This window comes from Prunus mume, linkage group LG6 (assembly GCF_029339155.1).
Source record: "Prunus mume cultivar Tortuosa linkage group LG6, ASM2933915v1, whole genome shotgun sequence".
In the NCBI taxonomy this organism is placed as follows: domain Eukaryota; kingdom Viridiplantae; phylum Streptophyta; class Magnoliopsida; order Rosales; family Rosaceae; genus Prunus; species Prunus mume.
In genome coordinates, this window is record NC_142703.1 from 18,632,261 (window position 1) to 18,742,145 (window position 109,885).

Genomic DNA, 109,885 nt, shown 5'->3' on the forward strand with positions numbered 1-109,885 from the left:
CCTTATTGATACTTCATTTATATTATATCGAGACTATTTGCTATCAAAGACATTATCAACAATCAGGGTTGTAAATGTAGGGGTGGCATTTTAAACCGAAAAATCGAAAAATCGCAAAAATCAACCGACAATTTACAGCGTTCTCAAAACCGTAGAACATATAGCTCTAATGTTATTTATGCTTCTTCTTATTATAAAATGTACTAAACTATGTTGTTTTATTTGTAAATAACATTGGTGCTCAAACAACACAACGGGTTCTTCAAATCCACTCACCACCAACACTTGAGTTTGTAACTTTAGTTTGTAACATTGGTGCATTGCATTTTGCTTTACATTTTCTTTTTGGTTGTAACTTTAATTCATTTTGCTTTGCATTTTCCTTTTGGTTTGTAACTTTAAAAGATTTGGAATTGGAATGCTTGAGAAGTTTAACTTTAATTGGAATGCTTGAAATTGTAACTTTAATTTTTAGGTTGTGAATGCTTGAGAAGTTGAGGAGATTGTGAATTTATATGTGCTTAAGAAATTGAGGTTGTGTATTTATTTATTTAGGTTGTGAATTTATATTTTTGTGAATGCTTGAGAACTTGCGGTTTTAATCGCTTGGCAAAATGCGGTCGGTTTGCGGTTTCAAAATCACCAAATCGCAAATAGTAGGTCGGTTTGCGGTTTGAGTAAAAATTCGCGGTTATCGAACCGCAACCACCCCTATGTAAATGAGCCAAATCTAATACCAAGGTTCTCAAGCTCAGCTCAGATAAAACTACGGGTACAAAATTGAATCACAATACAATGTCCATATTGAATCACAATACAACGTCCATCTTATAATCGTTGTGAGGAAGATTGAATCCAAAGCATCCACTACTTCATAATATAAAGACATGAAAGAAACATGGAAAGTTCAGAGTAATTTAGAATATTATTTTATAAATAAATAAAAAACGAGAGAAGAATATTCATTATCCAGTTCAAAATTATTATCAAGGACTAACATGTGATGACGTTTAAAAAATAGAAATTAATTCCGTTAAATGAAGTTAGAAAAAAAAAATACAGGATTAAAAAAAATGAACATTAATATCTTTTTTCTTCTCAATGCATTAATGTCCAAGTATCACTCATTTGTAGTGTAAACATATGCATAGAAAGTAAAAATAGAAAGTTTGAATTCTTAAATTTAAACCAATCTTAAATTTCAACGAAGAGGAATAATACTACTAGATAAAGAGCTAATCACTTATTATTATTATTATTATTATTATTATTATTAATCAAAGCGAATTATATTATTTAGAGCAAATTATGCAAAATACATAAGAGCACTTCCAGCTCGTCCTCAACTCGTAACAAGGCCCAAGCCCCATTTGACGTGAGGGGCTTCTACAGCACTTGTGGGTCCTAGTAAACCGGGCCACTCAAAGACAAGAATAGCCTGTTGCAAGGTTTCTGACGTCAATAATGAAATTTTTTTTTATAAAAAAACAAAAACTAAAAACTACAAATTTAAGATTTAAGATTTTATTATTATAAATACTTAGTCATATTCTTCATTTTTCACACCAAAACTCTATACAAATTCTCTCCTCACATCTCATGTGAATAGTAGTTCTCATGACAATAGGTGAAAACACCACAAGCCTTTTGCAAGAGTTGTCACAATTCATGTGAATAGTAACATCCTTTGCTTTCCCTTACCTTTTGCCATGGCAAATGGGTGGAAGTGTTCTAAGGTTAGACATAGGCCAAGCATGTCATGCTAACCACTCTACATATAACGATATGATCGTCGGTCCTTTCAAAGATTAAGTAAGCAATAAGACTTGCAAGGAACTTGGAGATGTCCTGTGTTCGAATCTTGTTTTGCCAATGCCGTTCGTATCAAATAAAAAAAATAATAGGTCGTGATCTTAACCAAGGACTAAAATATTGATAATATCGATGAAATATCGCTAATATTATCTTCTTCTTTTTTCCAGGTCTAAGATATTTTGGAACATATCCATACACATATTGTATAATTATCGATAATATCAGGAAATATTGACGTCGATAATTTCTCACACGCTTCAACAACATTTGACCAAAATATCGTGATAATATCGAGATGATTAAGACAGTGAAAAATTTAAACCTCATAGGAACTCTATGTGGTAATAAGTCACTTATGTATTTTACCATATAATGTATAAAATGTAAAATATTATAGTAATCATTATAAATAAATGATTATTGTAATTTGTATGTTTAATCTTCTAAAACAAATTAGATATGACATTAATTACTAAACATGTAAGTATTGTATATTTAAGTGTTTTATATACTTAATTTTCTTTTCGGCCCCTCCAAATTCTAAGTATGTTTAAACCCATTAAATAAGTTAAACATACAATGCATTTCTTTCCAATTTGTTGTGATAAACTAATAGATAATTGACTAAATAAATATCCTCCAAAGTTTCAATAAAAATTTCCATGGTTTGTATTCAATGTTTACCGATATTAATAATTTCCTGATATTTCTATCGAAATTTTCATGCTTTAGATCTTGATTGACACTTCAAATTAAATGTTTAATATTAATAAAAAACTGCTAATAGTTAAGTTTGAAGTGTCAAAATCGCTCTCTTAAGTAATTAGTTAGTTAACACATTATTACTTGCCAAAATAAAAAATCCAAAGTTGATTTATGACTTGAAACGCAATTAACACAATGATGAAAAGAATCGAAGTTTTTGTATACACTGATCCTAGACTCAAACTCCTTAAAAAGAAAAGGCAACAAAAACCAGAACCCCAGAAACAGGCATCACCTATAGTTCTGTCTTACTGCGCGTGAGAGTAGTAGAAAACTAGAAGTAACCCAAGAAAAAAAGGGACAAGCCTCACTTCACATCAGCAAAAAGGCTAGTTTTTGAGTCTTTTCCCCTTTCCAGTGTACTCATCTCTCAGCCTTTTTAGCCAAAAAACCTCTTTAAATCTCTCTGTCTGTCTGTTTCCCAAAGTTTCCAAACCCTCTTTTCTTTCTTCCATGGCTGTTCAAATCACAGGAGGCTTTCAGGGTTTGAACCCATATGCCCCCGAGTTCTTCCCTAACCAGAACCTACTCTCACTCTCTGGTTCAATAATCCCCTCCTACTTTTACTCCCCACCGCCTCTGGTAAACCCTAACCAATATTCCTCCTTCTACTTCTCTTACTGTCATCAAACAAACACCACCACCTTTGATGCTAACTTTACCCCCTCCGATACTAATCACTCTTTCAACCCACTTTTCCCTACCCAAAGTACCCAACAAGCCCCTCTCAACTTTCTGCAACCATCAACTGAGCCAACTCTTACCCTACCTCATGAAGAGCATGGCCTCCGTGGGGTCCAGAACCAAGAGGCCAAGACAGTGCCTCGGCCTCCAAGGCCAAGGGCGGCCAAGGGGTATTATAGGAATAAAAAGCAGTGCTCTTTTGGTCATGGAGGTCTAGGGAGCAGTTTTAATGAAAGCAGAAGGGGTACTTATTATAAGTGTGAGAAAGAAAGGGAAGTGAGGCCAAGGTTGGGGTTTGTCAATAGTTATGATAAAGGTTTTGATAATTGGAAAAGTAATGGCATGGGAAATAATTGGCTTGTGCCCAACAAGGTGAGGAGCAAACAATTCTCGGATGTGTTGCCTGTGGTACGTGGTGGAGACAATACCACTGTTATGATCAGGAACATTCCCAACAAGTACAAGTACGCTCTAGGCTCTTTGCATTGATTTTGATCTTTCTTTACAGTTTACATGCATGCTTTTGGTCTTCATCATCTGTCTTTTTTTTCTTTTCAAGTTTTCAGTTTGGTTTCCAAGCTTTTTCAATCTGGATTTTGAGATTTTCATCTGGTTGGTGCATGTGGGTTTTGAAATTCAGTTTGGTCAATTGGGTTGAGTGTTTTGCATGGGGTTGGTTGATTGTCTAAATCTCAATTTTGATTGGGAATTTAGTTGTTGAGGTAACCCAGTTAGTGCATTTGGATTTCTAAAATTGTGGCTCATTTGATTTTATGATCTGAATTCATCAAATGGGCACTTTCTGATCCTCATGGTTTCTCCCTGACTTTTCTGCTTTTGGGTTCTCTGAATATCAAAGTCGTGATCTGCTTATGGCTTTTCTGGACACTCATTGCGCCATGGAGAATAAAAAATATGAGAAACTTGGTAGAGAAGGAGGAGGAGATAACTCGACGCTAATATCTGCTTATGACTTCTTGTATCTACCAATAGACTTCCAGTAAGTATTAATTAGCAATCACTACTTCATTAATTTCTGACATTAATTTCCTTTTGGGTTTTTGGTTTTTCCTTTTGTTTTCCAAAAAAGTTCAAATTTTTTTGATGTTTTGATTGTATTTGCAGGACCGGGTTCAACAAAGGGTATGCATTTGTGAACTTCACGAGCCCAGAGGCAGTCTGGAAGTTTTACAAAGCGGCTCACAGCCAAGCATGGGAGCTCTTCCACTCTACTAAGATACGTCAAATTGCCTATGCCAAAATCCAGGTATATATCTCTTATTTATTATAGCCGCATGCATGTTGTTACCATTGAGCATTTACATGTCAGTGGTCTCGGATTCGAAGCACAAGCACACCTTCCCCCTACCCTTCCAAACTTTGAAAAAAAAAGCAGCACAAATAATGCAATTTTAATTGGGAAAATAAATGACGTATGGTTTAATGGTGATCAGGGGAAGAAGGGGCTGGTAAGGCATTTTGAGACGATGGGGTTTCCATGTGAATCAGAAGATGTGTTGCCTGTATCTTTCGAGCCACCTCGAGACGGTCTCAGGAGGCGGGTTCTGCCCACGACCGTAGGCAAGCTCATTTTCCGCGAAGAAGAAAAGTCTCAGTAGTGGTTGGAGGCCATCTCCTCCTCCCCTAATGCTTGACATGACAATTAAGCTAGCCTTTCGATCCTCCACGTCATTGTCATCATCTCTGCATGCGCTCCCTTCCTTCCATGTCATATCAATGCAAATATCCATCAAGATACTGTGGGCCCACTTCCAGTCTCCTCTCTCTCTCTCTCTCTCCACCGTTTGATCTTTTCGTATTTAGTTGCCTTCAGTTTGGGAGTTTTAGTTCGGTTTCATTTCAGTTTTATTGTCAGAAGTTTAATGAGTCTAGTTGTTTTTCCTTCCTTCAGGTAAGTAGGGATTAGGGTAAGAGTAGTAGGAGTGGTTGTACTAGATTGTGGCCAGGGTAGTCTGTAGAGATGTAAGCTTGTCTTGTATATGCAAAATATGTGTCTGTAGAGACCAAAGTTAGTGGGGGTGGAGCTTGGCACCTGGACTTCATCATGTTCCTGATCATTATGGATCTGAGGGCCAAGAGGGCTGGTGATGGGCTCCACCCTCCAGAAATTTATGGCTCCGATTGCCTTGTTTTCCTAGGCAACAGTGAAATAAGAAATTGCTTCTGATATTTATCTTTTGTATATTTTACTACACTTTTTTTCCCTTCACCTTTCAGATGCTGTGTGTGTAATCATGTAAACTGATGCTTAATTGTCTACTTTAATATGATATGAAACTACGCGAAAAGTGATTCGAACTCAGTTGCAGTGGGGAAAAAATCGTCTGTGTAAACTGTAAAGTTTGTAAGAGTAGGGTACTGTTAATGTCCAGTAGGGTACCAGATATGGTTGGGGCAAGAGGGGGAGAAAGTAATCAAACGGGATTTGAGGCTGATTTTGGAGAGGCATGGTTTGTTGGTTCTGAGTCTCTGATTTGGGAGAATGGCCTACACTCTACCATATATACTATAAATAAGTTTTAATAATCTGGTGATGGGATTTAATTCTTTCTTGTTTTGAAACAAGTAGCCGAAAAGCTAGCTTTTTGTTTCCAACTGAAGCTGCAGATTTTGTAAAAAGCCATTAATTCGTCTTTTTGGGTTTGAAAAGTTGAGCCACTTTGTGACTGTCTTCTTCAGGACAGTGCAACCCTAATTCACTTTATTTTTCTTAGGTCATCTCTTTCTAACTATACAATTTTCTGCTAATTAATCTTTTAAATTTGCATCCGTACAGATAATAGTCAGAATAAAATTTGATACTTTATAAGATCCTTAATTTTCATCACTTGTTTGTATGCTTTTATGAAGTATTTCTTTTCTTGTTTCGTTTTTTCATTAAAGATTGTCATGTTCGTTTGGCTCTTCTTATGTTCAAAGTTAATCGATATTTTGTTTCTCTATAATCTTCTGAGATTGTCAGAATTGGTTGTTCAAGTACAAGCCACCACTAAATTTATCAGTTTTAAACCTGTTTGGTTTACGGAAAAGATTTGATGGGAAATTGTTTGTGAGAAATTTATCAAGCCTTCATTGGGATTGAATTACGCTTATCAAAAAATTTATCTTTTATGGTGAATGATAACATTGAAATAATTCTAAGAATAATATAGAATTTAAAAAAAATATATGTATTAATAAGAAAAAGTAGAGAAAATGGGATTTGAGGACTGATTTTTGCTGTATTTTATGCTTTCTCAGTGATTAATTGATTTTGTTGTTGCTTCATAACCTTCACTAAAATTCAAATTTTTTTTTTGGCCGTATACGTTTATAAAATAAAAATTTATCTTATGATGACACTTAAATAATTCTAAGAATATTTCTATAAAAAATTATTCTAAGAATAATAAAGAATTTAGAAAAAACAGTACATATTAATAATAAGAGAAGTAGAAAAAGAAGGGGATTTGAAAACTGATTGTTGTTGTAATTTATGGGTTATTTAAGATCACAGTGATTATATTGTATGCAGATTTGAAAATAAAGACTGAGAATCTGGAAAAAAAAAATTGGAAGAGATTATAATGTGGGCATGGCCATGAGTGCATAACGTAGGTGTTCCAAGTTTCAAAACACTCTCTCTCTCTCTCTCTCTCTCTCTCTCTCTCTCTCTCAGTTGTCAGCTTTGGTTTTGGGAGGTGGAAACGTCAAATTGCAGCTGGATCGTCAGTTTAGGGTGGTGTGGGTGAGCAGTGGAACTGTGGAACTCAAATCGCCTTTCAAAACACTCTCTCTCTCTCTCTCTCTCTCTCAGTTGTCAGCTTCCAACATTAGTATAGCAGCTGTGCGGCCTTCCAACATTATATAGGCGGCGGTGTTAAATACCTCTCACGGTCTCAACATATATACAATCATTATTGGCAAAGGAGTATTAATAATTTTTTTTTTTTGAAAGAAAGCCAATTTTCCTTGCAAGTGGTGGAGCAAAAATTTTATTTCATAATAGGAGCAGTTCCACCGGTGCCACAGGTCCTCGGGCTGGGGTAAAAAAAAAGCAAAAATGGGTTTCCAGCGATGAGCCCAGGCCAGGGCAAGGAGTGGGTCCCACATACTCAGTTTGGCCTGAAGGCAAGTTCAGTCCGAGGTCCAAAACTAGGGCTGGTGATGATGTCATTGCTGACGCTAGGCTGGTGTCAGCCCAGTCATGTGATTTTTTTTTTTCTGTTGCTATGTGGCGTCGTCTGGGCTTTCTGATATGATTTTTTTTTCTCCAATCCAACGACAACCAATTTTTTTGCAATAAAATACTGGAAAAAATTCGAAATTTTTTTAAAAAATACCCAAAAATTAATGAATTTTTTTCTATAAATACCAGCCAATTTTTTTTAAAATTTATATGAAATATGAAATTGAAAATTTTATCCGATTATGAGATATGAATAGTATTGGCACGTAGGAACCCGAAGTTTAGACCATTGTTATTTATTTATTTGTGAACATTTTAATCAATAAAAATTAAAAAATAAATTTTTAATTCAGAAATGGTGGAAGGAGAATAAAACAAGAAAGAGAAGGAGATAAAATATAACATTTAATTGTTTCATCGTTTCAAAAATTTATTTTTTGGATAAATATTTTAATGTTGGAAGAGTTAAGATAACCGACTATTTTAAAAGGGCACGTGGTGGGCTAAAAGGGGAAATGTCTCACACACACACGCGCACACCTTCTCTTCATAAAAAAACTGGCCGACAGACTTAGGTCTTGCATTTTAAGGTGTTTGGTGACAATAAAATATTCCGATTATTTTAAAAGGAGTGACGTTTTGACAGAGCTTCTTATTTGGAGGGAAGCAGGTGGAATCACCTAGATTGCTTTTCAAAGCAAGAGACACATGAGGCCACATTTGAAGTAAATGATGGGCTGTTGCCCACTACCCCAATTGCTGGCCACTTGTCAAAGCCTAGGCAACTTAGGACTTCTATGATACCCTTTCAATGATTTATTAAATTTCAAAGGAAAAATTAATCCCAAAATAAATCCATCATAAGTAAATTATTATAAAAATATCCTAAACTCTATAAATACCCATCAATTTGTTAATAAATTATGTTTGTGAAATTTCACCAAAAATTAATTTTAAAAAAATTAACCACAAAAACAAAATAGGATTATATTATTCTTTAATAATTTAATAAAGTTGCAGACTCAAATTATGAGTCCGCAAGGTTGGAGGAAAAAACAGTTTGAGTCCTAAAAATACATGAATAGTTGTATTTTGGAGGGTGAAAATTTGAGTTTAGCCCTACATGGTTGGAGATGGTCTTACAGGTTCTAGATTGCTTTTCAAAGCTACTTTCAAAATAAGCAATGATTTTTTCCCCACCATCATTAATTTTTTAAAATGACACCACCTTTATCTCCACATGCAACTCCACCACCGCTGCCATCACCACCACATTATTGTCCTCATCCGCTACTACCACCACCACCACGCCGCCACCCCCATCGCTACCACCACCACATCCTTCTCAACCTCCACCACATCCACCTCCACAATCGCCATCCCCACCACCACCACTACCATAACCTCCACCTCCACGCCATCCCCACTACCATCCATAACCTCCACCTCCACGTTCATCCACCACCACACCTCCACCATCACCTCTTTCACCACCACCTTCACTTCCATCTCTTTCACCACCACCTCCACCACCACCACTATCACTACCAGTACCACTACATGATTACCACATAACACTTTCAACATCATATCTATTTTAGTAATTATTCACAGTTACAACAGTTTTATACTAAAATTTACCAATCGGTTTTGACACTGCTTTTGTACAAACAACACTTTAAAAATATTGTTTACCAAACATGGAGCTGTTTACGTTACAACTAATTATTTTTAGAGCACAACATAAGCAACTTTTAAAAAAGTGATAACAATCCCAAACTAGCCATTACATGTAGGATGTAGTTAGGCTCCATTGCTAGAGATGGCATAAATCTTGTTGGGCCGGGTCCCTATCGGGTCCCCAACCTTAATGGGGGAGATCTCGGGGGAAAATCAGGGGTGGGTACGAGATCCATGAATTTTAAAATTCCTTGATCGGAGACGGACCAAGGATCGTATTGCTATCCTTGAACTTGACCCGATAAGTAATATATTAATTTTTAAGTAGTTTATAATATAATATAACTATGTATGACTATAATATATTATAATATATATTTAGTTTTGTCAAATCAAATTGAGATTATTTTGAGTCAATTAGTTGAATTTTAGAATTCAAAGAATTCAATTGAATGTAATTGAGTTAAATAAGAATTTAAGGTGAAAGTGATGTAGAACAGATGGCAGATTTTATCGCGGTTGAGCAAGAAAAGGGACATGGTGGAATTTGCAGAATTGTCGTCGAGCTCCGATTAGGAGCAAAATACCATTTCGAAAGGAACGATGCCACGCTCAGCTTTGCTGTGACATACAATGGATTTTGGCATTCTGGAGTCGTTTGGCCTTTCAAAACTGCATTCAAAGTTCGAACTTAATTCCAAATAAATTCTGTTTTTCCGTTTCGGAGTTACATAGTTAATTCCCAAAATAAATTCTGTTTTTTTCAGTTTCGGAGTTACGTAGTTAAGTCTCCGAATTAATTCTGTTTTTCAGTTTTAATTGTAATAACTTTCCTAGCAGTTACAAGGGTTGAGAGTTGTGTATTTAGACGGGTTCGTCTAACGTTTTTGGCGCTCGATTTTAATCAAATTAATCAAAGAGAGTTTCTTAATTTCTGTGGATTCCAGCCTTGTTTCTCAAGGTTTTCGTTTGAAACCTTATTTGCTTGTGCTGCGTCAAGTGGTATCAGAGTGGGTCTCTCCCGTCTTGGTATTCTTGTCTTATCATGGGTGATCGTGAAGCTGATGTCCCAGCCCCAATTACTCGAGCGGATCTGACGCTCAAAACCAACGGATCGACAACCTAACCACCCAATTTGGGGAGATGCGAGAATTGTTGTTGCAAGCTCTTGGTGGCAACCATAGGCGAGGAGGTAGGGATGACGAAAGAAGAGAAGGCAGGGATGATAATCGAAGAGAAGGTAGAGATGGCGAGAGAAGAGATAATAGGAGGCAACTTATTCCGGATAGTGAGTCGAGTCGAAGAAGAACTTGAAGAACCACCATCATCGCTAATAATCCTCGTGAATCATAATCGTAATTACGAATTTTGGCGACTATCTGATTAAAGCAGAAATTCTAACTTTTGGGAAATCTGAAGATTGAAGACTTCTTGGATTGGCTTGTAGAAGTGGAGAGGTTTTTCGATATTATGGAGGTTCCTGAGCATAAGATGGTGAAGATGGTAGCTTTCCGTCTTAAAGCTACATGCGGCTGTTTGGTGGGATCAATTGCAAAATTTACTGGCAGAGGCAAGGAAAGTAGCGGGTTCGAACATGGCGGAAGATGAAGTCGCTTATGATGGAACGATTCTTGCCCACAGACATGAGCGTATTCTCACAGTATGTACCTTTAGGTCATGCAAGGCACCCGTTTAGTTTCTGAATATACCAAAGAATTCATGCATTTGGCAGAGTGAAACCATTTGACCGAGACTGACAACCAAAAGGTCGCGAGGTACAACAATGGGCTGAAGATTTCATCCAGAAAAATTGGTATGCAAAATATATGGACTTTGCAGGAGGCGATTAACATGGCATTGAAGGCTGAATTGTTGGAGAAGGAGAAACGCCAACCCAACTTCCGCAGAACACGACGGAAGCCTCTGACTATACTGCGGTGCTTCTAGTGGCTCAGAGATAAAGGAAAGCACAGAGCAGTAATCTTGAGGATCGACAAAACCAAAGAATACACAAACAAAAATTTCAACGAAGGTAGCAGCCGTAATTACAACAGAGGGCAGCCCAAACCAGTCCCAAATCCATATGCTAAGCCCATGACGGACATATGTTACCGTTGCCAAAAACCAGGGCATCGTTCTAATGTTTGTCCAGAGCGGAAGCAGGCCAACTTTATCGAAGAAGCCGATGAAGATGAGGAAAACGATGAAGTCGGGAAAGATGATTATGTAGGGGCTGAATTTGCAGTTGAGGAAGGAATGAGAAGATTACCTTGGTTTTGCAGAGAGTTCTTTTGGCACCAAAGGAGGAAGGGCAGCTTCATAGTATTTTTCGCCCTCCGCCAAGAAAAACAAGGTGTGTGATGTGATCGTCGACAATGGAAGTTGCGAGAATTTCATGTCAAAGAAATTGGTGGAGTATTTGCAGCTATCTACTGAGCCTCATGTCAGCCCTTACTCACTAGGGTTGGGTTAAAAAGGCCCTTCGGTTCGTAATCTGAGACTTGCCGAGTGCTATCACAATTGGTAAGCATTACAGTAGATGAAATATTATGTTATGTTATTGACATGGATGCATGCCATATTTTGTTAGGGCGACCTTGGGAATTTGATGTGGATGCAACTTTCAAGGGACTAGATAATGTAATTCTGTTCTCTTGGAACAACCGGAAAATTGCAATGGCAACCACACAGCCCGCAAAGCAATCTATTGACCCCAAGACGAGGAGTTCTAGTTTCTAACCCTAATTTGCAGCGAGCAGGTGAGTTCAACGAGGTCACAAAGAAGCGGAGTGTTTTGTCCCTTGGTGTTGAAGGGTTGTTGAAAATTGGCGGAGGAGAAGGTGACATTCCACAAGATGTGCAGCAGATTTTGAATCAATTTCGTGAACTACTCAAAATCTGCCAACGAGCTTGCCTCCTATGCGGGACATACAAAGACCGAATTGACTTGGTGCTCGTGTTAGCCTTCCGACCGCCCCATTATCGATGAGCCCCAAGGAGAATGACATCCTGAGAGAATGATTGAAGAATTACATGCGGAAAGGATTTATCCGAGAGTTTGAGTCCTCGCAGTTCCTCGTTTGTCGGTTCCAAAGAAAGACAAAACTTGGCGAATGTGTGTTGATAGCCGGGCAATCAACAAGATAACACCAAGTACATGGTTTCCCATTCCACGGTTAGAAGATATGCGGACGCTCTTGGCGGCTCAAGGGTGTTTTCCAAGATAGATTTATGGAAGCGGATACCACCGATTCGCATACGACCTGGAGACGAATGGAAAACAGCGCTCAAGAGCAAGGATGGATTATTTGAATGGTTGGTGATGCCATTCGATTGTCAAATGCACCTAGCACTTTCATGCGACTCATGAATCAGGTTCTTCACCATTTATTGGTTCTTTTGTCGTTGTTTATTTCGATGACATTTTAATTTACTACCATAAAAGAAGAACATCTTGTGCATTTGAGACAAGTTTTAGCTGTGTTGAGAGAAAATAAGTTGTATGTGAACCTTAAAAATGCACTTTCTGCACAAATAAGCTACTGTTCTTGGGTTTTGTTGTTGGTGAGAATGGTATCCAGGTAGATGACGAGAAGATCAAGGCAATCCTTGACCGCCAACTCTAAAGACAGTTTCAAGTTCAAGCTTCCATGGCTTGGCCACCTTTTACAGAAGATTTGTGAAGCATTTTAGCACCGCTGCACCTATCACAGAATGTTTGAAGAAGGGCCGGTTCAGCCGGGAGAGGAGCAAGAGAGAAGCTTTGCAGAAATAAAAGAAAAGCTTTGCACCGCACCGGTTCTAGCTCTTCCAAACTTTGAGAAAGTTTTCGGTTGAATGTGATGCCAGCGGTGTGGGAGTAGCTGTGCTTTCACAAGACAAGCGCCAATTGCGTTCTTTTCTGAAAAGTTGAGCGATGCATGTCAAAAGTGGAGTACTTATGACCAAGAGTTCTATGCGGTTGTTCGAGCTTTGAAACAATGGGAGCACTATCTTATCCAGAAGGAATTTGTTTTGTTTACAGATCATCAAGCGCTTGAAGTATATTAACAGCTAGAAAAATATTGATAAAATGCATGCTAGATGGATGACTTTTTGCAGAAATTTTCGCTCGTTATCAAGCATACTTCAGGCAAGACCAATCGTGTGGCAGATGCGCTGAGTAGGAGAGCTTCATTATTAGTCACGCTGACTCAAGAAGTTGTGGGGTTTGAATGTCCAAGGAATTATATGCAGGTGACGATGATTTCCGGGAAATTTGGATTAAGTGCACTAATCAAGAGCCAATGGCAGATTACTTTCTCAATGAAGGTTATTTGTTCAAAGGCAACCAGTGTGTATTCCAGTTTCTTCTTTAAGGGAGAAGCTTATTCGGGACTTGCATGGTGGAGGGTTGAGTGGCCACCTAGGCCGTGACAAAACAATTGCATTGTTGGAGAGAGATTTTACCGGCCACATCTCAAACGTGATGTTGGAACTATTGTGCGCAAGTGCTACATTTGTCAAACTTGAAGGGGTAGGTACAAAACACTGGATTATATATGCCATTACAGCTTCCTAACGATATTTGGCAGATCTTGCTATGGATTTTGTCCTCGGATTGCCCGAACACAAAGGGGAGTGGACTCTGTATTTGTGGTGGTTGATCGGTTCTCAAAAATGGCGCATTTCATAGCCTGCAAAAAGATCTGCCGATGCATCAAATATAGCCAAACTGTTTTTCAGGGAGGTTGTTCGCTTGCATGGGGTTCCTACATCCATTACATCTGATCGTGACACCAAGTTCTTGAGTCATTTTTGGATCACTTTGTGGAGACTGTTGGGACTACTTTGAATCAGAGCAAAGACCGCCCATCCCCAAACCGATGGCTGATCGAGGTTACAAACCGGACATTGGGCAATATGTGCGGCGCCTGTGGAGAGAAGCCAAACAATGGGATTATGCATTACCGCAAGTGGAGTTTGCATACAACAGTGCAGTCCATAGCGCTCTTTGGGAAGTCTCCATTTTCCATTGTTTATACTGCTATACCTAACCATGTTGTAGATTTGGTGAAACTGCCTAGAGGCCAGCAAACCAGTATGGCAGCGAAAAATTTGTTGAGGAAGTGGTAACTGTCGAGATGAGGTCAAGCAGAAACTTGAGCAAACAAATGCTAAGTACAAAGTGCTGCGGATAGGCATCGACGTGTTAAAGTGTTTCAAGAAGGCGATTCTGTGATGATATTTCTGAGGAAGGAGAGGTTTCCAGTTGGCACTTACAAGCAAGCTTAAACCGAAGAAATATGGTCCTTACAAAGTGCTCAAACGGATCAATGATAATGCCTATGTTATTGAGTTACCGGATTCCATGGGAATTTCCAATATTTTTAATGTTGCAGATTTATATGAGTTCCGTGAAGATGAGGTTCTTTATCCAGATCATAACTCGGTCGAGTTCTTCGGAGGTGGAGAAGACTGATGTAGAACAGAGGCGATTTTATCGCGGTTGAGCAAGAAAAGGGACATGGTGGGAATTTGCAGAATTGTCGTCCGAGCTCCGATTAGGGAGCAAAATACCATTTCGGAAAGGGAACGATGCCACGAGTCAAACTCACGCTTTGCTGTGACATACAATGGATTTGGGCATTCTGGAGTCGTTTGGCCTTTCAAAACTGCATTCAAAGTTCGAACTTAATTCCAAATAAATTCTGTTTTTCCGTTTCGGAGTTACATAGTTAATTCCCAAAATAAATTCTGTTTTTTTTCAGTTTCGAGTTACGAGTTAAGTCTCCGAATTAATTCTGTTTTTCAGTTTTAATTGTACTAACTTCCCTAGCGATTTACAAGGGTTGAGAGTTGTGTATTTAGATTCGCCTAACGCTTTTGGCGCTTCAGATTTTAATCAAATTAATCAAAGAGAGTTTCTCTTAATTTCTGTGGATTCAGCTTCCTTGTTTCTCAAGGTTTTCGCTTTGAAACCTTATTTGCTTGTGCTGAAAGATACGTGTTTATAATGTAATATGAATATTTTTAAATAAAAATTGGAAATTCGGGGCTAGTTTGGGAGGTAGCCCTCCTGACGGGTACGGGGACGGAATTCCTCGAAAATTCTTATAAGGGATGGGGTGGGGTTGAGGATGGTATTACCATAACCGGCCCCAAATCGGCCCGTTGCCATCTCAATCCATGGCTCTTCAGTTGGCTGAGTAAACCAACGGCCGGCTCCACCATTTACTACCCGGATTGGAATTTGGTCTCAAATTCTACCTAAAAAAGCAGTTGGGCCAAATTACCCCTCATGATATATGGGTTGGAGATATTTTATGGACTAAATTCCAAAATTTTGGGTTTAGCCCTGGTCCGTTGGAGATGGCCTAATTAATATAGAGAAAATTTGTTAAAGTTTAACAATTTTCATGATCCAGTAGCATAACAGTCAAGGATGTTCCTAATCGTATGTGCATGTTGAAAATACCTAGTCAAACGTCATTAATCATGATACCATACATCATGTTGTGATACACTCCATAATCCAGTTACAAAAATGATTATGAAATCCCAACTTTCCCATTATCTCATTTGGGATGGACCGCTCAACTCTACCATATCCTTTCGCTATGTCTAGCATAAATGCAATGTAAAATTGATTGGCACCACTCTGCTTCTTGAATGTATATGCTCATAAACCACCAAAATATTATCCATGATTTATTGATATCAATAAGAAGTGGTGCTCACTAGTAATATGAGGCAAAATCCCATTCAAAACTATTTGGCCTAGGGATTCCATTGCTAATATTTAAAACACTGCTTCATTTGCCTCCACCCTAGTCACAGGCTTTACAAGCCTCTTATTATGTTCCAAAGTCACTTTTGGAGTCCCATACTTTAAGATTTACTCCACCTCAGTGCTAACTGCTTGACATGCTCTCATTTCCATGCAATACCCTATTCCTATCCTCTAAACTACACAACATGTTAAAACGTCATCATTTCACTGTTCTAGAGTGAAAGAACGCCGTGTTCTTATCCATGTCCCTCAACCATTGAAGTCAAGATTTTGCTTTCCAAAATAACTTTTCCTCATTGAAAAAATCCTTAAGTCGACCCCTTAATGTCATGACTATTTGGCGATCCCATTTTATTTTATTACCAACTAACATAGGATGACGAAACACTTCCCAAACTAGATGAGAAACCAAAGTTGTTAGATGCCAGGTTCAGACCTTACTCTAATGGAGGTAGCAAACGTATCATAATTTGAAGGGACACAATTAAGCGGGTGAGCAACAAAGTCTATATCATCCAAGAGAAAGCCTGCAATAGCTAAGCTATAAGTTGTGCCTTTGACAAGTTTAAGCTACTCGAACATGGTCAAGGGCACATGACGATTCCATGAGTTAGATTGAGAATCGAGATTCTAATCACGCTCTAATGAATCATATGAGTCTATAGATCACACTAGAGGCTTAACATGAATTTCGTGCCTTAATAGTATGATCGAGAGCATTAAGTTAAAAAAACACAGTATCACACGACAATTCCAACTGAATATATTCTCAACCCCATTTTATATTGTCTTAGGTAGCCGTGACATGTTGCTAGATGTCACTCATGGTTTGTGGAAGCCCTGAGGATATGCTATAACCTAGTTATCATAAAGGGAGAATTAAAAGGAGTTTTAATTCATAATTGATCAATGAGAGATTTGGATCGCCCGCTATCTTGTTGATTATAACCTAATGGATTGCAACTGATAAGGTTGGATGAAAGGAAATATGTATGATGTGCATAGACTTACCAATTTAATAGAAATAAAAAATTAAGAGGATGTGAGAAAATGGTAGTTTGGGCCTAAACAATAAAATCGGGTTCATGGCACATTGGGCTTGAACCCATTGGGATAGTCAAGTCATGTATGCATAATAAGATGACCGCATGATCACAAAATGCCCAGTGAACCCACATGGCCAGTTTTGCTAAGGGGAGACTTTGGTCTCCTCCTTATGTGTTATAAATGAACTTTGCCTCTTACGGTGAGTTAGGGTTTTTGAGCTAGTTTCAAGAGAAGATTGAGAAGACCATCAAGCTCTTCCCACCCAGCCAAAACCGACCACCCTATGGAGAGAGCATTGCATCTTCTCATCCCTAGGTTGCATAATATCCTCCTCATTTCCTTGATGTGGAAAAATTAAAGGTCATCTCTCTTGGTGATTCTTGGTGAACCATAAGAAGGCCTTTCTTACAAGGTGATCAAATCAAGGATGTCAACCTTGAGTAGTGCTTCAAGGATAAAGTTTCTACTATTTTCTTCTCATAGTCTAGAGTGTCTAAGAGAAGAACAATATAAACCAAGCCTTAAGATACTTGGGGTTAGTTTTGTTAAAGCTCAAAGATTCAATTTTTAGCTTCCGTTGCCTTGAGGTTACAAGTAACCTCATCTTTGTGGCTAAATCAAACTAAAACTTTAATGTTTTCTTCAATCTTGTGATGTTGGTGAACCAACATGGGGTGGCCATTAGTGCTGTGTTTTGATAAGGAGATATTTGAGGAGCCTATTCATCGAAAGATAACAAATGAGCACGAAGATCAGCAAAGTCAGGAAGCGGAGGAAAATTGAGAATTTCAATGACGAGCATTTTGTAATTAGGTCCTAAACCTCATAGCACAGTGGTGACAAGTTCTTTTGGGAAGACAGGTTCATTGATGGCAGCTAGTGAATCGACAAGGGACTTAGCATGATAAAGGTAAGCATCAATGAGTTGAGAGCCGTTTTGCATATCCATGATTTGAAAATGAAGAGCAGATTCACTGGCCATACTGGATGGAGAAAAGTGGCGTTGGAGACACTCTAGAGATCTCGGGCAAAGGTGCAACCGACGATGAGAGAGAGAATGAACTCAAAGAGTGTACTGGTGATGTAGTTGATAATGAGTTGGTCTTGTTGGTACCACTGAGCATGGGTAGGATTGGTTTGGGTAAGAGAGGCGGTGGTAGTTGTGGTTGTTTTGGTGGTAGAATTGGAAGTTTGGGCCGAAGGTTGTTTATGAATGCCATCGATAAATTTCTAGAAGTCATGACCAACTAAAAAGGGTTTGAGTTGGCCGAGCCAAATGAGATAGTTGGAGTCAGTAAGCTTGATAAAATGAGAAGAGTTGAGGTTAGGGAGGGAGATGGTGGATTCAAACGAAGTCATGAGGTGGACCTAAAAGAGAGGATTGGATCGAATAAGGGAGAGCGAGGAAGCCCTAGGTAAGGTTGATATCATGTAGTGAATATATTTCCTTATATTAAGCAGATTACACAAAGTCCTTATTTATACTCATACAAGAAATCTGCTTAAGGTATGAAATAAAATAGACATGAATACAATCTAATTTACAGTAGGAAAAGCTGATTGCTAGGAGGAGATTGTGAAGTTGACTTTCGTGTGTGCTAGGAAAGGAAAGCTGTGTTAACACAACATTATATATGAGGACATTAGAGAGAGATGAGTTTATCCATATTTTACAATGGTGATCCTTTTTGAGCTATTAAATAAAGCCTGGATTTTCGGGGATAGTGAGTGAGCAAGTTGTAGTAAGAAGAAGGTGAGACACATAAGTCGATGATCCAATTATGATGGATAACATGTCATATCTTTGGAAGAAAAGGTTGAATAAATCTTTCTATAAAAGGTAATTATAAAGGGTTATTTGATACGAACAAGTGAGGTAATATGTTGGGTTGCAACAAGAGGAAGATATGTGTGAGAGGTTACGTTAGATGAAAAGAACCTTGAAGATATGAGAAAGGATTGGTGGCATCGTGTGATGTGATGGTGATTGCAAAAAGAGAAAGAAATGAGGTAAGACCTTAGGAGAAGAGAAATGAAGTAAGGTCTTAGGAGAATATAAATGAGGTTTGGAGTGTAGTGAAAAGAGAGAGAGAAAGAGCAAGAAAAGAAGCATTAGATATTAGAAGCTCTGATATCATGTTAAGTTTTTCACTAAAGAAGAAAGAATCATGGTAGTGTTGATTGTGCAAATATTAAGGCCTATTGTTTAAGGCTGAGGGGATATGCACCAATACAGGCCGTCCTACTTTGTGTTGGATTAGGTGTGTGCGGGTGTGCTTGCATTGATTATCGTGTGATTGATGATGATGTGGATGGATGGATGGATGTGTAGATTGCGCATGTTGATCTGACTTCGCTCAAAGTGATTGTGGCAGAGAGAGGAACAGTTCTAGACTGTCAGATTCATGACTTGAGCTACAAGGTTGCTGATGGTGGTGTTGGAAACTACGGTCAGTGGATTTGGATGGTACTCCAACGCCTTGCTAGATTGTGAAGGTTGTATGATATATAGGGTGGATGAAAAAGTAATCGTGATGGTGCTCCAACGCCTCGCTGGATTGCGAAGGTTGTATGATATATGGGGTGGACGAAAAAGTAATCGGGGATGGTGCTCCAGTGCCTTGAAAATCAAGGGTCAATTGATATATTGATGGATGGAAAATTAAGTTTACCATTACTCCTAGAAAAGCATTTAAAGATGTTGAAGGTGCATGACAAGAAAGATAAATGACAGGAAAAATATAAATTGCTCCGTAGTAGGCTTTGGTTAGTGCTGAACCCTTTGAATGTTGCTGGGGGTCTTGTATGTATAGGGGAAAGTGAGGTAAGTGCTAGCAAGGGCAAGGATTTGGGGAGCTGTATATGCTTTTCACTTTCAATCATGGGCCCATTAGTCAGCTGGCTCTGGATTTGTTTATTCTTAATGGCTTTAGTGACTGTCAATCAACACACTTCTGGAGATAGTGGACAAGTCAGAAATCTTACCCTCGGCCCAAGATTCTTCATGGCCAAGGCCGAATTCACAGCCCTCGTCCTAATCTAATTGGAAGACGCCAAGGCTTTGGATACATGCCAAAATGAGCATCCTTTGTCGTTTATTGTTGGTGGTAAATTCTTGTAGCTCCATTGACATATCTCAACACATCTGCCCTGTCTTGACGTGGAAAGTCTCTTTATTTTCTAGAAATCTTGTTCCAGATTTTCCTCAGTCTTATGCTTTTCTAGAAATCTCGCTCCAGGTTCTCCTCAGTACGTCACCTTTTGTGTTCTCCAATATCGTGGCCACATCATGGCGTTATCTCTTAGCTAAAAAATTGACTGTGACCTGGATCGTGACCGAGCTCACTCGTTGAAAACTCAGCCAAAGGCTCCGATGATATGAGACTGGTCTTGGGTCGAGTTTGTGCATTAGGCCAAGAAACGGCCATGGCTCGGTCATGGATTAAAGACAACTGGGCCCTTGGACCAAGATTTTGGCCTCTGGGCTCTAGACACGTCCTCAATATTCATTGGCCCCGGGCTAAAAAAATCTAGGTATAAACATGCATGAAAGAAGAGCTTGTATTTTTTATGTACTATAGCTGTGGTTTATTACATTTAAAATTGTTTTTAAAAATTTAACACATTGAGTGACTATATATAGTCTTAAACAAGAAGTCTCTAGAATTGGTACAAAAGAATAAATAATCCAAGCCTCTCTCCCCCCCATTATGTTATGGACCCCCCAACACCCCCTCCCCAAAAAAAAAAATTGGGTTTTGTCTGCTCTTTGCTTGTGCAAGGTTTTGTTTGTTCCCTTTTCTTGAGGGTTTGTATCCCAGTCTTTTAGGGGCTGGGTATTTGATGATCTTGCTAGATTTGCTGCTTTTATAGTAGATCTTGTGTAGATATCTCTATTTTAGAGCTGGAGATGCTGAATTTGGTGGACTTTCTCTTATTGTGCTTGGGGATCAAGGGGATTAGGAGATACTGTGATATTCTTTGGAATGTCTTGGTGGAAGTTGAGCGGTTATGCCCTCCACTCTTGTGGTGTTTCCTGTCCCATGAAGTTTGAGAGTTCGTTCTCTGTCTTGATCTTATTTAAGCACTGATTGCTACAGAATTAGGGTCTTTATCATCTGTAACTCCTTGTTAGCTGGGGTTCAAGTTGTATATTTAATGTTGTATCTTGTAATACTGGTGCTTAGTTGTTGATGTTGTTTCAGTCTCTGTATTGCAAGAACTTCCTTTCGGGGCTGTATTTTTAATGTTGTATCCTAGATTTGTGCCCAAATCTTCAAATGAATCTCTGCTGTTTCACCAAAAAGAAAAAAGAAAAAAAAGAAATATGCCTAGGCTCATCCATATCATTTCCACGTTGGTGTGTCATAAGTTGGCTGCTTGCTGGCTGGATAAGCTTGGGTGCAATGTTCATGGGGTGTCTTGAGTGTATCTTAAATTTGCATCTAGGAAACAACTCTCAGAGTTTGGTGGCCCCAAATTTACTTGTCTTCGCCAAAATGCCTTATCTCTAGAAGCATGCGAGGCGTCCCTCTCGTGGTTGGTTGTAAAATCTCGCCTCATGGTGGGTGTCTTGAAGCCTATGGTTATTTATTTTATAGTAAATTGAGCTTAGACCCATAAAATTCATTTAAAATCACCTACAACCCTTTCCTTTAGTTTTCTATTTAAAATACCCAATTTGTTCAAATAATACCCGATGACTAGGATCCAACTAAACAAGTTACCTAATATAACTTAAAATCTGATTTATTGTATTTTTGGATTCCAAAACTACCCCTATTTATAAGTTAATGTGTTATGAGGGGTGTAACTAATGACCCGTTGAATTTGGAAACATCTCCAAATAGTTGTAATGGATGTAGGAATTAATTTAGAAACTTATTTGAAATTAAATATTAAATTCCACATTAAAGTATTAGTAATCTATTTTTGAATTAATGGTGTTTTCCTTCTATGAATTACGACTAGTAATCTATTTAAAGTATTAGTAATATAAATTCAATATTAAATTTAGGAATTAATGTTGTTTTCTTTTTATGAATTATACGACCAATATTCCTTTTTATTATAGTTTTATGAATAATAATGTACATTCTAATTATGTTGAAAAATAATTTGATAATCTATTTATTATTTTGTTTTAAAAACATTTTTTTTAATGAACCTATTTTTTCTCCAAATATTGTACCTATTTTTTTTCTTTATTACTTGTTTTATGAAAAATAATTTGATCATCTTTTTATTGTTTGTTTTATGAAAACAATTTTTTTTTAAATGAGCCTATTTTTTCTCTCAAAATAATGTACCTATTTTTTTCTCTAATAATGTACCTAGTAAAACAATTTACCTAGTATAATGAACCTTTTTTTCTCTAATAATGTACCTATTTTTTCTAAATAATGTACCTATTTTATCTCTCAAAATAATGTACCTATTTTATCTCTCAAAATAATGTACCTATTTTTCTCTCAAAATAATGTACCTATATTTTCTCTCAAAATAATGTACCTATTTTTTCTCTCAAAATAATGTACCTATTTTTTTTCTCTAATGTACCTATGTATACCTAGTAAAACAATTTACCTAGTATAATGAACTTAATTTTTTCTCCTAAATAATGTACCTATTTTTAATTTATAAAAAATGTGCATAAATTTCAATTATACAACGTACCTATTTTCTATAAATTATTGTGTACCTATTTTTAATTTATGAAAATGTACGAAAAATTCAATTACAAAGTAATTGGCCTATTTTTGTTAGTTTTTTTTGGTAAATAATATACCTATATTTTTATACATATATAATTATATTTATATTTTTCATATGTACATTATTGGATATGTAATTTACATATATATATATATATTTGCAATTTTAAGAGGCCATATGTTAGAGGGAATGACAACCAAAAGAAATGGGGTGATTGATATGCTATTAATAGGGAGTTTCAATTACAATTATAGTAATTAATGAAATATTTGGAATAAATTATAAATAAAATATGAAGTCTGATGGCAAGGATGTAAAAACATAGGAATACTACGACCTCTTATATCTTACTTGTCATTTAAGTTTGAAATTGGGTTTTACACATAGATTTATAGAATGATGGGTATATGTCTAGGAAATAAAAATTGTAGGGACCTATATTGGACAAGCCCTTCATTTTATTTGAGACCATATCACATAAACTTTCCTTAACAAGATTAAAAATGTGTTTTTATGGGACATGAAATTCAACACAAAGGTTATAGATGTTTGGATTCGATCACTGGCAAAGTTCACATCACAACATGTTACCTTAGATGAACACCACTTTCCCTTTCACCCTTATCTTCACGTGTGCAAAACCACCATCTTCCTCTATACCACCTCTCATCCCTTTACCAATCATCGCTTGGCCAAGTGTTATTTCTCTTATAATACTGGAAGATGTGTCAAAGTCCGAATCATTCATCCCTAATATTGAAAAATATTATATGTAATAGACAGTGATATTGTTGATGTCCAAAAACATTTGGTCCAATTCTTTGTTGATTTTGCTTGGTTAGATACGATCCAAACATATATTATTGATAAATTGGATGTATTTTGATTTATATTATTTCACAAACTAAACGATGGAATATGAATAAAAATCATTCTCTTATTACAATTACTAGTATCTCCAAACATGTGAGGCATTTTCCCATATCTTAGAATGAGGTTAGTATTGACATTCTTAACGAATCCATTTTTTGAAACAAACTCTACCTCGTAAAAGCGGTAATTTTCAAATCTAATATGACAATTGCCATAAAAGGCACGGCTACCTCACATTCCGTAAGTACGAATCATAAACTCCTAATTGTAATGTCAATGCACTTTTTACAATTTTCGCTAGAAAGATCCCCAGTACATTTAGTTGCACCATAAAATAAAATAACTTTTGTTATTTGTAGCTTCCCGCGAGCATACAATGTTTGGCCAACTATTTTAGAATATATATGGGCTAACAATTCGTGAACTTTCCCATGCATAAAATACATAAATAAGGGATCACCAACGATTTTGGTATTTATCTCATAAAATGCATTATCTGTGTCAATTACATTTAGAAAATTTGCATCTGAGTATTTTAAGAGACAACATGCGTTGCAAAATATAGCTCCTCGAGTGACTAGACATCGCTTTCGAAGCTCTTGGCCTGCTTCAATGATACATTTTATGCATAGTGTGTCGTGGTTGTTTCTTTCATAGATTTAGCTGTGCTGCTGATAACTCCACTGCGATATCCTGAATGTGATATTTCTTTAGACAATACATGTATTAGTAACCTATTCAAGTTATCCTCAAAGTTCTCACTGACTTGAAATTTTAGTTGATTGAAACATTTGTGTCCCAAAATACGTCCTCCAAAGGTTTTATGAAGAAAAATAGTGTACAAGAAAAAACTTAGAAGGATTAATGCTTTTGAGTATAACTTGTTCAAAAATTGAATTTGGATTCAATTGAACTCTTAAAACAAAGACATACATATATATATATATATATATATAGCCCTAATATCATGGACTCCTGTGGTCCAAGAGATCGGGACTATTTATATATAATCATGAAAAAACCAGAACTTTTCTGTAACTTGGAAATTACCGACTCGGATTGGAATACGTTGCAAATGAAGTGAAGCTGAGAAACTGAAAATAGAAATTATTTTGGTCAATGAAAATAGAAATTATACAATGATGAAAGTGAAAAACTACCGATAGTGAAATTTGGCCTAAATAAACATTAAGAAGGTAAAGTGTTGTTGGGTAAGCTAAAAAACTAGAGCAAATGGCAGCAGCATCAGCAGTGGGAGCCCCAACCTGTCACCGGCTCCACTGCCTCCTCCACCGCCCATTACCGCCATCTTCTTCCTTCTCCCTTTTTCTCAAACCCCTTCTCATCTCCACCACCACCGTCTCCACGACTCCATTCATCCCACGCCGTAGAATTATCTCTCCTTCCCTCCCCCTTTCTCGTCCTCTCCTCTTCTGCCACTCTTCCACTCTCTCCCACTCTCCTCCTGGCCCCCAAAGCCTCTTTACAAGAAGCAGAAGAAACCCAACAACTTGAAATTCCAGAAGATGATGATAACGATAATGGTGAGGAAGCCGAGATTGAAATTGAGAACTTGGATAATAAGGAAAATGCCCAATAGTGGGTTTGGAGTCTTCTTCAGGTTTGAAGAGAGATGGGGTCAAGCCACCAAGCCTTACGGTGAAAGAAAAGAAGGAACTTGCGTCCTATGCTCACAGCTTGGGGAAGAAGCTCAAGTCCCAGTTGGTGGGAAAGTCCGGTGTTACAGCCAGTGTTGCAGCTTCTTTTGTAGAGAATCTTGAATCCAACGAGCTTCTCAAGGTAATTTGTTCAATTTATGAATTAGTGCTTTTCTTTTTAAAGAAGAATTTGGTGGTTGAGTCAGTACCCAGTTGGGGTTTAAGGGTTTATGCCAAAATTGAGGGATTTTTTTTTTGCTAGTGTGAAATTTGTCTGCTGCTTATTGATGAGGCAAGTTGCATTTTCTCTGATTTGTCATAGAAATAAATTGAAGATAATTGAAGTCTTATCTTTTTTTCTTTTTGTCACAGAAGTGTTTACATTTTTGGTTTCTCAATTTAGGGAGTAGAAGATTGTTGATTCTGATATTTATGGAATGCATATGGGGTAGCTTTCTTACTTCTCTTTGAATATCTAGTAGTAAGGGGTTTTGGTTAATAAATTTTGAAATCTCAAATTGAAGTGATCTGATGAACTCATTATTCTGATAGGGTTGCCCATCTACTTGCTAAACATGTGTTGTTATGACATGAGATGTCTGCTTGATGATTCTGCTAGCTAGTGCTCTGTAATAAGATGTTGTCTTCTGATAAAAAGGTCATAATTCTAGGCTCTATTGATAGTTTGCGAGGATCATACTGAAAACTATTTTGCACATACCGGACCGAATTGTTTTAGGATTAGGGCTTTGTTGAGTTGAGTTGAGCTGATTTGGAATTAGCTCTTGATGACACTGCATGAGGCACAAGCTTCCCTTACAATCAGTTACTCCAAATTAGAAGAAAGACCTTGTACCGTAGTTTATAACTGTACAATGTTTGTAGCGTACTCTATGGTTTAGACATTAGACTTTAGAACCTGATATGGAAAACTCCCGAACAGCCCTCCAAGGGAAGGTAGATGTAAACAAAGACTAACTTGGACAAGATGAGTTCTTTTTAGAAAATTATCGTAATTGTCTGTATTTCATTTGTTGTGTGTCACTCTGTTTTCTCTCTTTATTTTACTTTTACCAATTGAAAGTGAAGAACTGAAATATAGGTGTGCTTAGCTAAACATAGTGCCATTTAATGTTGTGAACAGGTAAAAATACATGGAACATGCCCGGGAGAGCTAGACGATGTGGTGAAACAATTGGAGGAAGCAACTGGTTCAGTTATTGTTGGTCAAATTGGTAGAACAGTGATTCTATACAGGCCCAGCCTCACCAAGTTGAAAGCAGAGGAGAAAAGGCAGCAGATGCGGAAGGTATTTATGAGACGAAAGACTTATTCGAGACCCACATCAGTGGAATTTCAGAAAAAAGGAGAAAGACCAAGAACGTTTGGGCGTGATAGCCGAGGAAGAACTAGGGTCTAAATTCCTGTCACATTAGGGTTATGGTAATATTATTCTGGAACTGTGTTGACAAGGTTCTGGGGGAAGGGGTTCTTACATTTTACCTTCAAATCTTTGCATTGTGTGGATACTGTGGAATTTTTGTTGCAAAGTCAAATTTAAACTGAACCTAAAAAAGTGAAATTGAAAGGTAACCTGGGATCTTGCTGAAAGACGGTGCATGTGGCTGGCATCGGTGACCATAATGGCAAAGGGTCTTCTTGTTCTCTTCCCTAGTATCAGAAAAATTGAATCTTTACTTCTAATCATTCTCAACTTAGAAAATAAAAAAAAAGGCTTCTTGGAATCATTTTCTAAATTATGTTGGGTTGTAAAACTTAATTAAGTGTGAATATCAAATTGTAAGGCATAAATAGAATCCCAAATGCAAATGTCACTTCAAATTATATAAAAAATAGGAATTGGTTTCATCATTGAACTTGTTCACCAATTGGATTGATCAACACCCAATTAGTTTACAGATAAAAACTGTGAATCCTTTTCTAGTCATTTATGTATGGAGCTTCTCTTTTCTGTCTACAGAACAATTACAACAATTGATCAAAAGACACCGCAGCTGCTTATAATTACTTTCTTGACGCCAACATTGCTTCCATCTGCTCATTGGATCTTGAAGTAGAACCTTGAACGTTCCTAGACACAAGAATAGTGCCAACCTCGTTTTTGGCCACTGGGATATTGCGCATCTAATGTGATCATAATTGCTAATCTGTAAAATGATAGCACTGCAACATGAATTTGATCCACGCTGAGATGTTACCATTTAGCTCATATGTTCATATGATTCCTAGATTACACAGCTCTGAGTTTTTCCAATTTGTAGTGGCTCATATCTTCAGAGAAAAGAATGCCATCGGGGGATATCAGACGTCGTAGAGAGAGGAAAAACCGCGTCTGCCAATGAAAGCTCTGTATTAAGATAAGTTCAAATAGGTAAATATTTAGACATGCAAAGTCATAGAGATATTGGTCTTTACCCATTGGAATGCTACCAGTGCCCACCAGCAGCCTGCTAAGCCATATCCTCTACTGCTCAACAGCTGATGAAAGAAAAATGTGGATGCATAAAGAACCAATAACTCTTGAAGTAGACACCAAGAGATTTAAAACAGATCTTACCAGCAATAGAAGTCCACCTAAAGAGAAGCATCCGCTCATGGAGAGACTAATAAATTTTAGATCTCGTCCAGCCTGCAAAAAGAAAATTCTGATGCTCGAGAAGAAGTTTGTGCCTATGATGTAAGAGAGCTCTCTATAGTAATATAATAAAATAAAAAACAATAATTCGAAGCAAGTTTGGATTCCAAATCATGGCATTCAAAAGAGGGTCTTTCTTTAATTTGTAATTTGGATAATCAGCAAGAAGCACAAGATTTAGCAAAACAATATAGCTTGTTGAGTATGTGCTTGTGCTGTCAGGTTTCAAAAACAAAAAAGAAAAGCCTACTTCCAGCAGAACAGAAGTTCCGGAACACTAAAGTGCATAAATGAGATTTGGGAGACTTGTGTATGTCTCACAAGTGGTTATTGTTGTGATAGAGAACACCATGGGATACATGGCAGAAGGGGATGAAATGGCTAACGTCCCAGTGAACTATAGGCCCAAAAGAACTTAATTCTATCATCTGGGGAAAGGTAAACCATAGGCCAAAAAGTGCATCCCTTGTCCAGCAAAAGCAATGGAATGACGGTTTCCTTTTTTTAAAAAAAAAAAAATCGGTAAGCCATATGTTCTATTAGCAATGACAATACCTGGAAAATCTGACCTCAGATGGTGACGAGTTGGGGTATATATTAGTCTGATTTTCCCAAAGCACAAGGAGGAAAAAAAAAAAAGGAAAAAAGGAAGAAGAAAAGAAGTCCCTTAGCTCAACAAGCTTTCAGTTCAAGTAAGATTAAGTCCTATTAATAGACAGAAAATTGAGTTCGCTGAAAGGTAGTGCATGTTTAATGAAGATAAGACAAATCACAAGGAGCATCCATCAGACGTTTGACCATGCCACAGAAAGTAGAATCCCATTCAAGTACACAACATGACTATTAAACTTATTAAACCCTTCCAAGAGAGCTTATATTTCACATTTATAAACAGGATGAACTGTTCAGTATTTCCACTGGAAACACAGTGCATACATAACTCAAAAGTTTTCATCAATCTTTGATCTAAAAGGCAGGCACAAGATGTGCAACCAAAGGCTTATAAGAAGAACATTAGAAAAATCATCATTGAAGATAAAATTGAACATACCAGCAATGTTCCCTCAAGGCTGTGAGTGGGGGGAGTCACAGCTAATGCAAGAAAATATGGTATCAGCACCTTATGCATCTGCATTAACACATAATAGAATATCATGAGAAATTACACTTGTGGAACCTTTTACAAGTTATTACAACTCATGACCAACGGACTTGTAGAACCTTTTATCAGTTATTCCACTTTTTCATGACCAATGTAAGCCATAGGTGAATAATCAATATGCATGGAGTCAAAAGTTTGATATAATTGGAAGAATAAGTGCTGATGATTCAGTTTAAAAGCAGTTGTCACAATACTATGTGTCTGGTTGAAAGCTGTAAATATTATAGAAGGATCAATACAATTTATAAAGGAGCTATACAACCCAACTTGATTCTTTCCTTGATCAAGATACACAGCAGCACCTATAACTAATGGCAACAAAAGAAATTTTAATTAGATGACTTTAACGAGTTTAAGAAAGCAAAGACCAACCTCCTGTATGATCTTCTGATCAGGTGTAAAGATATTGGGAAACAACCATGGAACACATGTTCCAATGATACCCAATACCGAACCAAGTATAGCTCCAATGATGACAAGTGACTTCAGCAGCATTCGAGCCTGTTCGTATCATAAAACTTTCAGAAGACAATGAACAAATAAACATTAATATAGATACAGATTCTACATAGGAATAATCTACATTATATTCATTGAAAGGGGAGTATCCTTTGTAATATATTTGTCCACACCAAAATATACACGATCTTCAAATCTCAAACAGTACAACCAAGATAAAAAATTAGATGTCATCATATCAATAGAATGTTAAGTAGGACACACCTTTGCCAAACTACGATTTATTCCATATATAAATTCAGGCATAAATGATTGTGCAGTTTGAGAGAGAGGTTCACCCCACACCGTACACATGCAGAATGTTTGAATCATGACCTAGTAAATGGCAAGCCATCAATGCACATTACCATCTTATCTCCAAAAGTAAACCACTACTAACATGAAATTTGACCAAAACTAACCTGATGAGCAGCCATGGTATTTGTTCCCATAGATGTTGCAAAATATACAAGGAGGGAGTAGAAAGCAACCTATGCATCACAATATCACTATTAGAGAACAAAATTATATTTTAATTAGGATTCCAAGTTAGTTAGAAAATTTCGGTTGCCTAATCTGTTCAGGGGTGTGATCTAGTTTTTCCTAAAGTGAGTGAGTTGGTTGTTATTTAGTTTCCTTTAGGCCGTATTCTACTTAAACTAAAGCATCTAACTTTCTCTCTTATTTTTCGGCACAGTATCAGAGCATTAGACCTAACCTTCTTAGGGAAAAAATATTTCTTTTTCTGGACAAACTTAGCTGTGTTATAAATAGGTTGTCATAATGTTCTCCAAATTGTTTTTTGTTTTTGTTTTTTTCCCTCTCTCCTTTGTTAGTCTAACCGTTTGTTCTGTTACTTACAGTAGTCGACATCCGTTGTTCATCGTTTCTCATTGTTAAACATTAGAAGTCTAGTTTTGCATCATCATCTTCGACATCTTCACTAACTACTATTGGTATTTCTTCTTTTCTATGCTTTCTGATTGTGATCCACTGATCCTCATAGGACTCCTGCTGTCCCCTTCTGGTCAGATCTTGTTGCTGGATGTTCCTTTATTGGTTGCTCAAGCGTTGTTTGGGTGCTCCCTAAGTTGAGTCATGTTTGGTTGCTGAATTTATTAAATGTAGTATGACTATTGAATATTTGTTCATAAAAATTTAAAATACATACGTATTTATGAAGTTTTGGTTTGAAATTTGTGATGATAATGCCATCTAGTCTGAGAATTTAGAAGTTTTATCCCTTATCAATTTAAGAGGGAGTGCAAGAGGATCGATGATGTTTAACGAACAATGAAAAATGAGAAAATCGCATCAGACATGATAAAGAAATTTAAAAGAGTAAATTGAACCTTCGACATCATTGTCACAAATACTGGAGCAGCAAGCCCAAGTACTGTCAGAAGTTCCTTGGATGAGGGAACAGAGATTGCATAGCCGTTGTATCCTTTATTGTTGAGAGCTTCAATCATCATATATCCTGCAACAACCTATTTAATACCAGTCAGTAGTAGTGGAAAAGAAGTTAATGTGCCAATAGGAAATATATTAATATGTTCATCTAGCATACCTGTGACACCATTGTTGCCCATGCTGCACCAGCGATACCATAGCCTAATAAGCTACACAGGAGCACATCACCAACAGCATTTATGGCACTAGCTACAGCCAAGGCCTTCAAAGGACCCCAGGAATCTTTCATGCCAAGACTGGGAAACAGATTGAGAATATCAGAGACTGAACATGAAGTAACAGCTGCTCACAATCTCATTAACCTCAGCACTTTCCTGCCAGAGATAACCTTCCCTTAGGCAATAAATAAGTGATTCAAGTCAAAATAAAAATTTTCCCTGATAAAAAGTCAAATTAAGAGTGCTCGTCTCATACTTGTTTCTGAGACAATGAGACGTGAATTCATAAACTTAATTATATCAGTTCTCCCCCAACAGAATCAATATCCCCTGTGCTAAACAGATATTAAGGCCTTTACCATATCCATTATGCAGAGCAGTTGCTAATTATTGTGAACAAGGAGGACAAATAGAGCTTCTATCAATTTACTTATTCACTTCTATATCTTTAAATGGTTAGAATTTTATGCTGTAGATAATGCATGGGAAGAGATATAGTAACCTTGCACTCTGAGTAACCCAACCAACAAGAAGTGCAGGCCATGCCAATCCTCGTATCTACCAACAGAATATAATCAGTCAAATTACAAAGTAATTTTAAAGAAATCAAGACAGGGATTCTTCTACTGGTTGTAGAAGAACACCATGTAGAAAGATATGTCAAATGATCATCAGTTGTAACAACATAGGAGCAATCAAGTAAAGAAAAGACTCAATTTTGATTTCGCCTACTAATGAACAACAGGACATTATTAAGAAATTACTTACTTTTTGAGCACAAATTAGTGTTGCAGAAACATTAGTTTGGACTTCCATCACAAGTATCCATGCACATTAATAATATTAAAAATAAGACAGGTTCTCATTTATGTGGACCTTCCGTATGATAACTATGAATAATGGCACTAAACAAATAGAAATACCTCTTAGATCAAATAACCTTGACAAGATAATGCACAAATTCTACCAAAAATCTCATTCTCACGTGTACGTATATACCTAATGACCAAGAGCAAACGTAAATAACAAAAAGAAAAAAAAAGAAAAAAAAAGGAAAGACACCTGAACATATGTATTTGCTGCAGAAATAAGTTCCACATTCTTTGACCCAGAAAAGGCTGAAAAGCAAGAATTCATAAGTCAATAATCATCTATGCTACTTTTTGAGACTTGAAAACCTCGTACTATCTGCTATAAAATGCATAAATTAAACAATTGAACAAAATGAAGCACTTCATCTTTCAGCAACAATAAAGCTATCTAAAATATGTATCTGTCCTCATTACCCGTTAGTGCCCATGAACCAAATAACCTTGTAAATAAAAGCATTAAGATGCCACAGGTCAATCCAACAAAGAGCAAATTAGATATCTGATGTTGCACTTCATTTTTATCCTGCACCAATACTAGATAGTCAGAGAAATACAATAAAAGTCATGGAAAATAGTGATTAAATTAGCAGATGAATCCAGCATGAAGCATTCATAAGTATACATAACAGAAGTTCGTCTCTGGAAAAAGAAAAGAAAGAGAAAGAAAGAAAACATGATTTGATACCAAAGCAATAAATGTAGTCTGTTATAAATTACAATGTAGTGATAACAAATGTACACACTGACAGTGCATGAACATCTCACAAGCAAAACCTCATGCCCATGCTCACAAGCAAGTCATCAGCTATCATTATATTTGTTCTATTAGAGAAGTCTTGTAATGTATTTTCAAGAAAAGACCACTTATCCAATGGGAAAAACTTGTCCCCACCTAACTATGGCCCTTTGAGTTAAATCCATTTTCACAAATTGACTGAAATGACCACACCTCCCCGGACTGCATCGTTGTCTTGGAAAGACTAATATATCAGCAATCATGATTCATGTTTATAGAATATTGGCACAAAAATACCCAAAAGATGAAAGTTTCATGTCTAACTCATTTTCTTATCAACGCCTACGCAATGCACACTTTTCCAATATCCTAAGAGAAACTAACCTGTCTTGCAAGCGAAGTGGCAACCATGTTTGAAGTTGCAATAGAAAGGAACATGAACACATAGCTCATATAATCACACAATACAGTTCCAGGGCCTGCACAGAAAATAGTAAACAGAGCTCAGCTAAATTTCCACCATTACCTAAACAAAAAAACAAAAACAAAAACCCAAGTAAATTTGAACTAAGTACCTAAAGCAGCAAGCTCAATAGAGCTTCCCTGACCAATGACCACAGTATCTATGAGACTCATAAGTGGGCCACATATCCAGAGCCCTGTGGCGGGTCCCGTAAACATTGCAATCTCCTTCATTTGATTCCATAGACTCGGATTCTCCAACTCTTCTTTCTTCACCTCCACAACTTCTCCAGACACCGAAGCGTCATCTTCCCCATCTTCTACGCTACGATTTCCGGCGCTATCGTCGAGGTTTTCACTAATGCAACCTGTGGTGAACCCACTACGACGTCGTACTGGAGCCGAGAAGAGTAGTTTAGGGAGGCGAAGTGTGTGGGTAACGCGTGAAGTGAAAGAGAGAGATGGATTGCTGAAGAAGAGTGAAGGTTTGGAACGAGAGCTGTGGGTGGGGATTTGGAGGAGACAGGAGTGAGGAGGGTGAGCTATCAGGGTTTTGGTTTGCATTTTTTCTGTCTGCTTTGCGGGAAAATTGGGCAGGAAAATCACCGCCCGGGAAAGAAAAAGAAAGGACGAAAGTTTGAACAAGAGACGACGACGAAGGCCAACAAATTTGAAGAGGAAACCTTGGTTGGGTTGACTCCACGTGGAGGGTAGCTTTTTATTTTAGCAAATTTAGATTATATTTTTTTAAGTGAAAAAAGGTACCAGGAAGAAATCCTCTACCAACCTTATAACCATACATTCATAAAACAGTTTTGTAGATGGAAATGTACGAAAGTGATAAAGTAAGAAAATTTCAACAACTTTTAGAGATTGTAGGATAAAGAGAGAAAATTTTAGTTTTCAAGGGATAAAGTGAGATCGAGTCCGTTCTAGGGGTAAAACAATAATCAAGCCTTAATTCTATATAAAACGGATTTGGGAAAACTTAGATTGATACCAAACTGAACTATTGTTTTGAATTTTTTTTAAATAAATAAATAAATAAAATTGGGTGTTCCTTGAACTTTTTAGTGTAGGCCCATTTTTAGATTCGGTAACTCTTAATCTTGTAATTTGCATACTTTTGGAATTTTGAGATCAATTGCTAACTCAGTTAAAACTTAAGTCCAAAAAACAGCTCGGTAGTAGAATCGGAGAAAATAGAGGTTTTTTTTTTTTTTTTTGTTTTTTTGTTGATATAGATGATATTGGGGGAGGAGAAAATCGAATCTAGGACCTTGGATGTACCGTAAATGTTTTTAACCACCTGCGATATAAGCCCCTTACAAGAAAAAATAAGGGATTTTAGACACATAAATTGGAGTTTTAAAATATAAAGTTCGGATCGTTTTTCCAAAGTCAACGTACTCGACATGTCAAAAAAGCCAGTGTACAAGACATGCCAAAATTGGAAAATCACTCAAATCTCACAAATATGTATTTGGCTAAAAAAAATCATCAGACATTTCATGAAGGTAAAATGGTATTTTTATTAGCAACTGGGTGTAAAATGAGCAAATTATGAGGTTCAAACAATTCAAGTTTTTTCCAATTTATCAGTATAATGATACCTCGTTTTCAATGTTGGAAGAGGTCTCAAGTTTGTGTTCTCTCAGCCCCATTGATTAAAAAAAAAAATCTAACACCCTTTGAATCATAAATTAGAGACGAGAAAGTAATTTTTAATGTTTTCGAAAAGCCAAGCAAGTATGATTATACACAATTTATCATGAAAGAAGAACATGAGTAGGACTGGCAATGGGTCATGCCACGTTAAGGTAAAGCTACAACTTGCGTTTTATTAAGGCAAAAGACACTTGTAATCCCCGTGGTTTCCAACTTTTACCACTAAGGTCCCTGTGGTTTCAATTTCGTCACTTTTGCCAAAGTAGTTTAAGATTCCAAGCAATTCAAGGACACTTCTCAATTTCTGTCAGATTTCTTTTAGTTATGTTAGGGCCTGAGCACGTGTCCCTCACATGGCAGGGCATTACTTTCAAATTGACTCCATGTTATAAACCTAAAACAATGGCTCAGCCTTGCCCATTCAAATTTGGCGATTTTGGGGGAAGTTTGAGAGATGTCGAACTCTGGCCAAGCTCCAAAGTGTCAATTCTATAATGGTGAAATGAGACTGGGAATCTCCAAGAAAGATAGGACTCGTGGGAGACATTTCTAGAAATGCACTAGATCTTATGTAAATGCAAATTTATGTTGTCAATTTTTGGGTATAAATGGTGAATCTGGTTTTTGTGTTAGTAATTTTGGAATTGTGCTATGCAGGGAACACTTTATTGTGCTGGATTTATTTGGGATGATAAACCAATTAAATTCAATCAAGCAAGCAGAGAGAATGAAGCAGTGAGAGGAGATGAAGGCATTAATGGCTGCTTGGAAGATGAATTGATGAAGCCCAAACAGTTGCAAGACTCTACTGTAAATTCCCTAAATGGAATTAGGGATTTGTTGCTATTGATTTGTGGATTTCTAGTATTAATTTATGTGTTGTTGATCATGATAGTGGTTATGAAGTTGGTAAAAAATTAAACATTAGCACCATTCCCATATGTTATGTATTCTGAATGTTGTAGTATGTAAATTAAATGTTGTAGCTCTTTTGGTTTCAAAATTTACAAGGAATGTGGAATGGAAGCTTTATTTTGATTCAAATTGCCTTATTGAATTGACATTTGTTTCAACAGAGATACTGGAAGAATAACTTCTTCAATCATTATCATAGTGATGATAGAAATAACGGAAATTCTACAGCAACAACACAAATTTTGTTACAAATATCTCAAGGTTAACATCAAGAAAGCTCACCTATATATAACACATAAAAAAAAAAAAAATGTCACCTATTAACCCAATCACACAATACATACATGATACATGGGCAAGCAACTAAAGATAGTAAGCAGGGAACTTCCCAAACAATAAACAACAATTTAATATAGCTCCTTTTGTATGCAAATTCAACCTGGGCTAGCACATTGCTGAACACTATCAAGTGAAAGGACAGAAGTTTGAAAAGAGTGAACTTCCTAGAAGAATGTAGGCGCAGAGTATGCCCAAACTATATATCCCCATCTCTTAACATTTCTCACATATTATTTAGCAAATTAAGGAATTTAGGAGGAAATAAAATCAAACCTGCACATGCATGACAAAAAATGTTGTGGCTGTCATAAATCCCAAATGTAGAATACATGGAAGTACATCAGCTAAAAAACTTCAAATGTTCCAGCAACTAAAAAAATGTTGTGGCTGCCATAAATCCCAAATGTAGAATACATAGAAGTACAACAACTAAAAACCTTCAAATGTTCCAGCAACTAAAAAATTTTAGAATGTTAACAAGTTGCTGCTCCCATTAAATTCCAAAACAAGTCACTTTCAATTCCAAAACAACTTCGAAATGCTATTACATAACAAATGTTCTAGCAACTAAAAAACTTCAGAATGTTAACAAATTGTTGCTCCCATTCAATTCCAAAACAAGTCACTTTCAATTCCAAAACAACTTCAAAATGCTATTACATAACAAATGTTCCAGCAACTAAAAAACTTCAGAATGTTAACAAATGATGTCATATTCAAAACATGCAGCAATTCAAAATACTCTAACATTCAAAAGGTGCAACAATTGAAAGGTTCAACACTTCAAATTCATAAGTTCTAGCAACTGAAAGGTCCAACACTTCAAAATACTTATATATTCCCAACTTCAAATTATATTTCCAATTTCATTACTTCACAAAATAGTCAAATTTGTACTTCATTCACTTCCTTGGTGCTTTCCTAGGTGGTTACCATGGAGCACTGCTGCTAACTCCCAACATTCTTGGACCTTGCCTTGGAGTTGGATGCACATAAGCATATGGATTCATAGAGGCAGATGCGGATAAATTCACAGAGGCAAAAGCATATGGGTTCACAGAGGCAAATACAGATAGATTCATAGAACTCAATACACCTTGCTAAAGTTGCATGTGATGAGCTTTTCTGGATTTGCATTGAAAAAATTAAGTTTACTAATCATTGTAATATACATGAAGTTGGTAAAAAAGAAATTGCAAAAATTATGAATTGAAACTCACAGGAAGCTTTCTTCTTTGCACATTCATTTGAGAACCTCTTGCATTTATTTCATAAGTAGATGCATTGGTTTCAGAAACTCTCTTTTTCTTTGAAGGATACCCAGTTGTCCATCTTTTATCAATATAAGTTCTAGGTGGAGGGTCTTGTGGTTGATTCTTACAATTCATCTTATTATGGCCTTTTTGAAAACGTCTAGTGCAAGTAACAGTCCATTTTCTTCTCAAATTTGCACATATGGCATCAGATGTCTTCTCCATCTCATGGTCTTTTTTTCTACTTCTCCTTGGTCTCCCTAGTTGTTTTTTAACAAGTGGAGGTGACAATGGTGTTTGGTTTGACCTTGGCCACATGTGAAAGCCTTTGACAGGATGAATTATTGGCTCATAAGCCTTTAAATAAGTATCTTTGTGATAACATATGCGACATAATCTTCTGGATGTCTTCTATACCAAATGTCTTCTATATGGATATATAGCGGAAACAACATGAATGCAAGAGATACCATTAAGATCCCATCTCCTATAACTACATGTCATCTAAGCTATATTTACCACATGTTGATCATGTAAATACTCTCATGCTTGAAATTCATAAGGTCCAACTTGAGTTGGCATACAAGTCCTAGCTGAGATATATTTGATCTTCTCCAACGTCTTTTGAATTTTAAGGCAAATGACCCCTTCATGTTTTGACATTGTTTCCCTCTTCATTTGAAACCTTTTCACAATGTTACACCTTATCATTTCTAGCATGGTTAGTATGGGTTTATCTCGGGCAGTCAAAATATAGCTTTTAAAAGTTTCACACAAGTTATTTAACAACATGTCACATTTAGGGGCAGTACTAAACCTATGTCTGGCCCACTTATCTAGATCTTTTGACATCAACCAATCATATGTAGCTCCATTCATATCTTTCAGCTTATTCATTTCAACCTCAAATTCATACCTATTTGATGCCCTAATTGCACTCTATAACAGATCCTTTAGGCCCTTGCCCTTGAACTTGTCCTTGAAGTTCCCATACATGTGCCTAAAACACCATCTTGTTGGGCTTGAGGCACCATAATGCCAAATGCTCTGTCCAGTCCCTATAATCACAAACAATCAGTTATTAAGCTTTAAAGAAACTGAAACAAAATGAAGCAAAATAAAAATACAAATTTATAAATAAACCCAATCCTAGACATGTATTTATAAAAAAATCCAAGCACTATTTAAACATAGAAACACACCCAAAATCAACCACAAAGTCAACTTTTTGGGTGTGTTTATAAATGAGTTTTGAGTGTGTGTAATGATGGGTTTTGGGTGTGTTTATAAAGTATTTTGGGTGTTGGGTTTTTTTATAATTTCAACCTCCATTTTGGGTGTTTTAGTGAAACTCCCAAATAAAAAAGGATGAAGTCTTCTTTTGTTGATCGGATATAAATATCCAACCATGGTCACTTATAGGACCAATATCACCAATCAATAACTCCAAAAACCAACTCCAAGTCTCTTTTGTTTCCCACTCCACTGCAGCATATGCAATGGGATACGTGTTATCATTAACATCAATTCCCACTGCAGCTAACAATTGACTTTTAAAAAAATAAAAAATTGAAGTTAACAACTAACAAAGTGAAGGAAAAGAAATTGAAACAACTAATTTTTTATTTTTTTTTTAATTTGAAAAGAACTAAAAATAAGAAACTGAAACAACTAGGCTTTATCTGAGAAATGGGTCTACAACCAGCAAGAAAGCCCTTTTTGAATGCATCAAGGCATACATAAAGCCTCTAAAAATGTGGAGGAGGCTCCACCCTTATTTTCATTGTGCTTCCAACATTAGTTGTTCTAACCTCATCACAATACTCTCGTAATCTTGAGTATTGCTCCTTATAAGTCTCTTCTATTATCTCCTTAGCCTTGTTCTTAGCTCCTGCACATTGACTATCGGACAAATTATACCCTAAGTCCCTCTTCACTGCCTTCCTCAAATGCTTACACTTTATATCAGGCTCATCCATGATACGATCTAAGTACTTATGAACAATGAACACACAATTCACATATGAGTTAGTAGGGTTTCGATGACAAATGTGCTTATTAATAAATGTCTTGATTTGCAGGGTTTGCTCAAGCTGCATAAAAGAAGCATGCATTTTCCACGTGTAATTTTTACATTGTGCAATTATCCTCCTCTTATCATTTTTCACAAATTTAATATGATAATTGCCTTGCACTGCATAATTTTTCACAGCTTTTTTCAAGACTTCCTTGCTTCCAAATAACATTCCCTTCTCAAATTTAGGGTTATCCAAATCAAACTTACAAAACTCTGGAAATTTTCTCATTCTTTCACCTTTCTCATTTGAAGAGTAATTAGGAGAGTCAAATCCTTTCTTAGAGTTTGTATCACTGTCTTCTTCACAAGCAGCAGCCACAAAATCTTTAGGAAGATAAGTATTTCCTACTCTCCCAAAGTTGGATCGAAGATTTACATCAAATTCGTTGTTGTCATTTAGAGCAGCATCATTGTCACTCTCATAAATCTCCTTATCTAATTCATCAGCATTATCTTCAAATTCTAATCTTCTTCTTCTACCATCAATATCAGTGTCTTCTTCAATACTCTCTTCTTCACCATTTTCTTCTTCATTACCCTCTTCATTGATGACATTCCCTGCCAGCTCTACAGGAACATCTATAGTTCCTATATTACGCACTTGTTCTACATATCCTTGGATCAACTGTGACTCATAATTAAAATCCTCATCAAAAAATGCATATGGAACGTCATCAAATGCTGCATTATAAATCAATTGTGGTGGCCCAACATGTGGAAAATTTTAGCATAACCAAATAAGAACAAAAATGCAAACCATGCATATTGAATACTTTATGCAAATAAATAGGGACACTATTCTTCTTAAAGCATTTGGTAGTGAAAATATGCACGGGACCACTGCCTTTACTTCATATTCCAACAAAAAAAAAAACTTTTACTTCCTAAAGTCTTTACTTTTCCACCAACTATTCCACTAAGAGACAAACTCAACCTAGTACAAAAGACTACAAATTAGGGATAAGAAATAACACATGCAGACAATCGAAAAAACAAAGTATTGAAAGCAACAAACACTTTAACCATTGAAAGCCCCTATATCAAATTGAAACTAAGTTAAATAATCAAGCTCTTTCTAACCTGGTTTGTTCAAGCTTCCACTGCCTTCTCCTATGCTCTTGGTCATTTTAGTTATGTAACCAACTTCTTCAATCGATTAACTTTTATGCACAAATGAGAATTTTTCAATTAAACCCTAAAAGGCCCAAAAGAAATCCCTAATTTCTGTTTGAGGATTCAAGTCGTCGTGTTATAGGGGATTTTACCTTAATGCCCCTCCACTTGTTCAATAACTAACGGCAACAGCTGATGTCCTAACAAAACTAAAAGGAATCTAACGAAAATTGAGAAATGTCCTTGAATTGCTTGGACTCTTATACCACAATGGCAAAAGTGACGAAATTGAAACTACAGGGACCTTAGTGGTGAAAGTTTAAAACCATAGGACTACAAGTGTCGTTTTGCCTTTCATTAATATTAAAACTGTGCAGCTGATGCTTTGCTGCTAATAGTTTTGATTTTAATCTAGGTCTGTATCTTTGATGACATGCCGCTTGCATTACTAACATCCTGGCTGCTGATACAAGGGTAGACTTCAGCCTCGTCTTCTCTGCTTCTAGTTGGCTGGCTTGTTTCTTGGTCGTTAGCCCCCTCTGTTACCAAAAAAAAAAATACAAATTTATAAATAAACCCAATCCTAGACATGTATATATAAAAAAACCCAAATACTATTTAAACATAGAAACACACCCAAAATCAACTCTAAAATCAACAATTGTATATTTTTTGGATGTGTTTATAAATGAGTTTTGAGTGTGTGTGTAATGATGGGTTTTGGGTATGTTTATAAAGTGTTTTGGTTGTTTGGTTTTTTTTATAATTTCATTTCCTATTTTGGATGTTTTAATGAAACTAAAAAAAAAAGGAGCTACACAGCTTGCGTTTTATATTTTTCAAAACACTCAAATGAAACGAGTCGTTTCATTTAAACCTGAGGGGAAAAAAAAAAAAAAAAGGCGCGATTCTTCCTCGCAGCCAATTTGCAGACTCATCTGCGCAATTCTCTTCCGGTTCAGAAGTGTCCAGATCTGGCGCCGCATTGCTCCGCCTCGCTCCTCCTGGCCACGCCTTGCAACGCCTCCTCACGCCTTTCCCCGCCTCGTTGTACTGAGTCTTGATTGGATCTTCTTCGAAACAAAAAACCACAGCTTGATTTCGAAGAGATGGGGTACATTGGGGCACATGGTGTGGCTGCTTTGCATAAATATAAGTATAGTGGTGTGGATCACTCCTACACTGCGAAATATGTATTGCAACCCTTTTGGTGTCGCTTCGTTAAAATATTTCCCCTTTGGATGCCGTAAGTTTCTTAATCTGTTTTCTTTTATTTTATTTTAAAAGCTAGAGTAACTTTATTTTTTTCTTACGCACTGTTCTCTCTGGGTTGAATTGGTTGGTAAGATCATTATTTTATTATTAGTGTACGTGTGCATGAGCATGTCTATTTTTGAATTTTGGTGCTGAAGGTCTGTTATGATTAGTTTGTGCTGGGTAAAATCTTGAATTTGGTTATTTGGTTATTTGGTAGCCTACATATGATACATTTATGTTAAGAAAACATCAAAATGGATGGGATTTGTTGATTGCATGTCTAGTTCTAGATAGAACTACATATTGTAAAGTTACAATGCCAAGATGCCAAGAACTTGTGTGTTTATCCCAAATGCAGCTATTAGCTAAGGAGATTGGTTAATTATGCTCTTATTTGGTATATTGAATTTACAAGAACGAAGAGTTTAGTACTTTTCTTGAGATTTGTTTATGTCTTGCTTTTATAACTTGCTTATGATTTAACAGTGCTGGTTTAAGGTTATTTTTCCTGCCATTTACTAACTTTTTCTTTTTCTTTGGTCTATGTGCGCGTTTGGGTTTCTGTGTTCTTTTTCAGGCCCAACATGGTATAATGACATTTACTCCCAACTATGTTTAATTATTTTGATACCGTTGCCTATTAATTGATGGTTATGCTTTATTTTTGGCCAGATAACACTAATGGGATTCATGTTCTTGCTCACATCTGCGCTGCTTGGATATGTGAGTGAATTTTCTTATCATCTTTTTAATTTTTTTGTTAGTTTTCCTTTTTTGTTAATGCTTATATTTTACTTTTACTTTCACATTTATTTGTAATTTTTTATGAATGTAAAAATATATCCACTGGCTGTTTTGTGTATAATGCGTAAAGTAGAAAGTTGTTATTAGTAAGCTCCCATTGAATTTGCTTAATGATTTTTTTCTCAGATATATTCACCTAGATTGGATTCAGCTCCTCCTAGATGGGTTAATTTCGCTCATGGATTGCTACTTTTCTTATATCAGGTTGGCTTAACTACTATTTAAGCAGTGTTGCCTTTGATTTTTTTTTTTGGTGGTGTGCCTCTTTACTGTTATGCATTACTATTTTGTTTTCATTGGTATTTCCCATTTTCAATCACTTGCTTGTTTGACCTTTTCACAAATATCTTAGACCTTTGATGCTGTTGATGGGAAGCAAGCAAGACGGACAGATTCCTCAAGTCCATTGGGGGAACTTTTTGACCATGGTAATGCAACGTAATATGTTTTGCTTCTATCTTTGTAAAACAAGAGTTGATTATTGATGGATTATATTCTGGGCAATCTCACTGTATTGCAGGTTGTGATGCCCTTGCATGTGCGGTATGTGTCTTCATCTTTTCTGGTAATTTCATAGCCCTGAAATTCAAATGCTTTTTTCATATTCCGTATGTGTTTATTTAGTTTGAAGGATTGGCTTTTGGGAGTACTGCAATGTGTGGAAGAACTACCTTCTGGTTTTGGGTGATTTCAGCTGTTCCATTTTATTGTGCAACATGGGAGCAGTAAGTTGCCCAACCTAGTTTGATATGTTATTAGTCGTTATGCATGTCTGACCTTTATACTACTCCCTCCCTCCCTCCCTCCTCCCTCCCTCCTTCCCTCCAAAAGAACAATCCATAATATGTGTTATTTTGGACTCTGAAGTTATAATGTTTCTGAAATTTTCCATTTTATAATTGGGGAGTGTTGATTCACATGCTTGCTTAGAGGGTTGTCTACTCTGACCCTGCATAGAATACTTTATATGAAACTTGGATGTTTTGTTAGCAGCACTGATATATTACTTTATTGATCCAGTTACTTCACCAATACCCTGATCCTTCCTGCCGTTAATGGGCCCACAGAGGGTCTAATGCTGATATATTTGTCCCATTTTTTCACAGCTATTGTTGGTAAGCTCATAATCTCCTCCTGCTATTCTTTGTATGTAGAGCTTGAAAGTTTATTTTTAAACGAATACACTATTTTTTTTTTCTTTTACTTGGGTTTTACTTTTTCTTTTCTCCATTTACATTTAAATTGATTTGAAATTGCTTAACCTTTTCAGGTTCTGAGTGGTGGGCTCAACAATTTGGAAAGTCTCTGCCTTTTCTTAGTTGGGTCCCATTTATTCATGGTAAGGCTGTGCCTATTTTAGTTGAGCCTACAAATTTTATTTCGCATTGAACCCATGTACAGAATCTACATTTTGCGAGACTTGATTGCGTGCTTTGATTTAAACACCCTTCTATGAATACTTGGTGGTAGTTGGCACACCTTCCATTACCTGATTGATGTTTTATATTGTTTTATTTATCCGAATGCGTTACTATTGAGTTGTAAGTGTTGGTCGCTGCTGCTTCTTGTTCGCTTTATATGCAAGTTAATAGAATAAGCCTGCCAGACATTTTGCATATTTATTTCCAATCCATCTCTATATATATAGCTCAAAGTCTATTTAACATGTATGCATTCTTACTCCCTTGTTTTTATCAATTTCGGAACACTGCTTTTTCATCTGCTGCTTCATGAAAAATTCGTACTTCTATTGCAATTGGTCTGAATTTAATTCCTTTCTGTTTTTGGCTTCAGAAATTACAACATACAAAGCTGTGTTGTTTCTAATGGTAGCTTTTGCTGTTATCCCAACGGTCACGTTCAAGTATGTAATTCCTTGTTCCCTGAATGTTGAATTTGAGTCATCTTCCTATATTTTGTGAGTGACTCAATATAGTTTGTCTCCTCCCCAAACAATGCACATGATTTGGTGGACCTCATGTGTAAATAGTCAGTTGAATGGTAATGCTGTTATCTTTCGGATTTTTTGTGTGCAGTGTGTGCAATGTTTATAAGGTTGTTCAGGCAAGGAAAGCAAGCATGCTATTGGCACTGGCAATGGTAATGCTATTATCTTTTGGATTTTTGTATGTTAATTTTCGATATTTAATTGGCCTAATAGGTGTTCAATATTGTTTCATCCCAGCTTTACCCTTTTGCTGTTCTTTTGGGAGGAGTTTTGGCATGGTATGTCTATATTCTTTGTGTCCACACTTACCTTTTGTCTTCTTTATGAAAGTAAAAAATCAAATTATTTATATGCAGGGGTTACTTGTCACCAGCTGACATTATGGGGAACTATCCACATTTAGTCGTAGTGGGAACTGGACTTGCTTTTGGGTACCTTGTGGTAGGATATCCGTGTTTCTTTATATTTGGGTACCTTGTGGTAGGATATCCGTGTTTCTTTATAACCAAATCTGTTAAAGTTTCTCAATCGTCCATCTTGAATGTAATTGCTTGCTGTTGGTTCTGTGAGTGTCCTAGATTTTGAATAATGTCATTTTAATGGGCGGGTAGACAATCAAATCCTTTATTATACCATTGTTGTTGAAGAAAGCTTTGTTTTGGCAGGGAAGTATGATTCTTGCGCACTTGTGTGATGAGCCAAAGGGTTTGAAAACTGGAATGTGCATGGTATGTAACAATCCCAAAGCATTGGAATTTTACAGTCTGTTGAGGGTCTATTTCTAAAAACTATAGTAATAGCATGATACTTTTCTCCTGGGAAAGAAGGCTTCATTTACAAATTTTTACTTATCTGGGAGAATTGAATGTTAAAGTATTATCCAGTTATTATTATCAATAACTTTTGTATGATTTTTTTATTTATTAAAGACCAGATTAGATTACTAATTACAATATTTATTATTCTGTACAGTCATTGTTGTATCTTCCATTTGCCATTGCAAATGCACTCACAGCTAGATTGAATGACGGGTATGTTATATTTGATATTACTTTCTGAGCTCTGAATATTGTTCGTCTGTTCTTGATAGTCCTGATGTTTCTCTTCTCTTGAACTTCCTGTGCACCTTTTGTTGCAGAGTTCCATCGGTTGATGAGAGCTTGGTTCTTCTTGGTTACTGTGCATTTACAGGTACTGTAATTTGTTCCTTTGGTGCACGTATTGGAAATACATGGCACAATCACCATTTTCTCAAGACAGATTTTAAGTGCCTTTTTTGGCCTTCAGCTGCTTCCTGTTAGCAATTTATTTTTCTTTTGTTGAGAAATTTTTTAGTGTTTTGGAAAACAACATAGGCATTTGCAAGTGCAGTCTTAATAGGGATTGAATATGTACTTAAAAATCTAATTTCATGTTATCATGTCTTTTGGCTGATGTTTCTCTTTCTCTGAACACAGCGACACTCTATCTTCACTTTGCAACTTCAGTCGTTCATGAAATCACGACAGCCTTGGGAATTTATTGCTTTAGGTGAGAATGTGGTGTTACATTCAAAGCATTTATTAGCCACCAATCTTGCAGAATTTGGCATTTTGTTTTCACGGCCTACCAGGTTCAAATAATTTTTAGACTAATATCTGTCTGAAATTTAAATGAAGGTGGTATTATGTGCTCATTCTTTCACCCAGATGACAGTTTTCTTCCATTCGCATACTTCTGTTCCATCTAATTGGCGAGGGCCATTTCTTACTATACTTTGAGATCCTAACTTTCAGTTTCATGTTGAATTACAGGATAACTAGGAAGGAAGCTTGAATTTTGCTGGTGTTTACTACTGGGCACCTTTTTTTTTTCCGGGTGCATGTATCTTTTTCGTACTCTAAATAGAAGTATCCACTTTACATCCAATTTCTGAGTTTTCAATTTCTTTTTTAAGCCATGCTGGCTAGTCAAGAAAGATGCAGCCATATTGAGGTTTTTTGTCAATATAAATTTGGTATAAGATGAGTTGTGAGTGATGAAGATCCATTTAATTCATCCTCACCGTTGTATTAGTTTTTTTTGTTGTTGTTCCCACTTTGAGAATAGAGTAGAACTAGATTATTTAGGCATGTTCTCTTCGCTTATTGCATCATTTGAAATTTGTAAAGATACAATTGGGTTTGAGCATTGCGTTGCGTTGTTTAGGGTAAAATCATGCCCTACGGAACCCAGTGATCCTGCATATATTATACAATGATTTTTTTTCCATCGCAAAATTTTTAAAACTAGCTAGAGAAGAGACAACCAGTGCTTTAAACAGATTTAATGAATTCAAGGCAGAAGGGAAGAAACACCACAATTGTGCACGGAAATATTTGAAAGCCTCGGTAAGTTAGGCGGCATGACTTTATAATATTAGAGATAGGGGACATGTAAGTTACATTAGCCTGATTTTATGATTGTAGACGAGATATGCCAACTAGTTGAGGATTGGAATATGAATGCGAGCATGCTCACATACGGTATCATAACTACTCATGCTTTTATTGGACGACATGCTTGAGGCAGCACCGCTGCTTGCTTTCAGCCTTGTTGCAGATAAAATAGTGGCAACCTCATTTTTGGATAATTTGTCATACATTAACACTGAAATGTGAATTTTGATCCTTATGTTACGACCACTCAGGCCATTTCCAATCATGGGTTATATCTCAACTATAGCCATAATATAATGCAAAACTCATATTCAGTTATGGGCTAACCAAAATTTTGGGCAAATTTGGCATTTTAGCCTCCAACCGCTACATGTAGCTCACTTTAGCCTAGCCAAATTTTTGTGGACCATGCATGTGCTTTTAATTCATGTTGTTTAAGAAAAAAAGTATAAAAAGTAGAGAATTTCTATTTAAACTCCGCATTTCTCTTTGTTCACCCCAATATTTAAATCATTAAGCTATAAATGTTATTATTGTGTAAAAAGACAAAAAAAGTCATCCAACTTAATACTTAACACTAGTACATCTATACTAGAGTTGAGCATATGGGACTGAAAACCGCCAAACCGGCCGAACCAAACCGGTTGGTTCGGTTTGGTTTGGTTTTCTTCCTTCTCTTTTTGGTCATGCATGAACCGGACCAAACGGTGGTCATGGTTCGGTGTTCGGTTCCTAATTTTAAAAACCATCGGTTAACCGAACCAAACCGAATATGTTAAATTATATGTAATTAAATAATTATAATACACGTGAATGGTGAATGATGCATATGGTTTACTTTGAAACTTTGGATAGATGTGAATGATGAATGATGCATATGTTTTAGTTTGAAAGGATTGATTGAATGAATGAATTTAAATATGCTATGATGTGAATCGTGAATGAATTTCAAGCAGGTTTTGAATGAATGTTTGAGTTTGAATGAATTTAGAGTCTAAATGTTTTCAAGCAGGTTTTCACCAAACCAAACCGAGATAACCGGTTAACCGAGATTATCGATTTCCCACCTCATTGGTTCTTTGAATTTTCTCCAAACCGATGTTCATGGTTCGACGCACGGTTTGGGCTCAAAACCGAACCAAACCAAACCGAGCCCACCCCTAATCTATACACACACCTCACACACCCCACCACTCTTCATATTAAGTTTTAGAAAAGTATATTACGATTATAATCTTAAATGCCATTTTTACTATAGCAATGTTCTCAAATAACAAGTGACTTCGTTATTATATCATCTCAGTAGGCTAAATGCCACTTTTCCGTTGTGGTCATTGGTTTTCACTGTCATCATAAAACGAAACCAAACAAACTACAATTTCTCATATGATCTAATCACATGATAAAAACAGTTTGTGAAAACAACAAAATCTCATGTATACTACCTATATTGTTTAATGATTTAAGTATTGGGATGAACAAAGAAAATTGTGGGGTTTAAATAGAAAATCTCTTTTATTTCTTTTTTTTTTTTTTTTTTTTTTCAGCTTAGGGTGTATTTAAAGGTAGCTTGGGAAGATAGTGAGGTTTTCTTAGAAATTGTAAAAATTTAAATTAAAAATTGGGGTGAACTAAGAGAAGTGTGAAGTTTAAATAGAAAATCTCAAAAAGTATTGGTCATGATCGTTGTAGGTTAGACCATTGAAAACCAATCCTTTTTTTTTCTTTTTAAAATGTGGTCACCTTTTAAAATGTCACCTTTTATTCATGTAATTAAGAAAAAATTATAAAAAAATTATTGGTCATGACCGTTGGAGGTCATACCATTGAAACCCATCTTTTTTAAAAATTTAAAAAAAAAAAATTTTTTTTTTTTACATGTGATCACCTTTTTAAATGTTTTCAAGTGTTGTTTAAAAAAATTATAATTAAATTAAAAAATATATAGTTGTAGAATGTATGAGTATTGTATCATAGTTTTTCTCAAAATAATAAAATATGAAGGACCCTGAAATATAGCCCTGTATGGATGGAGATGGAAAAATATAGCCCTGCACTTCTTTAAAAAATTAATATTTTGGAGGGCTAAATTTTTAGCCCCGGACTACATTTAGTTCTATGACTGGAGATGGCCTTATCTCATGTATTCGTATGATTCCTAAACTAAACAGCTCTGAGTTCTTCCAGATTATACTGGCTCATATCTTCAGAGTAAAGTATGCCGGTAGGAGATATAAGGCGTCGTAGGGAGAGAAAAAGCCGTGCCTACAAATGAAAATTCAGATGAGTTCTTTTGTGATCAGATATTCAGATAAGTTCAAATAGGTCAAAAGTGGGCATGTGAAGCCTTAGGTGTTGGTCTTACCCATTGAAATCCTACCACTGCCCACCAGCAGCCTGCTAGGCCATATCCTCTACTACTCACAAGCTGGTGAAAGAAAAATGGAATGGTAGTGTACATAAAAAGTAAGTTGTAAACTATAAATAAACTAAAAAGTAATTATACACCAGAAAATTGAAAAACTACTCACCAGCAGTAGAAGTGAACCTAAAGACAAGCATCCACTCATTGACAGACTAATAAATCTTAGATCTCGTCCGGCCTGAAAAGAACAAACAATAAACAGGATGAATTTTGTTTATTCCAAGGTATTTATTTTATTGCAAACCAAGCAACAAAATAAACAGGATGAATTGCCTATTGCTTCACTGGACACAATGCATACAGGACTCAGTATTCATCGATCTTTGGTCCAAAAGGCAGGCAGAAGATGTGCAAAGACAAGGTTTCTAATAACATGTGAAAAATCAACATACTGAAGATAAAATGAAACATACCAGCAGTGTTCCCTCAAAGCAGAGAATGGCAGGTGTCACAGCCAGTGCCAAAAAAAATTGTATCAGCACTTTATGCATCTGCATCAACACATAAGAGAGTATCAAGAGGAATTCTATTTGTGGAACAATTTTATCACAACTTTTCATGATCAAGGAAAAGCGCCCTGCGTCAATATTCAATATATATGGAGCTCAAAAGTTCAGATCATTGGAAGAATATATGGTGGGGATTCAGTTTAAGAGCAGTCATCAAGACTCACAACCAACTTATACCTTGTGATTTGGTGGAAGCCTGCATATATTTTAGAAGGATTGACAATTTATAAAGAAGCGCTAAAACCAACTTGATTTTTTCCTTCCTCGAGATACCATAGCACAAAGGAATAGAAATTAGGAAGATGTTAAAAAGATCCAAAAAAGAAAAGAAAAAAAGCCAACCTCCTGTATGATCTTTTGGTCAGGTGTAAAGATGTTCGGAAACAACCATGGAACACATGTTCCTCCAATTCCTAATACTGAACCAATGATAGCTCCAACAATGACAAGTGACTTGAGCAGCATTCGAGCCTGTTTGATATCATAAAGTTTTCAGAACACAATTAACAAAATAGCCATCATCCCCGTTATATTCATCAAAATGGGAGTGTTATGTACAACTTAATTGTCCAAAACAAAATACACATGGAAGTTCTTCAATTCTCAACATATACTACCAAGATTAAAAGTCCATATGGATAGAATTTGAGTATGACAAACCTTGGGCAAACTACGATTTGCGCCATATATCAACTCAGGCATAAATGATTGTGCAGTTTGAGAGAGAGGTTCGCCCCACACAGTACAGATGAAGAATGTTTGGATCATGACCTAGAGGAAATGGTAAGTCATCAATAAAAATAAACATCACTTACCTTCAAAAAGAATAATCAACTAACACGACAAGTTTGACCAAACCTAACCTGATGAGCAGCCGTGATGTTTGTTCCCATTGACGTTGCAAAATATACAACGAGAGAGAAGAAAGCTATCTATAAACCACAAATCAGTATTAGAGAATAAAGTATATTTGGATTTGGATTCTAAATTAGTTTGAATATCCGGTCACTAGTGTGTTTCTTTACTATGATTTGGTCTCCAACAAGTGTCAATATTTTCATAATTAAGTGATTTGTTTGTTAGTTGGTATCCTATTACTGATTAGGAGTTCATTCTATTCAAACCCTTGTTTAATGTTATGATTAAAGCATCTAATTCTCTGATTTCTCTCCCTTGTTTTCTTAACATGGTATCAGAGCATCGATTCTACGACCTAGTGGTTATGAGCATTTACTCCTACCCCTAAGGCTAGAGTTTGACTCTCCCCTCCCCTCTGGCCTCCCTTGTAACCGAAACACATTAATCATTTTGTTAAGACACATGATCTCTTACTGTTATGGATGATCCTATCCAACTTATAGGCACATGATGCTTAAGTTATTTTGTGTCAGGCATGTGATGCCCTGCTTGGTCATTTTATGAAGACTGTAATGCCTTCATATTGTGAAGATACATTATTCTGAAGTTGTTAGAAAAGGCAGTAATATTTCTAGTCATTCTTCTGGGGAATATCAACATCTACATTGGTGGATTATGAAAAAGGAACACATGAGACTAGATCAAGAAAGATAATTGCATAAATTGTAACCTTAGAAATCATTGTCACAAACACTGGAGCAGCAAGCCCAAGTACTGTTACAAATTCTTCGGGCGAGGGAACAGAGATGGCATAGGCATTGTATCCTTTCTTGTTCAGAGCTTCAATCATCATATATCCTGCAACAACCTAAAGTCATACCAGTCAATAGTAATGGAAAAGTTAATTGATGTGTCATGGACTTATGACAAAAAAAATTCAAACCTTATGTGATATATGTTAATATGTTTGGCCCACATACCTGTGACACCATTGTTGCCCATGCTGCACCAGCAATACCATAGCCTAAAAAACTGCAAAGGACTACATCACCAATGCCATTTATAACACTGGCTACAGCCAAGGCCTTCAAAGGACCCCAGGAATCTTTCATGCCAAGACTGGGAAACAGATTTAGAATATCAGAGTATGTACACGATCTCATTAACCTCAGCAATTAAAATCCCCTGCCAGAGATAACTTTCACTTAGGCAATAAATAAGTATTTCAAGTCAAAATATGAATGCTTGTTTTATACTGGTTTTTGACAAGTCAGAGAACTTTCCTTAGGCAATAAATGCGATTCAAGTAAAATAAGAATGCTTGTTCACATTTGTTTTTTCCATGATAGTTTATAAAATCATTCATGTTTTGCAATGCCTAAAATGGTGCCAAACTTTCTCTAGCAGTTATTTCTTCTCACCCAAAAGATTTAATAATCCCTGTCTTAAAAAGATTTAAGACTTACAATATCCATTATGGTGTTGTTGCCAATGACTTTGAACAAAGAAGACAACTACATCTTCAAAGATTTTATAGATTTGTTTCTAATCATCAACTCGCTAGATGTTTATGCTGTAGATAATACAAGGAAAAGTAGAAGAGACATGTAACCTTGCACTCTGAGTAACCCAACCAACAAGAATTGCAGGCCATGCCAAACCTCGTATCTACCAACAGAAAACATTCTGTTCAATTAGAAAGTCTTTAAAAGAAATCAAGTGCAGGAGTATGTTGCAGACAAAACCAGGACAAGGAATCTATTTACTGGTCATAGAAGAAGAAGTATAAGGGTATGCCAAGAAAGATAACACATACAAGTGGGGGACATCATAATCAGTTAGAGAAAAGATTTGGTCTGAGTTCCACCTACTAATGAGATATTATTAAGAAATAAGCTTTCTTTTCGTGCACAAATTAATGGTGTAGATACATTTTTCAGAACTCTTTCGCATGTATTGACGTGGATCTCACATATGATAAATATAAACATTGCCAATAGCCCAAAAAAAATAAAGAAGAAGAAGAACCTTTTACGTTATATCTGGACAAGATAATGCAAAGTCTACCACATTATCATTCTAGGCATACAAGACCTTCTAATGACTAAGAGAAAATGAACAAAGAAAAAGAAGGAGCTTTTATGATATTTTAACATTTCCTGACCAGGTAAATGATTTAAAGGAAACCATCTTCTCAAAGAGGAGTAACCAACATTTTTAAGCTCAAAGGAAAGGCACCTGAACATATGTATTTGCTGCAGGAATAATATGCGCATTCTTTGATCCAGCAAAAGCTGAAAAGTTAGAATTGCATCAGTCATGACTCTTCTATATATGCTACTTTTACAGACCCAGAAAACTCTCATATTCTACTAATGTGCTAAAATGCTTTAATCAATAGAAAACAAACAAAATCAAGCACTCAATCTTTCTGTAATGTAAAGATATTGAAAACCAGTTCTTATTACCAGTTAGCGCCCATGAACCGAAAAATCTTGTAAATAAAAGCATTAAGCAGCCACAGGTCAATCCAACAAAGAGCAAGATGGATATGTGATGCTGCACTTCATTTCTATCCTGCACCACTAGATAATCAAACAATATACCTAAATCATGCAAGAGAAAATAGTGATTAACATTGCATACAATCCTGCACAAGAATTCGAAAGTCAGAGAAATAAAGAATTTTAAAGAAAGAGAAACGTAGTTTTATGTCATTGCAATAAATGTACTTAATGGCGTACATATCAAAAATTCCTAATCTGGCAACAACTCCCACTCTGTTTAGCAGCCTTGAAAGTTCATACCTTCTCAACTTCTGAATAACACACAGTACAATTCATATAATACTCTCAAATTCCTTGAAAATTTGCACTTAATTCCCTAAGAAAATTTTGAATCAGTGTGACAAAAAAGTACCCAAAATTGGAAAGTGCTAGTCAAACTCATTTTCTTATCAACACGAGCATACACATTTATCCACCACAGAGGCATCTGGGATCTGAAGAGAAACTAACTTACCCCCTTTGCAAGCGCAGTAGCAATCATATTTGAAGTTGCAATAGAAAGGAACATGAACACATAACTCATATTATCACACATCACAGTTCCAGGGCCTGCATTGAAAACCAATAAACAGAGCTCAGCTAAAAATCTACCCTAAAAAACACCCCCAAAAAAAAAAAAAAACTAAAGTAAATCTGAATGAAGTACCTAAAGCAGCAAGCTCAAGAGAGCTTCCCCGGCCAACCACAACAGTGTCGATGAGGCTCATAAGGGGCCCACAAATCCAAAGCCCAGTGGCGGGTCCTGTAAACATTACAATCTCCTTCATTTGGTTCCATAAGCTCTGACTCTCCAACTCTTCTTTCTTCACCTCCACAACTTCTTCAGACACTAAAGAGTCTTTCCCATCATCTCGTTCACGAACCCCGTCGACAGTGCAGGCGGTCACCAGCCGATTACGACGGTGTATTGGGGGTGAGAAGCGTAGCTTTGGGAGGCCAGATGTGTGGTTAAGGCCTGGGGTCAAAGAGAAATACGGTGGGTTGGTGAAGAAGAGTGAGGGGTGAGAAAGAGAAGTGTGAGTGAGGTTTTGGAGGAGAGGGGAGTGAAGAGGGTGATGAGCTATCAGGGTTTTACTTGGCATTTTTGTTCTTTTTCAAATTTTCAGGGAAAATGGGGGCAGAGAAAGTTCCACCCAAGAAAGAAACACAGAAGAATGACAGTGGTCCACTGGAGAAGATGAAGCATGAGACAGTGATGGTTTATATAGGTTTGGATTCAAATGAAATGGGCTGCTGCCACGTGGAAGGTTGTCGGCCTTTTCTTCCCTATATTCCTATAGGCTATATGTGATGGCTTTTCGATTTTCCCCTGCTGACGGCTTACGAAATATAACTCAATATATCATAATTTTTTTGTTTTATATATATATATATATATATAATCAAAAAACAGAGAATGATGAAACATTCAAAATACAAAAAATACTTTTGTTAATTTAAACATTAAAAATTGATAAATATTAATTAAATTAGGATAATATGATAAATTCACATTTTTTTCATATTAAAAAAATTAAAATTAAAAACAAATCATATAATAAACCATACTTTTATGGAACATAACTACCCATATTATCTTTTATTAATTCTAAAAATAAAAAGTTACAAATTCAAAGATTCAACATATTCAATATCCAAATTCTAATCAACATATTCAATATCCATCAACATATTCAATATCCAAATCAACCAAATCAATATTTATCTATCAACAAATTCATCAAATCCAAATGGTTAAAACTCATGCCTTATGGGGCTATAAATCAAAATAGTTAAAATTATGCCTATGACTTACAAAAATACAAACACAATCCAAACATAAATGACAAAAACATAAAGTTATACTTTATACATTGCATCATAAGGAAACGATATAAAATCGGTAACATTGCATCATAAGGCAAATCAGTAACTTAATAACACATAACCAACTAGCTATTCGTGTAGTCTAGTGGTATTCTTATTTGCCTCTACTGTTGGTTAAAAAGAAACTCAATAACACCTTTTGAGGTACAAAGTTAAGCCGGTCCTTCTTCATGATGGAGTATATATACACAGGGACTTGTGACTTTATCTATAATATATAAAGTAAAAGGTAAATAATTGGGAAATATTCAAAATACCAGAAAATGTCTTTTGTCAATGCAAATATTAAGAATTGAAATTATTAATTAAATGAGGATAATATGGTAAATTCACAACTTTTCATATTTAAAAAAATTAAAAATAAAAGAAAAAATCAGATAATATATCCTATTTTTATGGAACACAACTACCTATTATCTTTTTTAATTTTATTTATAAAAAAAAAAGAAAAAAGAAAAAAAAAAGCCTCTCTGCAAGCAGGGACAAATCCGGCTATAAAAATCATTAACCTAGCTTCTTGTGGCTTTATATATACACAGGGACAAATCCGGCTATTAGGCTGTATGGGCTGTAGCCCATGCCCTTTATTTTTAGTTGCCAATATCTATGTAGTCTCTCTCTTTAGCCCATGTACTTTTTTGTTTATATTTTCAATACCCATGTTCTCTCTTTTTCTTATTTTCTTCATTTCTCTCTCTCTCTCTTCTTTTCCTCCTCTCTCTTCTTCTTCCTATTTCTTTTCTTTTTTCCGCCTTTCTCTTGTCATTTTTCCTTCGTTTCTCCATTTTTTTTTTGTAGTTTGGATTTACTATGAATTGAACTTTTTCCCACAGTTTCTTCTTCCTATTTTTTCTCTTTTTTCTCTCACACGTGTTATAAAGTCCAACTTAGTATGTTATGGCCCTCATTGCTGAAATTTCCTACGTACATAAAGTAAATTTAGCCTATGAAGTTTTGAAATCCCGAATTTATCCCTGTATATACATGGTTAATAGCCTCTCTCTCTCATCAAACAAAGAAGATACTGCACCCTAATACGAATACACCACATCAACATGTATATATCTTCCAGTTACATATGGCCACATGGTAATTTTCTAAGGATGAAGTTGACACTTCAGTTTTACACTTCAAAATAAAATTGCTAAACTTAAAACAGAGAAAAAGGAGAGCCTCTATGTTTCATATTTACACCGTATTCAAGGAAAAAACAACAAAAAATTGTGATTTTACATTTGTTTCCACCTTAATAGCCGAGCGCAGGGTCAAAAATAACGAAAAAGTACAAACAAGTTTAGAGAATCTAAAAAATTATTAAAGTTGAAGACTCCAAATGAAGTACTGTCACACCTTGCAAGTTGCAACCCCTTTAAGATGACCGAAAAAAGAAAAATAATTCAACAAGATTGTTCAAACTTGGAAGTCCACACTTTTGCAGCTGTAGCTCCCATTTCGCATATAATTCAGGCTCTAGCCATAAATATGTTTTGCACAAAAATAAAAAATCATATGCTAATAATTTTTATTCTCTATAAATATCATCTTTGTCAGCTTTTGTTGTACTCACTGAATAAATTTGGTCATGAAAATATGTTTTCCAAATATTATTGTGGCAAATTTTCCCTTTAATCAGACTAACTTAGCTAGATTCTGCTGAATTTGGTCATCACATTTTGTTTGTCAATTCATGTGACTGAATTTACTCTAGACTTCATTTATTTTAAACAAGAGTGGACTACTGATTCGACTTTATGAAATTTAACATGAGCAGAACTCAGATATATACAAACAAAATTAAGCTAATGCCCAATTGAAAGCCATGTGAAAATGAATTCAACATGAACATAAACAGTTAAGCTATGCAAATATGAACACAACTTGCAAATGTAACTAGTAACGCAACGTGATTACGTTCATACGTTAAGGGATCTAACGGTATTAAATATTGGGTACTTAAACTCATTAGACAAGTTATCCGCCATGATTAAAACAAAAAATCATTTTTTTTTCCAACAAAAGACTTGATTAAAACCAGTTTACATCAAAAGCTCATAGGTTAAACATTATTCTTAAGAAAATGTCCTAATTATATAAGCTCAATTCGAATACTTGTACTATCTCTTAAATATATAAATATATATATATATATATATGCATATGGACATATGATTGTTTGTCAGGTCGGTTATGATTCGCTCCCACAACATTTTCATTGTCTTCTGAAGCCCCACGAGTTGAATATGAATAAACAACATGTGAAGTTGTTGCTGACAAGCAAGATGTGGTTGGCGGAGATATTTTCAAGGCTTAATCTGGTAGTTGTCATAGTTGAACGACGTTTCGAGTTCGAGTTCGAGTCCTTGTCAAGGGCGATATATATTTATGATGACATTGATTGGAGGAATTGTAATTTTTGTAAATATCTGTTTGTGAAAGTACTATTTAATTTAGTCTCTTGATAAATAAAAACAGGTAATTTATGTGGTGCCGGATTTATTATTGGTTTGTAACTAACTTAAGATTGGTTAGGCATGTTACTAACTTAATTTAAGATTTGTTCCTAACTTCTCTACATATGTTAAAGTAATAAAGTGCTAGACTTTCGGCGTTATGGCTTCTTTGTATTTTGTTATGTTTCATCAATAATTATTATCGCTTTGTAACTTAACTTAAGATTGGTTAGGCATGCTACTAACTTAATTTAAGCTTTCCTAACTTCTCTACATATGTTAAAGTAATAAAGTGCTAGACTTTCGGCATTACGGTATTTTATTATGTTTCATTAATAATTATTATCGTCTTCTCTCAACAACAACAAAAATGCTAGATTTTCGTACCTTTTTGTAGTGTGACAAAAAGATATAAAGAGGCCCCAAGATATAAATGGCTTTTTAGGTCGAAAGATATAGATGACTATGAACAATGAGTTTTGGTTATATTACGTATGTCATTCATCAAAGCGCTCACCCCCACAAGAATTTAAGAGAAACCAAACTATGCAGTTCCCCAAACAATGGTCCTAAAATACCTTACAACTTTAGCCTACTTATTCTAGTTTTGTTTATTTATTTAAGCTTGTATTTTTCAGAAGATTAAATTACATAGATTCTCTATGCATCACGTCTTATTTTTCTTAAAGATAAGATGATGAGTTAAGAAAAACTCACTTTTACTCAAATTTATTCAACTTTGATTCCATTTAATATTAGCTTGATACTTAAAAAACCTAAAATTGAAACGATTAACCAATCCGAAACTAAAAATCTAAAGTCTAAACTAAACGCCGATTGATTCTACACCTTCAAACAATCAACTATGTCTATAAATAAGATTAAAGTTATAAAAAATAAAATAAAAATTGAAGTGAGGTCTTCTCAACACTTCATGTAACTCAAGTATAAAGAATAACTCTAGATTATTAAACTTAGCTTTTCTCGAAGAGGAGTGGAGATAACAAAAAAAAGTAAAAAAAGATTTAAAAAAATTAATTAATTTTGAAGACTCCAAATGAAATAATTCACACTTTGCAACCCCTTGAAGTTGACCCAAAAAAGATAAATAAACAACAAAAAACTTGTTCAAATTTGGAAGTCCATACTTCCCGCAGCGCTAGGTAGCTCGCATTTCGCATTTCGCATTTCGCGTATTCCCACTTGCTGTTGTAGTCAAACAAATCAGGCCCAAACCAACAGCAAATATATTTTGCACCCACAAAAAAAGTCATATGCCATAAATTTTTATTGGTTATAAAAAAAATATTATAAAAAACATTAATCTGCCACCAAATAGGACTTTGTCGGCTTTCGTTGTGGACTCGCTCAATAAATTTTGTCATCAAATTTTGTTTACCAAATATTACGGCATTTTTTCCCTTTAATCAAAGCCAAGTTATCTAAACTCGGTTATGCTCACTAAATTAGTTCATCAAATTTTGTTTGCCAAATCTTGTGTAGGGGCTTGGTGTTGGTGGGTTGTGGCCTGAATTGTTGAAACTAATTTTTGTTATTTAGCGGACTATGCTCATAAGCACTTTTCTTATAACAACATCAAGGTTTTTGTTAAAAGTGCGTCTTTAGAAATCGTTTTTTTGACTTACAAGAACGTAGTCAAAATCATTTCTAGTTGTTTGAAAGCTCATTTAGCTTTTTCGGAGGCAATTTAAAACAAACCCTAGAACTGTAGAGCAACAAAAACTTTTAATTAACATCGTTATCATGCTATCTAGAGTATACCCTTAAAAACAATTTATGTGGTGAGGACGGACACTCACATTTGACATTATGTTGGTTTGTCCCTGACTAAACTCAGAATTTCCTTAGAAAATGGAAAAATGTCAATAAATAAAATAGTTATCGCTATAAATTACAATGACATATCAGTAAGTAAATTTGTTCACTCTTCATTATCTTAGAGGAAGTTTTTTTTGCCAAAGTTAAGAAGGGGAGGGAAAAACTCACACACACGGGTATCACGTGGGCTTGAATCCATGACCACCTGGGACCACACCAAAGGCATGAGCAATGTAACTAACACCCCATTATTTTTATTTTTATTTTTTTATTTTGTTATTGCCCCTTTATTTTACAGTTGGTTTTACAAAGAAAAATATTATAACATTATGCAACTATAAACAAAAATAAGAATATATCATAGTAACATAGTGAGCAAGCGCGCATATTCAACGACTTTTTTGGCTCCAAATCCAATTCTTTAATTCTAAAGTACCAGGACGCCAGCTTGGACCAAACCAGTATCATCACCACCTACAACTACAAAAACCCATCTCTGAAAAAACTCCATCCTCAAATCAATCCCCACCTTCCCATTCCCAATCTCTCTGTGTGAGATTTCAAGTTTTGGGATTTTGGGTTTTCTTCTCCTCTTCAGATCTCGAGATGGGTACCTTGGGGACTTTGATGAAACATCCGGATGACATTTACCCGCTTTTGAAGCTCAAAATGGCAGCCAAGAACTTAGAGAAGCAGATCCCTCCAGAGCCCCATTGGGCTTTCTGTTATTCCATGCTTCACAAGGTGTCTCGTAGTTTTGCTCTCGTTATTCAACAGCTCGGCACTGAGCTTCGTAACGCTGTAAGTTTTGTTTCTTCGTTTGGTATATACATATAAGTGTTTGTTTCTGTATCTGCTTTTCTTTTTCCAAGTGGTGATTTGTGGGTTTACGGGAATTTACTTGATTATGGTCTTGACTGTCGATTTATCGGGGGATTAAATTTTTTTTTTATGGCCTGTGTTTAGTAGAATTGAAATTATATTGGTGATTTGTTCCTTTTTGGCTGAAGGGTGATGCTAATGGTTCACATCTGTCCATCTTCTCTAGGCAGTCAATTTTGTCGCTTATAAGAAAGAGGGTAGTCAATCTTATTGTGGTTTAAAAGAAGAGAAAATTGGTATTATTTACTGAGGGTATTTTGATGGGTATCGGATTATCTACTTTGTGGAATATGAAAATTGGTTTTGATTGGTAAATTGTTTTTATGTTTATTATTTGTCTTTCTCTGTATTTTCTGGAATATGAATCGTATATGTAAGCATGAACTTGATTGAAGGCTAGACATGGAGTAATTTTCAGTTCTGGCCTTAATTCTTTTGGGGAACAGATTGTTGTTTACTGTTATAATTTCTTGTTCTTAAGGTCCTTACAGACTACTGCATTTCATTTCTCTTGCATTTTCCATCTTTTGTTTGATTTTATTGTCATTTTCTGATGTTGACTTTTGCGGTTTTGCAGGTCTGTATATTTTATCTGGTTCTTCGAGCTCTAGACACTGTTGGTATGTTTCTATTATCTTTAGTCTTTTGCTTCCTAATATTAGATTGAATGTAGCTTGTTGCATCTTAAGTCTCTATTTGAAATAATCACCCTTGTGCAGGTTTGCTCTGTGCATTATGTAGCATGACCTGTTTAACTTTTTCTTTTCCTTCATCACACTTATGATGCTAATGTATTAATTCAACATGTTTTCAATGATATAATTTGTTCTGATGGACTCTATACAGAGGATGATACAAGCATTGCAACAGATGTCAAAGTCCCCATCTTGATAGCATTTCATCGTCATATATATGACCGCGATTGGCATTTTTCATGTGAGTGGTTTAAGATTACAATACCACATTATTCACGTTTGCTGTTCCCTGTATCCTATGGACGTGAAATTATGTTGTATAACTTTACTATGCAGTGAAAATCTTGTTTCGATAAATGGTACACACACGCACGTACACACCACACACATGTATACGTTTAAAATTATATATATGGGTAGTTTTATCTAATCAAGAACATGCTTTTCAGCCATGTGATCACGTGGACGGTTAAGATGCACAGTTGATAAACATCTTAATGCACTGAACTATCCATAGTTGATCTAGTAACTGAGAAAGGGGTCCTTGCACAAGTTTAGTAGTGAAAAATTGTACACATATAAAAGCGTATATATATATATATATGTATATATATATGATAAAGTTCCCTAGAAATGTGGTCTTGATGAAAAAAAGGGAGGAAGGAGTGCAGGATGACTATTTTTGAATGCTAAGAACAGTTCTCTAGAAATATTGTCATCTGTTTGAAAATATGATAAAAGATTGAACTGTAACCAGAAAATATCTGAGTAACCGCTTTCCCTGCCTCTGTTAGAAAGTATTTTCCTCTATGTTTTCCTGTCAACGGTAAGTTTTACCAGCTGGCATTCAGTGGATTGCACAAATTTTATTGTTTTCTTTATATATTAAAAAAGAAACAAATAAAAGAACATAAAGCTCAGGTAGTATTGTTCTAGGTCCATGGTACGTATGGTACATGCACAGTTGTACATTACTATGTTGATGAGACTTGTTGTCTGCTTGCTCAATATCCTTCTTCCTTGTCTTCAGGTGGTACAAAGGACTACAAAGTTCTCATGGACCAGTTTCATCATGTTTCAACTGCTTTTCTGGAACTCGGGAAAGGTAATTTCTTATCCTTGTATATTTCCTTGATTAATTGTTGAACAGATCTTTTGTGAATGGGACTTTTTTGTTAATTCATAATAATTCATGGTACAGCTTCTCTATCAATGGACTGATTGAAAATAATCTCTGATTCCTTTCTCATTTTCCTAATCTTTTCACGCTTGTTACTGTTATGAGGGTTCATCCAAAGGAACGTCAATTAGTTATTTAGTATTTCATGTAGTCATAAACAATTCTGAGGTGATAAGTGTGGTTCATGAACTTGATGGTTCATACCAGTTACTGCTAACACACACAGGCACACGTGCAGACACACACGCACATGTGCACACACAAACACAAATCTAGGTCGTGAATTATTTTTTGCCAGTGAATGTGTGGAGCTTTTTTAGCACAAGTCTTAAGTGTATTTAAGATTGGTGTGGTTAAACTCTTTCTAAAAACTCAGATTCATATTTAACTTTGTTATTATTATTTTAAAATAAAAATGGTTTTAAACATTGAGCTTTAAATTTGAAAATCCTTTGAACATTCAACGATGCATAGTTCAACCCTTTATTCAACCTCTTCCATAAATATGAGTATTAATATACAAAGTTTTTGAAGAACCTGACACAGGATTCTTGAAATATATTGAACCTCTAATGATTTCATTAGGTTGATATTGACTGAATTCTCTTGCATGTTCTAGCACAATACACTTGCCCTTGTAACTCAGTAATGTTGTTTCTTTCATCCGTACTTCTCTGTAATAATGATAGCTCCACATCAGAGAGTGTTCTTGGTGATTATAAGATAAATTTTATGGGACTAAAGTTTCCTCAACATTTCAGCTATATGGATGAAAACTTTGATGAAATTACTTAGCATGGCACTTCTGATATTTTAGGGAAATGTCTTTTACTATTATGTTGATCATGTGATACCTGATGAATGGGTAATTCTGGTGCTTCATATGCTAAATTATTTTTTAATTAGAACACCTAAATAGGAATGGTGATGTCCAATCTAACTGACTGTGAGACACTCCAGGTTCATAGAGAAGTTTTGACTTTGGAAAAATATGGTGAAGATTCTGATGCTTGTTCATTTTAATGAGTGTACGGTTTGGGGTTGGTTTGTTGAACTTGGAAATATTCTTATTGCATGATGAAATTGTGATCTATAAGATATTATTCATCTTCATGTTGTAACAACTCTTTGCTAACACTTTTTTTCTTTATAGTATACATTCATATATGATTGGAGTTTTCATTGTACATTTTTTTGATAAGCAATCGGTATGCTAATTCTGCAGTTATCAGGAGGCAATTGAGGATATTACCAAAAGAATGGGTGCAGGAATGGCAAAATTTATCTGCAAGGAGGTTTGTGATGCACTTAGTTGAGACCTTACCTGCAAAGGGTGGATATATTCTGTTGTGTCATGTTTCTCATGTTTTGATTAAAATAAAAGCCCATTTCAAAAACCTTTCTGACATGGTTTACATTGTTTCTTGACATGTATGTTAGATACTTTTGAAATATATTCAATTCTTTTCCATGTATGTACAAATATATGATATATAATCGTTTTGATTTGGACTAGTATGGAATGTTTATGGACAGCATAGTTATATTTTGAATGCTAAGGGAAAAAAGAAAGACAAATGTAGATCAACCATAGAAAGGGTATATGATATCTGTTTTAAACTAGGACTTTCTTAAGTAATTTAAATATTGAGTTAAAACTATATAGAAAAAAAAATTGTTTCTATGGTCAACCACTTAGTTGAGACCTAGCCTGGTTTCCTCAATTTATAAGCATCTTTTCTGGTTTCCAACCTATGGACCATAATTTGTGCATATAAACAAGCACATTGGCTAGCTTAATGTTTTTGCACTATGGAAAATCAGATTCTGCAATGAAGTGGTTAAAAATATATCAAATTTGAATTATTTTTCCATGCATGAGATTTTCAATTCCAATATTATTAACAGTGTACTTTTTGCACAATGTGCATAAAGGCCAGGTGTAGTTCTTTATGTGATTTGGATATATTTTCTCTCATCTTGCAGGTAGAAACTGTTGATGACTATGATGAGTACTGCCACTATGTGGCAGGGCTTGTTGGTTTAGGTTTGTCCAAGCTTTTCCACGCTGCTGATAAGGAAGATTTGGCCTCGGATTCTCTCTCAAATTCAATGGGCTTATTTCTTCAGGTATAACAATAATATTGATGCAAGAAATGCTTTCTGCTCTCTGTCTCAAATTGGCTTGATAGTTGTTTCTAATTCTACCATGTTTGGATCTAATAAATAACAGAAAACAAACATCATTCGGGATTATTTGGAGGATATTAATGAGATACCGAAGTCTCGCATGTTTTGGCCACGTCAGATCTGGAGTAAATATGTTAACAAACTTGAGGTGCTTCTTCTTTACTTTTATACTTTAAAAGCTTCCTATGTTATTCCTATCATTTTGGCTTCCCAACCGCTTATACTTCATTTTATTTCTAATCATTCATAATTGAGGCTTAGAATAGTGGGGTGATATAAGAATTTATGCATCGCCCAGTGCAAAGTTGGAATTCTTGTCTGAGCTGGATTTTTTGATGATTGCAACTCAGGACTTGAAATATGAGGAAAACTCAGACAAGGCTGTGCAATGCTTGAATGACATGGTCACTAATGCGTTGATACATGTGGAAGATTGCTTGAAGTACATGGCTGCTTTAAGAGATCCTGCAATATTTAAATTTTGTGCCATACCTCAGGTAGATTATTTCTCAACTATATCACAACTATTAGTCTTGTGTGTGCATGTGTCGTAATCTGACATGTGTATTTTACTTATTTATATAACAAACACAAAGATTGGTAGGATTAATTGATTGGTTCTATACTATTTTTGTGCTTCGCATATGATGCAACCTTGATAAACATTGTTCGCCCATAACAGCTTTAGATTTTGGATCTAGCTGTTGTATATCATGGTTTTAGAGCTTTGTTTGCAAGATCGGACAACAAAAAAGCCTCGTTTGCAAGAGCTGCATGAGGTGATATTTATTCAGTCCAGCTTAATTAGGTTATTGGACCATCTGGATTGATTAGCCGATTCCAAATGACCCTTTAGTTCTATGTACAAGTCATAAAAGATCCTATTGACTTGTAACTGATTTTTTATGACTTGTAACTTTGATTGGAAGTTGGACCAGTGAAATGATATTGATCTAAGAATTGTAGGTTTATAATATTCTATGTGTCTTTCAAATTTTAGTACATTTCAGATGTCAGTTTGATTTATTCAGAGTGACTGGAATCAATTGCTGGTCATCAGTATTTAGTGCTGTTGCTTCCAACATATATTGCCTATTTAAACTAAATAGCATCTCTCTGGATGTATTTTTGTTTCCTTCAAGTTGATGGTCTAGATGTAGATTGTTTCTATTCTCAAACCTTTGAAATTCTAATAGGAAGTCTTCAGATTGTGTTTATCATGCCTTTTGGACAAAATTCAATATAATGCCTTCTGATTTCATTGGCTGCAGTGTAATTTCTTAACCATGGTTTTCTCTAAGTAATCTCATCTGATTTGTGCTGGCTTTACTAGATCATGGCAATTGGCACGCTGGCATTATGCTACAACAACATTGAGCTCTTCAGAGGTGTAGTCAAAATGAGGAGGGGTAAGATTTTAATCTATGAACATGGTATTCCTTTCAGTTTAAACTGTATACATTTTGAGATAATGAAATTAAAAACAAGTGCATATGGAATTTATAAAGAAATGGCTTTGTAAAATAGGGTAGTATGCATGTGCTATGAGATGGTCATTTGGCAGATAGTGGCAGCTACTGAAATTCTACTCGTCTTAGCAATATTATTTTCATAGTAACGCATCGTTAGAGACTATATAGAGATTTTGTTAGAAATTTTGGGAAGCTTACACTGTTGGAGACTACTCTATGGACGAGCACATGTTAGTAACTACAGTTAGTTTTATACATTTTTAATGGAAATGCTCTACAAAATCACGTCATGATAAAAATTATATGTTAGAAAAATGGAAGTACCGTGACTACGCGTTGACTATGTCTTCAACCTCTCTGCCCTTCATCCACTTCTGTCTTTAACTCTACTTATATTCAAAGACCTCCTCTCTCATTTTATTAGGGTTTGTGATGTTTTGGATTGAATAAGTATTGGGCTGTTGTATAGTTTTTGGTCATACTTGTGATTTTGTCATAATTCTTTACTAAACAGTGTTCAATTAATTGCTATGTTTTGTAGGCCTTACAGCAAAAGTCATTGACCGAACAAAATCAATGGATGATGTCTATGGTGCTTTCTTTGATTTTTCTTCCATTATAAAGTCCAAGGTATGATAATTTCAGAAACAAGATATACATGATCTTGTAACTAAATTGCTTTAACTTCATACTAAATCATGGGTGAGACTTATTGTGAAGGGCTTTACTGTGTTACAATTTTCAGAGGTTCTTGACAGATTAAAATTAATTTTCGGCTGCAGGTTGACAAGAATGACCCTAATGCAACAAAAACATTGAGCAGGCTGGAAGCAGTACAGAAAACATGCAGAGCCTCTGGAGCCCTGAGCAAAAGGTATTTCATACTTTCTGGCTGTCCTATCTAAATATTGAACATTCTTCCTTCTTCATTGTCTGACAAGTACCTATGGACTACACCAGGAAATCCTACATCGTCAAGGGTGAGCCGAGCTACAATTCAACTCTGGTGAGTTTCTTCTAGATATAGAAAATTAAAGGTGAAAGGATTAGTATCATTCCAGAAAATACATACTGATGAATCTACATTCTGAATGCAGATTGTGGCACTGTTTATTATATTGGCCATCGTTTACGCCTACCTCTCTGCCAGCCCAAGAATCTAATGTAAGTTTTCGTCACAAGAGCGATGGATCACTGGTCTCATGGCCTTCAGTTCTGTTAGAAAGCAAACCACTACCTCTTGCCCAACTCCGTTTCTTTTTGCTGTGCAGAGTTTACATTCTTCAATATCCCAAGACATAAATGGCTGGTTACAAAAGTACAGGCCTTGTTCCATCAAACCAAAGTAGTTATTTTATATTTTTTATGCAATAATGACAATGCTGCTACGGTTGTATATTCGATATAAAGTCGCTTGAAATTATTGATGTAGCTTTCAACACCATTAGCATAGTTATTGCTGACATACAAGTGAGCATTTGTGCTAATTTTACGAAGTTAATATTTGATTTGACCTAAACCTTGTTCCATCTTGAAAAAGAAAAAAAAAGAGATACCTTGTTCCATGAAAGTAATGTAGAATTTAACCAATATAGAGAATGACGCGTAAAGTTTTTGTTGTCTCTTCCAATCCAATAAAATTGGAATTCCAATTTTCGCTTCCGTGTGTTTACTAACATTTAAGGAATAAAAAATTATGCATCTCCTATACTAAAATATGTAATCCAATAACCTAAAAACTAAGAATTGGATAGAAGTAGTCAAAACAAACTCCCACACCATAGCTAAAATATAAAATCAAGTAATGTATATAGGCAGGAAAGAAGAAGAAATAAATAGTATAATGAAGTCCAACAGGCCAGCACAAAAAACTCTAAACTATGCGATGACTAGCTCTAGGACAAGTTACACAAGAAAATTATATCGAGCGTGCGCATAACGTGTTGTAAAAGTAAAGAGAGAAATACGAGAGAATTCGAAGTTTGTCTTTTTCTTCGTTTTTTTGGTCAATCCTTTTCCTTTTCCTTTTACTTTTTTATTTTTGTTTTTTTTAATACAAGTGATAGCCTACAAAGAGATGAATGTTTCTCAAACACACACACTACCAAGGTGTCATGAAGAGTTCGTGTTATTATTACTATCTTTATTGAATTGAAATTTTAAATGTGTTAAATGGTGGTGTTAATTCTTTTAAAGTTGAGATTTCAAAACTTTTTCCTCTTGGTATAGCAGGTCTGGACGTGTATCTGCCTTAAATTTAGATAACTGGCTTTATGATGATTTAATTGTGTATTAATTTGATATATTCATATTTGGTTTTAAACCATGTTAACGTTGGCCAACTTATTGCTTTTAACAGGTGGGAGCATTTTATGCCGTTTAATTGCTTGTTTAATAACCAAACCTCAATTTGTTTTCTTTTATCAAGGGAAAGATTCGAGTTGTTCAGCCAATTCAAGTATTACGAGTGTACTTTTATGAGGGTCATAGTTTGTATCCCTGCAGGGTAGGACGCCATACAACCTTGCTACACAAAAACATTGTGTTTGAGGGGCGAAATCTACTCTTAAGAACAGTGAATGACACGCCTTAACCTAAAGCTATTATTCTACTCAAACATGAATGGAGAAGGATCTTCTATGGACCCTAAAGATAAGTATTTTGTTGTAATTTCATTGCCTTTATTTAATATACTCTATCAATGCAAATTACAATTTTCTAATAATTATTTCATATGATGTTTTGCAGGAAAAGTAGCATCCTTCAACCAAATTTTCCAACAATCTTAAAAAGTAAATTTCGCCCCTCGAGACAAAACACTTAGGTTGTGTTTGGTACCTCTCATTGGACTAGACTAGCTTAAATAGCACTGAAACCCAAGTTTGGTAAGAGAGGGGACTAACTTAAATGAGATTATATAGTCAAACAATGAAAAAAAACCTTTCACTCGCTCCTCTAATATAGCAAAATTGAAAAGTGGTTCGCAAAATAGCGAACTCGCTAATAGAAAATGCTAGTTAGAACTTCACCAATTTCTTCTTCTTCTTCACATGGAATTGGATTTTCTGGATTTGTATTTTTAGTAAATTGTATCGACACCAAAAACGATTCCCAATTAGACACCATCACCGTTGCATAACCCAAAAACTTGACATCTCCACCTCCCTTGCACAACCACAACATCCCCTGCACAATCGAGAGTGACATATTTTGGGAGGAAAAAAAAAAAATCAAAGGATGAAGAATTTGGATTCTTGAAAATAGAAGAAGATTAGGCCATCTCTAGCCATGGGCTATATCCCAAATATAGCCCTAAAATAATGCAAAACTCATCTCTAGGGGTTAAACAAAATTTTGGCCAAATTTTAGGAGGGCTAAATTTTTAGCCATGGACTACATTTAGCCCTATGATTGGAGATGGCCTTAATGGTGGGTCTGTCACCTTTGGAAATGTTTCTTCCCCAATTAATGGGCTGCTGTGATTCCCTCTTTCATCGCCTCATCCAATGGTGAGCAATCCAATAGGACCCCATCATCATCATAATCATCCCCATCTTATTCGTAATTAGGGGCAAAGTATGGTGATAAGGAGGAGAAGAGGCATGGTTGTGTTTGTGGAAAGCATGGCCTGAGTTGTGTGGTTTGGAGAGGTAGGGAAATGGTTTTGAGGAGGATCGTAGGTGGTGAGGTGACAGGGAGAGGAAGAAGAGAAGATATTTGTGGTTTTCTCAAATATTTTATTATTTTAGCTTAAATTTTATTTATTAATTGTTTATATCCACTATGATGTTATTATGTTATCTAGTTTTTTTAATAGAATTTTACTATTGTTTTAATTATTTTTTTAGAATATAAATTAACAAAAATACACTTGAAAAATAGCTTGCATATTATTATTCTAAAAAAGATATCAGAAAGCCTTTAAAAAATATCAGAATCCTTAATTAAATTTAAATATTACAATTTTTATGTTTAGTCTGACACAATACCAAACATAAATCTTCACTATTTTTACAATCTACCTTCTTAGTTCGACGCAACACCAAACGTAGGTCGGTACTTAATCCAGCTTAGTCCAATCCAAGTCAATCCAAGACAGTTCCAAGATTTAGTCCAGTCTATGATAGTCCGCCGTACCAAACGACCCCTTATTGTCTTAAAGAAGCTTCTATTGAGAATCGAGAAGATATAGTGATAACTTGGATATGCGATCATGATTTCTGCCATTTGGAGTGCACAAAAAGGAACCTAAAGCACTTGGTCTGCAAGTTAATGTCTCCTTCCACTAGGTTAGACCCCGTTGACTTTTCCTTAAACTTCTTTATATATAATAAATTGAATTATCGAACACAAATGGTACCTAATAATAATAGTGGTACAATTCAAATTCAATGCAACAACTACCATAAATAGCATGTCTGCCTCTCATTCTATAACTATGATCTAGAAGTTCGTTTATTGCAACATTAAGACACCTTTTACAATTTACGTCAAAAAGCTCACTAGTACAGTCAACAGTACCATAAAGGTATTTCTTATCTAATACTTGTTGTTTCCCCCGAGCATACAATGGTCCACGAATAGTTTTAGAACTTAATCTAGTGAATAGTTGATGAAGTCTTTTCAGCATGGGATGATCATGGAAATCAACATTTATCAAGTAAAACCCATTATTTCTGTCATCTTTACCAATGAAATCTACATCTGAGTATTTTAAAATGCATCATTCAATCCAAATGATAGCTCCTCGATTGAGAGGGCAATGCTTGTGAAGCTCTAGACCTATTGTACTGATACAACTTTGATATATGTGTGAATGTACACTATATATGTGTGTGTGTGTTTAGTAATGCTTAAACGCTAACTAGTCAGTATGCCCATACAACACTAACCATTAGTATGGACCAACTCCATAATGTAATTTGATGATTTAGACCATTAATTTTTAGGTTCTAATATAGTGATCATTCTTCAAAAAATTCACCCAAATTAGAAATTGTTCAGCCGCTTGATTATTATCGTGAATATTTCATTATTTTTCAAAATTATTTGTTTGTCTATTTATTAAATCACAGTTAGATGAAAAAACACTTTTAAATTTGATTGAACTTTTGCATTAATGATCTTTAGGTTAATTTCAATTTGGTAGCCTGAAGTTGTACCCTTACGACATGTTTGTCCCTACGTTTTCAATTTTAACAATGAGGTACCTTCAATGATCTGTCAATGAGACCTAAGGATTGATCAGTTTATTAACATACTAAATGATTAGTGCTTAACTACTCCTGCATATATAATAATTTTCATATATATTTTTTTTTTCAAGTCATATTCATTGATCATTCTTTAAATAAAAAAAATAAAAAAAAGGTAGACATGTAGTTTGTAATAAAATAAATTTATCAACATAGTGTTCCAAAAAAAAAAAACACACACTAAAATGACTTCCATTTAATAAAATTGTTAAATATCTTTTAATGTGGACAAATTTTTGACTGAGATGATTTTTGAAAGAATAAAAACAATTGTTCATACTATTAAACTACAATACATAATGGACGCACAAGTGTCTATTAAATAATTTTTTTTAATAGGTGAATCTCTCAACTGAAGCTCCCTCTATATATATATATATATATAAGAAAATTGAAATTTAATTTTTTTTTCTCTTTTGAAATCTAATATATATATAGATATATATTATTTTGTAGTTTTGTGTATAGTTGAAGGGTAAAAAATTGCATTTGGTCCTTTAATATAGGGATCGTCAATGGGCTTGGCTAGGCTAGCCTGACCCAAGTCCAGTAAGCTTGGGCTAGGTCGGGCCGAACTTTACTAGACTACAGGAAATATACGGGCCGGGCTAAAGATGAGCTTTTTCTACAAAATCGGTTCCCTAGCCTGGCCCATGGGGCTATGATTTTACGAGCCTTGTTGGGCCAAGTCAAGTAGGCCAAAATGGATTGGACCGAAATGGGCTAATAATATAAATAAATAAATAATTTTTTTGTTGAAAATAAATAAACAATAGGATTTGATTTGATAAAGCCTAATTTCTTATACAACTTACAAAAATAAAAATTAAAGTCTCCCAAAAAAAAAAATTACGTTATTACATAACAATTCAACTTCAAATTGTCTCAGATTCACTGTCAATCACAACCTCAATAAAAAAATTATATTGTTACATAACAATTCAACTTCCAATTGTCTCATTTTCAGATTCACTTCAACCTCTCAACTAGATGTCAACCAATCTGGTCTTGACGCTCTAATGTTCATTAATTCTTCCACACATTTCTCATATTGTACTGCATTTTGCATCCTTGTTGCGGTGGAGTAGTTGGAGACCTGGAGAGTCAATTAATATTCACAATGGGATGATGGGCTTGTTTGCTAAATTGCTACCGTTGTAAGTCCACCCACCATTAATTATACATTATAATCATAGGCCAAGCGGGTTGGGCTTTTATGGGCCAGATGGGCTGGGCCTTTATGGGCTTCTATAGGCCAAAGTTAGGCTTTACACCCATGGCCCACAATGGGCCAGGCTAGGCTTTTTCTCTATGGGCTGAGCAGGCCCCTATGGGCCTAAGAGCCTATGAGCCAAATGATGATCCCTACTTTAATAATAGTAATGGAGTTATGCATCACATTTTGTCTTTTTTTTTTTAAAGTAACAAAATGAACGTGGTGAGATATATATATATATATATATATATGCATTATGATATATACGTAAAAAATCAGTCCAAAATACAAGCAACATTGGTATCCTTGAAAATATGTGTAACGTATTGGATAGGATTATACTATTTTTAGGAGTCCATTCATGCACCTAGTACCATAGATTACGTATACAACTTTAGAACTAAAAGAAAATGTAGATAAAAATTGAAGATGAAGAAACCACAAATATAATGAATTGGAAAAGGTAGTGCTTAACTGGAGATTATGACAATAAAAAAAATATTTATTCTCATGAATGAACATTATTATGAGCTAATAGCCAGTGAGAAACTTTATACATCTTCATAATTAGTTCTTGTACAAAAATATTAACATAATTTAATATGTTGTAGAATATTAATTGCAACTAAATTATGGAACTTGGAAGGAAAGATCATATGTCATATAGTATGTTTGTAAGCTGTTAAGTTTGTTCTTGATGTGTATAAGTGAGGATCTTATATAATATCTCATATAGTATTGAAGAAATATGGATTTTCTATATTTCATAATGAGAATTACATCTATATTTCTTAATGCTTATCACAAGCTACTTATCATATTATATATGAAAGGAAAATCATGGCTACTTATGAGATTCGTGGTGGAAGGAGATACACACTATAACATCTATCTTTATATATTTATGAAGAAGTCATCCATGTTATAATTTCCAACCATAACCCCATTACTTGCGGTGAGAGGCTGTAATATATTTGTAAGCTCATCCAACTCAGCTTTAAGAATAGAGTTCTTTGCCTCAATGCTCATGCAACTGTGGTGGGTGATGTTTATGTTGGTGATGATCCGATACATCTCCTCAATCAGTCGAGCCCTCTCAGCCAACAAATTCTCCAACTGCTACTTCTTTCTCAGCCTAGACCTCTTTGCATATTCACAAATCTTCATTTTTCTCCGGTCTATCTCTTCTTCAAGATTCTTGGAAAACAAGGACTTGTTTTGGGTCTTGGTCTGTAAATGAGGGCTATGTGATTAGTTGAAGTGGAATTTAATAGCTATTTATGTGGATGTATTTCAAGAAAATGTATATAAATATTGAACCCTCAAGAGTGAGAATGAAGAGTGAAGAGTAATGCAATACAAGGGGAAGAATTAATATAGATGATTTTATATAGAGTGAAAAGGAGGTGGTGCATGTGCTAACACAAGGGTTTTGTGTAGTGGGTTGGTCAAAACTTACGTAGAGAAAGATGATCATAATGCAAGTGTAGCCATCCTTATATCTCTTTGGATTCACTCTTGATGTACTTAAGAGTAAAAAAGATGTTGCTTCATGACCAAACAATCACAAAAATATTCATGCACTTATCCAATGTAGATACGGCTTTCTCCTACGCCTTTTACTTTGCCAATATAATGCACTCATTATCTTTTTGTTATGCATGATAATTAACTTCCTCTTAGTTTGATATATTTGTTGTGGTTTAATTATTTGGTATTATATTTTGTTCTAGTTTGCCTATTTGTGAAGGGCGAGTCACTCAAATCCCTTGTCACTTGTCCCTCTTTCTTTTACGAAAATCTAGGGGTTTATGCGTTTTTCGGAAACTAAATATTTCTGATATTCTTGCACCTATCCAATGTAGAGTTATGCCTATCTCCTACGCCTTGAAATCAAATTCTATATCATTCATTCGTCCAAAAATATTTTGTAAATTGAGTTTAATATTGGAATAAAGGGATTTTTGCAAGTGTACATAAACGATAAAGTAAACCATGTTAGTAAAGAAAACCATGTTAAATAAAAAGTAATGAGATGTACTCACAACACAAATATGCAAATATGTAGATAGTGGGTTAGTCAAAACTTACGTAGAATAATGGTCATAGTGCAAGGCATACCTCTTTAGGTCTAGACCAATTTCACTCTTGGTGTGTACTTAAGAGGAAATGATGTTTCTTCATGACCAAACAATCACAAAACTATTCTTGCCTTTCTTTTTGTTGAACATCATCTTTTTGTTAATCATGATAAACAGTCTCTTGTTTTTCTTTTTCCTTTTTTGCTTGTGCTTTGAACTTAGATTTGGTTAATGTTTTTCTTTTTACAAAACAAAATAGTATGAATGAAAGTAGCCCCAAAATATTCTTGCAAGTTGTAACTTGTATGAAATGAGTCCAATTTTCATATTACCAAATCCCATGTGCCTCCCTATTTCCTCATTATATTTTTGATACGTGTTCCATGACTTAACAGAAACTTAACACTATTTATTTCAACATAATAAAATTTATTTAATAAAAGAATCCCATTTCCTCACCTCATCTATTTCGTTTAGCAAAAAAGGAGCCTTGTCTTTGTTCTTTCTCCTCCAAACCCCAAGTTCATCAGATCCTTCGTGGGTTTGTTTATGCCTTCATAGGATGAAGGGACACCCAATTTATATCTAATCTCCACCACCACGCCCATTCATCAGACCCGCCACCTCACTGTGTCCATTTGCTTCAAGAAACCCTTAAACCCATATAGAGAAAGTGCTTCCATATTAAAGATTTGGCCTAAGGAAACATCACTCGAGCACTGCAAAGACCAAGAATTGATTTATCAGAAAAACCCATAAAGGAAGGCTTGGAAATTTCATATGGGGTTTAGCGATATTAAAGGCCACACCAAAATCCATATGCAAACTAGCTCTTGTTGGGTTATTGTTTATTGCTCATGGTGAATATCTTGATTGGATGCAATATTGGCCAAGCTTGAGAGAGAATTTTGGCTTTGAATAATTGGGTTTTTTTTAATCAATATAACAACTTTTTCTTTAGATTTGGCCACAACTCTGAGAATCAAATGAAAATTAGATAAGAAAAGTACTAAAGCAAGTAGCGAGAATGAGATGCACAAAAGATAAGGTGAATAGTTGTGGTATTGGAGATGGACGACATGATTTGGGTTGACATGGAGGTGGCGTTGGTGAACGAAAAAGATGACGAGTAGAAAACAATGTTAAATTTATGTTTAGTCATATGACACGTGTTAAAAGATATATGAAGGAGACATGAAGGTACATGGAATTTGGTAACATGAAAATTGGATACGTATGAAAGAACATTAGAACCCTTATTTTCTTTTTTTCTTTATTGTATTACTAATGTCCCCAATTTAGGTTAAGGAATTCCTTGTATGAGAAAAATTAGGTATTAGTGATAAGAATCCTTACTAATGAGGATTTGATACCTATAATATGTTTGTTTGAATGATTGATCACCATTAAAACTTGTATGTCAATTATCTTGGTTGGAATTAAGAGTAGACACCATATGCCTTAATTTGAATTGAACTATGAATATGAAAAGTATGTATGGACATTACAACAAGCATTAGATACATGCTTGGTTGTTTAAAGCATTCTTCTATGCTTAATGGATTTATAATGCTTAATTTAGGTTCGACAATACGGATTTACTTAGGGAATTATGAATACATGGTTAGGACCATGCACCATGGTTTGGACTAGACATCATGGCTTAATCATACTTTAGTTAGAATCAATCTGTAAATCTGAATTGAATTTGTTCACTTATTTGCTTGAGTTAGTTATTTTTGTCTTTATATTTACATGTTTACTTTCGTCGTTCAAGTTTAGTTTATGTTTTCCTTACCTAATCAAAACACTCAATTTCTATTTTGGATAAGGAATCAAATTGAATCAATCTATCATCAATCCTCGTGGGATCGACCTCGCACTTATATATGCTATACTACCGAACGGCTCGTGTACTTGCAAGTATCACAAGTTGAGGATGCAGTTGAATCAATTTTGGAGCAGCTAAATTCGACAACAACACTTTACTGAGAAGAAGTCGAACATAGAATAACGCAACCTCCTGTCCACAATGAATAACTAAGTATTTCTTTCGAGGTGATTGCGGTATTTGAATTTTGAGAAAAAGCTCAATTTGCTTAAAAGACTCAAAAGCACTTAATTAATAATCACTTATTCATTTGATTAAGAGTTGGTGTTGGATCTGGAGGCTCTGTCTCTGTGGAGGTGCTCTCTCTCTCTCTCTCTCTCTCTCTCTCTCTCTATATCTCTCATCTTACTATGTCACAGCAGCACCAAAAGGTCAGTGAGCTCAGTCTTTTATGTTGCTCTTCTCTTATCCTTTTCGCTTATCTTGTTTATAGAAATCAATTACATGCAAATTATGCTTGATATAGTATTTTTTTTTCTTTATCTGATTCGAGTGTGTTGAGTTGATTTTATGAGATCTTCGAATCTATTTTGTTGTTCGATTTTGCTGTTCAAGTATATAAGGTTTTTGAGTATGGTGTTTATTTATAATTTTCGTAGTCATTTGTTTCTTCTGTGTTCTTGATTGTGTTGTTTGGTTTGAGTTATTATATGATTTGATTGCTTTAGGCTTTCACTTCTTAGCTTATACGATGTAGTTTTTGATTTGATTTTGTGATTTTTTTGCTTTAGGTTGTTTCTTACTATGTGTTGTAATATAATTTCTGTTGTGTAAAGTCATAAACTAGTGTTAGAAAATTATAAACTACATTGTAGGCTGTGTTTTGTAAAATAATAAATTGAATTGTATTTACTGTTTTGTTATTCTTTACTTATTTAGATAGTTTTGTGCTTTTTTTCTTGTTTTTGTTTTAAAAATAAAAATAAAAATTATGTTTGTTTTGGTTTGAGTTGCTAATGTGATTGCTTCAAGTTGTTGTTTATTAGGTGCTCATATGCATTTTTTTTTGTTTCATTTGGTTGATTTTATTGATTTACACCTGTACTTATTAGGTTATACGATGGTTTGATTTGGTGATTTTATTCTTTTACGTTGTTTCTTACTAGGTGTTGTAATGTAGTTTTGCAAAATCACAAATGTTTTATTTTATGTTTAGTTATTCTTTAGTGATTTAGATATTTCTGTGTGTGTTTTTGTTTGCATTTTTAATGCTAAAATGAAAATGATATGGGCTCAGATTATGCAATGCAGTTTCTACTTTCATTTTCAATTTAAGTTATCTTCTATTGGATTTGCTTTTTGAGGGTTAGAAATTGTTGGAATTATCTTTGTTGCTGATTTCTTTGGGGTTTCAGACTACGAACAAGGGTTTTATGGTTTTAGAATAATTTTTTTTGGGGGGTTTGGGGTTGGGGTTTTGAGGGAGTATTGACTCATATTATGCATTCCAGTTTATGTTTTGTATTAGGATTCTAATTAATGTTTTCTTGGATTTTTTTTAAGGGTTTTATCTCTAACATTTGGAGTGGTTGATTGAGAGACAAGTGATAATTAGACGTTGTGTAGAGATAGTTCAATACATTTTTGGATAGATACTGCGTTGTTGTTTTTTCAAAAACCACCTCATAGTTTTAGCAGTTAGCTAGACGTGTTATCATTGGATACTAGTATAATTTTTTGAAGTAAATTAAATTATGAAATTTTCTCATCAATGAATATGTCTGTTTGACTTTGTTTAATTACTTGTTTTCCGAATGGATTTGTTTTTCGGTTCCTGTTGATTTATTTTTGAGGTTGTAACTTTCTTTGAAATTGCAATGCAACTTATTTCTGTTCAAGTAGAATTTGTTACGCACGTATGATTGGATTTGAATAATTTTGTGAAGTATGTATCGAAATTTATAAAATTCATTTTGCATTAGAAGTGTATTTGTTGAGTAGGTATTGTCGTTTTGTACACACTGCATTGCAGTTTTGAATATTTTTGCTTGATGTGGGATGAAGGAGTTGGATGTTTATGGGAAGATGGAGCAGTTAATTTGAATTGGGACAACTATTATTGGGTATAAATAAAATAGTAAAATTTGGCAGCATTTAAAAATGGCATCTTATGTAATTTTGAGGTTTTCTGAATGCATGATTGTAAAATTACATCTTAGTTTTTAGCCATTGGCCTTATGCTAATTAGGTGAAATTGTATTCTTATCTTCCAAATTAGTAAACTATATAGTGTTTTAAAATGAAAGCTCCCAATCATGAAAAGTTTTTGCCCAATAAAGAAAACAGTCCAAACGTAACAAAATAAATAAAAGCACACTCAAACTCTCTCTTTCTTTCTATTTTACTTTATTTGTGTTTTAGCATATCTTTCATTGGGTAAAAAGAAACGGACGGTAATCTGTAAATTTAAGTTTAATGGGCATTAGAACAACAATGCCTCAAACTGACCTCAATACATTAAAAAGTTTAAAATATTAATAGACAATGTTAGTAATATTTTTGCGTGTGGATATTTTAGTGAACATAAATACTAGAAAAAAAATGCGTGAAATCTTTTTTGTGTGTGGATATATTAGCCTCACAATGTTTTTTGGATAACATACCTCAATTGAAGTGAAATCTGAATCGAATATGATAGATTTGTAACCAAAGCTTGAAACCAAAACAAATGCGTAAATCCACACCCAAAGCCAAACTCAATTCTATCCAAATTACAACCAAAATTCAAAACTCAAAACAAGAATTAAACAAAAACAAGAATATCAAATCAATATAGATCAACTCAAGAGGAATTGGACTAAAATATGAATTTCGGATATTGAACAAATTAAAACTCTAAACATGCAAAAATAAAAACAAAAAACCTAATAAAAAAAACTTATTTGCATCTAAAAAAAAGGATTAGAAGCCAAAAATTTGACTAAATTCGAAAAAAGGACAAAAAAAATGTAAATTTAATTTGAATCAAACTAAAAAGCATGCGTGATCAAAACCAAGGTTTAAAGTATCGATGATTTAGGAAATATCGGTTAGCCAAAAATATGGAAATTTCGATGGAAATATTGTGATATATCGATATCGATAAAAATTGAATAAAAATAATGGAAATTGTAAGATAAATTTGAATTTTTTTTGAAACTATGTAGGATGTTTATTTAGTCAATTATTTATTAGTTTATCATTAAAAAAAATGAAAGGAAATGCATTACATGATGAGTTTAACTGATTTAAGTTGATTATATAACGCGCTGACAAACACTGCAAGTCTAGAAAATATATAGTAATTAATGAAAGAAGATTAAACACACCTTAATCATTTATTTATAATGATTTACTACAATATTTTACACTTTATACATTATATTGTAAGATACACAAGTGACTTAGTATCACATAAAGTTTATATAAGGTTCAAATTTGAGTTATTTACATTAACACATCCTGAGGATTTCGGCTTTTTCACAAAATTTCTTAAGGTTTTAGAAAATTACAAGAACATCCCTAAGGTTTTAAATTGTTTTTACAAAACTCATTTTCATTGATTTTTCACAAAACTCCTTTGTATACTTCATTGAGGTTAATTTTGTCATTTGTATAATTTTTTTTTCCAATGAAATCATCAATTTCTAGACAAACAATCAATGAAAAGGGGTTTTGTGAAAACACAAAAAACATCATGGGGTGTTAGAGTAAATAACTCTTCAAAATTTTCAATGTCTTCATCATCTCGATATTATCGATATTTTTTCCAAATGTTGCCGAAGTGTGAGAGAAATTATTGACGTCGATACTTTTCGATATTATCAATACTTGTACGATATGTGTATGAATATGATCCAAAATATCATAGACTTGAAAAAACGATAATATCCTCGATATTTTGTCGATATTATTGATATTTTAGTAATTGATCAAAACAATCCAACTACAATAACGACTTCAGAAGACCAAATCCAACAAAAAAACTTCAACATCGAAGATCACGGACGAAGAACAGAGCTCGGATCGTAGTTGATGCGGCACAATATCACTTCAAATGACGATGCATACTGGAACTAAACCAAAAATTGAAGAAATCGCAATTCAAAGCTACATCTTAGAGAAAAAATGGTTTAATATTTATCTATAATATTAGTGGTTGGAATGAGTATATAAATTTCTACCCTATATTTCCTGAGCTACATAAGCCAAATCAGAATATTATCTTCTTAGAATTTATATCAATTAGAGATGTACATGAGATATAAAAGTAACAAATGTTCTTCTTCATTGTCTTTTAAATAGGTATGAAAATTTTAGACACGAACTAATAAACGACTTGAAACACAACAAAAAATTAAAGTGTCAATCGTGCAATTAAAAATCCAGGTATAATTGTCAATGAGATATAACCCAATAAAAAAAACCTTAATCTACACATTAATGCTCTCAAGTTCGAACTTCATTCCACTCATGTGGTTTAGACTATGCTTTTATATATATATATATATATATATATATATATATATATAAGAGTCTATTTTATAGATACACATTCAAAGATCATCTCTACAAAAAATAACTTGAATCCGATGACCAAATTGAGTTATTGAAATTTTAGTACAAATTTCTATGAATGAATACCTAAAAAGTATATGGTTTGGATCATTAAAAATATTGTAGGATACCCTCAAATAAAATTATTTGAGGATCCTCAAACAAACATTAAGAATTGAAATTATTAATTAAATGAGGATAATATAGTAAATTCACAATTTTTATATTTAAAAAATTAAAATTAAAAACAAAATCAAATAATAGTTCCTACTTTTATGGAACATAACTATCCATGATATATTTTCTTAATTTTAAAAATAAAATGAAAAGAAAAAAGAAAAAGGGGTTAGTTATATGAAAAAAACAAAACAAAATCCGTTTAAAATCCAGGTCAATCCAGGTCAAATTCGCCTCCCTCTCAGTGTCACTCCCATTGCTGATCGCAGACCGCCATCGCCCCAAATCCCTAATTTTGATTTCCTCAGCCCCAAATCTTTCGTTTCCTCTGGATAGACTTAGCCTCTCTCTCAAACTCTCTGTCTTTATCGTGCGCTGATATCTTCTCTCCACTCTCGACTTTATAGGAGCTCTCTCGGCTGAGCACTACCCATCAGGTGCTCTTTCCCTTATTTCGTCTTCTATTTTTTTATTTATATAATGTTGTACGTATATCATGCGATTTTCTCCTCTCAATTGTTCTGATTCTGCTGCTGCTTGTGTCTTCTTATTGATTGATTGATTGATTTATTTGTTTTTCTCCGTGATTTTCACGAGTTGCTTTTGTGTTGAATTTGTGGTGTTGGTTTCATTTATCCTTCATGTATTAACTTCCATCCGCAATTTGCTTGTTCTGTTTTTGTTTCTGTTTAAATTTGATTTAGAGGCGGTTGAAAATTGAGAATTTGACTCATATGTGAGTTTGGGTGACCATCTCATATGAGAACTCATGTGTTTCTGGTATCAAAGATTGTGTCTTTGAAGTCTTTGAAAGAAACCGTCGCTATGATCATAATTCTTTGACCTTCCATTTGCTGACATTCCTTCATTGTTTGTGTAATTAAAGGAATGATTCTGCTTGTTCTATAATAGTAAAGAACATAGTAATAAATTCTGCATGTTGCTATTATATAATTAATCAAATTTGATTGTATGTTTTTAATTTCTTTCTAACGTAAAATTATTATGTTTCAAATAGATGGATCCTTTTGATAGTGCTGAAGGTGGAGGTACAGAATCTGCAAATAATGTGCAAGAATCTGCTCCTTCTAACTCTATAGAACCTGTAACGCTGTTTGGTAAGAGGTGTAGAAATTAGCGCTTGAAATTAATTAATTAATTTTTTTTTGTAATTTTGATTTTGGCTTCGTTGAGCTAGGGTTTAGATGAGTCCACCTGCTTAGGTGAAGATGGAAGATACTAACCCTGAAGTTTTAGCTTCCAAGAATTCAAATTCCGAAAGCAGAGATTCAGACCCCATCCAAGCTCGATTTAATGATTTGTGCAAGGTTGCCACTTTCCCCCAATATTTACTGTAATTGAATGTATCCTTCTGTTGTTTCTTATTGTAAATGTCATTTTATTTGTAACATTTGGTTTATAAACTGTACTTTTGTTTACTTTTAGAATTTCTTTCTTTGTTTCCATCGTCATTTCTTGATTTGTGTTCCTGTGAACTTATATGGCTTCTAATTACAGAATGGATTGTTGTTGGATGAGAATGCTTACACACAAGCTATGAAGCTGTTCAAAGAAACCAAACATCTATTAATTTCAAATGCATCGGCTATTGGAAACAGAACAGTATGTGTTTTTATCATTTTTCCATTGTATAGTCAATAATAATGTTATCTTGAAATAAGGTCTGAGGTGATATCTTTTAGGATCTTTTTGCTGGGACAGTTGCTTGAATCTGAATTTTTTGTAACTTAAATACATTTTTCTGTACAGCCTGAAGAAGCAGAACAGTTCTGGTTAGCCTTTGTTTTGTACTCCGTGAAATCTTTGAGTGAGAATAATTCACAGATGAGCTCTGATGATAATGGATTTTCTCTCTTCCAAATATTGAGAGCTGCGAAGCTTAAGTATGTTGTTTGCCCATCTGTTTTTTAAAAATAAATTTTAATTTTTTTAATAACTTTTTTACTTAGCTTACAGTTAGATGCTCGTAAATTATTGTCATCTTATATTTTTCTGGTGTTTTACAGCATTGTAGATTTTTTCAAGGAGCTTCCTCAGTTTGTTGTTAAGGCCGGTCCAGTTTTGAGTAATCTTTATGGCATAGATTGGGAAAACAAACTTGAGGTATTGACTTGTCAGAGAGTTAGTTTATGCTTGAAAAGGACTCTGTTTTTATGTCTTTTGACTTTCTGTTTTCTTGAAGTTACTTGACCCTTTGCTCATGAGTTTGAGTTCTTAATTTATTAGGCGAAAGAGTTGCAGGCAAATTTTGAGTACTTGAGCCTGTTATGCAAGTGAGTGTCCTTTCTTCTGCACCATTGTTCCTTATGTATTATTATGTCTGATCATTCAAGAATTTTCTCTCTTTTAAAATTTTGCATTATCTTGTGTAAGATCTCTATACTTAGGATGGGACCTTGATGAAACTAAAATAGCAGTATTGCATGTGTGGTGATGCCAGATATGAAAAATGATGGTAGTGGCTTCACATATCAAAATTTTTATTAGGCTGTAATGGAAATTGGTTGCAAGACTGAAATTGATTAGAATTAATGTTGATTACAAAAGGAATGAGAAAAGAAATCTGTAATGCAGCTTCTTTGATATCTTCACTTAATTATTTCAGGTTGAGTAATTTGCCCCAGAACTAAGATGTTGATCTCATCCTTATTATGTGTCAAAACCTTTTTTACAAAGTGTGCAGTGTTAAAAACAACCTGAGTTTTATAAATTAATTCATGCTACCATCAAGTGGTTGTCACTAAATGCTATAGTACATGAAATTAATTTGAATACTGAAGATTGAACTTGATGCTAGGCAGGCTGCTTTAGTGGTTTATTAAGCTTCATTCTTGATTTCTAGAGAACACATTGAGTTGTGAGTGGTATGGATTTCTTATACTTTAGAACTTAGTAGCTGAGTATGGTATTGATACCTATTACGATTTTGTTACTCTGTAACATGCTACATATCTTTAGAAATCGGGGTTACATTAAACTTACTGTCTACCTTTCAATCTATTTTCCTGTCATTCAGGTTCATTGAAAGAAAGAAGAATTAAAAAATAGGAAATGAATGTATGCTAGAGTAGTGCTTTTGGTTAATCTTTTGGATAGTTGACTACATGGTTGAAATCTGTTGTACATCATGCAACATCCCAGTTGGTAAATGTGCAGTGTAAACCTATGGAGGACCCCTTTTTATCTTCAGTCTATTCAATTGCAGTTTCATGAACTTTTAATGGATATGCTAAAATCACTAAGCACCTATAGAGGTGTGTTTCCCTGCTTACCCATCTAAATCTTGCAGGGGCATAGTATCTCATTGCAGTCTGTGGCAATCCATTTTTTTGCATGCTTCGCACTAATATTTAGCAGAAAATTAACATTATATGGATGAAAACTTACTATTAGTTTGATTTCCATTTAATTCAGGCTAGATTACTAATTGCATTGAGATGATCCAAGGGACATATGCAGCATAATTTCATTCTTATTTGTTGCAAACTAATTTTGGTGCTACGTCATTTTAGGTGGAGGTCATGTTGGATGTTTCATTGTACGCATAATAAATATGCTTCATTGTACTTTGTCTACGAGGTTTTAAGCTAATAGAATCATATCATAAAAATTCAATGCTTCAAGGTACTACAAACGTGTATACCGAGAGGTCTTCTTGACAAGTGATGCAAATGCCGATAAGCAGTCAGCTGTTGCCAGAGGAACTGGTTATGTGTCAGAGTATCATCGTTTTGGATGGTTGCTGTTTTTGGCCCTTCGTGTACATGTATTCAGCCGATTTAAAGACCTGTTGACTTGTGCAAATGGTTTGGTTGCCATATTGGTCAGTTGCATTTCTGTATTACTTCTATTAGTTGGTGATATTAGGATGGCAGTCAGTTACTTAAAATGTCAAACATAATATCAATTTCCATTTTACAATAAACAAGAAATAGGTTGCCTCAAGAAGTGTGAAAACATTACAATACATTACATTATATATGCACACACACACACATATATACGTGTCAACCCATATACATATATACTTTTTGGCTTTATACATGAACATGTATTTTTTCTTACTGCTTGGTTTTCCTTTTTACAGGCAATTTTAATTATTCATGTTCCTGTTTGCTTCAGAAAATTCGACATCCATGATTCAACACACTTTGGTAATATTTCACCTGGCTTATATAGACTTTGTATTATATGATTTCCTTTTCAAGGAAGGATGTTCAATTTTTGAAACTTGCTTCGTCTTTTGTTCGTTTTCCCCCATACTTTTTCCCTCTATTGTTTTGGGGTGGGTTTACATTTTGGCATTCTTCATCGGAGCTGATTTGGTTAGTGTCCAATTCAGTTAAGAAAGGCAGCAAAGGCGTGGACCTGCTTGCGTCACTTTGCAACATTTATGACACCTCAGAAGATGAGTTGAGAAAAACAATGGAAATGGCTAATGCTTTAATAGCGGACATTTTGAAGAAGAAGCCCTGTTCAGCGTCTGAGTGTAGAAATAAAAATCTAGAGAATATGGATCCAGGTTTCTTTGACAATTTTCTCCTATGTACAGTGATTTATACAAATCTCTTTTTGCTTTGTCATTTATCAATGATTCTGAGATCTGATCCTGTTTAATGCAGATGGTTTGACCTACTTTGAAGGTCTTATGGAGGAACCATCATTGTCATCCAGTTTAGATATTCTAGAAAAGGATTACGATGATGCAATTCGGAGTAAGGGTGAACTTGATGAGAGAGTCTTCATCAACGAAGAAGATAGCTTACTTGGTTCTGGTAGCTTTTCTGGAGGATCCATGAATTTATCTGGTGTGAAGGTATGCTTTTAATAAATAGCATCATTGAGGTCCGTACGTGTGGTATTGTCAATGTTCTTTGTTTCTTCCATTGGTTCCATTTTGTGTAGAGGGAGTTTGTTGATGGTTTTATATATTCTGTTATGTCAGAGGAAATTTGATTCTATAGCCTCCCCAACAAAGCCAATTGCAAGTCCGCTCTCTCCCCATCACACTCCTGCATCTCATGTTAACGGTGGTGCTAATTCAAAGATGGTAGCCACACCAGTGAGCACTGCAATGACAACTGCAAAGTGGCTTCGGACCTTTATTTCTCCACTTCCGTCGAAACCCTCAGCCAAGCTGGAGGGGTTCCTGGCATTGTGTGATAGGGATGTTACCAATGATGTGGTACGCAGGGCACAAGTCATATTGGAGGTTATATTTCCAAGTAGTGCCTTGGGAGAACGATTTGTAACTGGTAGCCTGCAAAGTGCTGACCTCATGGACAACATCTGGGCAGAACAACGAAGATTGGAAGCGCTCAAACTTTATTATAGAGTTTTGGAGGCAATGTGTAGGGCAGAGGCTCAAATACTGCATGCTACTAATTTGACCTCTTTATTAACCAATGAGAGGTTCCATAGATGCATGCTAGCCTGCTCTGCTGAGTTAGTCCTGGCAACACATAAGACTGTCACAATGTTGTTTCCGGCAGTATTGGAGAGGACAGGTATTACAGCTTTTGATCTTAGCAAGGTGATAGAGAGCTTCATTAGACATGAGGAATCTCTTCCAAGAGAATTAAGACGACACTTGAATTCATTGGAAGAACGACTTTTGGAGAGCATGGTGTGGGAAAAGGGTTCCTCGATGTATAATTCTTTGACTGTTGCAAGACCTGCCCTCTCAGCAGAAATAAATCGTCTTGAGTTATTAGCAGAACCCATGCCATCTTTGGATGCAATCGCCATGCGTATTAACTTCTCTTGTGGAGGGTTGCCTCCAGCACCTTCTTTACAGAAGCATGAGAATTCACCAGGTATTTACTATATATATGTGTGTGTGTGTGTGTGTATGTATGTATGTATGTGTATAAACATCTTAACTCTGAAGTTGTAATGCAGTCCCTCAATTTTATGTGGGATGTCTAAGTCCATGGACATTGGAAATGGATTTCTATCCTCTTAGTGGCAGATGATATAGTTATGTGCTGAAGTGGTGAGTTCGTCTTTTTATTGTTAATTTTCAGGTCAGAATGGAGATATCAGGTCTCCAAAGATGGAGCAGAATTCCTTTACATCTCCTGTGAAAGATCGTTTTCTGGCCTTAAGTAACCTTAAGTCAAATCTGCCAGCCCCGCCTTTACAGTCTGCATTTGCCAGGTATCAGTCTCTGGTCCCTGGAACTAATAAATTTAATTTCTCTGTAGCAACTGACTCTTGAAAAATGTAAAGTCCCACATTGGGAAACTTGACAAAATAAAAGACAATATATAAGTGAATGGTTCCTCTACTAATGACACCGGGAACTTTTGTGTTAAAACCCCACACTTGCATGTGCTATGCATGTGGTTAAGTTGGTGACAATATCGGTTGTGGATCAGTTGGTCATGGGCCACTGGTCCATCTCTCTGAAATCTTGACACTTACTGCTTTGCTTTTTTCCTTGTTGGTATTATACTTCTGAAATTCCAATGTGCAGTCCAACACGGACAAATCCGGGAGGTGGAGGGGAAACATGTGCAGAAACTGGAATTAGTATTTTCTTTAGTAAGGTGCGAGGGAGTTTCCAACAAAATAGTTTTCTTTTTATTTTTCCGGTAAATAATCAGAGGATCTGCCTGAATGAAGTGGATGTGTGTTGTAGATATTAGTTCATACCAATGAAGATCTGTTTGTTTGGCATGTTTAGCCACATGACCTCATAATTCTGCTTTATTAGGATTTATCCTCTGCTTTATACATAGTGCATTTCTTGTATTTAGATAATCAAGCTGGCGGCTGTCAGAATCAATGGTATGGTTGAAAGGATGCAACTGTCTCAGCAGATCAGAGAGAATGTTTATCGTCTCTTTCAACAAATCCTTGTTCAACGGACATCTCTCTTTTTTAACCGCCACATCGACCAGATTATCCTTTGTTGTTTTTATGGAGTTGCAAAGGTGTGATATTACTTCTGACAGTTTTATGGGATGCTGTTAAATTATTATCTTCTTTTCTTTCTCATCCACTGTTTTCTGGTTGCAGATTTCTCAACTTAATTTAACATTTAGGCAAATCTTAGACAACTATACAAAGCAACCACAATATAAACCGCAAGTTTTTCGAAGTGTGTTTGTTAATTGGCCTTCAGCACGCCGCAATGGGGTATCATGCCTAAACTTTACTGTTTGTTAGTTTTCTGGATAGATCCCAACCCTTCTCTTGTTTTGGAAACAGAGGCCAGCACAGGAACACATTGAAATCATACCATTTTACAATGAAATATTCATTCCTACTGTGAAATCTCTGCTAGTCGAGGTTGGACCAGGTCCAACAACTACAAGAGCTAGCGTAGTTCCTGAAGCAAACAATGACAATGAAGGTATGCGTTTGCTAAAACTTACATGTAACTGCCACAATTTATTTCCTTTTTTTTTTTTTTTTGGAATATTCTTCTCCATCATTTCCTAATAAGCTCAGTTTCTTTTAACCGGCCAATTAGCTCAATGTCCTGGATCACCTAAAGTATCCAGTTTTCCAAGTCTCCCTGATATGTCTCCAAAGAAAGTATCTGCAGCACACAATGTTTATGTCTCTCCATTGCGATCATTTAAGGTACTTGTTTAGGTTTTTTGCCTTTATTTTATTATTTTGTTTACTTTTTTTTTTACAACATGTTGATTCTCATGTATGAATTGCCTCTTAGAATTGAAGAAGCCATTCTTAAAGCAAAGTTGTGGTTATATATTTACTATGTGTTAATCACCAACTTATTTGATGGGTCAATGTTATGTTTTTTATTTATTATTTTTTTTAGCGTTGAACATTTGATGTGTTGGCTTCATATTCCTTTTCTTTTATTTATCTTCGAAGCCCATTGGCCTAATACAATCCCATGCAATACATATCCCTGATATACCGTTGTTTTTGGCTGATAGCTTTTTGCTTATTTAAGAGGATTTTGCCGTATATTGCAGCCTAAATTCTCACTGTGATCCTACTTTACGAGTGTCTAGAGTGGGCTGGCTTAGGTATTAGGACTCTCTCAATTTGGTGGAGACCAAGGTTTCTTTCTCTTTTTCCACCTTCAAGTTCTAGTTTGTAGGATTAGGTACCAAACATGCATGAACTTGGATAATGCAATATGCAGTATGATTTAAGTATGCGAGTGCGATCATATCAATGTTTTGTTAATTCCATCTTAGTCAGTATAGTTCAGTTTGTATACAAAATTGATCTTATTAAATTGATCTTATTAGTGAAGAAAATAATTCGAGTTGAAATATCTGATAGAATATATAGAATAATATCAAGATATGTCAAACTATATCTATATGAACTGAATGGTTACTTGATCTTGCTATGGGCTTTTAGTGAAGCTCAGTGATGTATCGTCCGATCGTTTAACTCATGCAAATTTGTGAGGTTAAAAGAAAAAACATCGCATGTATTGGCGATACTTTACTCGAAGAAACTTCATGCCTGTGCATCTGAACTTTCTGCAGATGGATGCTTTGATCTCGCATAGCTCAAAAAGCTATTATGCTTGTGTTGGGGAGTGTACCGTTGCGTATCAGAGCCCTTCGAAAGATCTCACTGCCATTAACAACCGCTTGAATGGGTATTCTATTAGTTCAAACCAAGGTAATTTTTTTTGCCAAATTAATGATTTCCTCTGATGCATCATTCCGTTTTTCAGTATGCGAAAGCTCAGAGGCACTCTCAACTTTGACAATGTTGACGTAGGCTTGGTCAGTGATTCTATGGTGGTTAACAGCCTCTACCTTCAGAATCAAAATGGAAGTTGTGCATCCTCATCAGGTGCACCGGTGAAAACTGAGCAACAGGACTCATAATTCAACTCAACGGCTCTATGTATAATTATAGTTTCCAGTTTGTAAATCTAGTATTTTGATTCTTCATAGTTCTGTACATTTCTGTTTATGACACGAAGTGCTGGTGCTGAATGGGCGGGTTAGGTAGAATGGCCACCAAAAAGCCCCGTTTCCCATTTGCTCACGTATGTTGGGTAGGATCTTTTTCCTCGGCTTTCTAGGGTTCAAGTAACTGTATCGAGATTCTTCTTCTGGAGGTGTATCTTTCCACCTGAGTTGTAAATGTTAATTCCAATTTACACTCTATCAAGTGTCCAACTAGCAATTGGTAGAAAAATGACCAATTCAAAGCCTCACCTGCCAATTGCAATTTACAATAACGGCTTACGGTTGGAACATCGGATTAGCAAGCTAATGCCCAATTGCAATTTACAATAACGGCTTACGGTTGGAACATCGGATTAGCAAGCTAATGCCAATTGCAATTTACAATAACTGAAATGATGGTATCATTGTAATCACCCCATTTCAATGAGGTATAGATCCATAACTTGTAATATTTAATATACAGACATGTAGTAGTCAATCTCATAGTCAACTTTTTGGGTGTGTTTATAAATGGGTTTTGAGTGTGTGTAATGATGAGTTTTGGGTGTGTTTATATGTTTAAATAGTGCTTGGTTTTATAATTTCAACTATATCTAAATTAGAAGTGAAAATCTTAGCTTGGCAAGCGAAATTTGGGAAATCTCATAAAATAAAACTAAGGAAAATAATCTACCTTATGAAACTTGAAAAGAGAAATATTAATAAATAATAAAAAAGGAAGTGTGGATGTTGCAAATTAAATTCACTAATGAACTTCTCTTCTGAATTAGGTGTACGTAGACATAATTTCCCCCATATAAATACCCCTATCAGCGATCTCACACAGCGGTTATAACTATGCCCTTGTATAACTTAATTGAGGAACAATGGTGAGGGAACCGATACCAGTGCTCTAACTGTTGACCTAAATCTATTATCTAGTAACTGTTAGCTTTTGTGTAATTTGAGTTAAGTAAAGCATGAACCATAAGTCGCAGAGATGGCTCAGCCAAGTTGGTTAGAGAGGATGTGCTCATCACTTTACACCCGAGTTCGAATCGCTCTTCCTTGTAATTTAGATTATATTAATATAAAATATCGTTTGTATTAAAATAATAAAGACCAAAGTCCTTTAATTTGGGAATCATGGTGTAATGGAGTATAACCCACATTAGCGTAGTTGATCAACCACAAGAAATATAATTTTCCAAAGTATGGAGATAAGTTTTCTGGATTGAATAGTATGAAGCATATGGGTTAACCTTGAAGATCATTAGTGAAAAAATAAAAATAAAACCTCAAGTGACACAACAAAGAAATATATATTTTTTGGGTGAAACAAACAAACGAAAATTAGTTTTGCAAATTTAAAACAATAAAAACGCGTTTTAAAACTAAAAAAAGAAAGAAAAAGAAAATACATAAATCTCAGTTCAAATAGGCGAAATGTCTCTGCAGAGGACCAACAGCTCGAACAGCTCCTCCAAAGTAAAGTTCCTGACATTATTTGAAAACCAGCATCTCTCTCTCTCTCTCTCTCTCTCTCTCTCTCTCTCTCTCGTACAAAGTCCATTGGTCGAGAACCAAAATCTGGGCAGATTTGGCCCTTCAGTCGTGAATGGACGCTATCAGAAAGCAAGCCACCAGGCTTCGCGAACAGGTCGCTAGGCAACAACAGGTACTTTCATACCAATCCTAATCCCACCAGATCGAATTTTATTTAATCTCTTTCAATATCTGCACACTATTCTGAATCCGTATTTGATTTTTCTTATTTTAACCAATTTCCCCTTGATTTAGCTCGACTTTCTTTTTCTTTGTTGGTGAAATTTGCAATCTTGTTCTGCATGTAATGCATTATCTTCGTTGGGTTTGTGATTTTCGATTTGTTTCACATTGTATGATCCAACACAACGCATTTGCTTTTTAAAGTCATAAAGTTTTTTATGAATTTTGTTGATTGACATTTGATGTGCACATATGAGTGTAACACATAATTGAGGAGAAGCGATATTAATTGTGTTCTAGCGGCCTTAATTGGTGAATTTCTCGGGGATATTCTTGGCATTTGATGGCTAATCTTGGAAATTTTATTGGGTGAATTGAGAAATTGGTCTATGGAAGATTGCAAAAAGAATACATGGGTAGAACAAAGAAGTATATTTGTTCGTCCATTTGCCTTAAAAAATTAGAGCCTGCAGTGTGTTACGGATACAGGTCAGGCTTGTTCATCCAATGAAAAGTAAAAGTTTTACATAGATATACTCCCTTAAAAGAAATGGATAATCAGTTAAATTAAGGTATGGTTTCACTCAAAAAATTCAATAGAAATTAGCCACTTGAGAAGTTTTGCCAACGAATGTGTCAAGGGATTTCAGTTTCTGCTGTAACTTTGTTCTCCATGTCTTGAAAAGTATATGGTGCATCTTCAACTACATTCCCTCCATTTGAAGCTCCTATTTATTTACATCCGTCTCTGTTATTAATAATATTTTTTTCCTTTTTTTATTGAATAAAATTACATGGCTAAATTAGATTGCATTCTTGCAATAACAAAGGTTTACTTACATTTCAATTTTCATTTGAGCAAAACCAATCATTCTGACTACATTGGGCTTTACTTCAGGCTGTCCTCAAGCAGTTTGGAGCTGGAGGATACGGAGGTTCAGATAATTTAGTTACTGATGAGGCAGAACTCCTGCAGCATCAGAAACTTGAGAGGCTTTACATATCAACACGTGCTGGCAAGGTTGCCTACTACCTTAGTTGCCTCATGTAATTTCAATTCAATTTGTTTGACCTTTGCTTATATAAATTTTAATTCATGTTTTAGCATTATCAAAGGGATATTGTTCGTGGTGTGGAGGGATATATTGTCACTGGGTCCAAACAAGTTGAAATAGGTGAGTTGGTAAAATTTTATGTCATTTGTCAAGCTCATACGTAATCGCTTAAGGACTAAGTTTTATAATAAAAACTGTAACCTTATTGAATAGGAACAAAGTTGTCAGAAGATAGCAGGAAATATGGTGCTGAAAATACATGTACTAGTGGTAGTACATTATCAAGAGCTTCATTAAGCTATGGGCGAGCTCGTGCTCAAATGGAGAAGGAGCGGGGGAATCTATTGAAAGCTCTTGGCACACAGGTGTGTCAAGTTTTCTTCATTTAAACACAAAAGTTTATAGATTCTACTTACATGAGCAATATGTGTTTCTGAATGCTCTTCAGTCCTTGGTGGAAGGACTAATACATTTGCATATTTACGTTGTAGTTACTTTGCATGATAAACTGTAATTGGCCTTCCTTATGAGACGAGTGAAGGGATGTGGATTCAGATACACAATTTTGCTTCATCTTCTATGTTCAAGTTTGTGACAACAGTGAACACAAGTTGTGGCATCCTGAGCTTTGCAAACATTATGCAGAAACTTATGGAAAACTAAGAATTAAAATTGAAGGTTATGTTGTGTGTACTTGAATTATACCAGACATGATATAACAAGTCATTTCTCTTGTGGCATAGCTTACAGCGTTCCTTATAGCGGGATCATATATTAACATAATGTTGAGTTTACGGTACTTCGAGTACAATTTCATCAGAAGTTATCTCAGTTCACTAAAACCTCAAGCCATACCATACTATAAATTGAGAGCAGAGGAACATATATCTTGTTTAGACTGTGGTTCTCTTAGTATAAATTCCCCTAGGCCCTCCAAAGTTAATCCCAGAAGGCATTAGAATTTTGATAAATGACTCTTAGGCCCACTATATTATGCCATTGATATTTGCTTGAAAGATTTATTTTGTGCTCAGCTTTTTATTACAGTTATCCTTTACATTTTGAAGACCATTGTAGGATTTAATTTCAATTAGTTTCTTCGTTCCTGATACTACCAGAGGTTAATGCGAGTGATATGGTGTTTAAAATTGTTATTAGGTGGCAGAGCCATTAAGAGCTATGGTAATGGGGGCTCCATTGGAGGATGCTCGGCATCTTGCTCAACGTTATGATAGAATGCGACAAGAAGCTGAAGCTCAGGTATCTTTAATTTGTGTTTACTAGGGACTATCTGAGTGTTTTATTCTCGCAACATTTTAGACTGGAAAGCATTGTGAGTCTAGTGATGTACCTCATATTTATGCAGTTGGTGACAACTAAATTGATCAGTTGATTTGCTTTTACAAGTATGTCATTGTGCGTTCTTTTGAACCTAGACAGGCTATTGAAGTTTCCAAACGCCAAGTAAAAGTGAGGGAGACACCAGGAAATGCAGAGAATGTTATGAAACTGGAAGCTGCAGAGTCAAAGCTGCAAGATTTGAAGTCAAATATGGGAATATTAGGGAAGGAAGCTTCTGCAGCAATGGCAGCTGTTGAGGCTCAACAACAGAGGTTGACTCTCCAGCGCCTCATTGCTATGGTAGTACAAGTTCTCTCAAAATATACTATGAGTTAAATATGCAGTATCAGTAAATCTTTGGCTGAGATGTATGGGGTATTAGTGTTTAAACTTTCTTCTTGTCAACTTTGTTCTGGATTGAAGGTTGAGGCAGAACGTACTTATCATCAGAGGATCCTTCAGATACTCGATCAACTTGAAGGAGAGGTAAGCAGTCGTGCTACAACACCCACCAACCCCCCTTTCTCTCTCTCACTTTTCTGAGTTACAGCAAAATCCAACGCATCAATTGATGATTTTATGTAATCTTTTTCTGATATTGATAGATGGTATCAGAACGACAACGAATTGAAGCGCCTCCTAGCCCTACTGTTGATAACACCATGCCTCCACCCCCACCTTATGACGAAGTTAATGGCATATATGCTTCTCAAACACATAATGGATCGTCAGACATCATGAATTACTTCTTAGGGGAGGTTAGTAATGAATGAAAGTTCTACATTCTTATTGCTTAAATGATGCAACACTTGAAGGCTGTTCAATATGTGTTCGCTCATTTGTGTTTATTTGTCAATTTATTGCAGGTTATGTTTACATATCAAGCGGTATCTGACGTGGAGCTCAGTTTGTCAGTTGGAGACTATGTAGTTGTGCGAAAGGTTTATAACTTTCTGAGATACTATACTTAAGCTACATTGATCCTTAAAATTTGAATTAGGGTAGCCCAGGGCGTGGATTTGGACTAACCCAAGATCTAATCTAAATAGAAAAAGGGACCAATCTATTGTTGTATTTAATTATGGTAATTAATATATTTCAACTGGATCCACTTTAGGTTTGCTGGGTTGACAGCAACAATTAGATATAGTCCAGCTGGTTTTTACCAGGCTTAAACTGTGTCGTATTTCGGGTTGCCTGTTATCTGAGGCAAGTCATTGAATCCAGGTTGCAGATTGCAGCCTAGTTCCTTTATTTGAAAGAAAGGCCATGTCATATTCCTACAAATAGTGTTTTGGCTCATAACTCATGATGGGATTGCTTAGCTTGATTTGTATTTTGTCCTCTCAACAGGTGACAAACAATGGTTGGGCAGAAGGTGAATGCAAAGGCAGGGCAGGCTGGTTCCCATTTGGATACATTGAAAGAAGGGAACGAGTACTTGCAAGCAAGGTGGCAGAAGTGTTCTAAAGTTTGTGCATGGGTTGGATTATGAGCAGAGTGTTTTTTCTTTTCTTTTCTATGTGTATGTTTTTTATATCTAATTGTACTCAAACGATGGAGCATGCGGCGTTCGAATAGAAGAACGTGTATCCTCTCCCTTTTGAAGTGATGTATGTAGATACTAAATTCTTTCTATCTATTGATTGATGAGCAACGTTTATTTTTTATTATTTATGGTATATCCTCTCTATCTTTCCTTTCTCTTGTTTGTTATATTCAACAAATGACGATCACTTTGAATTCTTCGCTCCATATCATTGTTCTTATTAATCTCAGTTTTCTCTTGTTTCTGTGTTTTTGTTCGTTAATAAATGGCTTTTCAAAACAGACTGAAATTCACGGCCAAATCAAGCAGAGTGCCCATGAGTCAAAATGTCCTTGCCAAGGTTAATTTTTTATTTGGTCATAGGGTACTTGAAACACATTTCTAGAAGACCAAAAAAAAAAAAAAAGAAACACATTCACACAGAAAAATTATTGCCAATTGCCTGAAATGAGAAGCAAGAATTTCATAAGAAATATTTTTTTCAGTAATATCATCATGAGTCATGTGCGATAGCAATACCAAATCAAGTACCACAAGTTGCGGGGTCCTCACGTAGTATTTATATAAGGAAAACATTAGGTCTCATACATGTCATGCAATCGAATTTGACGAATTTATCGACGGACTTTACGGTATGAGGCAATGTGATATTAAAAAAGTGAGTTTGTGACGAATTTATCGACGGACTTTACCTAGACCCTTACTGTAGAATGCACCATGCACCTATATTCAATTCTCGCATTCTTAAATAAGTTTCAATAAAAAAATAATATCAATTCAAAATTTTAATATTATTTCTTTAATCTTCATTTTCTGGTCAGGTTCTTTAATTTTACATAACTAGTAAGTTTTTTTTTTCTAGACATGACGTGCGCTATTTCTTTAAAAACGCCCGTGTTGAAAAACCTCATATCTAACTCAATTTCCTTTAACTATGTCGGAATGGTTAATCGCTTAGCATGTAGGTCCTAAAGCCCAAAAATTAATACTTAAAATAAAAAATCGAAGCTCTAAAATATCATTCGATACCTAAAATAATCAACTCTATCAATAAATGGAAATAAAATTGAATAAAAATGGCGCATAAGTGAGATCGTCCGTCCTTAAAAGGAAGAACGAACGTCCATCTTAGAACAACTAACATTCAGGCCGAAAGAAAAAATAGTATATAATGTACGTAGTCTATCTATAACAGTTCAACCGCATATTAACCCTAATGAGCATAGCCATTTCATTTTCTTTAGTGCGCATGCAACTTGACCTAGTCTTCCACTGAAAAAGTAGCAAATGCTGATTAAATTCTCTGATAATAGATGTACGACATCCAATGAGCACACAAAGCTTCACACACTTCATAAATTTCCAACAAAACAAAAAATCACACTCAATTAATAAATCAATTTTCGAAGACCACATTGTAGAATGCTTTGAAAATGAGAAATTGTAGACATTTGATAAGCTTGAATTCTTCTCAACATCATTTCTGGAAAACTTCCTCCACAACAAGAAGAACTCAACCTTATATTGGGTGGGTAAGACTTTTGACTAGATCCCAAAATTTTTACAAACTTCCCATATATATGGCTATATAGTGTGCTCATGGATGGAACAAGGTAAATCCATTTTGAGCCTCATAAATCAAACATGCTGTTCTCCAAATCAATCCCTCTTTCACTACAAACAAAAATGGCAACAATCACTATTATTTGGTGATATTTGCTTGTTGCGGTGACTAAACCAGCCAATGTTACCAAATAATGGTGACTATTGTCAATTTTTTTTATAGTGCACTTAAATGTTAGTCATAGAGAACTTGTTTTTGTTATCAATTTGCCCAAAGAAGCTTTTGTATGAGTACTTTAAAAAAGCAATTATCATACCAAATTATGGCTCCCTTAGGCCTTCTCCAACCCATGAGGGGCTAAACCCAATTTTTCCCCCTTCAAAAAGTAACTATTTGGGTTTTGCCCGGACTCAAATCGTTTTTTCTCCCAACCCTCCGAACTCAAATTTTAAGTCCACAACTTTATTAAATTGTTTAAGAATGATTTAAGTCTAATTTTTTTTTTTAATGGAATAACTTTTCTTCATTCAATCTTTTTAAATAACTTCATAATTAAATTTATCGACGGACTTTACCCTAAACCCTTACTGTAGAATGCACCATGCACCTATATTCAATTCTCGCATTCTTAAATATAGTTTCAATAAAAAAATAATATCAATTCAAAATTTTAATATTATTTCTTTAATCTTCATTTTCTGGTCAGGTTCTTCAATTTTACATAACTAGTAAGTTTTTTTTTCTAGACATGACGTGCGCTCTTTCTTAAAAAACACCCGTGTTGAAAAACCTCATATCTAACTCAATTTCCTTTAACTATGTCGGAATGGTTAATTTAGAATGTAGGTCCTAAAGCCCAAAAATTAATACTTAAAATAAAAAATCGAAGCTCTAAAATATCATTCGATACCTAAAATAATCAACTCTATCAATAAATGGAAATAAAATTGAATAAAAATGGCGCATAAGTGAGATCGTCCGTCCTTGAAAGGAAGAACGAACGTCCATCTTAGAACAACTAACATACAGGCCGAAAGAAAAAATAGTATATAATGTACGTAGTCTATCTAGAACAGTTCAACCGCATGTTAACCCTAATGAGCATAGCCATTTCATTTTCTTTAGTGCGCATGCAACTTGACCTAGTCTTCCACTGAAAAAGTAGCAAATGCTGATTAAATTCTCTGATAATAGATGTACGACATCCAATGAGCACACAAAGCTTCACACACTACATAAATTTCAACAAAACAAAAAATCACACTCAATTAATAAATCAATTTTCGAAGACCACATTGTAGAATGCTTTGAAAATGAGAAATTGTAGACATTTGATAAGCTTGAATTCTTCTCAACATCATTTCTGGAAAACTTTCTCCACAACAAGAAGAACTCAACCTTATATTGGGTGGGTAAGACTTTTGACTAGATCCCACAATTGTTACAAACTTCCCATATATATGGCTATATAGTGTGCTCATGGATAGAACAAGGTAAATCCATTTTGAGCCTCATAAATCAAACATGCTGTTCTCCAAATCAATCCCTCTTTCACTACAAACAAAAATGACAACAATCACTATTATTTGGTGATATTTGCTTGTTGCGGTGACTAAACCAGCCAATGTTACCAAATAATGGTGACTGTTGTCAATTTTTTTTATAGTGCACTTAAACGTTAGTCATAGAGAACTTGTTTTTGTTATCAATTTGCCCAGAGAAGCTTATGTATGAGTCCTTTAAAAAAGCAATTATCATACCAAATTATGGCTCCCTTAGGCCTTCTCCAACTCATGAGGGGCTAAACCCAAATTTTTCCCCTCCAAAAAGTAACTATTTGGGTTTTGTCATGACTCAAATTGTTTTTTCTTCCAACTCTCCAAACTCAAATTTTAAGTCCACAACTTTATTAAATTGTTTAAGAATGATTTAAGTCTAATTTTTTTTTTTAATTTATGGATAACTTTTCTTCATTCATTCTTTTTAAATAACTTCATAATTAAATTTTTTTTGAACAATTTGACCTAAAAAAATTGAAATTCCACAAATATAATTTGACCTATATTAATTTAAAATATTGTTTTGACCATTGGATTTAAATTTCAGCCGTTGGATCTTTTTTTTTTGCCATTAAAATAGTTTAGATTTAATCTAGATCGTTGATTTAAGTTACATTTATAATTTTAAATTAAAAAAAAAAAAACCAAACAAGAGACAAGTGGTGGACAAGCAGACAAACTTGAACGACACAGATGTCATGACCCATATTTGGTCCAAATGACTTTTCCCAAATTTTGGGTTGGGAGAGATTTTGGGCAATATTTTGGGTTTAAGTCCTTGAGTTGGAGATGACCTTACTACAAGGGCAGCGCTCACGAAGCTCTTTGCTTGCATCAATCACACAACTATTGCAATTTTTGCTCGAGACATCGCCGTGGCAAAGGGCCAGGCCATTCACTTGGTTTTGGGCATGGAGGAACTTTAGTGTATAGAAGTTTGAACAACAAATTCAAGTTGACACCATATGAACTAGTAGCAGTGTAGTTTTCTGGGCTGAAACAAAAATAGTACAGTGGGGAAGCACCAATGGCTGAATGGTGGAGGGAACAATGTTTCTTGGTCTTCTGTTCATTTTTCGTCGAAATATATGCTCCCACTCCCACACAAGCAATATCCTTCAATTTCGTGGCCAGCTTGAATTCGTCTTTCAACATCACTTGTGGAAGCTTCCTCTACAAGAAGTCAAAAGCCCATAACCAGGCTTGTCATAGTCTGTGGGTAAGACTTTTGACTAGATCCCAATTTAAAATAGTCAGCAATTTCAACTCCGACCGGCCATGACAGATATTTTTAGAAACCTCCCATATATGTATATATATTGTGTTCATGGATAGAACAATTTAAACCCAATTTTTTGAGTCTCATAAATCCATCATGATATTCTTCAAATCAATCCCTCTTTGTTTCTTGGTCCTCTGTGTTTTCCACCATTCAGCCATTGGTGCTTCCCCACTGAAGCATTTTTGTTTCAGCCCAGAAAACTACACTGCTGATAGTTCATATGGTGCCAACTTGAATTTGTTGTTCAATCTTTTATACACCAAAGTTCCTCCTTCTGGCTTTGGCCTTGGTTCAACTGGCCATGCCCAAAACCAAGTGAATGGCCTGGCCCTTTGCCGCGGCGATGTCTTGAGCCAAAACTGCAGTACTTGCGTGATTGGTGCAAGCAAAGAACTTCGTGAGCGTTGTCCTTATAGCAAAGGAGCCATAATTTGGTATGATCATTGCCTCTTAAAGTACTCAGACGTGAACTTCTTTGGGAAAATTGATAACAAAAACAAGTTCTCTATGACAAACGTCCAAGCGGTAGAGAATAATCCCACACTCTTCAATGAGAAAGTTAAGGAATTGTTAAGTGGGTTATCTAATGAAGCCTCCGATGCTAATCAAGTTTTATGCTACCGGAGAGGTACAACTTGATACATTCACAACGTTATATGGTATTGCTCAATGCACGAGGGACCTCTCTAATGTTAATTGTAAGAAATGTCTTGATGTTGCAATAAGTGAACTGCCAAACTTGTTGTGATGCAAAACGAGGTGGGCGTGTTGTAGGTGGGAGTTGCAATGTTGGATTTGAACTTTACCCCATTGTTGGTACTTAGCTAGATCATAATTGCTATAAAAAATTAAAAAAATTGTAATTGGATCAGTGTATTATTATATATGCTACAAATAAATGAAGGCTGGTAGCTTATTGCCTAATTTGTCCAACCATCTCATTCTATGATCTAGTTAAATTTCGGTAGAATTCTTGAGCTGATCTGCAGTATTCATTCAAATAATTGAAAAACTGAAACTCTGCATAAACTACATGGTGCAAAGTGTAATTACAAGAATGCCCTCGAGTTGAAGAAATATATCAAATAAGTTAAAACACATTTTTGTGATGACAATTAATATTCCCAAATAAAAACGATAATAAATCAACAAGGTCACAAGCTGCGACCTCTGGCAGAGCTGGTGCTTGAGACTCAACAAATTGTTCCATCTGAGCCTTTAACTCTTGCAACATACTTCTTGTTTCCATGGCCTCCTGACGTAGAGTATCAATCTCCAGTTGCTGCTTTTCCACAAGAATCTCTGCAGCAGCAACCCTCTCACGTAAGGCAAGCATCTCATTTTGATCATCATGAATATCATGATGATCATGATCAGATGTTGTCGTTGATGGTGATGTGGCATTGGGGCGAAAGAAAGACGTGAAGCGAGAAAAATTAATAGACTTATTGAAGCTCCGGGACGAATTAGGGTCATTCATGCTGGGTGTAGTTTCTGCGGGATCTATATCGCTTGTGATGGTGTTTTCTTTGTTACAAAATTTCACTTTAGAGTACAATCCCAGTCTAATTGTTGTGTTCAGTTTTGTAAGGCCTGGTGGCAATGGAGGGCTTGATTCTCCATCAGTGCAGCTCTCAAAGCTCACATCTGTCTCATGAAGCTGTTGGGCGCCTTCCTCTTGGAAGTTTTCTAGGGTTGAGGAGGAGGCGGAGGATTCTTCAAATATGGTACTTAATGTTACTGACATGATGGTTTTCCAAATATACTCTGCTGATCAAGGCAAGAGATACACAATTAATATAAACCTAGAATAAATAAATATATAAACAGTAAGAGCAAGTTTTGGAAAATTCAATTACCTTTTAATTAGTCTTGATGCCAAAAAGATGCTGCAGAGTTTTACAAGAACAAATACTAGCTATAACAAAGTATCGAAGAAAACAAAGAAATTAAAGTAGCTGGCCCCAAAACCGTTTTGGTTCGTCAAAATTTGGTCCTATTCTCCACTTCAACCATGTCCTAACACTTCATTGGCCTCATCATTGACCTCCCTTCTAATGGATAGATCTAGATAAGTATCTAGTCCTAGCATCAGAAACTCTGATATAGCAGTTAGGCCATTTAAGACCTCTCTAATTGTTGCCAATGAGGTCTAGTTCAGTGGAAAAGGGGCTTGATTTGTATACTAGTGGTCTCAAGTTCGAATTTTTGTGGCACATTGATAGTGTGTGTGTTTGTGTGTAAGAAACCTCACACCCCACTGTAGTTTAGACTATCACTTACATTAAAAAAAAAGAAAAAAAAAGAACATCTCTAATTGGTTTTAGCATTTGAGTGTCATTAATAGGCTTCATTTTGTTTTCGTTAGTTAGATTTTCATTCATTAAATCCGAGATTTATTTTTTAGAATCATTCAGTGTCACATTGAATTTTAGTTTTGTTCTCGTGGGAGCAAAAATTAAGCTAGTCAGTTGGTTTTTGGTACAGCAAAACTGTATTGTATTTCGGATTGCCTGTTATCTGAGGCAAGTCATTGAATCCAGGTTGAAGATTGCAGCCTAGTTCCTTTATTTGCGTATATTTCTTCTTCTTCTGGTGAATAAATAAAACTAATTAAACGAAGAAAGAAGGGTCATGTCATATGCCTAGTACATGTAGTATTTTGGTTCATAACTCATGATGGGAATGCTTAGCTTGATTTGTATTTTGTTATTTCAACAGGTGACAAACAATGGTTGGGCAGAAGGTGAATGCAAGGGCAGAGCAGGCTGGTTCCCATTTGGATACATTGAAAGAAGGGAACGAGTACTTGCTAGCATGGTGGCTGAAGTGTTCTAAAGTTTGTGTATGGGTTGGATTATGAGCAGACTTTTATTTTATTATTATTAATTTTTTTCAGATGAGTTTCTGAATGATTTGATTTTGTTTGCTTGCTAATGCCTCCAAATTTCCTTGTCAAGCACCATGAAATAAAAAGTAGTATATAAAGGACTTACTAGTCTATCTAGAACTGTTCAATTGCACCAAGCCTAATGAGCTTGATCCCACGACTCTGTCATATCTGCATTGCAATACTGCATTATATATATAATGCATAGCCATTTCAATTTCTGTCGTGTGGGAAACTTGACCTAGTCTTCCACTGAAAAGTAGCACATGCTAATTTTCTGATGTACATGACAACCAACGAGCACACAAAAGAAAAAAAATCACAATATATAATTTAATTTTCCATGTGAAATTTTAGACATTTGACATTTAATCATGAAAAATACTTTCTTCGTTATCCTGTAATTAGGAACACTTATATTCTTTATCAATGAAATTATTCCCTTGTAATTAGGAACTCCTACATTATTCTCCAATGATAGTATGATATGTGTGTAAAAAAAATTTCCTTATGTATTTTTTATAAATTATTTTTGAATATGTATCAAACGTGATTTGCACAATGGAAGAATATCTCCTTTCAGGAGAGGAGAGACAAGCAACATCCTTTAATTATTCGTGGCCAGCTTGAATTCGTCTTTCAACATCATTTGTGGAAAGCTTCCTCCACAACATGTCAAAACCCACCAAGTGATATCCAGGCTTATTATATTGGGCGGATAAGCCTTTTGACTAGATCCCAATTTAAAATAGTCAGCAATTTCAACTCCTGCCATGACAAATATTTTTAGAAACTTCCCATATATATATATATATTGTGTTCATGGATAGGACAATTTAAACCCAATTTTTGAGTCTCATAAATCCATCATGATATTCTCCAAATCAATCCCTCTTTGTTTCTTGGTCGTCTGTTTTTTCCACCGTTCAGCCATTGGTGCTTCCCACTTTACCATTTTTGTTTCAGCCCAGAAAACTACACTGCTAATAGTTCATATGGTGCCAACTTGAATTTGTTGTTCAATCTTTTATACACCAAAGTTCCTCCTTCTGGCTTTGGCCTTGGTTCAACTGGCCATGCCCAAAACCAAGTGAATGGCCTGGCCCTTTGCCGCGGGGATGTCTCGAGCAAAAAGTGCAATACTTGTGTGATTGGTGCAAGCAAAGAGCTTCGTGAGCGTTGCCCTTATAGCAAGGGTGCCGTAATTTGGTATGATCATTGCCTCTTAAAGTACTCAGACGTGAACTTCTTTGGGCAAATTGATAACAGAAACAAGTTCTCTATGGCGAACGTCCAAGCGGTAGAGAATAATCCCACACTATTCAATGAGAAAGTTAAGGAATTGTTAAGTGGGTTATCTAATGAAGCCTCCGATGCTAATCCAAAGTTTTATGCTACCGGTGAGGTACAACTCGATACATTCACAACGTTATATGGTATTGCTCAATGCACGAGGGACCTCTCTAACGTTAATTGTAAGAAATGTCTTGATGTTGCAATAAGTGAACTGCCAAACTGTTGTGATGCAAAACGAGGTGGGCGTGTTGTAGGTGGGAGTTGCAATGTCGGATTCGAACTTTACCCCATAGTTGGTACTTAGCTAGATCATAATTGCTAAAAAAAAAATAAAAAATTTGTAATTGGATCAGTGTATTATTATTTATGCTACAAATAAATGAAGGCCGGTAGCTTATTGCCTAATTTGTCCAACCTCATTCTATATGATCTGGATATGTTTCCGTAGAACTCTTGAGCTAGATATTCTAATAATTGAAAAAAAAAAATATTGACCATTACTGTTATTTGATGCAGATAGTTAATTACAAGAATACCCCTGAGGTAAAGAAATATATCAAATAAGTTAAAGATATCTGGTTAGATACGAAAAATACAATATTCCCAAATCAAAATGACAATAAATCAACAAGGTCACATGCACCTATATTCACCTAAAAAAAAACAGATATCTGGTTGATCCGTACACTTGTGGAAAAAAATAAATCCAAGAACTCTTTTTGTAGAATGCACCATGCACCTTTATTCAGTTCTCGCATTCTTAAATATTCATTTAAATAAAAAAAATAATATCAATTCCAAAATTTGATATTATTTCTTTAATCTTCATTTTCTGGTCAGGTTCTTTAATTTTATATAACTAGTAAGTTTTTTTTCTAGACATGACGTGCGCTCTTTCTTAAAGAACGCCCATGTTGAAAAACCTTATATCTAACTCAATTTCTTTTAACTTTATCAGAATAGTTAATCGCTTAGAATGTAGGTCCTGAAGTCCAAAAACTAATACTTAAAATCTAAAATCGAATTTCTTAAATATCACTTGATACCTTAAATAATCAACTCTATCAATAAATGGAAACAAACGTACGAAAAAAAAAATAGTATAATGTACGTAGTCTATCTAGAACAGTTCAATCGCATATTAACCCTAATGAGCATACCCATTTCATTTTCTTTAGTGCGCATGCAACTTGACCTACTCTTCCACTGAAAATTATCATACCAAATTATGGCTCATTACTATAAGGGCAGCGCTCACGAAGCTCTTTGCTTGCATCAATCACACAACTACTGCAATTTTTGCTCGAGATATTGCCGCGGCAAAGGGCCAGGCCATTCACTTGGTTTTGGGCATGGAGGAACTTTAGTGTATGGAAGTTTGAACAACAAATTCAAGTTGGCACCATATGTACTAGTAGCAGTGTAGTTTTCTGGGCTGAAACAAAAATGGTACAGTGGGGAAGCAATGTTTCTTGTTCTTCTGTTCATTTTTCGTCGAAATATATGCTCCCACTCCCACACAAGCAATGTCCTTTAATTATTCGTGGCCAGCTTGAATTTGTCTTTCAACATCATTTGTGGAAGCTTCCTCACAACAAGTCAAAACAGTCAAACAAAGTAGGGCAAATATATTCAGATATGCTCGTATAAATTTGTATATATGGGAGTTTCACTAAAACACCCATTCTTATATTTATGGGAGTTTCACTAAAACACCCAAAATGGAGGTTGAAATTATAAAAAAACCCAAGCACTATTTAAACATATAAACACACCCAAAACCCATCATTACACACACTCAAAACTCATTTATAAACACACCCAAAAAGTTGACTTTGGGGTTAATTTTGGGTGTGTTTCTATGTTTAAATAGTGCTTGGGTTTTTTTATAAATACATGTTTAGGATTGGGTTTATTTATAAATTTGTATATATTTATTCTTCTTCTCCAATATGGAGGTATTTATAAAGAAGTACAATCCTAAATAAAATAGGAAATAAATCCAAATTACAATAAAAAATAAATATAAATTACAAGAGGAAATAAATCTCAATTATAATAGACTAGATAAATGAGTAAGTAACAAAAATCCTAACATAATAAGAAACCAAAATTCTAACTAAGTAAGGAATCGCCAACGAAACCCCATAACCAGGCTTGTTATAGTCTGTGGGTAAGACTTTTGACTAGATCCCAATTTAAAATAGTCAGCAATTTCAACTCCGCCCAGCGGCCATGACAGATATTTTTAGAACTTCCCACATATGTATATATATGTTGTGTATAGAACAATTTAAACCCAATTTTTGAGTCTCATGAATCCATTATGATATTCTTCAAATCAATCCCTCTTTGTTTCTTGGTCCTCTGTTTTTCCCACCATTCAGCCATTGGTGCTTCCCCACTTTACCATTTTTGTTTCAGCCAGGAAAACTACACTGCTAATAGTTCATATGGTGCCAACTTGAATTTGTTGTTCAATCTTTTATACACCAAAGTTCCTCCCTCTGGCTTTGGCCTTGGTTCAACTGGCGATGCCCAAAACCAAGTGAATGGCCTGGCCCTTTGCCGCGGCGATGTCTCGAGCAAAAACTGCAACACTTGTGTGATTGGTGCAAGCAAAGAGCTTCGTGAGCGTTGCCCTTATAGCAAGGGAGCCGTAATTTGGTATGATCATTGCCTCTTAAAGTACTCAGACGTGAACTTCTTTGGGCAAATTGATAACAGAAACAAGTTCTCTATGGCAAACGTCCAAGCGGTAGAGAATAATACCACACTATTCAATGAGAAAGTTAAGGAATTGTTAAGTGGGTTATCTAATGAAGCCTCCGATGCTAATCCAAAGTTTTATGCTACCAGTAAGGTACAACTCGATACATTCACAACGTTATATGGTATTGCTCAATGCACGAGGGACCTCTCTAACGTTAATTGTAAGAAATGTCTTGATGTTGCAATAAGTGAACTGCCAAACTGTTGTGATGCAAAACGAGGTGGGCGTATTGTAGGTGGGAGTTGCAATGTTGGATTCGAACTTTACCCCATAGTTGGTCCTTAGCTAGATCATAATTGCTATAAATAAATAAATAAAATTGTAATTGGATCAGTGTATTATTATATATGCTACAAATAAATAAAGGATGACCACAACATGGTTTTATCACCACTATTTAACGCTTAAGAATTTCTCCACCAAAAAAAAAAAAACTTGTTTTTCTTCATTGTAATTAGAACAAAATGCAGTAACCAACATATTGGAACCAGATGTGCAGGCAAAACCCTTAAAACCCATCTCCCAATTTCTATTATTCTTTTCTCAAACCCTAACCCCAAGCTCCCCAATCCCCACCTGCTGTAGTGTCGCCGATGTATTTCCACTGCCGCCGTGCACTACATGTTGTGGCACCACTATTGTTGTGATATTTCTAATTTCAAGTAAGTTATAAATCTTAATATCAAAATAAGGATGATGTATACTAGTTTTAATTTAATGGATATCAAATTCATAATTGCTTGGATGAAATTTATGATTTATATATATTGGTTTGATTTGTTGGATGATGTTTTTGCTTATTTTTGTTGATTAAGTGGTTGTGGTTTTTTCGTTTTTTGGTTAATTGGCATAGGTTTGGTTTGAAATTTTACAAATTGAAATCACTCAAAAACATACATAAAAAAAATGACAAATTGAAATCATTCAAAGTATATGTTTCCAAGAAAGGAATAAAATTTGGAAGAGAAAAAATAGATAAGAAAAATAATTCTTAAATTTTCTTTGGAACATTTACACTATGACCCTATGGGGTTCGGGTCCTGGGTCCGTCGTAGAGTATCAATCTCCAGTTGCTGCTTTTCCACAAGATTCTCTGCAGTAGCAACCCTCTCACGTAAGGCAAGCATCTCATTATGATCATCATGAATATCATGATGATCATGATTAGATGTTGTCGTCAAAGGTGATGTGGCATTGGGGCGAAAGAAAGACGTGAAGCGAGAAAAATTAAGAGACTTATTGAAGCTCCGGGACGAATTAGGGTCGTTCTTGCTGGGTTTAGTTTCTGCAGAATCTATATCGCTTGTGATGGTGTTTTCTTTCTTTAGAGTACAATCCCGGTCTAATTGTTGTGTTCAGTTTAAGGCCTGGTGGCAATGGAGGGCTTGATGCATTAACGTCCGAGTTTTGATTCCCCATCAGTGCAGCTCTCAAAGCTCACTATATGTCTCATGCAGCTGTTGAGCGCCTTCCTCTTGGAAGTTTTCGAGGGTTGAGGAGGAGGCGGAGGATTCTTCAAATATGGTAGTTAATGTTTCTGACATGATGGTTTCCAAATATATTCTGCTGATCAAGGCAAGAGATGCACAATTAATATAAACCTAAAATAAATAAATAAATAAACACAACCATAACACATGTTAAGAGTTGGTTTTGGAAAATTTAACCCTTACATACCCATTTGAATTAATCTTGATGCCAAGAAAAATGCTGCAAAGTTTTACCAGCTTCCACTGAAGGTTGTCATGGAAAGACAAATTGCTTCCTTACTAATTGTACAGCTCCCATGAGTGTTTCTTGATCAATCCTTTGCATATAGATTAAAGGGCCAGGCCATTCACTTGAGGTTTTGGGCAGAGGAACTTTTGTCTCAATCAGTATGTTTGAATGATTTGAGGGTTTTTTTTTTTTTTTTTTTTTTTCCAAGAATGCATTCAAGTGGATATGTACTAGTAGCAGTGTAGTGTGCTTGGCCTACATGGACAGAAGAATCAGAGCTGTACGAGGTTGGCAGTTTATTGGTAACTTCACCCCCCATGCAGACAAGCAATGTCCTTGAATTATTCGTGGCATGTTCATGAAATTGCTTTCAAAACACTCATTTGGAACAAATGCTAGCCTAACAAAGTATCGAAGAAAACAGTCAAGAAAGATTTAAAAGTAGCTGGCCCCAAAACCGTCTTGGCCGGTCAAAATTTGGTCCTATCCTCCATGCTTCATACCATGTCCTAACACTTCATTAACCCCCAACATTGACCTCCCTTCTAATGGATAGATCAAGATAAGTCTCTAGTCCTAACATCAGAAACTCTAGTTGACCAAAAAATCCAAATAAAAATAAAAAAATAAATCAAAAACTCTGGTTGCAGTTAGGCCATTTAAGACGTCTCTAACTAGTGCTAACGGGGTCTAGACCAGTGAAAATGGTTTTGATTTGCATACCAGTCGTGTCAAGTTTGAATCCCTATGACACATCTTGACGTGTTTGAGAAATCCCCTATAATTAGATTATCACTTGTATTAAATAAATAAATAAAAAGACGTGTCTAATTGGTTTTAGCATTTAGTGTCATTAATAGGCTTCATTGTGTTTTCGTTAAGACTTTTGACAATCATTAAATCCAAGGTTTCAGTTTTCTGAATCATAAAATAATGTAAGCTGGAACCAAGAAGCCACTTACCATACAACCTAAATTTTGGGGGAGTGGAAGTTCCCACAATGAAGCAACATGATATCGACTATCATAGAAAATGAAGAGACATTTAAGGAACATGGGATTTGGAGCCCATGGCTTCAGCCTATAAAAGATATTCTTCAACTAACCCACGAAC

The 109,885-nt window shown here is 35.2% G+C and overlaps 7 protein-coding genes, 1 long non-coding RNA gene and 3 pseudogenes across 16 annotated transcripts; 8 read left to right on the forward strand and 3 right to left on the reverse strand.

Moving 5' to 3' along the window:
• Positions 1-24,724: 24,724 nt before the first annotated feature.
• LOC103335726 (RNA-binding CRS1 / YhbY (CRM) domain protein) lies at positions 24,725-26,809 on the forward strand. The gene is given in 4 exon segments (XM_008238755.2): positions 24,725-25,007; positions 25,009-25,137; positions 25,140-25,340; positions 26,343-26,809. Coding segments are annotated over 4 exon segments (840 nt in total). The 5' UTR covers positions 24,725-24,773; the 3' UTR covers positions 26,619-26,809.
• Positions 26,810-27,012: 203 nt separating this feature from the next.
• Positions 27,013-33,866, reverse strand: LOC103335729 (MATE efflux family protein). Of its 2 annotated transcripts, XM_008238760.2 has the most exons (14): positions 33,329-33,862; positions 33,138-33,232; positions 32,432-32,540; positions 32,208-32,263; positions 31,648-31,703; positions 31,085-31,223; positions 30,867-31,004; positions 29,937-30,005; positions 29,740-29,850; positions 29,389-29,517; positions 28,906-28,983; positions 27,777-27,848; positions 27,635-27,697; positions 27,013-27,551 (listed from the first exon to the last, which is right to left on the reverse strand). In XM_008238760.2, the coding sequence occupies exons 1-14, from the start codon at positions 33,777-33,779 to the stop codon at positions 27,450-27,452; spliced, it is 1,668 nt and encodes a 555-aa protein (XP_008236982.2). In that variant the 5' UTR covers positions 33,780-33,862; the 3' UTR covers positions 27,013-27,449. The 2 variants fall into 2 exon arrangements, with proteins under 2 accessions (XP_008236982.2, XP_088910816.1); XM_089054690.1 differs by lacking the exons at positions 29,740-29,850; positions 29,937-30,005 and having other exon boundaries at positions 33,329-33,866.
• A 7,573-nt stretch (positions 33,867-41,439) lies between these two features.
• Positions 41,440-46,643, forward strand: LOC103335728 (choline/ethanolaminephosphotransferase 1). 4 transcript variants are annotated; one of them, XM_008238759.2, is made up of 18 exons: positions 41,515-41,826; positions 42,415-42,424; positions 42,510-42,560; positions 42,768-42,845; positions 42,994-43,069; positions 43,162-43,184; positions 43,266-43,366; positions 43,662-43,756; positions 43,912-43,980; positions 44,436-44,505; positions 44,678-44,741; positions 44,827-44,867; positions 44,946-45,069; positions 45,255-45,317; positions 45,562-45,620; positions 45,728-45,780; positions 46,047-46,119; positions 46,383-46,643. In XM_008238759.2, the coding sequence occupies exons 1-18, from the start codon at positions 41,690-41,692 to the stop codon at positions 46,402-46,404; spliced, it is 1,209 nt and encodes a 402-aa protein (XP_008236981.2). In that variant the 5' UTR covers positions 41,515-41,689; the 3' UTR covers positions 46,405-46,643. The 4 variants fall into 4 exon arrangements, with proteins under 4 accessions (XP_088910819.1, XP_088910820.1, XP_008236981.2 ...); XM_089054692.1 differs by having other exon boundaries at positions 44,946-45,030; XM_089054693.1 differs by lacking the exon at positions 42,415-42,424 and having other exon boundaries at positions 41,440-41,826.
• Positions 46,644-48,954: 2,311 nt separating this feature from the next.
• LOC103335727 (protein DETOXIFICATION 46, chloroplastic-like) lies at positions 48,955-54,546 on the reverse strand. Its single transcript, XM_008238757.3, has 14 exons — positions 54,012-54,546; positions 53,820-53,914; positions 53,267-53,375; positions 53,037-53,092; positions 52,411-52,466; positions 51,779-51,917; positions 51,529-51,666; positions 50,804-50,872; positions 50,601-50,711; positions 50,283-50,411; positions 49,845-49,922; positions 49,538-49,609; positions 49,372-49,434; positions 48,955-49,271 (listed from the first exon to the last, which is right to left on the reverse strand). Exons 1-14 carry the CDS (start codon positions 54,445-54,447, stop codon positions 49,170-49,172), a joined length of 1,653 nt encoding a protein of 550 aa, XP_008236979.2. The 5' UTR covers positions 54,448-54,546; the 3' UTR covers positions 48,955-49,169.
• A 5,292-nt stretch (positions 54,547-59,838) lies between these two features.
• On the forward strand, positions 59,839-67,458 carry LOC103335730 (squalene synthase 2). The gene is made up of 14 exons (XM_089054691.1): positions 59,839-60,321; positions 60,980-61,022; positions 61,249-61,338; positions 62,128-62,202; positions 63,502-63,572; positions 64,264-64,407; positions 64,511-64,615; positions 64,818-64,964; positions 65,801-65,876; positions 66,481-66,569; positions 66,722-66,813; positions 66,900-66,945; positions 67,037-67,103; positions 67,211-67,458. Exons 1-13 carry the CDS (start codon positions 60,127-60,129, stop codon positions 67,100-67,102), a joined length of 1,239 nt encoding a protein of 412 aa, XP_088910817.1. The 5' UTR covers positions 59,839-60,126; the 3' UTR covers position 67,103; positions 67,211-67,458.
• A 1,401-nt stretch (positions 67,459-68,859) lies between these two features.
• Positions 68,860-69,641, reverse strand: LOC148916322 (uncharacterized). Its single transcript, XR_016128084.1, has 2 exons — positions 69,382-69,641; positions 68,860-69,125 (listed from the first exon to the last, which is right to left on the reverse strand). It is a non-coding gene; the product is annotated as an uncharacterized LOC148916322 (long non-coding RNA).
• An 11,666-nt stretch (positions 69,642-81,307) lies between these two features.
• Positions 81,308-90,235, forward strand: LOC103335731 (retinoblastoma-related protein-like). 5 transcript variants are annotated; one of them, XM_089054696.1, is made up of 20 exons: positions 81,310-81,532; positions 82,114-82,213; positions 82,353-82,423; positions 82,614-82,718; positions 82,866-82,999; positions 83,123-83,219; positions 83,343-83,389; positions 84,741-84,939; positions 85,204-85,270; positions 85,459-85,638; positions 85,739-85,932; positions 86,062-86,932; positions 87,143-87,275; positions 87,595-87,667; positions 87,878-88,054; positions 88,140-88,259; positions 88,332-88,476; positions 88,597-88,709; positions 89,600-89,738; positions 89,841-90,235. In XM_089054696.1, exons 2-20 carry the CDS (start codon positions 82,114-82,116, stop codon positions 89,948-89,950), a joined length of 3,075 nt encoding a protein of 1,024 aa, XP_088910822.1. In that variant the 5' UTR covers positions 81,310-81,532; the 3' UTR covers positions 89,951-90,235. The 5 variants fall into 5 exon arrangements, 4 of the variants coding, with proteins under 4 accessions (XP_088910822.1, XP_088910821.1, XP_008236984.2 ...); XM_089054695.1 differs by having other exon boundaries at positions 81,311-81,532; positions 89,600-89,715; positions 89,794-90,235; XM_008238762.2 differs by having other exon boundaries at positions 81,312-81,532; positions 82,294-82,423; positions 89,600-89,715; positions 89,794-90,235.
• Positions 90,236-91,460: 1,225 nt separating this feature from the next.
• Positions 91,461-95,813, forward strand: LOC103335733 (SH3 domain-containing protein 2). Its single transcript, XM_008238765.3, has 10 exons — positions 91,461-91,694; positions 92,643-92,765; positions 92,850-92,919; positions 93,013-93,164; positions 93,958-94,059; positions 94,240-94,440; positions 94,564-94,626; positions 94,746-94,898; positions 95,007-95,081; positions 95,494-95,813. The coding sequence occupies exons 1-10, from the start codon at positions 91,635-91,637 to the stop codon at positions 95,608-95,610; spliced, it is 1,116 nt and encodes a 371-aa protein (XP_008236987.2). The 5' UTR covers positions 91,461-91,634; the 3' UTR covers positions 95,611-95,813.
• Positions 95,814-100,140: 4,327 nt separating this feature from the next.
• Positions 100,141-101,027, forward strand: LOC103335775 (antimicrobial ginkbilobin-2-like protein pseudogene; annotated as a pseudogene).
• Positions 101,028-103,847: 2,820 nt separating this feature from the next.
• On the forward strand, positions 103,848-104,685 carry LOC103335734 (antimicrobial ginkbilobin-2-like protein pseudogene; annotated as a pseudogene).
• Positions 104,686-106,606: 1,921 nt separating this feature from the next.
• Positions 106,607-107,338, forward strand: LOC103335776 (antimicrobial ginkbilobin-2-like protein pseudogene; annotated as a pseudogene).
• The last annotated feature ends 2,547 nt before the right edge of the window (positions 107,339-109,885 follow it).

Excerpts from the sequence above, each read along its gene's own strand:
- LOC103335728 (XM_008238759.2), top strand. The coding sequence starts at position 41,690 with ATGGGGTACATTGGGGCACATGGTGTGGCTGCTTTGCATAAATATAAG. Across the intron at positions 43,185-43,265 it reads GTGATGCCCTTGCATGTGCG|TTTGAAGGATTGGCTTTTGG; the intron begins GTATGTGTCTTC and ends GTGTTTATTTAG. Across the intron at positions 45,070-45,254 it reads TTATATTTGGGTACCTTGTG|GGAAGTATGATTCTTGCGCA; the intron begins GTAGGATATCCG and ends TTGTTTTGGCAG.
- LOC103335729 (XM_008238760.2), bottom strand. The coding sequence starts at position 33,779 with ATGCAAACCAAAACCCTGATAGCTCACCCTCCTCACTCCTGTCTCCTC. Across the intron at positions 31,005-31,084 it reads GGGCAACAATGGTGTCACAG|GTTGTTGCAGGATATATGAT; the intron begins GTATGCTAGATG and ends GGTATTAAATAG. Across the intron at positions 29,518-29,739 it reads TAAATCGTAGTTTGGCAAAG|GCTCGAATGCTGCTGAAGTC; the intron begins GTGTGTCCTACT and ends TGATACGAACAG.
- LOC103335731 (XM_089054695.1), top strand. The coding sequence starts at position 82,114 with ATGGATCCTTTTGATAGTGCTGAAGGTGGAGGTACAGAATCTGCAAAT. Across the intron at positions 83,220-83,342 it reads ATTGGGAAAACAAACTTGAG|GCGAAAGAGTTGCAGGCAAA; the intron begins GTATTGACTTGT and ends TTAATTTATTAG. Across the intron at positions 85,271-85,458 it reads CCATGATTCAACACACTTTG|TTAAGAAAGGCAGCAAAGGC; the intron begins GTAATATTTCAC and ends TGTCCAATTCAG.
- LOC103335727 (XM_008238757.3), bottom strand. The coding sequence starts at position 54,447 with ATGCCAAGTAAAACCCTGATAGCTCATCACCCTCTTCACTCCCCTCTC. Across the intron at positions 52,467-53,036 it reads CAGCAAATACATATGTTCAG|ATACGAGGTTTGGCATGGCC; the intron begins GTGCCTTTCCTT and ends TTCTGTTGGTAG. Across the intron at positions 50,412-50,600 it reads CAAATCGTAGTTTGCCCAAG|GCTCGAATGCTGCTCAAGTC; the intron begins GTTTGTCATACT and ends GATATCAAACAG.
- LOC103335733 (XM_008238765.3), top strand. The coding sequence starts at position 91,635 with ATGGACGCTATCAGAAAGCAAGCCACCAGGCTTCGCGAACAGGTCGCT. Across the intron at positions 91,695-92,642 it reads AGGTCGCTAGGCAACAACAG|GCTGTCCTCAAGCAGTTTGG; the intron begins GTACTTTCATAC and ends GCTTTACTTCAG. Across the intron at positions 94,627-94,745 it reads TCGATCAACTTGAAGGAGAG|ATGGTATCAGAACGACAACG; the intron begins GTAAGCAGTCGT and ends TGATATTGATAG.
- LOC103335730 (XM_089054691.1), top strand. The coding sequence starts at position 60,127 with ATGGGTACCTTGGGGACTTTGATGAAACATCCGGATGACATTTACCCG. Across the intron at positions 61,023-61,248 it reads TCGAGCTCTAGACACTGTTG|AGGATGATACAAGCATTGCA; the intron begins GTATGTTTCTAT and ends GACTCTATACAG. Across the intron at positions 64,408-64,510 it reads CAATGGGCTTATTTCTTCAG|AAAACAAACATCATTCGGGA; the intron begins GTATAACAATAA and ends AATAAATAACAG.